Raw genomic sequence first — 144,179 nt, forward strand, 5'->3', positions numbered from 1 at the left:
GCTCATTGTTGTTATCTATCTTTTTATTTTGGTATTAAGTCATAATAAATGTTTAGGTACGGTGTTTGTTGCTTTCTGTTTTATATAGCAGTATTCTATACAGGGTGGGTCGCAAACATCAGCCCCCATTTCCCCTGTGTGGTTTATACAGGATACCCGCTTATCTGGCCTCAGTCACCAGAAGTGTCTGACAGTAAAATGCTCTTTATTGTCCAGAGCAACCAATCAGAGTGCAGCTAATGGTCTTGATTGCCCAGAGCAACCAATCAGAGCGCAGCTTTCACTTTACATCAGCAGTGTAAGTAATGACTGAGAATCATCGTCTCCTTCCTGTCATTCGGAGGGCAGTCGTGTATTGTGTGTGTGAGTGCCCATCGTGGTGTATTGTTATAGCGGAGGCCGATGAACACACAGGATCGCTCACAGAAACACAAGACTTTTCTGCTGTGTAATTTCCAGACTTTCCTTTTCCAGTACGGTGCAGTAAAGATGAGCGAATCAAGTCAAAGCAAAGCAAATTTGTGTTGATTTTTAGATGTACAATGAAAAATGCTAAATGTCTCTTCAGGTAGGAAGAGAACTAAAACTCAATTGCCACCTATAAGAAGTAGCAATCCTAAAAGTCAATATCAACCCTTTAATGAAACTTGACACATGACTTAGGATAAAAGCCAAACCAGAACCTCAATTTTCAGACACTGTGTTTCGGGGCGCTGCCCCTCGTCAGTGCAAAGTGTGAGATCTGGTTTGGCTGGTTGAGTGGCGTCTGATCGGGATCTAAGGAGTAACGTTTCTTCTTGTGGAGAGTGACATGCCAAGGTGAGGAGACATTTAAGCCTTGCAATGAAGTGCAGTGAATAATTATGTTGTGGTACAGTATTAGCCAGAAAAATCAATGAAAACACTTTTATGCCGAAGAAGGCGTAAGTATTCTAAGAGCAATGCCTGAATTGGTTAACTAGAAAAATTGGATTTGCAGGTTTCAGAGCACCGAGGTTCCTTCATCAGGCAGGTTTACAAAAAAATTACTGAAACAGGAGCACAACATGTAAGAGATGTTACAACAGGACATTTGAGCATGGGGAAGATGGGCTGATGCCTCCAAAACATAAGCCAATGTAATAAAAATTAAGCTTTTTGCTACAAATGTAGAGGTGCGGGAGTGATGACTTAGGGTGCGTTCACATTGTGCTCGGTGGAGCCGGACATCCAGATGTATTCGATGTGGTAGACTGCATCTTGTTGTCCACCTCCTCTTGGTATATACTCCTGAAAATGATACATATTAGAGCGCACATTCACTCTGCCAGCACCTTTACAGTTTATGGCCCCAACGGCGCATACATCCGAATCACATTTTGAGGGGGATTCGGAAGTAAACCCTGATGGGGCCACCGAGAGTGTCCCTAAAGGCAATGTGAAAGCATCCTTAGAAGTTTGGTGATCTGGAGTCAGTCTAGTGAAGGTGTGAATTGTGTCCAAGTAGTGAATCATAAGTCCAGGTGTTAGATTAAATCCTATTATCATTGTTGAATTTTTAGGAAATTTACTGAACTCGAAATTTCAAACAATTTGTGATTCAATTCATGTGAATCGCCCCAAAAATGCCCAGCGCTATCCTTTTTATACAAAGAGGAGAATTGCTTCAACATGGGTTTCCCCATAATGCCTTGCAGATATCACATCAAATAGTATATTCCAACCAATCAGAACAGACTGTCATAGCCTGTATAAAAGGCGAGGTAGGGAATTCAGGAAATATATTGTAGTGAAACTAGAAAGTGAGAGGATATTACAGCTCACATATTAGCCATATAAATAATGAGAGAAACCTTTAAAATAATGAATTAATATTACAAATAGTGTATGACAGCAAAGCCATAATTGATAGCTACCACTATTCATTCATAGCTGTATATATTGTGGTCACTTGGACATTGTTAAAGGGTGTTTGCGTTAAAGGGCTTGAGAAGTGTTAAAGCACTAGGAGACTGTAGGGTTACATGAGTATTTTCAGGGTAATTGGAGTCATTCATCAAGACAAATTGATTAGCTGCAAATCAAATATTTGGGGAAAAATTCAACAAAGCTGGCAAAATTGAATGTTAAAAGATATGCTCACGTCTATAAAGCAGTTTATATGGTTTGATGGGGATGTGGTGAAACACAGGATATGTGGCCAATGCAAAAAAATAAAAATAAATAAAAGACAACTACACATTTAGATAGCTATTACTGCTGCAGACATCTAGGAGAAGATTACGAGAAACCATAGGCGACCAACGTGAAAATGATCCAAGCAGGAGTATATCAGCAAAATAACATCTTACCATCAACTGAAATCACTTCACCTGCAGTTGCCTGGTGTCAGCAGTCCAAGGATCAACTCCTTCCTGCCCTTAGATATATCCATACTTCATGGTTGGGATGGACTTCCCGACCTTGGACATATGGATACGTCATGGCAATTTTGCAAGCATAGGAGCTGTGCGAGTGTGAATGCCGCTGAAAGTTCAGCGAATATGACAGCTGACACCAGGCTCTCACTGCCAGATGAAATGCCCACACCTTTCCTGGCAGTTTAACCCCCTAGATGCTGTGATCAATGTTGATGGCAACAATTAAAAGGCAGCGAGAATTGCTGTTTTTTGTTCATTCTGCATCCCAAAAATCAAAATAGAAAGCGATCAAAAAATGTCATGTGCCTGAAAATGGTACTAATAAAAATGTTATCTCGTCCCGCAAAAAACAAGCCCTCACATGACTCTATCGCCAGTAATATGGAAAAATTATAGCTCTTAAAATATGGCTATGCAAAAACTAGTTTTTGAAAAAAAATAAAGCTTCTTTTAGTGTGTGACGGCAGCCAAACACAAAAGAACTATATAAATCTGGCATTGCTGTAATAGCACTGACCCAAAGAATAAAGTTGTCTAATCACTTATACTGCACAAGAAACTGCGTAAAAAATAAATAAAATCAATTCTTGTCCTACTATGGATTTGTTCATTTTGCCTCCCAAAGATTGCAGTAAGGCTAGGCGCTGAGAGCTTACACAGGGTTTTCCATGTAAATCTATGAAATTTGTGATTCAGACGGAACCTCTAGAGGAAGATTCCCTATAATGAGGCAGATAGAGAAACTGTAGATGCTGTCAGTCTTGTGATCCCATGGTGTCCGTCTTTTTACGCGTGCATAAAATTGCAGTTGGCCATAGTTCTATGCACCTCTGAAAAGACTAAAACCTCCGAATAGAGGGCAAAAACAGTCCAGAGTAAATCTGCCGCCTCATGATAGTGAATGGATCTCTTGGGGGTTCATCTGAATCACGTCATTCGGAGATTTAGGTGGAAACCGTTAGGTAAGTGCTCAGCGTAGTGCACAGGATAAATATGATCCAAAATGTTATGTAAAGTGTTTGTAACAAAAGCTTCAAATCAATCCATGAAAAACGCAAGCTTCTCCGGCTCAGCTCAGTGTCTCCTGGATTCACAGCTGAGCGGTTGCATCATGCCAGCACTCGCCCATGAAATCCAGATGAAGCAGAGCTGGACTCACCGTGGGACAAACGGATTATCATTGGACATGTGAGGAATATGGTGTTTTATTATTGCTAATTTTACAGTAATAAATGGGAAAAAGAGGGTGGGGAGTGTTTCTTTCAAAAAAAGGAGTCTGTGTTTTATTTGAAATAAAGGACCATTCTCTGTGTCTGTGTTTTTATTACGTTTGGTACATTTACACTTATCACAGCAGCCGGAATCTCGTGCTACGCAGAGCGAGAACTGGCAGTGGCTGCTGCTTCAGTCTATGGAGCTGCGTTCTCTGAACGGCGCCCCATAGACTGAATGAAGAAGATGGGAATCGTCGTGGGACGTCAATATTATGGATTGACGGCGGACACCTGTGGATTATTTTTGTTTTGTTAATAAATTGGTAAAAGAGGATAATTGTCGGGGAGTGCTTTTTCAAGTAAATGATTTTTGTGTTTCTTTCTTTTGACTACAGGGTTAGTAATGGGGGTGTCTTCTAGACTCCTCTCCATAACTAACCTGTGGGCCTGATGTCAGCTGACATTACAAAGCAACCCCACAAATATTACCTCACTTGCCACTGCACCACAGCAAGTAGGAAGAGCCGGTCAAAGTGCCAGAATTGGAACATCTAATAGGTGAGCTTTTCCTGGGGTGGCTGCAGGCTGCTATTTTTAGGCTGGGGGGCAATATCCATGTCCCCTTCCCAGTCGGAGAATACCAGCCTCCAACGGTCTGCTTTAGCTTGGCTGGTTGTCAAAAATGAGGGTGACCCCACACCATTTTTTTTGTTATTTAAATAATTAAAAAATATGGCGTGGGGGACTCCTCTACTTTTTAAACCAAGCTGACAGCTGGGGACTGCAGCTATCTGCTTTATCTGCGCTAGTTATCAATAATAGAGGGGAACCTACGTAATTAAAAAAATATATATATATTTATTGCACAGGCGCCGGCTGGTGAATACTCTCATAGCTGCTTTCAGCTATTATGATAAGAGTAGAACTCTCATCAGCCGATGTCTGTGACCAGTGGTAACTTTTTTACCGCCGGTCAGAGCTGCTGGCTTACACGCTGTCATCTGTATGACAGCTAGGAAACCGCAGAACTCTGACCGGCAGTAACAATGAAATACTGAATGTCCAGGCCACCCATTCACTTGACTGTGGTCCGGTTTCAGGTTTGGGTACTGTTCTGTTACTGAATCAAACTATTTTTTTAATGTTCAGCCGAACTCACCAGACCCAAACATCCACAGGTTCGCCCAACACTACTAGGGATCCAAAGAGTGTGTGGAAATTACTATTGGCCATACAGGAAGGAACCCAGTGTTATAGCAAAAAGTGGATGTAGGGGAATTGCGGAGAGGATGTAGAGAAAACATCCACTGTTTTCTACATCATTGGTTTCCGTCTCCTTTGGGCAATAGTAATTTCCACACTCTCTTTGCACAAACAACAAGCAGCATGAATCAGAGTCTGGCTTATACGATTGTGTAGACAGATATATTTTTCTCTGAACTACTCTCGTGTGTCTTGTTCAGTGGTGGTCGGGTTTCTGCCTTCCTTTCTTCAGCAATGTCTCTGAGCACTGTACAATTTGTCACTTCACATTTAATTCTTCTCAAATCTTTGGCAGTTAATGTGCGTCTTTTTTTCTCAATATGTTTTTGCGATCGTTTTGACTATTTTCAACAAAAATCAATTATGGCCCCTTTAACCCCTTCACATTGAAGCCTGTTTTCCCCTTCCTGACCAGACCAATTTTTTTCAATTCTGACCAATGTCAATTTATGAGTACTCTGGAATACTTCAACGAATATCAGTGATCCTGAGATAGGTTTCTCATGACATATTGTTCTTCACGATAGTGGAAAAAATTTGTTTAATACAATTTTAAAAATTGAGCAGTTTTCATATTGTTTATTTTTATGCCCTTAAACTGTAATGTTTATCCACATGGCGAGGCTTGGGAGGGAAGTAGCACTATTTGACTCGGAGAACAAATTATCATAGAATAATTTCCGGGCTCCATATACAGAGCGCCCCTAGGTGCCAGAAGAGCAGAATCCCCCCTAAAGTGACCTCATTTTGGAAATTAAATCCCTCTGGGAATTTATCTACAGGTGTACTGACAATTTTGACTCCATGGATGTTTTCCAGAAACAAGCAGCAGTGGATGTTGCTGAGTGAAAATTGCAAACTGCCGTTGCAGTGACCAGTACATTGTAGTGACCAGTAAGTTGTGCCCAGCTCATGTTTCTGGAGACACACACCTGTAAATTTAGGCGGGCTCTCATTGCTACAGAAATGCCAAACATGTGGATGCTAAATGTGGTTTTGCCCCACTGGAGCTCAGAAGGGAGGGGGGCATTTGGATTTGGGAGTGCAGAATTTGTTGTATTTCTTTTGAGGGGAGAAGCGCCTCTGTACTACCAGTAATCTTTAAGTCCCCTTTAAGTACCCATCCATTGACAGATGATCGACCTGTGTGGAGGCTTGCATCTTTTATGGATCGAGTTGAAGCTTTTATTGGGAAAATTTTGGATCACATTTATCCTCCACTCTACGCTGAGCACTTACATCTGGGTTTCCATCTAAAATCTCCGAGTGACGTGATTCAGGTGAAAGCCCCATGGTCGCATTCACAATAATGAGGCATCAGAGTTACTCTAGACTCTGTCTGGCTTCTGTTCAGCGGTATCTTTTCAGAGGTGCACAATACTGTGGTCGACCACGCTTTTATGCCCACTTAAAAAGAAAGACAACACTGGATAACAGGGCAGACGGCGTCCACAGTGTCTCCATCTGCCTCATTATAGGGACTCTTCCACTGGGGGTTCCATCTGAATCACGTATTTCATAGATTTGCATGGAAATAAACGTTAGCCGAGTCTTACTGCGATCTTTGGGAGACAGAATGAACAAATCAACAGCAAGTGAAACAATAGTTTTTTATTTTTACGCCATTCCTCTTGCAGTTTAAATGATTAGACTTTATTCTTCTGGTCAGTGTGATTAAAGCGATACCAGATTTTATGTCGTTTTTTTTATGTTTGGCTAAAAGGCACTTTTTTTTGCAAAACAAAGTTTTTGCATTGCCATATTTTGAAAGCTATGATTTTTCTATATTTCTGTCAACAGAGTCATGTGAGGGCTTGTTTTTTGAGTTGACATTTTTATTGGTAACATTCTTGTCACATAACGCTTTTTGATTGCTTTCTATTTCAATTTTTGGGAGGCAGAATGAACAAAACCCAGCAATTCAGGAAATGATTTTTTTTATGCCATTCCCAGTGTGGTAAAAGTGATAAGACAACTTTATACTTTGTGTCAATACGATTAAAGCAAAATCACATTTATATCTTTTTTTTATATTTTGGCGCTTTTACACAAAAAAAACTATTTTATAGAAAAAGGAATTGTTATTGCATATTATTCTGAGAGCTATAACTTTTTTTATTTTTGTGATGATGGAGTTGTATGTCCGCTTATTTTTTGAGACAAATGGATGTCTTCAGCAATACCATTTTTATTTACATTTGACTTTTGCATCTCATTTTATTCCAGTCTTTGCTCAGCGGTATGATGAAAAAGCATAGTTTTTTTACACCTTTTTTTTTTTTAATTTATGGTGTTTTCTGAAGGGGTTAACTAGTGTGACAGTTTTATAGGTCAGATCATTCCAGACACGGTGATACCAAATATGTGTACTTTGTTTATTTTTGTTTTAAAAAATAAATAAATTTATTTCTTGGATTAAAATTTTCTTTTAGTTTTTGTTCTTAATTTTGTGATTTATTTTTTTATGTTTTTACAATTTTCTAAAACTTATTTTTACTTTTTGCCTTGTCTCAGGATGGGACATCAACTTTCCCTATCCTGATCACTGATCTAATAATCTGCAATGCTTCTGCACTGCAGTGCATCAGAGCATTGTCTCAATGGCAGGGAGGAGGCGTTTCAGCTCAGGAGCTCACAGGTCACCGTCCCTGGTTGACCCTGAGGTCATCTTTTGGCCCGACGTCACCATGGAGACCATCGGCACAATGCGATCGCAACGATAACACTGATCATGGGCGTCTCTGCATAGTGTCAGCTCTCATATAGAGCTGACACCCTCATTTCATTGCAGCGGCAATCGGCGTGAGCCCGTGCGATCGTCACACAGTATATGCACGCCGGTTTGAAGGAGCCCACCTCCTGTAGCTACGGTGCATTTCATGAAGGGGTTGAAAGGAACTTGCTATTTGGCTTGGAATAAATCTAAAATCAGAAATTCCATTTGCAGACACATGTTTCAGGGTGCTTGCCCCTCATAAGTGCAAAGCAGGAGAGAGCTGGTTTGGCTGGGTGAGAAGCTTCTGAGGTTCTAAGAAATTTCTACTTCCAATGTGTGGCACGCACTAGAGTTCTAGGTCCGCTTTCTCACTGTCACTGAAGAGGCTACTTGCATATTAACCATATTTTTCGGACTATAAAACGCACCGGACCATAAGACTCACCCCAAATTTTGGGGTGGAAAATAGGGAAAAACATTTTTTTAGAAGATGGGTGTCCGTCTTATAGTCTGAATAGGTATCTTAACTGGGGGACGGCAGTTGGAGCGGTAGTCACAGGAAGCAGGGAGCTTCAGGAAGCCAGGCCTGGGGCTAGGGCCTGGTGGCTGGCGCTGGGGGCCTGGTGGCCTGGGTGCCTTGCGCTGGTTGCTTGAGGCTGGGGGCCTGGTGGCGGGCGCTGGGGGTTTGGGGCCTGGATGCCTGGTACTGGTGGCCTGGTTGCCTGGTGGCTGGTGCTGGGGGCCTGGTTGCCTGGGTGCCTGGTGCTGTTGGCCTGAGGCTGGGGGCCTGGTGGCTTGGGCTTGGGGCTTTGGGCCTGGGTGCCTGGCACTGGTGGCCTGGGGCTGGGGGCATGGTGACTGGCCCTGGGGGCCTGGCACTGGTGGGCTGGGGGCCTGGTGGCTGGCGCTGGGGCCCAAAAAATATGGTAAATTCTCAGTGGAATATTTCATGACCTATAAGTCTTTTTTCTCTTACTTGACACTCACCACAAGGAAAAACTTTAGCCTTATACCTAATGTTTTTATATATATTATATTCAAGTACTATAATATAGTAGTAATCTTTGATAATGCCACAGTGAGGCTATATATATTCATTGTATATATAGAATACATACAGGTCTGCACCACCTCTACTGTACTCCAGGCCATGTTGATTTCTGCACATTATTGAACATTTTAGCATTGTGTATAGTCTCAGCATAAGTTATCAAACAGTAACTGAAATTTTTCTAGCAAGTGTGTACATGCTTGTGTAGGTTCTTGGGTGTCCCTTAAACAAAATATAGGGTGCACCTTTGTATGAGGCCATACAACCAAAAAATAAAATAAAAAAAACACAGATATTGACTAATATTTTGATTTTATTTCTCCATTTTTCTTACACAGACCATGACAATCATAAGGGATTAAAAAATTACTATAACCATTGGTTGAAACCTTGCCCTCCTTTGCATGGGACACGATGGACGCCCTGGCCCTCATCAATGGGATGAGCCTAGATGGTGACATGATGTTAGCCACTGCGGACATTGAGTCACTTTATTCTAGTATACGACACCAAGACGGACTTGAGGTATGCACATTTTACCTACAGAACAGCAATTGGGATGATCAGACTTGTGACCTAATCCTGGAGTTGTTGGCCTATATTTTGACACACAACTTTTTTGTATTTAAAGATACATTCTACCTGCAGCGGTGCAGTACTGCGATGGGGGCGGCCTGTGCCCCCTCCTATTCCAACCTCTTCCTGGGTTTCTAGGAGAGGGACGTTTTTGGCGGGGGATGTGCAGTGCTGGGTACAATACATCGACGATATACTGATTATCTGGCAAGGTACTGAGGCCCAATTTCAGGATTTTATGACACAATTCAATGTTAATAGATTTAATATCAAATTGGCCTACTCAAGCAGCAAGACACAGATGGATTTTCTAGATATTAGGATATATGTGGACTCTCTTCTCCAACTGCAGACTGATGTACACCGTAAGTCCACCTCGGTAAATTCGTTGCTGCATTTTAATTCGGGACACCCGTATTCCACCATTTAAGGGTATTCCCGTGGGACAATTCACAAGAATTAGACGAATTTGCTCTTCTGAGTCATGCTTTGAGGCCCAGTCTGATGACATGTGGGAAAGATTTAGGGCCCGCAGATACAGTAATAGATGCATCAAGAATGGATACATAAAGGCAAAAAGAAGGGGAAGGGATAGTTTATTACACCCCTCTCTTAAAAACCAGAGAACCCAGGAAATGGTACGATTTATTTCGACATACAATGGGGAGTGGGATGTTATGAGGGACTGTCTGGAGAAACACTGGAACATCTTAAAAACTGAGCCCGCGTTATCTCAATTTATTCCAGACTACCCATTAATGATGTCAAGAAGAAGTCCCAACTTAAAGGATTTGTTGACACAAATCCACTATATCCCCACTAAATTGAATCCCTTTGGAACCCGTGGACCGTCTCTCGGATGCTTCCCATGCGGTGATTGCGTTGCATGTAAAAATATACTTAGAACGACGAGTTTTTGTTCAGCTGATGGCAATAAGACATTCGGAATCAAGCAACATATTACATGCTCCACCTCACAGGTAATATATCACAGGTAATATATTATCTTCTAGCATCATGTTGGGATAATCCTGCTCTTTTGAACCGAATGGACTATTTATCGCTCCAACTTCAATATTCGGGAATTGAAACTCATGTGGATTGGACATCAAGCTGACCATTCCTTTCTTCATTGTTTCCATGTACAAATGATCTGTGTACTGTTACATGAATTAGTGACACTGTCCGACTATGTGGAATGCAACTTTAATATTGTACCCCTAGATTGCTATTTTCCCACACGTTGGCACTTTATATTTAAATCTTGGATTCTGATTTTAATGGTGTTCTCAAATCTAGCCCTATGGCTTTTCGGGAGCACCCTGCAAACGGGTTTGGATAATCTTAATTTAACATACTCTGTGTGTGTCATGCATATGTGGCACCCCAGGGGTCTGGTTTCCACAGTAACAACAATGTTATGTCTGAGAGCAGGTGGGAGGTCTCTTGGTCAGGAATCCTATGCATGCCACACCTCCTGCCCAGTCCTGGGAGGGGAAGAACTTCCCCTATATAAACCTAGGGCTGAGGCAGGGTTAGAGAGTTCAGAGGGAGAGTTCAGCCAGGAGGGCTGACAGGGAGCTGTGGCTCCGGCTGGGCCCAGCTCCTGGGCCATGCCAGAAGTAGAGAAGAGAAGCAGCATAGGAAGAAACAACAGGAGCTCTGTGGGAGCAGTGTTACAAAGAGTCAGGGGCTGGCAGCTGCAGAGCTCGCCCTGACTGAGAAGATTTCTTACCGGACCCGGAGTCCGAGGCTGTGGGGACTAACTCCTACCCAGCAGCAGAATCCGTCAGGCAGGGGATTTCAGGTCCTCTGGCCAAGAAACCCGAAGGCACAGTCACACGCATGGGACCAGCACCGCCGTCGTGGAGCGGAAGCTACTAGAAGGCCCCGAGTCACCGGCCATACGGGTGAGCACCACATGGTACACTCAGGGACGTGGGCTACTTATACTCGCTTCTAGCAAGGTAGCCAGAAGAGTATCGTTAGTTTGGGAGGCCTACAACTCCGCCTGGCCAGGGGAGATCCCATCTGCTCAAGGACTGACCAGGCCCCAACCGCTAGCCAGTACTCCGGGAGGGTCTATCTTTGTCATCAGTAAAGGCCCTGAACTACACCGCATCGTCTCTGAGTGGTTCCTGCTACCCCCATCATCCACGTCGGCTGCCCTGAGGCCATACCCCTCCCGTTGGGGGTTATACTATCACGCTGCACAATCCTACCACCGGCCTCAGCGGTCTGCCCTGCAGCGGCAGCTCCATAGCTGCATTCAACGGGTGGCGTAGTCGTCCATCATCTACCGCTGATACAGCGCCACTTAGTCTGACTCCCTGGGCACGGACCGGGTCACCGCCACGAGACTACAACCCTCAACAGATCCGGCTCCGGGTAAGCTCCCGCGTGCGCAACGCAGCACGACACCGGCCCAGGGGCGCGTCAACTTTTGGCGTAGTCGGCAGGATCTCGTGCCCGCAACCACCGGGTACTGCGTGCCTGAAAAAGACTGTTCAAACTTACCTGTGGTGAAGATTCCCGCCATCCGGCGCCATCTTCCGCTTCCTTCCCGCCATCGGTGGAGTTTTCCCGCCATCCGGCGCCATCTTCAGCCTTCTTCCCGCCACACGTGGAGTTTTCCCGCCATTGGACGCCATCTTGAGGACGCCGCGCGGGAAGAAGAGGGGCGTGGACTCCGAAAGCGCGCGAGAACTGAAGCCCCGCCTCACGTCCGGACGTTGCGTAAGGTCCTGGAAGGAGCCCAGCAGACGCCGACGTCACAGGAGCGCGACGGAAGGTCCTCAACCCTGACGATTCACTGCGGAGCCGCGGCCTACGGAAGAGGATCATCGCAAGGTAGGCCACGGTCCACTAGGGGGGAGAAGGATGCCGGATACGGAGGAGAGCTTCACCGCTTCAACCCCCGCCAGCGCCACCGCTGTTGCGGTCATGCCTTTCACCATGCCCTATATCCCGGGGGCAGCCTGGCTACCCCAGTACTCAGGGGAGTCACATACCCTGCATGACTTTAGAGAAAAGCTGGATAGCCTCTTCCAGGTGTACCCCCTCACAGAGGAGCAAAAAGTGAGCATCCTGGTGGCCCAATTAACCGGGGCAGCCCAAAGGGAGGTAAAGTCCTGGCCACCTGGGAGGAGGACTGTCGCAGAGATACTAACCCAGCTAACCGAGGAGGAGCTGCAGTACTACCAATACGAGGAAAGCCAAGAGGACCCGGACGGGTCTGAGGACTACCCTCAGGAGGGAGCACAAAGAGGACATAGCTACTGAAGGGAAGTAGCGTGAATAAAGAGCTGTAAATAGTTACCCGTAAGGGTACAAGGACTGCTGCTAATTAAAATATGGTCCCCGTTGGGATTAGTGAATTGTTCCCCATGTGCCCCTATCTTAAACCAGGCTGACGACTGTGAGCAGCCATTCCTTATCCCCACTGGCCGAGGACTGAGAGCGGCCATATCCTGTAAATAATTATGTGTTTCTAGTAATTTATGGGAGTCTTTGGTGGATTTACCGGGAATCCTTTGTGTATAGTTGGAGCGTAACCCAGGACGGACTAAAGACTGTTAAGGACTCGGGGCAGGACAGACCCCTACCTGGTTACGTCTCCCTGTTTTGGTGAAATGGACACCTTGCTTTTCTTCAAAGACTGCACCCGGTTGCGGACACTCCGTAACCATCTTAATGTGTTTTTCTTATTGTATTATTATTGTTTATACCTTGTTATGTTTTTCTAAAAATATGTTTAGTCCCGGAGTACTAAATTTCACTAGGGGGGAATGTGGCACCCCAGGGGTCTGGTTTCCACAGTAACAACAATGTTATGTCTGAGAGCAGGTGGGAGGTCTCTTGGTCAGGAATCCTATGCATGCCACACCTCCTGCCCAGTCCTGGGAGGGGAAGAACTTCCCCTATATAAACCTAGGGCTGAGGCAGGGTTAGAGAGTTCAGAGGGAGAGTTCAGCCAGGAGGGCTGACAGGGAGCTGTGGCTCCGGCTGGGCCCAGCTCCTGGGCCATGCCAGAAGTAGAGAAGAGAAGCAGCATAGGAAGAAACAACAGGAGCTCTGTGGGAGCAGTGTTACAAAGAGTCAGGGGCTGGCAGCTGCAGAGCTCGCCCTGACTGAGAAGATTTCTTACGGGACCCGGAGTCCGAGGCTGTGGGGACTAACTCCTACCCAGCAGCAGAATCCGTCAGGCAGGGGATTTCAGGTCCTCTGGCCAAGAAACCCGAAGGCACGGTCACACGCATGGGACCAGCACCGCCGTCGTGGAGCGGAAGCTACTAGAAGGCCCCGAGTCACCGGCCATACGGGTGAGCACCACACGGTACACTCAGGGACGTGGGCTACTTATACTCGCTTCTAGCAAGGTAGCCAGAAGAGTATCGTTAGTTTGGGAGGCCTACAACTCCGCCTGGCCAGGGGAGATCCCATCTGCTCAAGGACTGACCAGGCCCCAACCGCTAGCCAGTACTCCGGGAAGGTCTATCTTTGTCATCAGTAAAGGCCCTGAACTACACCGCATCGTCTCTGAGTGGTTCCTGCTACCCCCATCATCCACGTCGGTTGCCCAGAGGCCATACCCCTCCCGTTGGGGGTTATACTATCACGCTGCACAATCCTACCACCGGCCTCAGCGGTCTGCCCTGCAGCGGCAGCTCCATAGCTGCATTCAACGGGTGGCGTAGTCGTCCATCATCTACCGCTGATACAGCGCCACTTAGTCTGACTCCCTGGGCACGGACCGGGTCACCGCCACGAGACTACAACCCTCAACAGATCCGGCTCCGGGTAAGCTCCCGCGTGCGCAACGCAGCGCGACACCGGCCCAGGGGCGCGTCACATACCCCTTATGGTTTTTTTTTTGTGCACATGGTCACTTTGTCTGCACAGCTATACGTATCATTGGAACAGCTATGACTAGCCCAGTGCGTGATTTTCCCTAACTGGACTTGACAGCAGGCAATACACATATTTATTTGGGAGCGAGAATGACCGTGGGTAGTGCGCATTCATCATCTCGGCTGCGTCTTGCGGCAACCCACTCCCTGTCTTGATCTTACCCTCGCATTTCGTGGTCCAGGCCTGGCACCGGCCGGATCACGTGATGGCCTTGGTGAGTGACAGGTGGTGGGACGGCCGCAATTGCGGCGTGATGCGGGCGCATGTGCCGGATGCCTTGTCATCATTGTACAAATTTGATCATGTGGCCTGAAGGTCCTTGGAGATAAATTGTGACACAGGATGTGTGTTCAACCACGCCCCCTGAGGAAGCTTTACGGCGAAAGCGCGCATTTGGGGTTGGGCTGGAGACCTGCCACAGCACTACACTATGGGTACGAACTGTCTCTTTATTTCACTTGATTTTTACCACTAATGGAGCAATTTTTGCACTCTGTTTGCTCTTCTGGTATCCATAACCTGTGTGGCTGCCTCATAAATATATCTATGGAGGTTTTGAGGTATTAGGGGTATCGTAGGACCTGTACTAGATAGAAACCCTATGGCTGATATTGTTCATTATTTATGGGTTAATCATACTGCCATTTATCTTTGAATGATCTATCCTTGATTCACCTCCAATTGAGGCATTTTTTTCATATGATATGTGTATTGTCTTGCCTCATCTCTACTGTGCCCCTACTGTGCAGCTGACTTCAGCCATATTTTTGTGCCTAGTGGTTGGGTGCTCTGTTCTTGCACTGGGTTGCTTTATACTTTCACCTCATATTGTGTGATCTAAATCATGTATGCAATCTTTTAATAAGTAATTTAATAAAAATGTTGTTTTTTATACCAGCTTTAACTCAGTGTTCTCCCTCTTTTTTTTTAAGTTTATTGTGAGTTGTACAGCTTAAATTTAGGGCACTTGTCTCTTTTTCTGATTGCAAAACTGGGAATGTATCTCTCGAACATATATGTATTTATTTCTGCACATTATTGAACATTTTAGCATTGTGTATAATCTCAGCATAAGTTATCAAACAGTAACTGAAATTTTTCTAGCAAGAGTGTACATACTTGTGTAGGTTCTTGGGTGTCCCTTAAACAAAATCTAGGGTGCACCCCTGTAGGAGGCCATACAACCAAAAAATAAAATAAAAAAAACAACAGATATTGACTAATATTTTGATTTTATTTTTCCATTTTGCTTACACAGACCATGACAATCATAAGGGATTAAAAAATAATTTCTCTAAAGGGAATATGTTAAAGCACCACTCAAGCGTTTTTTTTTTTATTTCACAGCTGGAGTGGTGCTTAAAATCTAAGCCCCCTGCCGCCAGTCTGATACTCACCTTCTGGTGTTTTCATCTGTTTTTGCCTCCGTTCCAGTCCATATCCAGCAGTTTGTGACCAGTTGGCTCCTCCAGTGTTTCATGGAGAGAGCCGGAGGTCACTAATCAATGTAAGTCTTGCTCTGGTCTTCATAGACTTGCATTGAAAGCCTGTGATGTAACTTTTGACTTCTGGCCAATCAGAAGCTGCGCTCATAAGATGGTATGGAGCGATGCCGAAAAGCAGTGAAGACGCCAGAGGTTGAGTATATGACAAGGGGCAGGGGACTTACGTTTAAAGCAGCACTTCAGCGGTGAAAAAAAACAAAATGCTGGAGTCGTGCTTTAAATAACTGCTATTGTGATATTTAAAAAATTAATAGTAAAATTAAAGATGAATCATCTGAACTTGTAGGGACACAATTACTGGAATGGGAATACTGAAAAGCAGAGGGTCACTTATTTTATCTCTCCTTTTGTGCACAAACAGCTACCAGGGCAGCTGCTAGGCATAGATTTGTCAGTGTTACAATTAGTTTGGAACTTTGGGCAGTCAGCAAAGTAGTCTTGATATGGACAACCATTTGCTGAAAAAGAAAAAAAAAACAGTTTACAGTATATTGCATAACCCAACAATACAGAGGGGGTCACCTAAAAGAAAATATACTCCTCACGGACCCACTCTTATAGGCTTTTGGCAGTGACACCCAGTTTAGAGGATTCATTGTGACTATGAATTACTAGGACTCCATGTCATGCCACGTTTCTTCTAAAGAGTCTACTGGTAGACAAAAGTGTAGCCACAAGAAGCTTCCCCAGTGTTAATAATCATAAAATAATTAATAGTAGTTAATAATTATCACAAAGGAGTGTGGTAATTAAAGGAGCGGTTTAATTAAAGGAGTGGTTTATTTAAGAGTGGTCTAATAAAAGGTATGGTCTATTGCAAGGAGTGGTTTAATGAAAGGAGTGGTCTAATGAAAGGAGTAGTCTAATGAAAGGAGTGGTCTATTGCAAGGAGTGGTCTATTGCAAGGAGTGGTCTAATGAAAGGACTGATTTATTGCAAGGAGTGGTCTATTGCAACGACTGATCTATTGCAAGGAGTGGTCTAATGCAAGGAGTGGTCTAATGCAAGGAGTGGTCTAATGAAAGGAGTGGTCTAATGAAAGGACCAATTTATTGCAAGGAGTGGTTTAATGAAAGGCATGATTTATTGCAAGGACTGATTTATTGCAAGGAGTGGTCTATTGCAAGGAGTGATCTATTGCAAGGAGTGATCTATTGCAAGGAGTGATCTATTGCAAGGAGTGCTCTAATGCAAGGAGTGGTTTAATAAATGGACTGATTTATTGCAAGGATTGGTCTAATGCAAGGAGTGGTCTAATACAAGGACTGATCTATTGCAAAGAGTGGTCTAATGTAAGGAGTCGTCTATTGAAACGAGTAGTCTAATGAAAGGACTGATTTATTGCAAGGAGTGGTCTATTGCAAGGAGTGGTCTATTGCAAGGAGTGGTCTATTGCAAGGAGTGGTCTAATGAAAGGAGTGGTCTAATGAAAGGAGTGGTCTAATGAAGGGACTGATCTATTGCAAGGAGTGGTCTAATGAAAGGAGTGGTCTAATGAAAGGAGTGGTCTAATGAAGGGACTGATCTATTGCAAGGAGTGGTCTATTGCAAGGAGTAGTCTAATGAAAGGACTGATTTATTTCAAGGAGTGGTCTAATGAAAGGAGTGGTCTAATGAAAGGACTGATTTATTGCAAGGACTGATCTATTGCAAGGAGTAGTCTAATGAAATGAGTGGTCTAATGAAAGGAGTGGTCTAATGAAAGGAGTGGTCTATTGAAAGGACTGATTTATTACAAGGAGTGGTCTATTACAAGGAGTGGTCTATTGCATGGAGTGGTCTAATGCAAGGAGTGGTCTAATGAAAGGACTGATTTATTGCAAGGAGTGGTCTATTGCAAGGAGTGGTCTATTGCAAGGAGTGTTCTAATGTGAAGAGATCTAATGAAAGGAGTGGTCTAATGAAAGGAGTGGTCTAATGAAAGGACTGATTTATTGTGACGCGCCCCCAGGGCCATGGGGTACTCAGCAGCCGGGCCTCCGGTTGCCAGAGGATATCACGGTGGCTGGCCCGGTCCGTGGCCCAGGGCGGTCACTCAAAAAAGGGGATATTATATATATGGGGATTTGGGAAAGTTTGTGACGCCACCTGTGGTGTCTGGAGATGATCACCAGCGCTGCTACAGTCCTGTGAGGCAGATGTTACGGCAGCTTGAGATGGGACGGCTCCCCACAGGTGGAGCAGGCCTCAGGGCAGTGTGGTGGTGGAGAGTAGGTCGCACTGGGCGTTGTAATGCAGGGGAACGATAGTGCCGATGAAGAATAGACGGAGGCAGTGCAGTGCAGTCATCCAAGACTTTACACACAGTTCTTTAGACACAACACAGGTGCACTTTACAGTTAAAGGCCTCCCTCGTCGTGCTACGTTCACTGGACAGAGGTTCAATCCTTCCTCAGGCAACTTGGGAATACCTGGCAGAACCCCACTTTCTCGTGTTCCTATTTTGATAGTCTTTACATTGGTCCTTCTCCCTCCTGCTCTGTGCTGCCCACTCTCAATCCCGCTCGGGTGCTCTGAAGTCCTTCCTGTACGTTGGATCCGGGACCTCCTTGACCCTCCTGGGGGATTAGAATGCTGCAGCGATCCCTCTGTCCTCTGACAGATGCGGGGAGTACGAGTGCCGTCCTGCACGTGCCGTACCCCTTGGGATCCTTTCTGTAGAACGGAGCCTACTCCCTGCTCCCCTCCGGGGCCTTCTGACCTGGCCCTAACTGTGGAGCAGATCTCATAATGAGACTCTGCTCCCGGACTGTTCCTCCGAAGAGTCCCGAGCTGTACTTCTGAACAGCTCCCTAGAACTGACAGGACTACTCCACTACTGAACCACCCTCCTAAAATGGCTTCCCTATTTTATACTCCTACTAAAATGCTTCCTCAAACTACTTCCTCCACCCACACACACTACTGGTTACCCCTGCCTTTAGGTTCCCCCCACTCCAGCCAGGGTCAGGGCTCAGCAGAAACATACATTGCGTCTTGCCCCTCCAGTCAGCCTGGAGCAGTGTAGTGTTGGATGTAGGTGTTGGGGTTCCGTGCAGCACTCCCTCCTTACCTGAGAGAAGGGAGGCACCACACCTCTGGGTGAGGTGCAGTACCTCTGTGGCGACTGAACCCTCAGGGGCGCCACAATTGCAAGGACTGATCTACTACAAAGAGTGGTCTATTTCAAGGAGTGATCTATTGCAAGGAGTGATCTATTGCAAGGAGTGATCAATTGCAAGGAGTGGTCTATTGCAAGCAGTGTTCTATTGCAAGGAGTGGTCTAATGTGAAGAGATCTAATGAAAGGAGTGGTCTAATGAAAAGAGTGGTCTATTGCAAGGAGTGGTCTAATGAATGAGGTGATCTAATAAAAGAAGTGGTGTAATAAATAGAGTGGTCCAATACAGATATTGAATAGCTGTAAATATCTACTTTAGTGGAAAATGTTCAATGCCCATTACTCATCCTCACAAAAAAAAATTAAAGGAGCATCTTGAAATACATGAATTTTCTGGCACTATAATGTGTGCACTGTGAAAACTAATGTAATGGAGGCAATATAGGTTCCTATGCCTATTCGGGTACATTACTTGACTGTATAATGTGGGCTCCATGGAAGCTAGTGCTATGGGTGCAAGGTAACTCCTTGTGCCTATTCAGATATATTACATTACTAGATTATGTATAGAACTTGGAAGGCAAATGGTACAACCATTAGTAGTCCACTACTAGTAGTCATGCTGTTTGCTGGTGGACTCCTACGGGATGTTCCCCCACAGATGCTGATTGTATGAACATGGTGAGCTCTATCTGGACTGTGTTGTTACTTGTTTATGTAATTCAGGCACTGTGGGAGCCGATGTTAAGGGGACAATGGAGCTTTCTGTTCTTATGGCTTACTTACCTTAGGATTGTAATATTTGCCTTGTGGAAGATAATGTTATGGGGCAATTCTGCTTAATGTTCCTATTGAGACACTTTAAGTGGTAATGTAATGTGATCATTTAGAAAATCATTGTTACAATTGCATTGTTGTTTCTTGTATTTATGGTGACAAAAAGCACCTTAAAATGTAATGTGGACACTATGAAAGCAAAATTTATGGAGGCAATGGGACTTCCTGTGCTTACTGGGGTGCAAAAAAATCGGTTCCTCCCGCGAACATCCCTGATTTGCCACGCTGTCATGCAGATAACATATACATGACAGTGTGGCAAATTAGGGATGTTCATAGGCGGAGACGATTTTTTTGGCATGAACAAGCCGGAACCACGAACACGAACTCGAATTTGAAATGCCGAACAAATTCGCTCAACACTAGTTAAGGGTAAGGTAGCTTACTGCCTTTATCAGATGCATTACCTGGCAATATGACATGAATATTGCTCAATCTACTGATATGGGGCAATATGGCTTTCTGTATTTATGAGGGTACATTATCTGGCAAAATGATGTGGGCACTGTGGAAGCTAAAGTTGGGGAGTAGTTTGGCTTCTTAAGCTTATGAGGATACTTTTCTGACAATATGAGGCTGGTGCTATGGAAGCTAAATTTTGGCTGGCATTGTCGATCCCTGTGTTTATGGTAGTATGTTATGTAACAATGTGATGCGGATGATAATATTATGGGGGCAATATGGCTTCCTATGATTTACTGTTTATAAAGTGGGCAATGTGGAGGCTAATTTGTTGGAGGCATCCTGTTCTTATGGGGGAACTCTGCTTAATGTAAATGATTGCACAATAAGGGTAATACGGCAGATGACTATTACCTGTGATACTTCAAAGTCAGTATGTGAACCTCACTAGAACTGATGTTATTTAATTCTCTACACATATCCCCATATTATGGATTATAATCAAAATTGTCAGAATTTACCAAACAGGGAAAACTAAAATAAAATGTAATATTTTTCCTATAAGAACTTACTGCAGAGATTGTTTTCACATGAATTGGGGCAGTCCCCACATGTCTTCCCTTCCTTCCAGGGACAAAGTATGGAGCCTTTGTTTCCCCTGTAAAAGGAAATATAAATGGTAACAACAATATTAATACATATATGTAAGAGAGTAATTAAATGGGGCCCCAGCACCTAAAATGTCCTTCTTAAATACCTATCTTTATACCCTATCCAATTAATTAGCTTTATTGTAAAATACCCTACCCTGTCCTCTTATCCTGCAAATCTCTAAATGTGTTTTTTACTGTACCTCCTGAGACTTTCCATTTGAGTGAAGTCTCAATTATTACATCACAGGAGGTTGGAGCCACTTTCCTGCAGTGTCTATCACCCTTCCTGGAAAAGAATATTATAAAGTTGAGATGCTGCAGTTACTCACTACAATTTCTTGCATGGCTGCCTTCTGGATCCATGGTGATAGACGCTGTGGGAGATGTGAGTGCAGCACCGGCACTTTGCTTCTGAATCCTCTGTGGGAGGTTTTGTGAAACAAGATGTCATCAGGGGGCAGAGATAGATGCAGTGAATGACATCATCCCTGTCCCACAGCTTCTAGCACTGCACATAAATAAGTCATTAGCAGGTGGCGGTGTGACAGAAGCAATGAGTGACACCAACGCCACTCCTGGTTGATGATTGGTTTGAGGACAGTGCTAGAAGCTGTGGAGCAGTGCTGGTGTCACTCACTGCTTCTATATCAGCACCCTGCTGATGATTTGTTTGAAGTCAGTACAAGAAGCCATGGGGCGTTGCTGGTGTCAATCAGTGCTTATACCTCTGCCCCCTGACAACAACTTTCAGTTAGAAGCTGTGATGATGGGGGTCAAAGCTGAGTGCCAGAGCTGCACTCACCTCTTCCACAGCATCCATCACGCAAGATCCAGGACGCCTTATCAGAGCGACCATGCAAGAAACCATAGTACGTAACTATAACATTTATCCCTGATGACGTCCTGTTTCAGGAGGAGCGATGGACGTTGCGAGGAGTGAGTGCAGCTCCAGCCTCCTCATCCTCCAGGATAACCTACAGAGAGACTGTTCTCTGATGGAGAGTGGAGGATGCGGCTTCACTGCAAGTTTGTTCTATTAAGGACCCTGATATCTACTACTGATGAATCTTTAATAGGGGTAATGCATAGAGTCAAAAGTGTACTTATTCCAGATAAGTAAAGTGACTCGTTTACTCTTGGTTTATATATGTCATATATACATTACATGTGAGGTTATTGGTCATGATGTCTCTTTGAGAATTATTCTCCTGCTTTGCCATTCCTTCTTTTCTCTAAATCTGAACACATTAGTCCTTGATTTATTTGGTGAAATATAGGGAGAAGTGTAGGGCATTTTATAATAACGCTAATTACAAAAGTGGTGAGGATGTAAAGATAGATATTTAAGAAAGATAATTTAGATGCCAGAACACCCCTGTAAGTGAGGTACTTGGTGGGGCATTTCCCTCAAATGCTGGGAGCCAGGAGGTGCACCAATGGCAAGCTACGCAGCCTTGACCTGTGTATTTAGATACATGGTTAGGGCAATGAACTGATTCATTGCCTGGAGTAAAGGGAAGCCTAGCTACAAATTCTAACTTTCTACCTTTAAACTGGAATCTTCCATCCTTCACCTGTGATGTAGAAACCATTCCACAATTGATACTTACGCTGGACAAACGTGACACACATAAATATATTTGCTAGGGCCACTTGCGCATTCGGCTAGGTCACATCCCATTTGATAGGAAGTTGCCCACATCAGCTGAAATATTCAAAAATTGCATGCACGTATTTAGCATTGGATTAAAACCAGCATTGCAAATATTAAATATACTGTTTTATTGGGCATATTAATTTACCATTTGTGGAATGCAGCATAAAGGGGAATCATTCAGGTCCCCTGACTGTCACCATTTGCTACTATAGCAGTATTGATGCAGATTTATTTAAGTGGACGAGGTGTTTTATTTGCTACACTGACGCTGCAGTGTTTGAAGAATTTACTTTTATCCTGAACTATTGCATATATTATTGAAGTAAGACTAGTTTGCAAGGGCGTCCCTTCTCCTAGACTAGTCCGGCCCCAGCTCTTCTAATCACCCCTCCCTGGTCATGGTTTATAGCTTGCATTATAAGTGCTACTATAATCTCTATTGGTTTCGGGCTGTCAGATTCGAGGCAGGACAAGCCAACGGGAATATACTAGTCCTGACTCATTAGAATATAAGACACTACAAGATATAGCTTCATTTTTCAAAAATTAGCAGCATTAGTTTGACACATAAAACATTTTGTCAAGTTAAAGAAATCCAAACGCTCTTTTCACAGAAATTGGGCTGAGATGTAACACCAGCCATAACCCATTTCTATCTTACCCTCTCTAGGACCCATTTAGCAAGGACACTTCCCTAAAGGGCCAGATATACTATATATGTATAAAATATACTTTTTTCATGTCAAGAGATTTTTCCACTCAAAAAAAGTCCTAATGGAGGCCACATACCTGTGTGTAATGACCGACCTCTAGAGTAGATACGGCCCCAAATCCATATATAAAGTCCACATATTCACTGTGCCAAGAATCAATAACAGTAGACCAGGGGACCATGAAGCTAGATAGAAATACTTGTTCTCCACACTTGAAATCTGAAAAGATGAATGTTACAGGTAAAGGTACAAAACATTGAGAAAATACACAAATAATAGATATTTCCAACAAATACTCCCGTCCCCGATCTTATGATGCATCATATTCAAAGAGAAAAAAACAACCTATGAAAAAATGAAAAATATGTAATGAATGATTGATATATATATATATACTGTATATATATATATATATGTATATATATATATATATTATATATACAGTACAGACCAAAAGTTTGGACACACCTTCTCATTTAAAGATTTTTCTGTATATTCCTGACTTTGAAAATTGTACATTCACACTGAAGGCATCAAAACTTTGAATTAACACATATGGAATTATATACTTAACAAAAAAGTGTGAAACAGCTGAAAATATGTCTTATATTCTAGGTTCTTCAAAGTAGCCACCTTTTGCTTTGATGACTGCTTTGCACACTCTTGGCATTCTCTTGATGAGCTTCAAGAGGTAGTCACCGGAAATGGTCTTCCAACAATCTTGAAGGAGTTCCCAGAGATGCTTAGCACTTATTGACCATTTTGCTTTCACTCTGCGGTCAAGCTCACCCCAAACCATCTCGATTAGGTTCAGGTCTGGTGACTGTGGAGGCCAGGTCATCTGGCGTAGCACCTCATCACTCTCCTTCTTGGTCAAATAGCCCTTACACACCCTGGGATGCTCCTCTGCTCCCTTAACTACTCTTTTCTCTCTCTTTGCCTCGGCCACACTCACGGCCCTCAACACACAGCAGCTCATGTTCTGCTTCTTCACTGGTCTAAGTGCCAGCACACTCTGACTACCTAACTCCACCCTCCATATATATATATATATATCCCTAACAGGCTCCCTCTGGTGGTATGAGGTGGAAGGGTGGATATGTTTGTTTGTAGTGAGGGCCTCTTGTGGAGAAGTCCGTCCATGCACCCTTTTGGGTCCTGTGGCACCTGTGGTAGCAGGGTGCCACAAATGAGTCAGGGTTTGGTGACTCCGGGAGGACGTTACCCACTGACTGCATTGTTCCCCCTGGACAGATGGTGGAGGAGGATAATGATATGGGCTGTTATCAGGAGTCACCATTGCCCTCTTAGTTTCAGTGATGGGAAATATTAATGCTTCAGCGCAAGACATTGTAGACAATTGTAGCTTCAGCTTTGTGGGAAGACCCTTTTCTGAGATATATATATATATATATTAGAGCTAGGCAGGCAGTATATGTGGCAGAGTGCAGTACATACGGAACAAGAGGCTCCATTCCAGTTCAGTCTGCTGCTGCTGCTGTTACAGATATTTCTAAAATAGCCCCAGGTCTCAGAGGCCAGGGATAATTATTTTTTTGATCTTAATCCTGATTGTTTGGTTAAAAAGCAATCCAGAGAAAAACGTTTTTCTGTTTTTTCATTTGCTTGTTGCCACAGCAGAATACAGCCAGATTCTTTCCATATTAAAGTGATAAAAATCCAGAAATTTGTAGTGAACGTGGAAAATACTGACCTCCAATTTTGTTGCAGTGTGTCAGTGAAGTTATTGACACCAGGTCGCTGTGAACAATACAGTAGTAACCTAAAGGCCAGCTATTTAAAAATTGTGGTTTTCCGTCACACGTATCGCATATAAGTTTGCTCCATATTCAGCCTGCATGTAAATTTTGTTGCAGTGTGTTAGTAAAGTTATTGACACCAGGTTGCTGTGAAAAATAGTAACCTACAGGCCAGCTATTTAAAACTGTGGTTTTCCGTGACACGTATTACATATCACTGCGGTTCAAATCCAGCCATTTGTAGTGAACGTGGAAAATATTGATGGGGAAGTGGACGTGATGGTGCATGCAGAGGACGAGGCCGAGGCCGTGGACAAGCTGAGGCCGTGTCCCAATTAATACTGGACCGCAGAACACCACTATTGAACACAGAGCAGTGTGAAAAGGCTATTGGTTGGATAGCAAATAATGCTTCCAGTCACTTAGACATCACTACCACCACCACTCTGTCTTCCATATATCGCTGACGGCACACTGGGTTATCATAGTGGAAGCCGGGACTCGTCCTCCCAACACGTCCTCCGAACACCGAGGATTGCGGGCCCTGAGTCAATCAGGGTTGCCCCCACATTCTACAGCTCTTGCATCTCCTTCTCCTCTTCAGAATCCATCTCCGAAATTACCACTTCAGTCGCAAGCTGGAAGCACTGCAGCACTGCCTAAGCCAAGCGGCAACAGACTGTGCTGAAGCTAATATGCTTATGTGACAAACCACACAACGTTGAAGAGTTGTAGACAGCTCTGAAAGAGCAGGCAGATCTTTGTCTGACACCGCTGAACCTACAGCCAGGCATGGTCTTGTGTGACAATGGCCGAAACCTTGTGGCGGCTCTGAGGTGAGGCAAACTCACACACGTACCATGCCTGAACCATGTGCTTAACCTCATGGTTCAGCGGTTTCTCAAAACCTACCCTGATCTGTCGGATTTGCTTGCCAAAGTATGTCGCCTGTGTACCCATTTTAGAAAGTCAGCTACAGATTCCGCCACACTTGCCGTGCTTCACCAGCATTTGCAGCTTTCGGCTCACCGACGGGTGTGTGATGTCCCCACACAATGCAATTCTACATTGCAGATGTTGGAAAGGATTTGTGAGCAGAATAGGGCAGTTGTTGACTACCAGCATCATCAAGGCCATCGGTATTCAGGTCGGACTAAGCACATAAAATCTCAGGAGTGGACATGGATGTCAGACATCTGTACCATCCTCCAAAACTTTGAGGACTCCACCAAGATGACGCCATAATTAGCATCACCATCCCTCTTCTCAGTCTTCTGAAATGCTCTCTGCTCTCAATTAAGAGGATGCATTGCAGACGGAGCACGATGAGATGGGGCAAGTAACCATACAGGGTGATTACACACAACCCAGCCTCATCTCATCCCAATGTGGATTGGGTGACAATGAGAAAGAGGAGGAGAAGGAGGAAGAACAGGAGCTAGTTTCCTGCACTATAGACAGTAATACCTGCACAACTGCCATACTGTCTGTTCAGCGTGTATGGCCTGAGGACACGGAGGAGGAGGAAGAGGAGGAGGATGAGAAGGAGAGCATGGTCAGTCATCCTCTTGGTGAGGACACGGAAGTCTTGCCTCTTTGCAGTCTGGCATACTTGGCTGAGTTTATGTTACACTGCCTTTCCCTTGACCCTCGCATTGTCCAAATTTTGGGTGACTTTACTGATTGGTGATGCTTCTAGGCCCACGCTACAAGGAGAACTTTATATCTCTCATTCCTTTGCAGATAGGCCTAATAAAATGGGGCAGTATGAGAAGGCCCTTGTTGCGGAATTAGTGAAAAAATTCCCATCGGAAAACGCTGGCGGCAGAGGTCACAGTTCGTTGCACAAACAAGGAGTACAGGTGAGAGAGCCACAAATGCAATCCAACAGAGGTAGGGGATCACTGTCAAAGTTCTGGGACAGTTTTCTCAGACCCTCCCATCGCACAGTCCCTGAGGCAAGGGGATACTCGCACAAGGAGTGCAAAGTTTCGGAAGATGGTGAGGGAGTACCTTGCCAACCATACCAATGTCCTCCGTGATTCCTCTGTGCCTTATAATTATTGGGTATCCAAGCTAGACACATGGCATGAAATGGCTCTCTACGATGCCTTGGAGGTTCTGGCCTGCCCTGCCGCTATCGTTTTGTCACAGCGAGTTTTTAGTGCCGCTGGTGGAATTATAACCTATAGGCGCATTCGCCTGTCAACTGAAAATGCTGACAGGCTGACTCTTATAAAAATGAACAAGGGCTGGATTGGGCCAGACTTCTCAATAACACCGAATGATAGCAGCATAGCATATAATCAAATAAGGTGTCTTTTTTTGTGGAGGTCTAACTATATTCCATGCACCTCTGTCTTCTCAACAAGACATGGGTATACACTTCCTGATTTTGTCTATTTGCATTTGTTCTCCTCCTTCTCTGCATCCTCATCCTCAACCACCATATCACCACCATATGTACCATATCAACATATCTACATCTCTTGCAAGGGGCATTGGAGTTGCTTCACTGCATAGGCAAACACTATGGGAGACCCATTTCCTAATAATGGGAACATTGTTTTCAGGAGACCCTCCAACCCCTACGTCTCTTGCAAGGGGCATTGGATTTCCTCCAAATTTTTGGCAGCCATTGCTTCACTGCATAGGCAAACCGTATGGGAGACCCACTACCTAATAATGGGAACATTGTTTTTAGGAGGCTCTCTGACCTCTACGTCTCTTGCAAGGGGCATTGGAGTTCCTCCAAATTTTTGGCAGCTCTTGCTGTCACTGCATACGCAATAACAGTATAGGAGACCCACTCATTAATAATGGAAACAACAAAGCATAGCTGGCTGATGGCTCTCTAACAATAGCGAGGACCGACTGCTGGCCTTTTAAGAATAGTAAGGGCCGCCTGATGGCCCTATAAAAATCAGCTTTGGAACTTTCAGAATCCCTCCATAAATTAAATAGGATGTGTCTGATGATGTGTCACACACTACATGGCCAGATAAGGTTGTAAAATGTTAAAATGACATTTCCTGGTGAAAGCATTTGTCTTAAAAAATAACGCAAAGAAAAAAAACACAGTAGAATCTTTCTTTAGTATAAAAATCAGTTCGGCCTCCATCTCCGAAAGACCACATCAGTCACAAGCTGAAAGCACTGCAGCACTGCCTTGGCCAAGCGGCAACAGGCTGTGCTGAAGATAACATGCTTAATGCTTAGGTGAAAAACCGACCACCGCTGCAGAGTTGTGGAAAGCTGTAACACCGCAGCTTGATCCGTGGCTCTCACCGCTGAACATACAGCCAGGCATGGTCAAGTGTGACAATGGGCGGAACCTGATGATGGAGAAATAACAGCCAGAGTAGATACGGTTTCCCAAAAGTCAGTCCTTTCAGTGAGCTAAAAAATATGGCTGTGGTGAAATACAACTCACTGACAAGCTGTGGACTGGCTCTGTACCGTCCCTGGCCACATTCACTTGTCCACGTGTTTGTGGTTAGGTGGTCCTTCCCAGTAAGTGCACTGGGAAGGGCACGGGTAATGTTGTGGGACCCGCGCTTGTGGAAGGCGGAGACGACACTGGGAGAAATAGTGGCGGCTGGGGACCGAGTATGGACACCCAGCCGCTGCCGCCATAAGGTTGTGGACAGCTTCCACCTCCACGAGCCTAAAAGGCCACATTTCAAGTGCAAGCAGCTTTAAAGGACTTTCTGGGAGAAATGACAGCTGGAGTAGATACGGTTTCACAAGTTCTTTCACCAAGCTAAAGAATATGGCTGTGGTGAAATACAACTCTCAGAAAAAAAGCTGTGGACTGGCTCCGTTCCGTCCCTGACCACATTCACTTGACCACGAGCCTCCACGAGCCTCAAAGGCCACATTTTAAATGCATGCATCTGTCAAAATTTTGGCAGTATTGTATTGCAGCCTGTGGGTGGCTGGCTGCATACTTGTGCTTGTATTCCAAGGAATTTGGTAGGGACAACTGAACGCTGTGCTGGGATAAGGACATGGGCGGTGATTGTTGCAAGTCTGGCAACAACAGGTGCATGACGGAAGGCATCTTCGCATGCTCTAAGGATCACTTATGATGGGCACACTTTTAGGCAATGACCTAGGAGTCAGAGATGCTTCCAGGGGTCTTCCCCATGCTGTTCCCATGTCTTTTCAGCACTGTATGCATGTGTCTGATGATGAGTCACACACCACATGGCCAGATAAGGTTGTAAAATGTTAAATTGACATTTCCGAGTGAATGCATTTGTCTTGGTTGAAAGCAATGCAAAAGTGCAAAAACGCTACTTGTGAACATAGCCCAGGGTGTGGAGGAGAATTTTTGGCTTTGGTTATTTATTTTGCCTTATGTACAAATCATAACCCTGGAAAGGATGTTGTTTAACATATTTCCCAGGAAAATCCATTCTGGTTTCGTTTTTGCATGTTTTATTTTGAGTCCGTAAATGTAGCATAATACCTCTGACAACGTTGTTGACAAAAATGACTTGGGAGTCAGAAATGCTTCCAGGGGTCTTCTCCATGCTGTTCCTATGTCATTTGAGCCTTTTTGTTCCGTCGATTCGGCCAATTTTTAGGGCCTTTGCAGACCGCCAGGGGGAGCCACCGAAAAAATGCTTGAGTTTCCCATAGACTTGCATTGGGCTCATTATTCGCACAGAGCAGTCGAGCATTCCAATTTGCTCGACCTGAGCAACGAGTACCCGAGCATTTTAGTGCTCGCTCATCACTAGTAATAACTCTGAAATTCTCCAACAGATCCCACTGATTCTGAGATTTTTTCATGACATGTTGTACTTCATGATAGTGGTAACATTTATTCAATATGGCTGGCATTATTTGTGAAAAAAGTTGAAAATTTTGTCAAAAATATTGAAAATTTGAATTATTATGCGCTTAAATCAGAGCGTTATGTCACACAAACTTGTTAATAAATAACGTTTCCCATGTGTCTACTTTATATCAGCACAATTTTTGAAACAAATTTTTTTTGTTAAGAAGTTATAAAGGTTAAAAGTTGACCAGCAATTTCTCATTTTTCTAACAAACTTTACAAAACCATTTTTTTTTAGGAACCACATCGCATTTGAAGTGACTTTGAGGAGTCTATATGACAGAAAATACTCACATTTGACACCATTCTAAAAACTGTACTCCTCAAGGTGCTCAAAATCACATTCAAGAAATTTATTAACCCTTCAGGTGCTTTACGGGAAATGAAGCAACGTGGAAGGAAAAAATGAACATTTAAATTTTTTTTCACAAAAATTTTACTTCAGACCTCAATTTTAGTATTTTTACAAGTGTAACAAGAGAAAATGGTCCACTAAATTTGTTGTGCATTTTCGCTTGAGCACGCCAATACCCCATATGTGGGGTAAAACTACTGTTTGGGTACACGGGAGAGCTCGGAAAGGAAGAAGCACCGTTTGACTTTTTGAATGCAAAATTGTCTGGAATCGAGAGCGGACGCCATGTCGTGTTTGGAGAGACCCTGCTGTGCCTAAACAGTGGAAAACCCCCACAAGATAAACCCACCCCACATGTTTTGTGGCTGTTAGACACCCAAAAACAAACATTCGGGGATTGCCCATGTATGACCGGCAGTCCCCGCATGTTTGCAAAACATGTGAGGCGGGGACTTGAACATGTCACTCGAGCACCCGTGATACTTGGTGTATACCTGAGCACCCCATGCAAACTCAAGTAGCGAGCAATTGCGCTCAACACTAGTTATCATATCGTCATCATTTTTTTTTCTTTACTTTTAAAAAAATCCCAAGCCGAGCTCCAACCCTAATACAACCCTATCCCCAACACAACCCTAACTACAACCCTAACCCAAACCTCAACACAACCCTAACAGCAAAAAATGGAAAAATATATATATTTTTTATTTTAGAATTTTTATCTAACCAAGGAGCTGACAAAGGAGGATTTGATTTACTATTTTTTGCTTTTGATCACTGTGATAGGGTCTCACAGTGATCAAAAGAAACCAATAGGAAAAATTCCCTATTGTTTTCGGGTACTGGCCGGCAAATCTCGGTTGCAAGCACCGCCCATGCGCCCGCCATTTTTTTTATCACAGGAAGATGACGGAGGACCGGGGGACGGAACAGGAGATCCGGAGGATGGTGGAAGTATCAAATGGGCTCGGGGAACATCATTACTTTCTCCAGAGGAGTGTTAAATCATTGCAACCATGGGCACACTCTTTTTTTCAGTGATCACCGTTGTTCACTGAATAACAGCGATCACGTGATTGGGGACTGGAAAAACCGGCCCTGATCATGTTCTCCAGGGTCTTAGCTACCCTGGTAGCTGAGATCCCGGAGAATTTCTGACTCTGGGGGGCCCTAAAGCCTTTTTCCCGATCACCATTTTAAAATGGCAATGAGGGAATAAGGCCCCTTAACGGCCTCCGTTTTAATGCATATCGTTGGTCGTTAAGGGGTTAAATCCCACTAAGGACAACATCTGTAAGGAATTTGTATGTTCTCCATGTGTTTGCATACGTTTTGTCAAGTTGGTCCGGATGGAATTAATGGCACTATATATGCAAGTAAAATAAAAATAAATGTTTATGCTATGTAAGTCCACATATGGCCATCCAGTGCTTGTGATGTGAATGGTTTTGCTAGTATTTTGTGAATCTGTTTTGTTAAATATTGGAGTCCTTTAACAAATTATGGTGAAGTTAAAGGATGCTTGCCAGCTGATTCATGCTGTCCATGATCCTGGTGCACAATTACATCTAAGTATATATCCCTCTGAAATTCTCCAGTGATTCAGAGAAGGTATAGTTAGAAAAAATGGTCACACCCAGTTCTATAGTGCTTCCAGGAATAATTGACAGGTCTCTTCTATAGAGAGAGATATGTCAGTCACCTCCATGGGCGCTGGAAGAAGCTGGCGAGGAAAGGCAAAAGACTATTCTATTTTCCAGCTATGGTCCCCATCTGGTTCATCTAACTAGACTTTCTTGGAAACGGCAGAACATCTCAGATGTATTCAGGCTCTCATTTATGCTGCCCATGGTGTGAGAAGTTCTCTAAAATGGTAAAAACAGCTTTATAAAGCTTCTAAGCATAATGAAAACCTAGAAGCAATAAAAAGAAAATGTTCCCTTGATAAGTCGAAGTCTGATCGATCTCCCTCTTACCAAACTTTCTCCTCTCCAATCCATCCTGAATGCGGCAGCCAGGGTTTTATTTCTGTCCAGCCACTTCACCGATGCCTCCATCTTGTGCCAGTCATTACATTGGTTGCCCATTCGCTACAGGTTCCAATATAAACTCATCTCTCTCACCCACAAAGCTCTCCACAGTTCTGCACCATGTCTCCTTTCTCATTGCTGTCTATCGCCCTACACTTGCCCTCCATTCTACAAATGAACTAAGACTAACATCCTCCAAAATCCTAACCTCGCACCTCCATCTCCAACACTTCTCTTGTGCTGCACCAGTTCTCTGGAATGCTCTACCCCAGATGATCCGACTGATGCCTAGCTCCCAAGTCTTCAACCGCGGTTTAAAAACCCATCTATTTAAACAAGCATACCACAACTACTCAGTAAACTAACTTTCCCCTGTTCTCTCCTTCTAAATATTATTCAGAATCTGCACCCTACTATTCATCTGTCTCCACACCCTCTATGCACATGATAACTGCACTCGATACTTGATTATTGCACTTAAACATACAGTTAGGTCCATATATATTTGGACAGGGACAACGTTTTTCTAATTTTGGTTCTAGACATTACCAAAATGAATTTTAAACAAAACAATTCAGATGCAGTTGAAGTTCAGACTTTCAGCTTTCATTTGAGGGTATCCACATTAAAATTGGATGAAGGGTTTAGGAGTTTCAGCTCCACACCATGTGCAACCCTGTTTTTAAAGGGACCAAAAGTAATTGGATAGATTAAATAATTGTAAATAAAATGTTCTTTTCTAGTACTTGGTTGAAAACCCTTTGCTGGCAATGACTGCCTGAAGTCTTGAACTCATGGACATCACCAGACGCTGTGTTTCCTCCTTTTTGATGCTCTGCCAGGCCTTCACTGCAGAGGTTTTCAGTTGCTGTTTGTTTGTGGGCCTTTCTGTCTGAAGTTTAGTCTTTAACAAGTGAAATGCATGCTCAATTGGGTTGAGATCAGGTGACTGACTTGGCCATTCAAGAATATTCCACTTCTTTGCTTTAATAAACTCCTTAGTTGCTTTGGCTTTATGTTTTGGGTCATTGTCCATCTGTAGTATGAAACGATAACCAGTCAGTTTGGCTGAATTTGTCTGGATCTGAGCACACAGTATGGCTCTGAACACATCAGAATTCATTCGGCTGCTTCTGTCCTGTGTCACATCATCAATAAACACTAGTGACCCAGTGCCACTGGCAGCCATGCATGCCCAAGCCATCACACTGCCTCCGCAGTGTTTTACAGATAATGTGGTATGCTTTGGATCATGAGCTGTACCACGCCTTCGCCATACTTTTCTCTTTCCATCATTCTGGTAGAGGTTGATCTTGGTTTCATCTGTCCAAAGAATGTTCTTCCAGAACTGTGCTGGCTTTTTTAGATGTTTTTTAGCAAAGTTCAGTCTAGCCTTTTTATTCTTGATGCTTATGAGTGGCTTGCACCGTGCAGTGAACCCTCTGTATTTACTTTCATGCAGTCTTCTCTTTATGGTAGATTTGGATATTGATACACCTACCTCCTGGAAAGTGTTGTTCACTTGGTTGGCTGTTGTGAAGGGGTTTCTCTTCACCATGGAGATTATTCTGCGATCATCCACCACTGTTGTCTTCCGTGGGCGCCCAGGTCTTTTTGCATTGATGAGTTCACCAGTGCTTTCTTTCTTTCTCAGGATGTACCAAACTGTAGATTTTGCCACTCCTAATATTGTAGAAATTTCTCGGATGGGTTTTTTATGTTTTTGCGGCTTAAGGATGGCTTGTTTCACCTCCATGGAGAGCTCCTTTGACCGCATGTTTACTTCACAGCAAAACCTTCCAAATGCAAGCACCACACCTCAAATGAACTCCAGGCCTTTTAACTGCTTAATTGAGAATGACATAACGAAGGGATTGCCCACACTTGTCCATGAAATAGCATTGGAGTCAATTGTCCAATTACTTTTGGTCCCTTTAAAAACAGGGTGGCACATATTAAGGAGCTGAAACTCCTAAACCCGTCATCCAATTTTAATATGGATACCCTCTAATGAAAGCTGAAAGTCTGAACTTCAACTGCATCTGAATTGTTTTGTTTAAAATTTATTGTGGTAATGTCTAGAAGCAAAATTAGAAAAATGTTGTCTCTGTCCAAATATATATGGACCTAACTGTATGAGCTGATGACCGGATCATGCAGCTTCATATGAAAATCCCTATTTCTAATTGTCAGATCTGAAATAACAAGCACTTTTCACCTATTGTGTCCCCCCATTTCCATGTAGAATGTAAGCTTGCGAGCAGGGATCTCAGTCCTAATGTAACTGTTTAACCTGTCTTAACTTGTATTGAATTTATTGTCTGTACATGTCCCCGCTTAATTGTAAAGTACTGTGGAATATGTTAGCGCTATATATATAAAAATTATTATAATTATTATTGTTGAATCTTACTGGTTATTACTCTCGAATCTGGAGAACTGTGTCCTAATTTACATTGTTTGGCCCAATCTCCAGCTGTTTTAGCAGCTTCTGAGTTCCAGACCTGCAAAAAAATGTGAAAAACATGTAACTACATTTTTTTATCAAATATAAAAGTTTATGACATATGTGGCCCACAAAATATTTTTAGCTAAAGAATGGCATGCACAAATCTGATCTGGGGATGAGTACCACAAGGCACCAAAGCACCACTGTGCCTTGGTCAAAATATTTAGGGAGCTAGAACAGCAAGCAGAATTTCATATCGCAATGCCAATTTATCTCAATAATAATAACAATTTTATATATCACCAACATATTCTGCAGCACTTTACAATTAATAGGAGACATGTATAGACAATATCAGACATTGCAGAGTAATGCTTAAAACTATTTACAAGACAATAGAGGACTTTGCTTGGAAGTTTATAATTTATATGGTCCAGCCATCATAATAAATAGAAATATGTAAGGTGGTGCAGAAACGTGGAGAGCTTTGCGGGTGACAGTGATGAATTTATTTTGTACTCTGTAGCAGATGGACAACCAGTGCAAAGACTGGCACTGGGTGGAGGCATCGATATAGTGGCGGGACAGAAATAAATCCTGGCTGCTGCAATCGTAATAGTATGGAGAAGTGAGGGTTTAGTAAAAGCGAGACCAATTAGTAGAGAGTTACTGTAGTCCAAAAAAGAATGAATCAGAGGAAGTAAGAGCAACAGTAAGAGGTTTTTTATTCAAAGGGAATAAAAAGTCAGATTCTGGAGATATTTTGGAGATGCATGTCACATGAGTGAGTGAGCCAACCGACATGGGAGTTAATGTTGGGTGTCCATAGTTGGGCCCCAGTTCTGCTTTGCCCTTATTCACATTGTGGTCATTTTTGACACACATTGCATGTATACCAACTTATACTCCAGATCATTTCTTTCGGTTTTGCTTTAGGTTCTTGCACTCAGTGCATGCAAGGCCGTGGCCTACCTTTATTTGAGATGAGAATTACGTTTTTATAGCTTCCTATTGCTGAGTGTCTATAGTTGGGCCCCGATCCTGCTCGGCCCTTATACATATTGAGATTATTTTTTACATAAGGTAAGGTTTAAATACTAGAGGTTAGAACCATCCCGACTGGGTAAACTTTGGCGCTGGTGGGATGGCTTTAACTCTTTCTTGATCAAAAACAGTGCTTGCTAAGTGTCCTATGTTACTTACATGCACTATTGCTTTTTACTTACTTTTAGCAGGGTATATGTTCATTCTGTTTCTGTCTTAGGTTTAGTCATTAGTAGAGATGAGAGGTGTTCGACTCGAACTGTTCGCTAATCTCAAATTCGAGCTGTTTTGGGCGGTGTTCGAGCCGTTCGGCGAACCCGAACGATTTGAAAAAAATTCGGCTGTTCGAGGTTATGTTCGATAACTGTTCGTGCACCTAAATCATAACTGGATTTTTTCTCAGTAATGCTAAAAAATAATGTTAATACGCAGTTTGAGTGTACAGTGGGGTGGGGGGAGGGGCAGGGGATGGATCTCTGCAGAAATAATGAAGATCTCCATTTTTTTTGTCTTTCCCGCATTTACAGTGGGGAGGTGCAATCTGTCAGCCTATCAGCAGCGCACACACGGAGCGAACTGCTTTTTTTCACACAAGCAAGGGCATGTAACATTGGCAGTGTATGTCACATGTCCTTGCCCTATAAGACCCAGCCATTTTCCCCGTTGCCACCATTTTCTCACTGCTGCAGCTGCGTGTTAGACAGCACCGCTGTTGCTGTGTGCACTATACTTTCTTAATTTGAAGCCAATTTTCACACAAATCTAGAGATAGCTTGGGAGCAGGGAATAGTTGTGATTGCAGTCCTTTTAAGGACTAGGTTACATCATTTCCTACGACTTTTATCAGGCAGGTCTGTGCTCTTAAATAGATAGGTTGGGAGTAAAGACTAATTGTAATTGCAGTCCTTTTCAGGGCTAGGTTACATAATTTCCAATCACTTTTATCAGGCAGGTCTGTGCTCTTAAATACATAGGTTGGGAGCAAAGACTAATTGTAAATGCAGTCCTTTTCAGGGCTAGGTTACATCAGTTTCTATCACTTTTTGCCAGGCCGGTCTGTGCCAGTGCTGTGCAAGTTTTTTTTCACAGCATTTGGCTAAATCTAGCAAAGCAAATCCTTTTTGTCCTCTTGCAGTGTGTGTTAGTCAGTGGAGAAGCCTATCTGTGTTGCAAGCTACACCACCTGTGTATAGAATTAAAATTTTTTACTGCACCCAGTGAAGTAAAACCTTTTGGGCATAGCATCATTCTATTAGTCCATCTATACTAACCTCCACCAGGTTGCAAATTCAAAATAATTTTTATCTGCATATAGCTCTGAAAAAATATTTCGGCTTTGGCTTGTAGCAGTGTGTGGGACTTGTTCTATTAGTCCATCTATACTAACCTCCAGCAGGTTGCAAATTCAAAATAATTTTTATCTGCATCTAGCTCTGAAAAAATATTTGGGCTTCGGCTTGTAGCAGTGTGTGGGACTTGTTCTATTAGTCCATCTATACTAACCTCCATCAGGTTGCAAATTCAATATTATTTTTTTCTGCATCTAGCTCTGAAAAAATATTTCGGCTAGTAGCAGTGTGAGGGACTTGTTCTATTAGTCAATCTATACTAACCTCCAGCAGATTGCATATTCAAAATAATTTTTATCTGCATCTTGCTCTGAAAAAATATTTGGGCGTCGGCTTGTAGCAGTGTGTGGGACTTGTTCTATTAGTCTATCAATACTAACCTCCATCAGGTTGCAAATTCAATATAATTTTTTTCTGCATCTAGCTCTGAAAAAATATTTCGGCTTGTAGCAGTGTGTGGGACTTGTTCTATTAGTCCATCTATAGTAACCTCCACCAGGTTGCAAATTCAATCAAATTTTTTTCTGCATCTAGCTCTGAAAAAATATTTCTGCTTGCAGCAGTGTGTGGGACTTGTTCTATTAGTCCATCTATACTAACCTCCACCAGGTTGCAAATTCAAAATAATTTTTATTTGCATCTAGCTCTGAAAAAATATTTGGGCTTCGGCTTATAGCAGTGTGTGTGACTTGTTCTATTAGTCCATCTATAATAACCTCCATCAGGTTGCAAATTCAATATAATTTTTTTCTGCATCTAGCGCTGAAAAAATATTTAGGATTGTAGCAGTGTGTGGGACTTGTTTTATTACTCCATCTATACTGACCTCCATCAGGTTGCAAATTCAATCAATTTTTTTTCTGCATCTAGCTCTGAAAAAATATTTCGGCTTGTAGCAGTGTGTGGGACTTGTTCTATTAGTCCATCTATAGTAACCTCCACCAGGTTGCAAATTCAATCAAATTTTTTTCTGCATCTAGCTCTGAAAAAATATTTCTGCTTGCAGCAGTGTGTGGGACTTGTTCTATTAGTCCATCTATACTAACCTCCACCAGGTTGCAAATTCAAAATAATTTTTATCTGCATCTAGCTCTGAAAAAATATTTGGGCTTCGGCTTATAGCAGTGTGTGTGACTTGTTCTATTAGTCCATCTATAATAACCTCCATCAGGTTGCAAATTCAATATAATTTTTTTCTGCATCTAGCGCTGAAAAAATATTTAGGCTTGTAGCAGTATGTGGGACTTGTTTTATTAGTCCATCTATACTGACCTCCATCAGGTTGCAAATTCAATAAAAAAAATTTCTGCATCTAGCTCTGAAAAAATATTTCGGCTTGTAGCAGTGTGTGGGACTTATTCTAATAGTCCATCTATACTAACCTCCACCAGGTTGCAAATTCAATATAATTTTTATCTGCATCTAACCCAGCCAATACTTTTGGGCTAATACCACAGTTTGGCCACTCAGCTCTGCTCGGTTCCCATCCATTGTTTTTTGTGCAAACAACTCCAGAGGTGTGAATTAGTTAACCACCAAACTGAGTGGAAAAAGGCCTGCTGCTGGTGGAAAGGGGAATAGGCGTGTTGGGAAGGGAAAAAAAGGTTGTGTCCATGGGGTAGGTGTTAAAGCAACAGTAACATCTGCAGAAGAAAGACCATCTTCCAGCCAAACTAAGATGTCTACTTCTTTTAGCGGACAATGTGATAAGATCCCTTTTTTATGGCCACGCCAATTGCTACAAATTGCAGATGAGGCACAAAAACAGCAAGTGCTTCAACGGATATCAAGTGCTCCTTTAAGTGGGCTCTCCTCCACCTCAACTTCAACATTACAAATACTCCAGTCCTCAGAGGTGTCACCCCAATTGCACTTGCTTCCTCACAGCTCCCAAGTCTCCAGCTGACAGTCTGAGTATGGGGTAGAACAGATGGTTGAGTCTGCAGAGCTGTTTACTCATACTATAGCCTGGGAATCAGAGGTCGGCTCCAGAGCTTCTGTGAATCCAGACGAGGAAATGATCTGCACTGATGCCCAGAATCTTTATGAGTCGGATCCAGGACCAGAGGCAGAAGGTTCTGACCATAATGTAGACCCTCGTTCCCAAACTGTAACTCCTGTTGGTGGAGACAATGAGGAAGATGATGATGAGACTCAAATACCTGATTGGAGCGACAACTTTAGTTTTTTGTCAGGGCAGGAAGAGGTTAGCTCTGAGGACGACGGGTGTGATAACACACAGGGTGATGATGACGAGGTTGGAGATCCCACTTACTGTCAACCCACAGTCAGCCAGTCGATGAGGTCAGCAGAGTAGGTGGAGGAGGATGCTAGTTATGACGAGGTCAGGTTGCGCCTTCCTGGACAGAGAAGTAGTACTGGAAGCACGTCAACAACTGCATCCTCAAACACAACTCTGCCTCTGACCACAAGCCGTGGTGGCTCTTCAGGTCGCATGGGTGCTAAGCCTTGCACAGCATGGGCATTTTTGAAGATCGATAAAGATGACCAAACTCGTATTATCTGTAACATTTGTCAGCAAAAGCTAAGTAGAGGCCAAAAAATACATAGTTTGAGTACTTAATGCATGAACCGGCACATGGATATGAAGCATATGTTGCAGTGGGAAGCTCACTGTGCTACAATGCGGCCTTGCCGGCCGGGCCAACCGCCATCTGCCACATCTTGTGCATCCGTGGCCTCTTCATCCTCTGTGACTGGGGGGACAGCAGTCACACCTGTTTTGGGATGCAGACCTGCCACCTCTTTACCCGCAACAGCCAGCGTGATTGGCAGGTGATCATTTTCTTTGGAGGTGGAAACACCAGCTGGTGTTCAGCGCTGTCCGACATCAATAGCATCACCTTTGGATCAAGGCAACCTTTCATGTCCGCCTATATCTTCCTCACAGACCGGTAATTTGCCGGGGACACCCTTCTCAACCCCATCTAAGCACAACAGCCAGCCCTCGGTCCCTCAGATGTGGACAAGTAAAAGACCATTTCCTCCTAGCCAGGAGAAAGTTAAGAGGATGAATTTCACCATCTGCGAGCTCTTGGCTACAGAAATGCTTCCTTTCCGCCTGGTGGACACAGAGGATTTTCGAGACCTTATGTCCGTCGCAGTGCCCCAGTACCAGATGCCCAGTCGGCACTACTTCTCAAAGAAAGGTGTGCCTGCGCTCCACCAGCATGTGGCACACAACATCACCGCTTCTTTGAGAAACTCTGTGTGTGACAGGGACAGGGGCGTTACATGTCGCTGACTGGGCACTGGGTAACTGTGGTGCCAGCAGGACAAGGGGCTGCTGTCCAAGTCTTGCCGTACCCACGAGTCGTGCGTCAATCCTCTTTATCTCAAAGTTCCTCCACTGCTTCTGCCTCCTCAACCTCCTCTCGGTCCTCCACCTGCACTCAAAGCCTGTCTGGTCATGCCACAAGCTTTCTAACTGCGCAGAAGGGATCCTGCACACCTCCTTACTATGCTGGCAGCAGGGCGAAACTTCATCAGGCGGTTTTTACTTTGAAATGTCTGGGAAATGTGAGTCACACAGCTGAGGAGTTGTGGTCAGCTCTGGAGAACCAGTTTCATGAATGGTTGTCTCCACTGGACCTGAAACCAGGGAAGGCCGTGTGTGACAATGCTGCAAACCTCGGTGCGGCCCTTTGCCGGGGCAATGTCACACACGTGCTTTGTATGGCTCACGTGTTGAACCTGGTTGTACAGCAATTTTTAGCCCACTATCCCAGACTAGATGGCCTTCTGCAGAGGGCACGGTCGCTGTGTGATCACTTCCGCCATTCGCATCCCGCAGCTCAGCGACTTACATCTCTACAGAAGTCGTTGGGCCTGCCACTTCACCGGCTAAAATGCGATGTGCCTACCTTGTGGAATTCAACTCTGTACATGTTGCAGCGACTGTGGCAGCACCGACAAGCCCTGGTGCAATACGTTCTGACGTATAGCTTGGGCCAACGAGATCCAGAGGTGGAGCAAATCACGCTGGAGGAGTGGTCTCAGATCAGGGACCTATGCACCCTTCTGCACAGTTTTGAAATGGCGACGAAGATGTGTAGTGCTGACGATGCCATTATCAGCATGACTATTCTGGTGATTTACATGCTGGAGCACATGTTAAACAGAATTCGGAGTCAGGTGGTGGCACAAGAGGAGGTGGAGGAAGTAGAGGAGGAGGAGTTGTATGCGGAAGGGCTAACATCTGCAAGGTCCAGACGGTTGGCAGCACAAATGCGGCAGGCATGTGAGGGTGGGGGAGATGGTTTTACCAGGGCGCATGATAGCAGCCAAACTAGTGAGAAAGGTGCAGGAGCCCAAAAAGAAGTGGAGGACGAACTGATGGAAGACTCTTCAGATGAGGGAGACCTTGATCACATTTCTGTTGTGCGAGGTTGGGGGGAGAGGGCAGAGGAAGGAGGCATGATTGTTACCTCTCCACCAACACAACAGGGACTTGGTGCTCCTGGATGAGTAAGACACATGAGTGCCTTCTTGCTGCACTACCTGCAACATGACCCTCGAATTGTGAGAATTAGAAATAATCCTGACTACTGGGTTGCCACACTGTTAGATCCCCGGTACAAAAGTAAATTTGCAGAAATTATTCCTGCCATAGAAAGAGATGCACGCATGCAGGAGTATCAGCAGAGACTGTTGCAGAATCTTACATGTGCTTTTCCCCAAAACACTAATGGTGCACGTAGTGAATCTCACAGTTCCAACTTGCAAACCGTGGGACCATCGAGTGTTCAGCACTCAAAACGTAACAGAAACACAGTATCTGCTGGTAACATCAATTTTGCGGAATCATTTCACCACTTTTTTAGCCCATCCTTTGCAAGGACACAGCAGACAAGAAGTCTGACACATAGTCAACGCCTAGAGACGATGGTACAGCAGTATCTCCAAGTAAACATTGAAGCCATGACTGTCTCACTGGACCCTTGCTCTTTTTGGGCTTCCAATCTGGATAAATGGCCGGAGCTCGCCACTTACGCCTTGTAGATCTTGTCATGCCCCGCAGCCAGCGTTCTGTCTGAACGTGTGTTCAGCGCTGCTGGTGGTGTGCTGACAGAAAAGCACACGCGGCTCTCCACTGATAATGTAGACAGACTCACGTTCATAAAGATGAACAAATCATGGATCCGAAACGACTTTTCTACCCCTGTGTCATCCTAGGGAGAGTAAAAGCATGATGATTTGTTAAAATCACCTCACCAACCGTTTTAAGCTTTCAAATTACTAATCATGTTTATCTGTATCTTGGCTGGAAAATAATTTGGGCCTTGTAGCAGTGTGCAGTACTGATTCTATTAGGCCATCTATACTAAACTCCACCAGATTTAAAATTACTAATCAAGTTTATCTGTTTCTTGACTGGAAAATAATTTCGGCCTTGTAGCAGTGTGCAGTACTGATTCTATTAGGCCATCTATACTAAAATCCACCAGATTTAAAATTACTAATCATGTTTATCTGTATCTTGACTGGAAAATAATTTGGGCTTTGTAGCAGTGTGCAGTACTGATTCTATTAGGCCATCTATATTAAGCTCCACCAGCTTTCAAATTAATAATAATTTTTAGCTGCATCTAGCCCGGAAAAAATTTTTGGGGCTCCTAGATGCGCACACATGAGTGCCTTCTTGCTGCACTACCTGCAACATGACCCTCAGATTGTCAGAATTCGAAGTAATCCTGACTACTGGGTTGCCACACTCTTAGATCCCCCACACTCTTCGATCAACCTTTTCATTTTAATAAAGAACAAAAAAATGGTCATTTTTGAAATTATAAGCATTAGCAATTTATTAGAAACTGAAATCAAACAGTTTTCAACTCAAAACTTTATTCTAGGTGATGTTACATTTGCACATAGGACCCCTTGTTCGAAAGGAGCTTCTGAACTCTCTCGTCCATTGAATTTGTCAGGTTTTGGATAGTTTCTGCTTCAATTGTTTTACATGAGGACAGAATACCCTCCCAGAGCTGTTGCTTAGATGTGAACTGTCTCCCGCCATCATAGACACTCCTTTTGATGATGCTCCAGAGGTTCTGAATGGGGTTGAGATCAGTGGAGCATGGGGGTCACACCATACGTTTGTCCCCTTTTATGCCCATATCAGCCAGAGATGCAGATGTGTTATGTGCAGCATGAAACGGTGATTATCATGCATGAAAATAATCTTGCTGCGGAATACACTGCTCTTCTTCTTGAACCATGGCAGGAAGTGCTGTTTGAGAAACTCCACATACATTAAGGAGTTCATCTTAAAGGGGCCAATCATCTCTCTCCCCATGATTCCAGCCCAAAACATTAATCCACCTCCTCCTTGTTGGCGCAGTAGCTGTGTTTGCATGGGGTGTCCATCAACCAGCCATCCTCCACTCAATCCATCTGGACCATCGAGCGTTGCACGGCACTCATCGGTGAACAAAATAGTTTTGAAGTCAGTCTTCATGTATTGTTTGGCCCACTGGAACCGTTTCTGCTTGTGTGCAGTGGATAGAGGAGGTCGACAGGATGGCTTACGCACAGCTGCAAACCTCTGAAGGACTCGGCATCTTGTTGTTCGGGGGACGTTGGAGGCACTAGCAGCTTCAAAAACTTGTCTGCTGCTATGACAAGGCTTTTTTGCCGCTGCTCTTTTAACCTGACGGAATTGCCTGTAGGAAAGAGTCCTCAATTTTCCCTTATCAGCACGCACACATGTGTACTGTGAATCAGCTACATACTTCTTCATTGTGCGATGATCAGGATGAAGTGTCTTGGCAATGTTGATTGTAGTCATGCCTTGACCTAAACACTCCACAATTTGTTGCTTCTCAGCAGCCGACACATCCTTTTTCTTTCCCATTTTGGCAGAAAATGTAGGCTGCTTAATAATGTGGGACAGCCTTCTTTACTTTCATTGGACACACCTGCCAAACTAATTAGCACAGGTGTCTGCAATTGCTTACAGTGATATAAAGAGCCCTGACACACATCACCATCAATGAGTTTAACTGACAAACAAACAAATTCTTCCCTTATCACTCCTAAACACGTTTTGCATAATAATTTGGAAAACAGTGTACATGTGCTTTTCCACAAAACACCAGTGGTTCACGTAGTGAATCTTACAGTTCAAACTTGCCAAGCGTGGTCTGTATGGAGTTGTTCAATAAAGGGCCCAAAATTAAAATAACATAGACCGGAGAGGTCTCTATGAATAGGAATTCCTAAGTATTTGATACCCTGTGAGGGCCAGGCAAAGGGAAAGTTGGACTGGATGGAATCCTGTATGGATTTGGGGAGGGACACATCGAGGGCCTCAGACTTCGCTGCATTGATTTTAAAATTTGACCATGTAACAAAGTGATCTATTTCAGCCATAACAGCAGGGATGGATATATGTGATTGAGTGATATACACTAGGACATCATCAGCAAATGCAGAGCACTTGTACTCGGTGCCTCCCACCTCAATCCACCTAATATTGGGGTTACGGCGAATTAATGAGAGCAGGTGCTCCGTCACTAGGATGTATAAGAGAGGGGACAGAGGACATCCCTGCCTTGTCCCATTGGTGATTATGAAAGGTGATGAAAATGTTCCATTTATCTCCAGCCTAGGTGACGTATTGCGATACAGGGCTGTGATTTTGCATATAAAAGGGTCCCCTAGACCCCTACCCCAAGCTTTTTAAGAGAATAATATATGGCGTGCCAGGAGACTCTTTGGAATGATTTCTCAGCATCCAACGAGAGTATCTAATTACAAATTTTTAACTGCATCTAGCCCAGGAAATACTTTGTGCCTAGTAGCCGTGTCTGCTAGTCAGCAGATTATCCCAGCTGTTAAGCAAGCTACACCACCTGTAGTTTGGACACTTAATTTTTTTAAAGGAAATGGTTCGGGCCCCCGGGACACTCAGTGAAGAGCATCGGGGAGGCACCCCAAGGCATAGGGGCTGGGACTGGCGGTAGGACGCCTTGCGGTGGACCGCCGAGCTCGATCCTTATAAAAGCTTTTTAACTGCAGCAGCTTTAGTGGACGCTACTGGAGCTGGAATTACGCGGCTGCTGGCATGAGACTTGCCCTCCAATAAATCCTTGTAAAAGGATTTAAAGTGTACTCATTCAAATTAGAGAGACAATTTAAATTAAAAAGATTAGACATGCTTCCACCGCATGGGGGCTCGCGCGACCCACCAGCGGACAGGCACCAGTATTGGGAGAGGGGGGCTGGCCGTCAGGGTCCACCGCGGCTCTGGCACAAACCCAGCAACACGGAGGTCGCATGGGCAGGAACGAACTGGCCGTGTTGGCTTCGCACTTTTTTGGTATTAGAAGGGCATGACATGCCTATATCTGTGTCTCCCCCTCCTTTTACTCCTCCACCTCTATTCTTTTCACATGACTATATGTACTTGTCACTTTTCCATGTGTTAGTTGTGTCTTCTGAGCAGTTTGTCAGCTTTTTGACACCTTTGAAGGTGTTTTCTATGTGTTTCTATGTGTTTTTGTTTGCCTGCCATTGCTTTTAACAGTGTTCGAAGGTGTTCGACGAACAGTTCGGCGAACATACAGGTGTTCGACGAACCGAACCGAACTCGAACACTATGGGGGTGGCTCAACACTAATCATTAGATTTGTCTGTTAGATCATTATAGACTATAGTTTGGCAAGTTTCTGGATAATATAATGAGTGGAAACCGGATTCCAATTCAAGAAGAATGTTATCTGATAGATAGCGGACTATGCGGACTATATAAGAGTAGACCCAGTGTTCCATAAGTTTAGAGATGAAGGTAAGATTAGAGACATGTCTGTAGTTAAGCAGCACAGTTCTGATTGAGTAGTCATTTTTTTTAGCTAAGGGGTGATTGATGGAGGAGGGAACAATTCTGTAAGAAGGAGAGAGGCTAAATATTTTAGTTAGGTGGGTATCTCTCTATCTGCAATCAGGAAGTCCTACAAGTAATAACAAAGAAAAAAATGCCCGGTAATATGGTTGGGATTAAAAGTGGTTGTCTCATGCTCATTAATGGTTAAAAATGCAGAACGTTTATAAAAACAAACAAATTTGCAAATTACTTCTTATTAAAAGTCTCCTTTGTTCTCAAGAAAGGAGGAATTTTTAGTTCTTCAATTTAAACAGGAGTGTACTGCCTCCTCAGGAAGCTGGGGATCATTACTTTTCTGAGCTCAATAGATGAGTACACCACTTTATTTACAAGAGGGTTCATTTCCAAAAGCAAAAATTGCAGAACTACATTAAAACTTAACTTTCATTAATTGCAAATATAGATTCTACTAAATAATATAATGTGGATTAAAATGTATATAATGTAAGAAGGTAACAAAGCTTTGCATTGCCAGTACATTCTTGATATACTGTATATATTGTACAGTAATGACTTTGGTGTCATTCCTTAATTAGTCTACCAGTAATGACACCAGTCATGGTGAAACACATTTTCATAGAGAAATCTGATTGTTCCTATAAAGATACATTTCTCTGTCAGGGCAAATTGCAGCTGTCCTCAATTCCACCGAAGTCATTACATGAGTTATACCATCAATGATATGTGCTGGCCATGCAAAAGTTTAGTAATGGTGACCTTTATATAGTAGCGTCAATAGCATTAAAGTTCCAGGGCACATGTCCCGGATCTCTGATGAGCATCACTTTGAACTCTATCAGCATCAGCCAAATGCTGCAGAAGTTTGATCCAGTTGTAAATCAGGGCACTTCGGGCTCCCCGCCCAACCACTCTCTGTCCTGTAGGATTCAAGCTGCTGAAGGACTGTGTCATACAAGACGACCGTGTCCAGGCTGCACAATGACATCACTGCATTGAATTGTGTCACGGGTATGTCTGAAGTGACAGACAGTCGCCCTGCAGTTGGTTGCAGGAGATCTCTATGTTTGGCATTACAGACACCTTCTTAGAGGCTGTCTCGAGGACTCAGCGGCTACCTTCCTCTGGCTAATTAACTTCCTGGTCTTGGTGTATAAATACCTGCTGTGTGCCAGGGCGAGGTGCCTGCGATATTCTTTGCTCCTTGTGATGGCTTTAGCAAGAGCAGTACTTCTTCCTCTCTTGAGATTGAGGATGAGTGCGTTTGTCTGGAGTCATCTAAAGCTAAGAAATTTCCCCTTGTTGTCCTCCCTTGTTGTCTTTAGTGTTCAGTGGAGATCGACTAGTGCTCATCTCATCCCTTCCCTAGCCGGAGTCAAACGCCAGGGAAAGACAGGGCGGGGAACGCGTGTGGCGATTGGTGAAGAACCAATATAGGGTCGTTAGGGGAGAAAGGGTGACATTAGACCAGCCTAGGAGGTCTCCACTTCCCCCTTTCCCTAGAGTCTAGGCTCCCTCTCCCTGTTCTCTTTGTGTTGCAATAAGTCTTTCCTACACCTTTCGTGACAAAGTGCCTGCATCGGCATTATGAATGAAGGGGACACACTTTGAGGCAATATTAATGAGGGGGGCCCTCTAGAAAGCATTATTGTGTGGCACCTGGGGGCAATTATAAAAAGTGGGCACACTGGAGTGGAAAATTATTACTAAATGAGCACTCTGGCGGGCAATATGATTGAAGGAGACACTCAGGGGACATTATTACTGCATACACAGACTTGGGTGGCAGCAGCAGGTTGGGAAGTTTGTATGTGTTGGAAATAGATGAGGATATGCTGAATGAGAAGTAAATTGCATCTGTTCTACATGCCCACAAATATAAGTCATCAAGAAGTTGCCACGGTTATCTGAGCCTGATGGAAATGTGGTAAACATGAATGACTCCATTGAGAAAAAAACATCAGCTGTCCCAAACAGTCTAAAGGGGCTTCAACATGGAATATAACTTTCCCCCACTCCTCTACAGGGCAATCCCTGTACTTCCTGCAAAATTATTTAGCTGATGATGCCCCCTTCAGAATGTTTGGGATATCTGAATGAATGATTATCAGGAGAAGAAAAAGTGAGTGCTACCATGAGTCATGTGTCCTCACACTGTAAAACCTCCTGAGACCATTCAGGTGTGGGGGTTTTCATCCATGGAGGGGCTCACTCACAATTTTTCTTAAGAGCACTGCAACAAATAAAATATGGGATCTAAACCTTCTCCAAGAACAAATTTTCCCATCAATTTGTTGATGAACAATGTTTTTTCCAGCATACTTAAAGGAGGGCAAAAGAACTGCCAATTTGAAAAAGTGGATGCATTGCTCCAAGGACCAGATCTAACCATCACCAGTCAACAAATATGGAGAGTGAGGCAGCATATTCAGTGAAATGAATCTATAGTTAACCCATGTGATGTTTCAGCTCCAGTGAGCTTTTCTCAAGTATAAGAAAAGCTTGCTGAAGCAGAAATTGTGCTTGGTAAAATAAATGACTCACAAAAAGAGAACACAGCAGCACTCTATATGGGCCAAGATGTATGCAAACACTGGAAACATGCGATCTAGACTACATTGTTGCTGTTAAAAAACTCCTGTTAGGTTTTTTTTAGTTTGCTGGTCACATGACCAGTTTTGCCTATTTAATCCGGCTCCGCCCTCCTGGCATTGCTGGACTTCATTGTATTTACTACTGTTGAGCTAGCTTGGTGCTTTGTTGCCGTTCTCTGTTAGTTTTGCTAGGTCTTCTGACCTCTATGCTTTTTGTTGTGTGTTTGTCTTTGACTGCTACGATTTTTGCTAGGAGGTGTCCAACTTATCCCAGTCCCTAGTTCTTGTAGGGATCCCTCCCTCACATCTATAGGTCTTCGTACAGACTAGCCGAGGACTTTAGCGGGTCTGATCGCAGGATCAGGTTCCCCGTTACATCGTAGGGATCTAGTTTAGTTCTATTGTAGGGACAGATCTCTTGTCTTTTCCTTAGTCTCTGTAGCAGATCATAACAGTAAGTCCAGCCATAAAAAAGAAAAAAAAAAAAATTTTCTCTAAGGAAGGACCTCCAGTTTTCCATCATGATCTCGGTGCAAGATTTGGCTCAACCCTTGCAGGGACTCTCTCTGGAGGTGACCAAGCTCCAACAACACGTGAGTAGCTGTTCTGGAGCGCATTTTTTGGAACCAAAGGTACGTCTGCCTGATCTATTTTTTGGCGAACAACAAGATTTTTTTTTCTTTTAAAAATGCTTGTCTATTATATTTTCGTTTGAGACCCGGATCCTCTGGTGATGAATCACAGCGCATAGGGTTCATAATGTCACTTTTGCGCAAAGATCCTCAGGGATGGGCCTTCTCTCTCCAACCTAGTGATCCGTGCTTTAGTTCAGTGGATAGTTTTTTTTCTGCTTTGGGTTTGTTGTACGATGATCCTGATCGTGTCTCATCTGCTGAGTATGAATTAAGACGTTTGAGGCAGGGATCAGGTAATGTGGAAAAATATTGTTCTCACTTCCGTCGGTGGTCTGCCCAGGTGGGGTGGAACGATTCAGCTTTGAAAAGCTTGTTTCTTGCAGGGCTAGGTGAAAGGGTTAAGGATTTACTGATTGCTTATCCCACACCTGGAAACTTGCAGGAGGCAATGCAATTAGCTATACGGGTGGACAGGAGACTGCGTGCAAGGGTTAATGAGAGCAAATCCTCTGCTATGTCAGCTTCGAGTCCTGAGAGGTTCAGTGCTGACAATGGTGAGCCGATGGAAATTGGGGCGATGGCACCCCGCTCTCAGAAAAAAGACCTCCGACTTTCTGAAGGCTTGTGTTTCTATTGCGGAAATTCTGGTCATTTTATTAAGAGCTGTGTGCTTCGTATGAAGAAAGAAAAAAAAATGGTCAGTCATGCCCGTATTGCCTGTTTAAATTCTAAGGGAGTATTCCTATCTGCCACTACTGCTGCTCAGGATGAATTAATTGAATTTCGGGTATTTGTGGATTGTGGATCTACTCTGAATGTGATTGATGGGGGATTCTTGGAAAAACTTTGATTAGAACCTAAAACTTTGTCATCCCCTATTGCTGTGGTTTCTATCGATGGCTCTCCCTTGAAGAGTGTTACTCACAAGGTCTGTGAATTTCCCCTCACTATTAATGGTATTCATCAAGAGAATTTGGATTTGGTGGTATTGGATAATTTGCCTTCTCCAGTAATATTGGGGTTACCCTGGTTAAAATTGCACAATCCTGTACTGGATTGGTCTACCAATGAAATTAAGTCCTGGAGCCCTAAGTGTTATGACAAGTGTTGTAACGGGCGCATTGCTGCTGTGGATAGAGGGGAATTGCCTGTACCTATTCAGGATTTTTGGAGAGTTTTTTCTGAGGAGGAGTTGCAGGTTTTGCCTCCCCATAGAGACTATGATTGTACCATTGAATTTGTCCCTGGAGCGACTCTTCCTAAGAGTCGTTTATTTAATCTTACTATTCCTGAGAGAAAGGCTTTGGAGGAATACATACAGACAAGCTTGGCCGCCGGTCACATTAGGCCTTCCAAGTTTCCTGCGGCTGTTGGATTTTTTTTTGTAAAAAAAAAAGATGGCGGTTTACGTCCTTGTCTGGACTTTCGTGAGATTAATAAAATTACTGTACGCAATCCTTACCCACTGCCATTGATTCCTGATTTATTTAACCAGTTAGTGGGGGCCAAGTGGTTCTCTAAAATTGATCTCCGGGGGGCATACAATTTGTTGCGCATGAAGGAGGGTGATGAATGGAAGACTGCTTTTAACACTCCTGTGGGTCATTTTGAGAATCTGGTTATGCCTTTTGGTCTCACCAATGCTCCAGCATTTTTTCAGAATCTTATTAATGATATCCTTAGACCTTTAATCGGCAAAAATGTGGTTGTGTATTTGGATGACATTTTGATTTATTCGCCGGATCTGGAGTCTCATTGGCGGAGCGTACGTGAGGTACTACAGTTATTAATGGACAATTCGCTTTTTGCTAAGCTGGAGAAATGTGAGTTCGCTGTACAGAGAATTAGTTTTTTGGGCTACATTATCTCCAGTGAAGGTTTTGAGATGGACCCGGTTAAAGTTCAAGCTGTGCAGGAATGGCCTAGGCCTATTGGTTTGAAATCGATACAGAGGTTTTTGGGTTTCGCCAATTATTACAGAAAATTCATAAAAAAAAATTATATTATTGTCAAACCGCTGACCGATCTCACCAGGAAATGTGCTAATGCGGTTCAGTGGACTTCTGAGGCCATTGAAGCTTTTGTGTTTTTAAAGGAGAGGTTCACCTCTGCTCCCATCCTTATGCAGCCTGATGTGACTAAGCCGTTTTTGGTTGAGGTTGATGCTTCTTCGGTGGGGGTTGGTGCGGTGTTATCTCAGGAAAACAAGGATGGAGTACATCCCTGTGCCTTTTTTTCAAAAAAATTTTCCGAGACTTAACTTAATTACGATATTGGTAATCGGGAATTGCTGGCGATTAAACTCGCATTTGAACACTGGCGTTACCTCTTGGAAGGTGCTGATTTTCCCATTCAGGTTTTCACTGATCATAAAAATCTGATATATCTTGATGCTGCCAAGCGCTTGAATGCCCGTCAGGCTAGGTGGGCACTTTTTTTCTCGCGGTTTAATTTTTCCGTTACTTACATCCCGGGTACCAAGAATGTTAAAGCGGATGCTTTGTCTCGCAGCTTTTCTCCCATGGTCAGTGTTGAGGAGGAAGAGGAGACCATTTTACAAGAAGGTGTTGTGATTGCTGCTTTGGACTCCGTTTTGGAGGATGAGATTCTTAAAGCACAGGAGAATGCCCCATCTAACACTCCCCATGGGAGGTTATTTGTGCCTAGGACGTTTAGGAGAGATTTGTTTGTTGAGTGTCATGAGTAGTGTTGAGCCACCCCCGTAGTGTTCGAGTTCGGTTCGGTTCGTCGAACACCCGTGTGTTCGCCAAACTGTTCGTCGAACTGTTCGTCGAACACCTTCGAACACCGTTAAAACCAATGGCAGGCAAACAAAAACACATAGAAACACATAGAAAACACCTTCAAAGGTGTCCAAAAGCTGACAAACTGCTCAGAAGACATAACTAACACATGGAAAAGTGACAAGTACATATAGTCATGCGAAAATAAAAGAGGTGGAGGAGTAAAAGGAGGGGGAGACACAGATATAGGCATGTCATGCCCTTCTAAAATCCAAAAAGTGAGAAGCCGACACGGCCAGTCCGCTCCTGCCCGTGCCACCTCCGTGTCGCCGGGTTTGTGCCAGAGCCGCGGTGAACCCTGACGGCCAGCCCCCCTCTCCCAATACTGGTGCCTGTCCGCTGGTGGGTCGAGCGAGCCCCCCTGTGGTGGAGGCAGCTCTAAGCTTTTTAATTTAAATTGTCTCTCTAATTTGAATGAATACACTTTAAATCCATTTACAAGGATCTATTGGAGGGCAAGTCTCATGCCAGCAGCCGCGGTAATTCCAGCTCCAGTAGCGTCCACTAAAGCTGCTGCAGTTAAAAAGCTTTTATAAGGATCGAGCTCGGCTGTCCACCGCAAGGCATCCTACTGCCAGTCCCTGCCCCTATGCCTTGGGGTGCCTCCTGATGCTCTTCACTAAGTATCCCATGGTCCCGAAGCATTTCCTTTGAAAGAATTAAGTGTCTAAACTACAGGTGGTGCAGCTTGCTTAACAGCCGGGATAATCCGCTCACTAGCAGACACTGCTACTAGGCACAAAGTATTTCCTGGGCTAGATGCAGTTAAAAATTTGTAATTAGATACTCTCGTTGGATGCTGAGAAAGCATTCCATAGAGTCTCCTGGCACGCCATATATGATTCTCTTAAAAAGCTTGGGGTAGGGGTCTAGGGGACCCTTTTATAGCCAAAATCACGGCCCTGTATCGCAATACGTCACCTAGGCTGAAGATAAATGGAACTGTAGCACCCTGAGGGCTCGGTTGCTACAGAGGTATTGCACCTCACCCAGAGGTGTGATATCTCACTCTCAGGTAAGGATGGAGTGTGGATCAGGACCCGACACCTGCATGCATTACACCACATTGCCGTGGGGCAGGGCGACCAATTTGCCCCTGAGATGGGCACGACAGTCCCTGTCCCTGGCTGGAGTGGGGGGAGGGAACACTGAGGAAGGGGAACCCTGTAGTGCAGGAGCAGGGAGGAAGCAGTTCCTGGGTGCATTGAGAAGGGAGTATAAAAGGTGGGCACCATCTTAGTTCAGTGCAGAGAAGTCTGAGCAGAAGTGGCAGGGAGCAGGGGCTCTGCATGAGCTCTGCTCCGGAGGCGGGCCTAGTAACAGAGGCCCAGGCCTGGAAGAGGGAGAAGGAAGGAAGAGGAGCGGAGAAGGCTCCAGGAACGAGGAATGAAGGGATCCCAGGGGTGCGGACGGGCGAGTCGCCACCGCACGCCCGAATCCACCTGCGTGGAGGGGTCAGGCCAAAGGGGGAGACCGGTCCCCGAACTAGTGGAGGCAGGAAACGACCCTCAGCTAGAAACCAGAGGCTCTGACATTTTATGTGGCGCAGCCCCTCGCTACACCCGCTAGGAAGGCACCACATAGGGTCAGGGAAACTGGCGCCAAGTTTACCAAGAGGAGGCCCGAGGCAGCCGGACAGAAGTGTTGGTAAGAAAGGCCAGACAAAGGACACACAAAGGGGGTCCTGTGAAGTGCTCCAAAGTTATCTGGGAGTTGTCTGAGCCCCTCACCTGGTGAGCACAGTACGACGTGGGCAGCCGTTACCTGCAGACGTGGTCTGGATAATAAGAACTGTGAGTAAAGGCCCTGAACTGCATCACTGACTCCGTGTCGTTACTGCTGCTGCCCTGCACCATCACCCCTATCCTCCGCATACACTGCCCTGAGGCTATACTCCTCCCGTGGGGAGTTATGCTACGCTCTGCTGCACCCACAACACCAGCCTCAGTGGTCTGCCCTGTAGCGGCGGTTCACTCTGACCGCAATCCACGGGTGGCGTAGTCGGACATTTAAACATGAAAACCACATAAATAGTTCCGCCACTGGTTTGACCGCCCTGAGCCACGGAACTGGGTCGCCGCCACGAAGACTACAACCACCAGCATCCACCAAAAAGGGTCCGGCTCCGGGTGTCCCAAGGCCCAGGGGGTGCGTCAGAACATTTTCATCACCTTTCACAATCACCAATGGGACAAGGCAGTGATGTCCTCTGTCCCCTCTCTTATACATCCTAGTGACGGAGCACCTGCTCTCATCAATTCGCCATAACCCCAATATTAGGTGGATTGAGGTGGGAGGCACCGAGTACAAGTGCTCTCTATTTGCTGATGATGTCCTAGTATATATCACTCAATCACATATATCCATCCATGCTGTTATGGCTGAAATAGATCACTTTGTTACATGGTAAAATTTTAAAATCAATGCAGCGAAGTCTGAGGCCCTCGATGTCTCCCTCCCCAAATCCATATAGGATTCCATCCAGTCCAACTTTCCCTTTGCCTGGCCCTCACAGGGTATCAAATACTTAGGAATTCCTATTCATAGAGACCTCTCCCATCTATGTTATCTTAATTTTGGGCCCTTTATTGAACAACTCCATACAGACCACGGTTGGCAAGTTAGAACTGTAAGATTCACTACGTGAACCACTGGTGTTTTGTGGAAAAGCACATGTACACTGCGTTCCAAATTATTATACAAAAAGTGTTTAGGAGTGATAAGGGAAGAATTTGTTTGTTTGTCAGTTAAACTCATTGATGGTGATGTGTGTCAGGGCTCTTTATATCACTGTAAGCAATTGCAGACACCTGTGCTAATTAGTTTGGCAGGTGTGTCCAATGAAAGGCAAGACTACTTAAGAAGGCTCTCTCACATTATTAAGCAGCCTACATTTTCTGCCAAAATGGGAAAGAAAAAGGATGTGTCGGCTGCTGAGAAGCAACAAATTGTGGAGTGTTTAGGTCAAGGCATGACTACAATCAACATTGTGCGATGATCAGGATTAAGTGTCTTGGCAATCAAGAAGTATGTAGCTGATTCACAGTACACACGTGTGCGTGCTGATAAGGGCAAATTGAGGACTCTTTCCTACAGGCAATTACGTCAGGTTGAAAGAGCAGCGGCAAAAAAGCCTTGTCATAGCAGCAGACAAGTTTTTGAAGCTGCTTGTGCCTCCAACGTCCCCCGAACAACAAGATGCAGGGTCCTTCAGAGGTTTGCAGCTGTGCATGCGCCATCCTGTCGACCTCCTCTATCCACTTCACACAAGCAGAAACGGCTCCAGTGGGCCAAACATTACATGAAGACTGATTTCAAAACTGTTTTGTTCACGGATGAGTGCCGTGCAGCGCTCGATGGTCCAGATGGATGGAGTGGAGGATGGCTGGTTGATGGACACCCCACGCAAACACGGCTACAGCGCCAACAAGGAGGAGGTGGAGTAATGTTTTGGGCTGGAATCATGGGGAGAGAGATTGTCGGCCCCTTTAGGATCCCTGAAGGCGCTAAAGATGAATTCCATAATGTATGTGGATTTTCTCAAACAGCACTTCCTGCCATGGTTCAAGAAGAAGAACCGTGTATTTCACAGCAAGATCATTTTTCTGCATGATAATGCACCATCTCATGCTGCACATAAAACATCTGCATCTCTGGCTGATATGGGCATAAAAGGGGACAAACTTATGGTGTGACCCCCATGCTCCCCTGACCTCTACCCCATTCAGAACCTTTGGAGCATCATTAAAAGGAGTGTCTATGATGGCGGGAGGCAGTTCACATCTAAGCAACAGCTCTGGGAGGGTATTCTGTCCTCATGCAAAACAATTGAAGCAGAAACCATCCAAAACCTGACAAATTCAATGGACGAGAGAGTTCAGAAGCTCCTTTCGAACAAGGGGTCCTATGTGAAAATGTAACATCACCTAGAATAAAGTTTTGAGTTGAAAACTGTTTGATTTCAGTTTCTAACAACCTGCTAATGCTTATAATTTCAAAAATGACCATTTTTTTGGTCTTTATTAAAATGAAAAGGTTGATCGAAAAGTTTGGGGGATCTAAGAGTGTGGCAACCCAGTAGTCATGATTACTTCGAATTCTGACAATATGAGGGTCATGCTGCAGGTAGTGCAGCAAGAAGGCACTTATGTGTCTTGCGCATCTCGGAGCCCCAAAATTATTTTCCGGGCTAGATGCAGCTAAAAATTATTTTTAATTTTAAATCTGGTGAAGCTTTAGTATAGATGGCCTAATAGGATCAGTGCTGCACACTGCTACAAAGCCCAAATTATTTTCCAGTCAAGATACAGATAAACATGATTAGTAATTTGAAAGCTTAAAACGGTTGGTAGGGTGATTTTAACCAATCATCAAGCTTTTACTCTCCCCAGGATGACACAGGGGTAGAAAAGTCGTTTCGGATCCATGATTTGTTCATCTTTATGAACGTGAGTCTGTCTACATTATCAGTGGAGAGCCACGTGCGCTTATCTGTCAGCACACCACCAGCAGCGCTGAACACACGTTCAGACAGAACGCTGGCTGCGGGGCATGACAAGATCTACAAGGCGTAAGTGGCTAGCTCCGGCCATTTATCCAGATTGGAAGCCCAAAAAGAGCAAGGGTCCAGTGACACAGTCGTGGCTTCAATGTTTACTTGGAGATACTCCTGTACCATCGTCTCAAGGCGTTGACTATGTGTCAGACTTCTTGTCTCCTGTGGCCTTGCAAAGGATGGGCTAAAAAAGTGGTGAAATGATTCCGCAAAATTGATGTTACCAGCAGATACTGTGGTTCTGTTACGGTTTGAGTGCTGAACACTTGATGGTCCCACGGTTGGCAAGTTGGAACTGTGAGATTCACTACGTGCACCACTGGTATTTTGTGGAAAAGCACATGTAAGATTCTGCAACAGTCTCTGCTGATATTCCTGCATGCGTGCATCCCTTTCTATGGCAGGAATAATTTCTGCAAATTTACTTTTGAACCGGGGATCTAACAGTTTGGCAACCCAGTAGTCAGGATTATTTCTAATTCTCACAATTCGAGGGTCATGTTGCAGGTAGTGCAGCAAGAAGGCACTCATGTGTGTTGCGCATCCAGGAGCACCAAGTCCCTGTTGTGTTGGTGGCGAGGTAACAATCATGCTTCCTTCCTCTGTCCTCTCCCCCCAACCTCGCACAACAGAAATGTGATCAAGGTCTCCCTCATCTGATGAGTCTTCCATGAGTTCGTCCTCCACTTCTTCCTGGGCTCCTGCACCTTCCTCACTAGTTTGGCTGCTACCATGCGCCCTGGTAAAACCATCTCCCCCACCCTCACATGCCTGCCGCCTTGGTGCTGCCGACCGTCTGGACCTTGCAGATGTTAGCCCTTCCGCATACAACTCCTCCTCCTCTACTTCCTCCACCTCCTCTTGTGCCACCACCTGACTCCGAATTCTGTTTAACATGTGCTCCAGCATGTAAATCACCGGAATAGTCATGCTGATAATGGCATCGTCAGCACTAAACATCTTCGTCGCCATTTCAAAACTGTGCAGAAGGGTGCATAGGTCCCTGATCTGAGACCACTCCTCCAGCGTGATTTGCCCCACCTCTGAATCTCGTTGGCCCAGGCTATACGTCAGAACGTATTGCACCAGGGCTTGTCGGTGCTGCCACAGTCGCTGCAACATGTGCAGAGTTGAATTCCACCGGGTAGGCACATCGCATTTTAGCCGGTGAAGTGGCAGGCCCAACGACTTCTGTAGAGATGTAAGTCGCTGAGCTGCGGGATGCGAACGGCGGAAGTGAGCACACAGCGACCGTGCCCTCTGCAGAAGGCCATCTAGTCTGGGATAGTGGGCTAAAAATTGCTGGACAACCAGGTTCAACACGTGAGCCATACAAGGCACGTGTGTGACATTGCCCCGGCGAAGGGCCGCACCCAGGTTTGCAGCATTGTCGCACACGGCCTTCCCTGGTTTCAGGTCCAGTGGAGACAACCATTCATGAAATTGGTTCTCCAGAGCTGACCACAACTCCTCAGCTGTGTGACTCACATTTCCCAGACATTTCAATGTAAAAACCGCCTGATGACGTTGAGCCCTACTGCCAGCATAGTAAGGAGGTGTGCAGGATCCCTTCTGCGCAGTTAGAAAGCTTGTGGCATGACCAGACAGGCTTTGGGTGCAGGTGGAAGACCGAGAGGAGGTTGAGGAGGCAGAAGCAGTGGAGGAACTTTGACATAAAGAGGATTGACGCACAACTCGTGGGGACGGCAAGACTTGGACAGCAGCCCCTTGTCCTGCTGTCACCATAGTTACCCAGTGCCCAGTCAGCGACATGTAACGCCCCTGTCCATGCCTACTCGTCCAAGTGTCTGTGGTGAAATGCACCCTGTCACACACAGAGTTTCTCAAAGAAGCGGTGATGTTGTGTGCGACATGCTGGTGGAGCGCAGGCACACCTTTCTTTGAGAAGTAGTGCCGACTGGGCATCTGGTACTGGGGCACTGCGACGGACATAAGGTCTCGAAAATCCTCTGTGTCCACCAGGCGGAATGGCAGCATTTCTGTAGCCAAGAGCTTGCAGATGGTGAAATTCAACCTCTTAGCTTTCTCATGGCTAGGAGGAAATGGTCTTTTACTTGTCCACATCTGAGGGACCGAGGGCTGGCTATTGTGCTTAGACGGGGTTGATAAGGGTGTCCCCGGCAAACTGCCGGTCTGTGAGGAAGATGCAGGCGGACATGTTAGGTTGCCTTGATCCAAAGGTGGTGCTATCGATGTCGGACAGCGCTCAACACCAGCTGGTGTTACCACCTCCAAAGAAAATGATGACCTGCCAATCACGCTGGCTGTTGCGGGTAAAGAGGTGGCAGGTCTGCGCCCCAAAACAGGTGTGACTGCTGTCCCCCCAGTCACAGAGGATGAAGAGGCCGCGGATGCACAAGATATGGCAGACGGTGATTGGCCCGGCCGGCTAGGCCGCATTGTAGCACACTGAGCTTCCCACTGCAACTTATGCTTCATGTCCATGTGCCGGTTCATGCATGAAGTACTCAAACTATGTATTTTTTGGCCTCTACTTAGCTTTTGCTGACAAATGTTACAGATAACACGAGTTGGGTCATCTTTATCGATCTGAAAAAATGCCCAGGCTATGCAAGGCTTAGCACCCATGCGACCTGAAGAGCCACCACGACTTGTGGTGAGAGGCAGAGTTGTGTTTGAGGATGCAGTTATTGACGTGCTTCCAGTACTACGTCTCTGTCCAGGAAGGCGCAACCTGACCTCGTCGTCACTAGCATCTTCCTCCACCTCCTCTGCTGACCTCATCTCTTGGCTGACTGTGGGTTGACAGTAAGTGGGATCTCCGACCTCATCATCATCACCCTGTGCGTTATCACACCCGTCGTCCTCAGAGCCAACCTGTTCCTGCCCTGACAAAAAACTAAAGTTGTCGCTCCAATCAGGTATTTGAGTCTTATCATCGTCTTCCTCATTGTCTCCACCAACAGGAGTTACAGTTTGGGAATGAGGGTCTACATTATGGTCAGAACCTTCTGCGTCTGGTCCTGGATCCGACTCATAAAGATTCTGGGCATCAGTGCAGATCATTTCCTCGTCTGGATTCACAGAAGCGCTGGAGTCGACCTCTGATTCCCAGGCTATAGTATGAGTAAACAGCTCTGCAGACTCAACCATCTGTTCTACCTCATACTCAGACGGGCAGCTGGAGATTTGGGAGCTGTGAGGAAGCAAGTGCGATTTTGGGTGACACCTTTGAGGACTGGAGTATTTGTGATGTTGAAGTTGATGTGGAGGAGAGCCCACTTAAAGGAGCACTTGATATCCGTTGAAGCACCTGCTGTTTTTGTGCCTCATCTGGAATTTGTAGCGATTGGCGTGGCCCTAAGAAAGGGATCTTATCACATTGTCCGCTAAAAGAAGTAGACATTTTAGTTTGGCTGGAAGATGGTCTTTCTTCTGCAGATATTACTGTTGCTTTAACACCTACCCCACGGACACAACCTTTTTTCCCCTTCCCAACACGCCTTTCCACCAGCAGCAGGCCTTTTTCCACTCATTTTGGTGGTTAACTAATTCACAACTCTGGAGTTGTTTGCACAAAAAAACAATGGATGGTAACATAGCAGAGCTGAGTGGCCAAACTGTGGTATTAGGCCAAAACTATTGGCTGGGTTAGATGCAGAAAAAAATTATTTTGAATTTGCAACCTGATGGAGGTCAGTATAGATGGACTAATACAAATAGTCCCACACACTGCTAGAAGCCCAAATATTTTTTCAGAGGTACTGTAGATGCAGATAAAAATTATTTTTAATTTGCAACCTGATGGAGGTCAGTATAGATGGACTAATAGACCAAGTCCCACACACTGCTAGAAGCCCAAATATTTTTTCAGAGCTAGATGCAGAAAAAAATTATTTTTAATTTGCAACCTGATGGAGGTCAGTATAGATGGACTAATAGACCAAGTCCCACACACCGCTAGAAGCCCAAATATTTTTTCAGAGCTAGATGCAGAAAAAAATTATTTTTAATTTGCAACCTGATGGAGGTCAGTATAGATGGACTAATAGACCAAGTCCCACACACTGCTAGAAGCCCAAATATTTTTTCAGAGCTAGATGCAGAAAAAAATTATTTTTAATTTGCAACCTGATGGAGGTCAGTATAGATGGACTAATAGACCAAGTCCCACACACCGCTAGAAGCCCAAATATTTTTTCAGAGCTAGATGCAGAAAAAAATTATTTTTAATTTGCAACCTGATGGAGGTCAGTATAGATGGACTAATAGACCAAGTCCCACACACTGCTAGAAGCCCAAATATTTTTTCAGAACTAGATGCAGAAAAAAATTATTTTTAATTTGCAACCTGATGGAGGTCAGTATAGATGGACTAATAGACCAAGTCCCACACACCGCTAGAAGCCCAACTATTTTTTCAGAGCTAGATGCAGAAAAAAATTATATTCAATTTGCAACCTGCTGGAGGTCAGTATAGAAGGACTAATAGAACAAGTCCCACACACTGCTAGAAGCCCAAATATTTTTTCAGAGCTAAATGAAGAAAAAAATTATTTTTAATTTGCAACCTGATGGAGGTCAGTATAGATGGACTAATAGACCAAGTCCCACACACTGCTAGAAGCCCAAATATTTTTTCAGAGCTAGATGCAGAAAAAAATTATATTCAGTTTGCAACCTGATGGAGGTCAGTATAGATGGACTAATAGAATGATGCTATGCCCAAAAGATTTTACTTCACTAGGTGCAGTAAAAAAATTGGTATTCTATACACAGGTGTTATATCTTGCAACACAGATAGGCTACTCCACTGACTAACACACTCTGCAATAGGCCAAAAAGGATTAGCTTTGCTAGATTCAGCCAAATGCTGTGAAAAAAACTTGCACAGCACTGGCACAGACCTGCCTGGCAAAAACTGATAGGAACTCATGTAACCTAGTCCTGAGAAGGACCCCAATTACAATTAGTCTTTACTCCCTCAACCTATCTATTTAAGAGCACAGACCTCCCTGATAAAAGTCGTAGGAAATGCTGTAACCTAGTCCTTAAAAGGACTGCAATCACAACTATTCCCTACTCCCAAGCTATCTGTATATTTGTGCGAAAATTGGCTTGAAATTAACAAGGTATAGCGCACACAGCAACAGCGGTGCCGTCTAACACGCAGCTGCAGCAGTGAGAAAATGGTGGCGACGGGGAAAATGGCTTGGTCTTATAGGGCAAGGACATGTGACATACACTGCCAATGACACATGCCCTTGCTTGTGTGAAAAAAAGCACTTCGCTCCGTGTGTGCGCTGCTGATAGGCTGACAGATTGCACCTCCCCACTGCAAATGCGGGAAAGAGAAAAAAAAATGGAGATCTTCATTGTTCCTGCAGAGATCCATCCCCTGCCCCTCCCCCCACCCCGCTGTACACTCAAACTGCGTATTAACATTAATTTTCATCATTACTGAGAAAAAATCCAGTTATGATTTTGGTGCACGAACAGTTATCGAACATAACCTCGAACAGCCGAATTTTTCTCAAATTGTTCGTGTTCGCCGAACGGCTCGAACACCGCCCAAAACAGCTCGAATTTGAGATTGGCGAACAGTTCGAGTAGAACAACGCTCATCTCTAGTCATGAGTCTCGGTTGGCAGGTCATCCAGGAATTTCTGAGACCAAGAGACTTGTGGGTCACAGTTTTTGGTGGCCTGGATGGCAGAAGGAAGTCATTAAGTGGGTGCGCCAATGTACTGTGTGTGCAAGATCCAAGTCTTCGCATGCTCCTGCTGCGGGGTTGCTTTGCCTTCTGGAGGTTCCTAGTGCACCTTGGACACATCTGGCTATGGACTTTATTACTGACCTTCCTCCCTCTGAAGGTTTCACGGTCATCTGGGTGGTCGTGGACCGTTTTAGCAAGATGTGTCACTTGGTTCCCTTCATCAAACTGCCTTGCGCTAAGACACTTGCTAAGGCCTTTGTCAAGGAAATTGTCAGACTACATGGTGTTCCTACTGACATTGTTTCTGATAGGGGACCTCAGTTCGTGGCTCGTTTTTGGCGTGCATTTTGTGACAGGTTGGGAGTCCATTTGTCGTTTTCATCCGGATATCATCCTGAGTCTAATGGCCAGACAGAAAGGAAGAACCAGGATGTTGAGCAGTTCTTGCGTTGTTTTGTGGCAGACAATCAAGAGGGGTGGTCTGAGTTTCTGCCACTTGCTGAATTTGCTCTTAACAACCATACATCCTCTTCTGCTGGGTGTTCGCCTTTTTTTTGTTGTTCTAGGAGACATCCGTCTTTTGGGTCATTCTCCAAATTTGTTTCGGCTGTGCCTGAGGAGGAGAGTTTTTCCGGTGATTTGGAGAGAGTTTGGACGGATGTGCGTGGTAATCTTCAGGAGGCTAACAAAAAATCTAAGAGGTACTTTGATAGGAAACGGCAAGAGGTTTTGTTTGCTGTTGGTGACTTGGTTTGGTTGTCCTCTAAGAATCTGCGATTGAGGATTCCTTCTAAAAATTTGGGTCCCAAGTTCGTAGGGCCCTTTAAGGTGCTTCAGATAGTTAACCAATCTGCTGTTAGGCTGGAGGTTCCTACGTCCTGGAGGATTAATCCGGTGTTTCATGTTTCTCTGTTGAAAAAAGCTGATGTGTCGGATGGTGACGCCTCTGCCACTGTTCCTCCGGTGGTGGAGGACGGGGAATATGAAATTTCCCGCATCCTAAATTCTAGACGGTATAGAGGGAGTTTGCAGTATCTCGTCGCTTGGAAGGGTTTCGGACCTGAGGATAACTCATGGGTTAGGGCGGATGATGTTTCTGCTTCCAGACTTGTCCGAGCGTTTCACAGGAGGTTTCCTGGTAAGCCTGGGCCTAGGGGATCCGGAGGATCCTCTTAGAAGAGGGGGTACTGTTACAACTCTCCTGTTAGGTTTTTTTTAGTTTGCTGGTCACATGACCAGTTTTGCCTATTTAATCCGGCTCCGCCCTCCTGGCATTGCTGGACTTCATTGTATTTACTACTGTTGAGCTAGCTTGGTGCTTTGTTGCCGTTCTCTGTTAGTTTTGCTAGGTCTTCTGACCTCTATGCTTTTTGTTGTGTGTTTGTCTTTGACTGCTACGATTTTTGCTAGGAGGTGTCCAACTTATCCCAGTCCCTAGTTCTTGTAGGGATCCCTCCCTCACATCTATAGGTCTTCGTACAGACTAGCCGAGGACTTTAGCGGGTCTGATCGCAGGATCAGGTTCCCCGTTACATCGTAGGGATCTAGTTTAGTTCTATTGTAGGGAAAGATCTCCTGTCTTTTCCTTAGTCTCTGTAGCAGATCATAACAGTTGCTAAATAAAATATACTTACAGTGCATTTTTAGTGATGAGCGAGCATACTCGCAAGTACTCTGTACTCACCCGAGCATCTCAGTACTCGAGATGCTTGGAGCTCGCCGAGTACTTGCGAGATGCTCGGGCGGATGCTCGGGTCCCCTCCCTGCATGTTTGCCGCTCTTTAGAGAGCCAATCAACATGCAGCGATTGCCTGCCACTCACTGTAATGCTGCAGCCGTGTTGGAGAGTGGTGGTCATGGGGGATTTCCTGTTGAAAGGAACAGAGGCCGCTATCTGCAGACCAGACATAACCTCAAGAGAAATGTGCTGTCTTCCAGGAGCAAAAATTAATGATGTGCCTGACAGGATATCAAGACTCTTCAGACCTACAGATCACTACCCATTCCTGCTAATACATGTGGGGACAAATGACACCGCAAGAAAGGACCTGGAAACCATCTGCAGTGACTTTGAAGATTTAGGCAAGAAAGTGAAAGAATTGGGAGCACAGGTGGTCTTCTCATCCATCCTCCCAGTGGATGGCCATGGAACAATGAGGTGGAATAAGATTCTACAGGTGAACAACTGGCTACGTCGATGGTGCCGTCAACAAGGATTTGGATTTCTGGATTACGGAATGAATTACCTATATGATGGACTACTTGCTAGAGATGGGGTGCACCTTGCGAAGACTGGAAAACATGTATTTGGAAGTCGCTTTGCTACACTCATCAGGAGAGCTTTAAACTAGAACAATGTGGGAAGGGAAGCAAAAGGCCAGAAAAAGATATACAGCTGACAAATACTATTGAGATCTCTGCTACTGGAAGTGGAAAGGAAGAACAAAGACAAAAAAAAATTAATAATAAAAATATGGGAGGAGGAGAAACCAATCACAAACTAAAATGTTTTTATACAAATGCACTAAGCATGGGCAACAAACAAGGAGAATTGGAACTACTAACGCAGGAAAAGGAATATGAGGTCATTGGAATCACTAAAACTTGGTGGGACGATACACATGATTGGAATACAAGGCTAAAAGGATACAACTTATTTGCAAGAAACAGACTTGATAAATGAGGAGGAGGTGTCGCATTGTATGTTAGAAAAGCGAATATCTGAACAGAGATTGAAGCTTCAGAGACTGGGAGTTCTGTGGAAACTGGGTAAGAATACAAGGAGAGAACAATGGAAAGGACACCATTGTAGGCATTTACTACAGGCCACCTGGGCAAGCTGAAGATATTGATGAACTCTTTATGTATCAAATGAACAAGATCTCTAAAAAATATGACGTAGTGGTCATGGGAGATTTCAACTATCCAGACATTTGTTGGGAATCTCTCTCAAGTAAAACTAACAGGTCAAGCAAATTCTTATCCTTTCTTGCTGACAACTTTATCTTCCAAAAGGTAGGGGAGAAAACAAGGGGATCTGCTACTTTGGATCTCATCCTTATAAACAGGGAGGAAATGGTGGAGGAGGTAAAAGTGGCTGGAGCCCTAGGAGGCAGCGATCATGCTATTATAGAATTTTGGATATCTAGAGGAGGAAGACATGTGAAGACTCAAACTTCAAGGTTAGATTTCAGAAAGGCAGATATTAAGCGACTCAGAAAGAGAATAGGAGGGATCCAATGGATGGATGTCCTTAAGGACAAAAATGTCCAGGAAGGATGGGAAATTTTTAAAAATGAGATTCTCAAAGCACAATCGTTAACAATCCCAAAATGTAGGAAGAATGGGAAGCATTTAAGGAAACCAGGATGGATGAACACAGAACTTAAAAACATGCTAAAAAGAAAGAAATGTTTATCAAATGGAAAGAGGGAGGCATATCTAAAAAAGATTATAATGCAGTTTGCAGATCCTGCAGGGCACGTATCAGGTTAGCTAAAGCGGACAATGAATTAAGGCTTGCAAGGGATGTCAAAAGCAATAAAAAAGGATTTTGGGGGTATGTCAAAAGTAAAAGAAAAGTCAAAGATGCTATAGGATTTTTACAGGATGAAAATGGTGAAATGGTAAGAAAGGATGTTGAGAAGCCCAAACTTTTTAATTCCTATTTTGCGTCTGTTTTCTCTCTGAAAGAAAATGTAACATCAACTGATCTTCACTGTCCTATTAAAGGAATAGAAGAATCCAAGTTATCTGTAAACAGAGAGATTGTGAGGGAATATTTAGCTAACATAAATGAGTTCAAGTCTCCAGGTCCAGATGAATTACACCCCAGAGTAGTGAAGGAGATCATAGAAGAAATTTTAGAACCACTCTCCATAATCTTTGAAAATTCTTGTAGAGCAGGAGAAATCCCAGAAGACTGGGGAAGAGCAAATGTTGTTCCTATCTTCAAAAAGGGGAAGAAGGTGGACCCAGGGAACTATAGGCCGGTGAGTCTGACTTCTATACCAGGAAAGATCTTTGAACAAATTATTAAACAGCATGTATGTAAGTACCTGGATAAGAATGAAGTGATTAACCAGAGTCAGCATGGATTTGTAACTAACAAGTCATGTCAGACTAACTTGATTTCCTTCTATGACAGAATCATTGACTGGGTGGATCAGGGAAATGCTGTAGATATAGTATATCTTGACTTCAGCAAAGCATTTGACAAAGTATCTCACACCATCCTTATTGAAAAAATGACCAAGTATGGAATGGACAAGGCAACTGTTAGGTGGATTCATAACTGGCTTAGTGATCGGACTCAAAGAGTGGTCGTAAATGGCTTCACATCCAGTTGGATGAATGTCTCAAGTGGGGTACCACAGGGCTCTGTCCTGGGACTTGTATTGTTCAACATCTTTATCAATGATTTAGATGAAGGAATTGAGGGTTAACTGATTAAATTTGCTGATGACACAAAGCTAGGAGGGATAGCTAATACCAGAGAAGACAGAGAGAGGATTCAATAAGACCTAGATAAACTGGAGCAGTGGTCAGTAACTAACAGAATGTTTTTTAACAGGGAAAAATGCAAAGTACTACATCTGGGCAATAAAAATGAAAAAAGTATATACAAAATGGGAGTAATAGAGCTAAGCAACAGTACATGTGAAAAAGACTTAGATATACTAATAGATCATAGACTGAACATGAGTCAATAGTGTGATACAGAAGCAAAAAAGGCAAATACAATTCTGGGATATATTAACAGAAGCATACAGTCTAGATCACGTGAAGTCATTATCGGACTTTACTCCTCTTTGGTCAGACCTCATCTGGAATACTGCGTCCAGTTTTGGGCACCACATTTTAAAAAAGACATCGACAAACTGGAGCCAGTTCAGAGAAGAGCGACCAGAATGGTGACTGGTCTGCAAACCATGTCCTATGAGGAACTGTTACAGGATTTGGGAATGTTTAGCTTGCAAAAAAGAAGACTGAGAGGAGCCTTAATAGCTGTCTACAAATATGTCAAGGGCTGTCACATTGTAGAAGGATCATCTTTATTCTCATTTGCACAAGGAAAGACTAGAAGCAATGGGATGAAACTGAATGGGAGGAGACACAGATTAGATATTAGAAAAAACTTTTTGACAGTTAGGGTGATCAATGAGTGGAAAAGGCTGCCACGAGAGGTGGTGAGTTCCCCTTCAATGGTTGTCTTTAAACAGAGGCTGGACAGATATCTGTCTGAGTTGATTTAGTGAATCCTGCTTTGAGCAGGGGGTTGGACCAGATGACCCAAGAGGTCCCCTCCAACTCTACCATTCTATGATTCTATGATTCTATTACAGTGATTGGCTGTCTCGGACCTGGCGCCGCTGTGCTCGTCAGTCTCCTCCGCAAACAGGCAGTGTAGGGAGATGTGCTGCTGAGCTAGTGAGAGATTTGGTTGTGTATTAGGTAGAGTAGGGAGAAAGCAAGAACATTACACATATCCATCTCAACAAACAGTCCTTCTGAGGACTAATCCATCTGCAGAGATATCAGGTAAGCAGTGTATATAGGCAGGCAGGCAGTGTATATAGCAGACTGCAGCGCATATAGCACAAGAGGCTCCATTCCAGTTCTGCCTTCTGCTGCTGTTAGACATTTCTAGACAAAGGCCCAGGTCTCAGGGGCCAGGAATAATTTTTTTTGTATCTTAATCCTCATTATTTGCTTAAAAATCAATCCAGAGAACATGGTTTTTCTGTGCCATTTGCTTGTTAGCACTGCAGATTACAGCCAGGTCCTTTCCATATTACAGCGCTAAAATTCCAGCTATTTAAAACTGTGTTTTCTCCGTCACACGGATCATATAATTGCGCTGAAAATACTGCCATTTTTGTCCTCCATTATAATTTTTTTTCAGTGTGTCAGCAAAGTTTTTGACACCGGTTTGCTGTTAAAAATAGTTACCTACAGGCCAGGTGTTTAAAACTGTGGTTTCTCCGTCACACGGATTACATATAACTTCACTCAAAATTCAGCCATTTGTAGTGAGTGTGGAAGATATTGTCCTCCATTTAAAATGGGCAAGGCGCGTGGCAAGAGACGGGGAACTGGATGTGATAGTGATAGTGCATGCAGAGGCCGAGGCCGTGGGCAAGCTGAAATTGTGCCACAACAAACACCCACATCTTGCACGACCTTCCTGTCCAAATTCCGAGGGGACCGCAGCACACCACTATTGAACCCAGAGCAGTGTCAAAAGGTTTGTGGTTGGATAGCGGATAATGCTTCCAGTCACTTTGCCACCACCACTACCCTGTATTCCACACGGTCAAGTCTCAGTAGCCGTGAGTCTGGACTGCAAATTCCTCACCCTGATCCTCCTTCCTCCCACCATGCCGAGTGCCTCGCTTAGTCTCGCCATGCCCTCACATAACTGTCCTGGTAAATGGTGTCCCTCTGGAAGCTCTCGTCGACACCGGCTCACAGGTAAGTACTTTGCAGAATCGGGCATATCTTGAACATTGGGACATTAGTGACTTAAACCCTCCAGATGTCTGGATGAACATTATAGCTAGCAATGGTCAACCTATACCTCACCAGGTTCCCGGATTGGGGACATTAAGCTCCAAAGACAGGGTGTCATTGTAACTGATGTAGAGTATGAGGGATTTTGCTGTCATGGTTCTAGGCATGAATGTTCTTAGAAATTGTTTTCCGGAAGTGTTGCCTGCCTTGCATGCCTCTCTCCCTACAGCTATATCTTCTGATCAGTGGACCAGACAGAGAAAAGACTGCCTTTACCACATCAATGGGGCGTTTGAATTTAATTTTATGCCTTTCGGGCTTTGCAATCCCCCTGCTACGTTCCAACAGCTAATGGAGAGATGTCTTGGCCACGAAAATTTCCAGAGTGTCCTCCTTTACTTTGATGATGTCATTATCTATTCCAGGATATATTAAGACCACATTCATCATCTGTCTGAAGTCTTCAAGGTATTGAGCCAACATGGCCTCAGACTCAAGCCCTTCAAATGCCACTTGCTAAAACCACAAGTCAACTACATTGGACATGTGGTAAGTACAGAAGGGGCATAACCTGACCTTGACAAAATTGCTGCAGTTCCAAACTTTAAAGCTACTATCGCCACTTTATTCCACATTTTGCTCAAGTGTTTGAACCACTGACTGACTTGCTGTGGGGATGTCCCAAGGAAAACTACAACCGAAGGTTTCCAGTAGACTGGACAAATCGTCATGAACAAGCACTCCAAATACTGAAAGCCGTTCTTATCCAACCACCTATCCTGGCCTATCCTGATTACACTCAGTCATTCCTTTTGTATACAGATGCTAGCCTCTAAGGGCTAGGTGTTGTTTTTTCCCAGGTCCAGGACAATAAAGAGCGTGTGATTGCTTACACCAGCCGCAGCCTCAGAGGAACTGAGAAGAATGACAGCAACAACAGTTTGTTCAAGCTTAAATTGCTTGCACTTGTCTGGGCCGTTACAGAAAAATTCAAGGACTACCTGGCTGCCATGCCCTTTACTGTCTACACAGACAATAATCCACTAGAGCAATTGCATACTGCATGGCTAAGAGCCATGGAACAATGGTGGGCTTTGTGCCTAGCGAACTACAAATTCACAGTCAAATACCGCAGTGGCAAATCAAATGTCAATGCCGATGCATTGTCGTGGCTGCCTGTTGGAGAAGAACCACCTCAAGATGACATCAGGGAAGAGGTAGAACTGCTACTTTCTACTAATGGTTTGCCCAACAGAGTGCCATCAGTGCCTCTGCTGAAAAGGGAGAATCTTATTCCAAGCCACCTACTAAACCTCTACAAGGAGAGAGCAGAGTCCTGGGAGAACTCCATGACTTCCTACTACTGGAAGAGTTCCAACCCGGCTACGACAACCTCATTTTGATGTGGAACTTACTTCCAATTGTTGTGGGCACGAGGGAAGTGTTGAGGGGTCCAGCGACCCACTTCAGCTACTGTGACATCATTATCTGCTTCCAGTGAAACTATATACTCCAGCTGTCCCTTCTGCAACATCTGGCGCCTCCCCAGTGGCCCACAACAAATCTTTAAAATGCGGGTACACAAACAAAAGTACAGCAATTGTGATAGATTTTGAGCATTGATTAGACAAGAATGAGCTGTCATCAGTCAGGTTTGGCCCATGAGCTGATATCCAGCTGCCAGTGTGAAGGGCAGAAGTCTGTAACAATAAGGGTCAAAACTGTAAATATTGAGTCATTGTATACACTTGATGTATCTGTCAATAAAAGTTTAAAAACGTAGTGAATATTAATAATTACTTTATGAGTTAATGTAACTTCCACTTGCACTTACTTAAAATTACGTTTTCTTGCAGTTCTGGCACTTAGTATATTTGTTTTACACAAGACTGATGTCAACAAGTTGTCACAGTTCATTGGACTTACCACTAGGAGGACTTACCACTAGGGGTCGCCATTAATCATGAATTTTGCTGTTGGATCCTGATTGATACAGAATCCTTTATTCAAAGAGACACTTATAAACCATCTAATTTCACCTGCTGTTGACTTACCATCTTCAACATATTACTGGCACTTGGGACAGCCTGGCTTCTATAATTGTTGTGCACATCAAGTATCTCATTCTGTATAGCCGGGAGTTTGCATGACAAAACTGAAATTGGTTTATTAGCCTGGGAGATTGATAATACACAGAGTCATTTTTTTTGCTTTATGACTTAAATTAAACAATTCATTCTAGGGGTTAATTAATCAAGTCTAAACAAATCAAATTCATTTGCAATTTTCAAAATTCATAGATTCAGGTGGATCCGATTTTTGGTGAAATTTAGGCAAATGTTTTATTTTTTTTTTCAATTAACTCATCTCGTCTAGGGCTTCACCTGTCTAAGCACACAACTCCCTATCTGCTCCAGTATGGTCAAGCCATCATATCCTTCTGCGTTCTGGCATCTTTAGCCACCCTTGTGCTGACAAGGTCTCAAAACGCCATGACATTGCCCTGATGTCTTGACATTGTGTGAAGTCTGGATATGACGTCACATGAGAAATTTTCAGCCCTCTACTTTGATTAGGTCTCACGTGATATGACATTAGTACAATGCACATCATGATGTTTTGAGGCCTAGTCAGCATAGAGGGACCAAAAGATGCCGGGATGCAACAGGAAAAGACACCTGAAGTGTGGTCAAAACAGGAGAGGGGCTGGGTCGCTGGTTAGAAGATAACCGGGTATATTTTTTTCTGGATATTATAGGGCACATGTGATTCGCAACAAATTAATTTGATGTAAGTCAAAATTTACTTTGCAAAATTCAAGCAGATCTGTCAAATTTCAGCAGATTCCCTTATCATTAGTGTATAAACATTGTCAATACTCTTCATTAAAAATTTACCACCTTTTTGTGTCTACACAATTTAGGCAGGAAACCACGTGACTGCAGAATATTGGGGGTATTTCTGGGGAAGACTAATACCACAGGATTATGCCATAGCAAAAAGCTTTACTGATGGGGATGACCCACAGAGGTATTTCTCTCGGACTCTATGAAAATAAGTAAGACATAGTATTTACCACTTTTCTTTTACTGATGCTATACTCACCATACTTGCAACAGCCTCGGCTGGGATATTGACTGCTCTCCCTGCTGATCGTTTTTGTAAAGATTTTTTGCGTCTTACGTTGCCATTATCAGAGGAAGGAGGCAGATAACCTTTAATCTGTAACACAAGGGCATGTGTAAGACATAAAACTATTGCCAGGTATACAAGAGCCTATAGAAAAGTGATATTTAGAATTCGCGTAATGTAAAGTCAGAACAGTAGCTAGATTTTCCTTCACCCAGGGCAAAAGGTTCAATATATTTCCCTCACCCAGTATCTAAATCCTCCTAAGCGCAGGTTCACTATTTCATACAGTATCTAAATACATTGGGTAGGAGCGGATGGTCATGTGACCCCCCAAGAATGCGATTTGCATACTTCCAGTCACATTCCATCTAGACGCGTCCTTCCTCGCTCAATACACTTGCATTGAGGGAGGCTGTGCATGTTTAGTCGGCACATGACCACAAGTATGCAAATCACATACTTACGGTCATGCACCGACCCGGTATCAGAGAATCCTCACAGAGTCTTGACACAGAGTAACTGAAGCCTTATACCCCATGGCCAAACAACTCCTTTAAGTGAATAGAGCTGCACTGCCTTTCCTTATACAGTCAGGAGACGGGGGACAAGGAGACACCTCTTTGGAAGGATAACCAGCAAGGGAACACAGTGCTAAATTAGAGCCAGCTCTAATAAAAGAGGAACCTTTTATTCTCTGGATCATGGGGATTCTAGAGGACAGAACTTGCATATTGTAAAGATGCGCCATCACTTCATAAGGTGGATAAAACCCTTTTTAGGGTCCTCCTTGTCTTCTATAAATATCTTTTTTACTAAGACATTGGATGGTCTGTTTTTTTTTACCTTCTTTGTTCAGCTCATTAATAGCTGATGGGGTCAATGATATAAAAGGAGTTCTCCAAGGAGATCTCCTAATTCTCAGAGGATTGCCCCAGCTCCAATTCTGAACCTCCTATCTTCATTTATCCAATATCAAAATTTACATTTCTCTACTAGATAAGGCAAAACATAACATTATTTAAGGAGCACACTACTATTACTAATAATAATAATTAAGAAAGTTGCTGTGTAGATATTGCAGGTACGGTATATGTTGTAATGGTTATCCCTGCCATTATTTTCATTGGTTTACATAATGTCCACCTTAGTGCTGTTGAGAAGAAGACATTTTTAAGGCACTTATTTTTTCAGCACAAAAACAAGAATGACTGAGCTGTTGAGCATGCATGACCACCGACATTGGACAAATTAGGTGGGAGGGTAATAAAAGCACTCTACAGGCCCCATAATGATGACCACTCTGAATCGGCAGAGATTGGTGTCAGGCAGAAGAGACAGGTAAGTAGTAACTGCCTGTCTGTTAGCTCTAACCCCATATGCAAAAGTGATAAAAGTCCTGGATAACCCCTTTAAGGCTATGTGTCCACGATGCATTTTTCAAGCGGCAAAAACGCTGCAGAAACGCTTAAAAAATGCATTGTAGAAGGCCTGCCATGTTCCCCAATGATAATCCCCATGTGCTGTGCACATGCTGTGGCGATTTCCGCTGCGGATTATCATTGCGGAATAAAACGCCACACTACCAATTATTTTGCGGAAGTGCTGCATTGTCGCCGCCACTGACTTGCATTAGATCGCATGGATTACGCATCACTGTATATGTAGATGCGCATTCCATGCGTTCTAATATGCGGATGGTACCCAGGTCTAGAGGAGAGGAGACTCTCCTCCGGACCCGGGTACCATAGAAACTGTAAAAAAAAAAAGAATAAAATAAAAAATAAATATATACTTACCTTCTGGCGGCCCCCGCTGCACTCCTCCTTACTTGCCGGCAGTTCGCGATGGACTGAAGGACCTGCGCTGACGTCATAGTCATGTGACAGGTCACATGACGCTGACATCGGCAGGTCCTTCAATGTATCGCTGCCGGCAGCTGGGACAGTGAAGCAAGACTGCGGGGGCCATCAGAGGGTAAGTATATATTTATTTTTTTATATTCTCTCGGGTCACACTATATAAATCCATGCCGTTTGCATGGATTTATATAGTGTGATCAAATTGACAAGCACTTTCCAAGTGATGCTAAAATCTATTGGAAAGCGCTTGTCAACCCGTATGCGGAAATGCAAGTGAAGAACGCTTCACTTCTGCTTGTCCCTGGCAGGAAAAACGCATGTACAATCCGCATGTACAATCCGCATGTACAATCCGCATGCGTTTTTTTCTGCCAGAGAGATGCAGAAACGCTCAGGAAAAAATCCTGAGCATTTCTGCATCGTGGGCACATAGCCTAAATCTGATATATAAAAGAGTTATGTATGGTTTCATCCATTTCTATCCTTTTTCTGGTTGTGAAAGCAAACTTATGTTTGGCAGTAAAACAACTAGCTGAAACAGACAGAAGCCGTGCCCCACTGCTCCAATAGGAAGTGAGGCACAAAAGACAAAAAATATATACCTATTAAGTCACCAATGAAACCAATGGAAATCCTTTACTCTGTTAAACAGTGAGAACTTCCATTTAATATTATATTTTTTTTCCTATTTAGTGTAGCTTCAAGAAATACTCACTGGATGTGAGAGAACAGGTAGTTCTTCATCACTGTCTTCGGAGTTGGAAATCACAGCGCTGTTTTCATTTTCATTGTCGGGGATGGAAAACATGGAAGAAATCTCCGCCTATGAACACATTACACAATTTGTTACAATGGTTCACGATCTACACAGTTGCCCATTCAAGATGCAGATTTTTTTTTTTATATACTACACACACCTGTAATAGTATCAGCATCAGAAGCTTAGCAAGACGCTGCTCCATCTCTCTGTAAGACCGAGAAACTCAACATTAGATTTAGTTGTATGAGCAAAAAAGACTCCACTTTTGAATGTAAAATGAGACTTAAGCTAGAAAAATGGAAGATAGATAGATAGGACAAACTGACCATAATTCTGACGATCAAATTCCTCAGATGCTGCAGTTAAAGCTGTCAAAGCATCTAAGCGGTTAGACATAGGGAATGGGTTATCTCTGTCACCCTATAACCTCCCTGTACTCATGTCGCATGCCAATGGGTTAACATGTCAGTTGAGGCCTAATAAAGTCCTCAAGGTCTGCCATGTACATGAGTTTACTTGGTCCTACTCTTTTGTTATCTGAAAATACATAGAAATGTAAAAGTGTAGCAACTAGAGATGAGCGAACCGGAACTCAAAAGTTCGGGGTTCATACAGGACACTTCTCCCAGAATTCTGTTTTAATATTCAGAGTTCTGGGGAGAGCGAGACAGAGAATTTTCCAACTCCAAAGTTTGAGTCCCTATTTTTTTCAATGGGGTTCGGGTTCTGGTTCAAGTTCGAGTACAGTCTGGTACTCAAACCAAACTTTGGACTAACGTTCGGGTGAGGTACCAGAACCCAAACTTCCACAGGTCCGCTCATCACTAGTAGCAATCAGAAGACGCCATGTTCAAATTGCCTACTTGGACTGAAAAAAAATTCAAGGAAGGTTTTGTAAAACTAGCATAAAAGTGCATGTAAAAAGGTTTCCCTGCTTACAATTTTTTTTCTATTTTGGCAAAAACAATAACTAATATTTGTCACAATATGGATTGACACATAAGAAACTTCCTCACAAATTTCAAATAAAAATACACATCTCATCCTGTGAAACAAAAGCACTTACACAGCTTTTTCAACAGAGAATTAAAAATGTTATGAGTCTTCAAAAACTGCACATAAAAATGAAGTATTTTGGTAAAAAAAATTGTTTTATTTTACAGAAGTAATCAGAAGATAAAACATACCTACTCATACGATAAATCTAACATTTTATTTATTTCTGTTGCACCTCTAAAGCCATAAAACAAACCTGCAAATTGCTGATCTGTCGAGATGCAAGGTGTTCGACCCCACCGATCAGATATTGATTATTGATTCTAAGGATAAGTGATCAATACCTAAATAGTAGACACACATTTTAGCTTGTTCCTCAAAAACCAAGACCTCATACGGTAACAATGATGGAAAATATGATTTACAGCTTGATACTGCATCCTTAACTATTTCTGGACTACCCAAAGTCTATAATTGTTTGGACAGTCCTCACAGATGTTCCAAAACATCAGCTTGTATGAGATAGTGGATTAAACACAGCCAACTCCCCACAGAGGAGATAAACATGGTTTATTACTATGTTTACCTTCTCCATTGCTGTATACACAATACTGCAATGGAGAAGGTAAACATTCTTCTATGCATGTTGCTTGTCTATGCAGATATGAAGCACTAACCATGCCTCCTCCTCCAGCCTCAGTTATCATCTGAATACTAGGAATAGAGAAGAAGCATGAGCTGCGCATCCTAGAAGATCCAGCCAGATCTGGTCTGAAGCTATAAAGGTGAATTTCCTCTGTAACTGGGGTTAATAAAATATCCAAAGTTACAGAGGAAATAAGTAATAAAAATAGTGTTATTTTGTTCAAATGCCCCCTCCACAAAAGTTTTTTAAGACCTTAGTGTTTGAATAAATGAAAAAAAAATTAAAATTAAAAAACAAAAATAAATAGAAAAAAATATATAAGTTAAAAAAAAAATGTGATACTGACATTCTTAATCGCTTTTTCTAGCCTGGTCCTTGTAAAAAATATACAAATAAATTTTTATGGAAAGGGAACGCAATATAAAATGTTTGTGCATGACTTTGTAGTCATAATAAAAAATAAAAACATGTGAAACCAGGAAGGTGAATTTTCTCTGTAACTGAGGTTAATAAAACATCCACAGTTACAGAGGAAATCAGCACTAAAAATAGTGTTATTTTGTTTAAATGGCCCCCTTCGCAAAAGTTTTTTTAAGACCTTAGTGTGTTGACTAAATTAAAAAAAAATTAAAAAGCAAAAATAAATAGAAAAAAAATAATAAGTTAAAGAAATGTGATACTGACTATCTTAATTGCTTTTTCTAGTCTGGTCCCTGTAAAAAAAAATATATAAATAAAAAAATTAATTCTATGGAAAGAGAACACAATATAAAGTGTTTGTGCGGGACTTTGTAGTCATAATAAAAAATAAAAACATGTGAAAAACAATCACGTATTTGCTATTTTTCTTTACATTTTTCAAAAATATATATATATAAAAAAATCAGAGCCAGTAAAAGTGCATGTTTGATAAAATATGAAAATGTGCCTGGTCATAAATGTTGGGTAATGGCCACTCCTGAGCTTATTAAAGCTCATATTCTCTGTGGGGTTAAGGAAAGGTATGTAGTAACTTATAATGTAGTCTATAATTTGTTGCCAAGCCTGTGATTATTTTGCAGTTAATGATAGCTACAGGTGTTAGTGGAAACATCTCATTTAGCACAGTACTAGAATAAGTAAAACCTGTTCATCTAACAGCTTTTCCGATTCTGTCTCCATGCCAAGACTTGGGGATCTCAGCTCTAATAGGGTGCCATATTTATTTATATAATTACAATTGTCTGAGCACATCCATTCCTATAACTTCAGTCCCCGAAATCTTACAAATTGTAGCAATCAGCCAACAAGTGTAGCAGACACTTGTATAATTTTGGTCAATTTATTTTGTTGTTGTCATGCAAAGTATTATATTAAATTTGCAATTCCGGTAGGGTTAGAGTATTGTACTGTAATACCATGCCCCACCACTTGGTTCGCTGTCCACAAATATAAGAAATCTAGTTATAAAATTTAATACCATCTTGTTTTAGAAACATATGGTAAAAAAGTTCACATTTTAAAAAAAAAATTCTGAAAAATGTACTGATATATCCTACACAGCTGCAAATTCATAAACGTTACAATTTAAAATATCCAATAAAAGCATTTTAAGAGTCATATGTTCATTCAATTACCTGAATTCGATAGTGGATGCTTCTCAGAGGTTTGTATGTTAGAGCGGAGAGCCTCAGGTAATGTAAATTAAGCAGATGTACAAGGTGTATAAATAAAGCGAGAAGTGGGAAGACTTCCTGTTTGACTTTTTTTGTAATCAACATACAAGAACATTCTGGTAACATAAAATTATATAACACGAGCTACATGTTACATTCCAGGTACAGGTTTCCGAGAATGTATGACTACATGTAAACATCAGTTGTTAAGAATGTCATTGTTCGAGCATACCCTGTCCGATTTCCTGAAGTTATACAAATTATTGTCGATCTATTGTTTGTAATCTTGAGATCAGCATGTGCAGCGGAATGTTGTTTCTACGGCTTCAATAATCCATACTCCCCTTCTTAGTAGAGATGAACGAATCTTTTGAAATTCGAATTTGCCAACCTAGACAAATTTCCCCTCCAAATTAGAATTTCATTACTGGGAAGCTTGCAGTTGCTTGTAAAATACACGTAAGGGAGAGAAGAGAAAACCTCTCTCATCATAAGCGCTTACACTTTAAAGATGAGAAAGATGACCCCGCTGATCGTTAGAACTTATACTCTACAAGAGAGAAAGTACCCTACTGACCATAACAGCTTACACTCTACAGAAGAGAAGGGACCCCGCTGACTAGCTATGAGCGGTGTTCGACTAGAACTGTTCGCCAATCTCAAATTCGAGCTGTTTTGGGCAGTGTTCGAGTTGTTCGACGAACCCGAACGATTTGCAAAAAATTCGGCTGTTCGAGGTTATGTTCGATAACTGTTCGTGCACCAAAAGCGTGTCCTGCATGTCTGGCGCTATTTTGAGCACCAATCATGCAGGGATTGCCTGCCACTCACTGTAATGCCACAGCCATGGTGGTTGTGGCATTACAGTGATTGCCCAAATCGATGGGAACAGTGCCAACAGTGAAACATGAAAAGCGGCAATTCAGCAGCGGCATAGACCGGTACCCGACAATTTAGAACAGAAAGAATAGAGCATCACACATAGATTAGATAGATAGAAACAAGTCAGCCACATATATACGAAGTACAGTGACAGTGTTGCTTACTGTACTTGTCATTTAGTGTAAAGGATTTATCAAAAAAAATAATAGTGTTTTCATGCACCGTCTCTTTAAAAAAGCCGGCCGGCAATTCAGCAGCGGTAACCGACAATTTAGAATAGAAGGAATAGATAATCATACATAGATTAGATAGATAGAAACATGTCAGTCACATATATGAAGTACAGTGACAGTGTTGCTTACTGTACTTGTCATTTAGTGTAAAGGATTTATTAAAAAAAATAATAGTGTTTTCATGCACTGTCTCTTTAAAAAAGCCGGCCGGCAATTCAGCAGCGGTACCCGACAATTTAGAATAGAAGGAATAGAGAATCACACATAGATTAGATAGATAGAAACATGTCAGGCACATATATATGAAGTACAGTGACAGTGTTGCTTACTGTACTTGTCATTTAGTGTTAAAATAAAGGATTTATTTAAAAAAAAATTGGCGTGGGGGTCCCCATAATTTTAGGCTCTAGCGGAGGTTAAGCAGACGGCTGGGGCAGATGTTTGAAGCCTGGGAGGGGGGTAATACCCACGGAGCTTCCCAGGCTACTAATATCAGCCCCCAGCTGAATACCTAGCCTTTACTAGCTATTAAAATGGGGGACCCCCCCAAAAAAAATGACGTGGGGTCGCCCCTATTTTAATAGCTAGCAAAGGCTAGGCAGACAGCTGGGGGCTGATATTAATAGCCCAGGAAGGGTGCCATGAATATTGGCCCCCTCCCAGGCTAGAAACACCAGCCGTCAGCCGCCCCAGAACTGGCGCATCCATAGGATGGCGACTATATCGCTGATTGGTCACGGCCGGCGGTTGCGACTAATCAGCAGAGCGGGGTTTAAATTTTGCGCCAATAATGCTGATTGGTCGCGGTCGCGACCAATCAGCAAAGCGGTGTTTAAATTTTGCGCCAATAATGCTGATTGGTTGCGGTTGCGACCAATCAGCAAAGCGGTGTTTAAATTTGGCGCCAATAACGGTGATTGGTCACGACCGCGACCATTCAGCAGGGCGGTGTTTAAATTTGGCGGCAACAATGTTGATTAGTCGCGGCCGGCGGTCGCGATCAATCAGCAGAGCGGGGTTTAAATTTGGCGCCAATAATGCTGATTGGTCGCAATCGCCGGCCGCGACCAATCAGCAGAGCGGTGTTTAAATGTGGAGCCAAGATGGGTGATTGGTCGCGGCCGATATTTAAATTTGGCGCCCAAATCGGTGATTGGTCGCGGACAGCGCCAGCGACCAATCAGCGATTTTTAACACAAATGTCCGGACCTTTGTAACACCATGCGGATACTGTGGGGACATCAGCGGCTAGGGTGTGAAGGGAGGACCGGGGAGCGGCGCTGCGGGTCGGGATACTTCTGCTGCGAGCAGTCGCTCATGTCCCGGGTTCTCGCAGCGGAAGTATCCGCACAGGCAGCGCCGCTGACATCCATGCGGCTAGGGTGTGAAGGGAGGACCGGGGAGCGGCGCTGACATCCAATTGGTCGCGGCCGCTATTTAAATGTGCCGCACAAATCGGTGATTGGTCGCCGTCTTGACCGCGACCAATCACTGATCTTGCCGCCAAAGTTAAACACTACTGTGCTGATTGGTCGCGGATGCTGCCCGCGACCAATCACCGATTTGTGCGCCAAATTTAAATATATCAGCCTCATGCACGTCACTGACAGCGTGGGAAAATTCTCCTGCACTCAGAGCTTCAGCGTGAGAATTCTCCCACGCTGTCAGTGACGTGCATGAGGTGAGCTGAGTTCATTGGACATGACCTCGGCTCATCTTTATGCCGTCACAGCCAGACACTGAGGAGCGCAAGCATGCCTGCGCTTCTCAGTGTCTGCGGGATGACAGGCTGGATGGCAGCGTTCTGTTGCGGTCCAGCCTGTCATCTCGATGTAGCAGAGCTGAAGCTGTCGTGGGAACCATGGAAAGGTAAGGATGAGGTTGGTTTATTATTTTACTTTTATTGCAGGAGATCGTTGGCTTCAGCTGGAATGGGCGTGGTGGTAAGTATGGTTTAATTTAGAACAATAAAGAATTGTGTGTTTATTTCAATTAAAGGCCTTTATTCTGGGTGTTTGTGTTTTCTTTTAACTTTGACTATGGGGTTAGTAATGGGGGTGTCTTATAGACGCCTCTCCATTACTAACCTGGGCTTGATGTCAGCTGGCATTATAAGCTGACATCAACCCCAGCCCTATTACCCCACTGCCACCGCTACAGGGCAGTGGGAAGAGCGAGGCTAAGTGCCAGAATTGGCGCATCTTATGGATGCGCCATTTCTGGGGCGGCTGACGGCTGGTGTTTCTAGCCTGGGAGGGGGCCAATATTCATGGCACCATTCCTGGGCTATTAATATCAGCCCCCAGCTGTCTGCTTAGCCTTTGCTAGCTATTTAAACAGGGGGGACCCCACGTCATTTTTTTTGGGGGGGTCCCCCATTTTAATAGCTAGTAAAGGCTAGGTATTCAGCTGGGGGCTGATATTAGTAGCCTGGGAAGCTCCATGGGTATTACCCCCTTCCCAGGCTTCAAACATCTGCCCCAGCCGTCTGCTTAACCTCCGCTAGAGACTAAAATTACGGGGAACCCCACGCCAATTTTTTTTTTAATTAATCCTTTTTTTTAACACTAAATGACAAATACAGTAATCAACACTATCACTGTGCTTCTTATATATGTGACTGACATGTTTCTATCTATCTAATCTATGTGTGATGCTCTATTCCTTCTTGTCTAAATTGTCGGGTACCGGTGTATGCCGCTGCTGAATTGCCGGCTGGCTTTTTTAAAGAGAGCGTCTTCTGAGCAGTTTATCAGCTTTTGGACACCTTTGAAGGTGTTTTCTATGTGTTTCTATGTGTTTTTGTTTGCCTGCCATTGGTTTTAACGGTGTTCGACGGTGTTCTAAGGTGTTCGACGAACAGTTCGACGAACAGTTCCTCAAACATCCCGGTGTTCGACGAACCGAACCGAACCCGAACACTACGGGGGTGGCTCAACACTACCGCTGACCATAACAGCTTACACTCTACAGAAGAGAGAGAACCAAACTGACCATAAAAGCGTACACTCTACAGAAGACTTACCCAGCAACCTTTTGAGATGGAAGATGACTCTGCCGTACAAACTGTGGTCCATTGGAAACTGCTAATCTGTGATGGCCCCAATACTGACCACCACTGTCCAAGGTATATTCCATTAGATATTCTAGCAGCAGGGTATTATGTTGAGGTCATGTGGCCACGCCAAATGATGTTTACCTGCTCTCGGATGCTTCAGCTGTGTGGGAAATGATGCAGGGAATGTTTTTTTTTTTTGTAAACCTGGAATAGAATCTCAGAATGTTCAAATTAGTGTGAAATCATCATATTTATTACAAATCCAAGATTATTAGAATTTGATTTAGAAAAATCCAGTAAAAAAAAGAGCAGCCATGTAGATTCTGTTGAGGGCCGGGTATGGATTAAATAATAAAAACTTTAAACTCACCTGTCCTTGATTTCTTTCTCTACTTTCACTGTCTTTGTCCCAATTTCCCAGTCCTCTGCTATGGTTTTTGATTGTTATTGTACTATGACCAGTGACTGGCCAAATTTGGTCAAGAAATTTTAGTTACATGTGTAACGAATTGTATTTGTTATTGATCAATTCACTCGTCGATTTTCTCATCTCAATCACTGGCCTCAGCATCAGGAGAACTAAAGACCAGAATGGAGCACTAAGAGATGCAGGACTGGAGTAAGAATAGGTGAGGGTCTAGAATAGATCAAGTCATTATAAAGTCTTTGTATTTTTTTACTTTGATAAAGCAGCACTCCAGTCCTTTTTTTATTGCAGCACTGAAGTGGTGCTACTGATCTGCCCCTAGCCTTATACTTACCAGCCACTGTCTTTTATCAGCGCCTCTTTGGTCAGTCTCCAGCAGTTTTAACCTGGCAGATCGCTACAGTGTTTTCTGGGCGATCCAGAAGTCATAACTCAATATAAGGTTATGAAAGCCAGAACGAACCTTTCATAGACTTACTCTTGTGACCGTTACCTCTGACTTTCAGACAGTCAGAAATTGCAATCACAAAATGGCTGCTAAACACTGCAGGCTGCTAAGTAAAGAAAACCTAAATAAGGCCAATATGTAAGGTAAGTACAATTGTAGGGTCAGGGAATTTAGATTAGTAGAACCACTCCAGTGTTGCAATAGATACTAGAGTGATGCTTTAAACATATGGTTTGTGGTCTAGAGAGACCTCAAAGCATAAAAATCATCACGCAAGGCACTATCAATTGTGACTGAATTTTTGCAATCCAAATCAAATGTTATGGCCAAATTTCTCGAATCTGCCTCAAATTAATTTGTGGTCATTTTGGCATTATTAAGGTTTTATTTGCATTTAAGAGCTTGAAAGGGATACTTCAGAGCAATTTGAGTGCTGTCAGTTCACGATGAATTGATTTGATGGGAATCAAATTCCTTGGCCAAATTAAGCGAAGATAGTGAATTAAAATTTTACAAGATTTGCACATCAATAATGCATTTAAAAGGACAAAATGGTAAAAATATCTTTATTGTGTACTTAAATCTATACAAAGCAATTCCAAAGAGATGCTCATCATAACCAATCTCCTCTCTGTCCAAAAGATGAAGATCGTAAACAAAAGACTCCCCTCTATTGGTCTCTCTCAGATTACCCCGGGCCGAGGACAAAGAACACGACCAGGCAATTTGTTAAGAAACTAATTTTTACCAACAACAAAAACAGTGTTACCCTGGAAACATAAGAAAGAAACACAGATAAATATCACACACACCTATCCCAGGATCAGCTGGGACCCCTGCGCTGCACAACCAATAGGCCCAGCATGTTCTATCAGATACACTATAATTTGCCTGACCTGTGGTTATGCCTAATACGGTAACCGTAAGTTTCCCAGTGCAAGGGTGTAATTAGATGCGTGCAAGAGACAGCCCCTGCAGTAGTGCAGCGCAGAGATTCACAAACTTAACAATTCTCTTAAATTACAATTCTGTTATGCTCTCTATACACAAGCTCACCCACTGAGGGGAGTATCTGGCTAGTATTCACAGAGCCCTATTAGCAAAAAATGTCTCTAACTGAGAATTTATGTTTGGTGCCAAACTCTCTCTATACGTACACTGCATGCTTGCACCCACTGGGATCCCTATGGTGGGGCCTGAGCTCAGGACTTACTGGCCATTTACTGATCACTTCAAGAGGCTGTCTGATCATTCAAATGGCCATTTAGCTGGGAGACCATGGAGTGGTTTGTGGTCTTGTCACCTGAAGTGCAGTTTTAGCCTGGCAGGCTAAACCATTCACGTCACAGCCGATGCTTTTGGGGAGAATCCAACTTTTTCTCTGACAGAAATTTCAGGAACAGTATGTCTCTGACTTGAATCCTCTCACGTCTGTCTCTTACAACTGCGCTCTAAGATGGCCGCCTCCAACTCACAGTAATCTTTCCGTTTCCAACTGACACTGCAGGTGGCTCATACTGCATTTTTCCCTGTGTGCCAGCTGACATACAGGTGACAGTAATATGAGTGTGCAAACAGCTGCCATCTAAGGGCCAAAACCCAAATGATATCTCTTATGTTTATACATGTAATACATTTCATGCTTACACAGGTAATCATATCTACTAAAACAGCTTTAGATGGGAGTGCAGTGGGAATCTTCAACCACCCCCCTCACAGATTATCCTAATCAGGTAACCCCTTTAATGATCCCCCCCCCATTAATTATGCTAAGGAAAATCCTACACTATATCAATCATGAAGCCTTGGATCATACTTGTACAGCAGACATATTGCTTGTATGGTGTGATCCTCTCATTATTGAAAGGTAATCTGCTTTTGATGAATGAGCAAGTGAGAATGACAAAATAGAGAAAATACTAACTAAATTTGTCAACCCAATCTAGTGAAATAATTGTGTAACATACCTGGCGGCGTCCTTGCATAGTGGTCCATCTCCCACTGTGCAAGAGCGCGCACTTGATCTCCTGTCCAGAATGTCTCTCTGGCTTCCCTCCATGCTGTCTGTTTGTGTCTGTTTCTGCTGCTTAAGGGCGGCGCCCGATCACTTCCTGCTTTTTGTACCTGCTGTGGGTCACACCCCTTGTGCGTCCTCAGCCTATTGCTGTCTGTCACCTGGTATATAGCTCAGCTGCTCCCATCTATCCCTGCCTGAGCATAGTGTTTCTTTCAGTGTGTGCTTGCACTCTGAAGGTGCCAGGTCCTGTTCTGTGTTCTCTTTTCTGCCTATCCTGGAGGCTGTATTTCCAGGCCTGTCTGAACACGCTCCTAGCCTGTTCCTCCTGCCTTCTAGGGGCCGATTACCTAGACCTGTTCCTGTATCTTGTCTGACCTGTCTGAACACGCTCCTAGCCTGTTCCTCCCGCCTTCTAGGGGCCGATTACCTAGACCCGCTCCTGTATCTTGTCTGTCCTGTCTGAACACGCTCCTTGCCTGTTCGTCCTGCCTCTCTTGGGGCCGTATTCCCAGACTCGCTCCTGTATTTTGCTGCAGTGTCGGTCTCCTCCGTACACTCAGTTCCAGTCTGAACTCTCTCCTATCCTTTACCTGTTTTGCCTCTATGTCCGTTCCCTTCCTTTTTCTGCAGAGTCTGAACTCGTACCTAACTCCTGCTTGTTGTCTCTGTACTCCCGTTTGTGAGTTTGTGGTCCACTCGCTACTTCTCTGCAAGTACTCTGTGAGTATCTGGCTCTGCCTTTCCCTTCCTGTCTGTTCCGTGTGAACAGAGCCCTGTCCCCCCTGCTCAGCCTTGCCAGCTCTGACTCCTTTGCTCACCGCTCCGGCGGTTCTAGCCTGCTCTGACTCCTTTGCTCACCGCTCCGGCGGTTCTAGCCTGCTCTGACTCCTTTGCTCACCGCTCCGGCGGTTCTAGCCTGCTCTGACTCCTTTGCTCACCGCTCCGGCGGTTCTAGCCTGCTCTGACTCCTTTGCTCACTGCTCCGGCGGTTCTAGCCTGCTCTGACTCCTTTGCTCACCGCTCCGGCGGTTCTAGCCTGCTCTGACTCCTTTGCTCACCGCTCCGGCGGTTCTAGCCTGCTCTGACTCCTTTGCTCGCTGCTCCGGCAGCCTTGCTCCGCTCTGACCCTTTTGCTCACTGCTCCGGCAGTCTCGCTCCGCTCTTATCCTTTTGCTCACTGCTCCGGCAGTCTTGCTCCACTCTTGCTCACCGCTCCAGGCGGTCTCGTCCTGCTTTACTCTTGCTCACTGCTCCGGCAGTCTCGCTCAGCTCTGATCCTTTGCTCACCGCTCCAGGCGGCCTTGTCCTGCCCTGTTCTCGCTCACCTCTCTGGGCGGCATCACTCTGCTGTGTTTGTCCGCCACATCTGTGGTTCTGTTCCTGAGTCTCAGTGTGTACTGGGTCCTATCCCGCCAGTGTCCCTACCTGCTAGTGCCTCCCTGTCTGCACTCTAGCTGTGCTTGCCTGTACCCCTCTGCCTGTATTGTTCCTGAGTCCCAGTGTGTACTGGGTCCTATCCCGCCTGTGTTCCTACCTGCTAGTGCCTCCCTGTCTGCACTCTAGCTGTGCTTGCCTGTACCCCCCGGCCTGCATACCCGCCTGCCTGCAGACCAGTCGTGCCTGCCTATACCCACCAGTCTGTGTGCCAGCCTACCAGTCTGTTCCTGTATTCCCCTGTGTGGGTCAACAGCCGTGTCCGGGGTCTGTCCTGGAGTAGCACCTGGTCCCTCTGCTCGGTTCCTCCTTGGTGCACTGGCGTCGTATGCCGTCGTGCGACCCTGGTCGGATCGGGTGAATACCTAGTTACGCCCCTCCAGGCATTCACTCTCCGGCACGGTCCAGTGGAATCACTACAATCACACGCACACGCCGCTCAGCCCGGGCGTGTGCATTACAAATTGTATGATAATGCATAAAATAAAAATGAAATTATTAATGAAGATACAGATGATATTTACAGTATTTGACCTACCATTTATTTGACCCACCAGTGGTCTCCAACCTGTAGCTCAGCAGCAGTTGTTAAACCATGTCTTCCAGAATGCCATGACAGAAACAGGCTGGCAATAGCATGGAGTTGAAATAACCTGGAGTTAAATGTTCTGCAAAATTCAGCCAGCCACCATTAGAGGGAGCTTTACAATTTATTGAAGACTGATTTAGAATAGAATTCTATTAATATACTGTATGATGTGAGCTCATTCACTCCCTCTAGTGGTGACTGCAGGTAAACAGAACTTAATCAATTAAGTAGCTATATGAAGAGCTCAGTAAAAGACTAAAATGTAGCTTAGATTACTAAATATCTCTGCAGTGCCATTAAAAATATTGTAAACTATCCAAAAGACACCTTTGAATCTACTTTGATTTAATATATACAAAAAAAATATTGGTTCCTGATAGAGATGCATTAATCTGTGAAAATTAATATTTAGTACATTTATTTGGAGCCAATCAAATGAAATCTGATTGCTATAAAAAAGAGGTTTATTAAATTCTGGGGTCTCTCAATCTCAAAGTGTAGTAAACAGGTTGGCTGTGAAGGGGTTAAAAAATCATAAATCTCATACCCACCTAGTATCTCACCTGTCCCTACCACCAGTGATATCCCCGCAAATCCTATTGGCTTCTTTAGGCACTTGCACAACTCCAACATTAGTTTCTTCTTCACTCACTGGCACTACTGAGCATCAAAACACATTGAGTGTGATTTTTGAATTCTTTTGAATTCCCCAAAAATCGGATATGCTAGAATCCATGAATTTGGGGAAATTCTAAATGAGTTTGATTTGTTTAAAATCAATTTGCTCAAGGAGGCAGATGACCTCCTTATAACTGTCTGTGTGTAGAGCTGGAAACATCTCTGAGACCTGGTCTCTTTGGGAGTTGGAGAGACCAACTACTTCTGTCCAGACTGTGTGGTGAGAATCACTATGATATTGTGAAGGGGTGTGCCCTGTACAACTATATGGACTATTTTCTTTTGCCTTATGCCAAACCACCATTTATCTGTTTTTTCTAGAAAATATTTATGAACTTTAATTAATCTGCCTGCTTGGACATAGAAACTACCTACATACCTGTGTGAACGCTGCCTAACGCCTACCTTAGCGAATCCTTACAATTGGTGTTTTGGATGCGGGCATTGAATCCCCAGAAACACTATTGATTGCAGGATAAAGTCTGTATGTCATGGATGAATTATAACCAGAGAACAAAAATAAAAAATCCTAAAATGTAACTTTTATTAAAACGGTTAAAAATACCCATATAATTTCATGACACTCTATAGAGTCACCAAAAAAATTGCAATAATAATCTTAAAATACAATAATAGTGAAAAAACAATATAGAAGGGGTGGAGAAAGTGTAATTACCCTCATTTACCCTACCTTGCATTGGAGCTTGGCACCCTAAGTTCGACATGACGCCCTCACTCAAAGTTGGCTTTCCATTAATGACCCTAAAGGGATTAGCTATCCAAAAACTACCACCATCACCAAATAAAGTGCTACAGTGCAATGTAATAGTTTATATCTAGTAAATTACCATAATCATAGAAGGTCATAGAAGTAAGGAGCAGACAATGGATAAGATAATATCTGTTATGGACCCTTAAAAAATAAAGCAAAATGCTTAGTAATAGTGCCGTATCAATGGATAATATATCTAACAATCATAGACACATATGTAGCACCCTGAGGACTCGGTTGCTACAGGGGTATTGCACCTCACTCCAGAGGTGTGGTATTCCACTCCCGGGTAAGGATGGAGTGTGGGACTGAGCTCAGTAGGCTGCATGCACTACATACATCCCATTTCCGGGGGACAGAACTACGGTACTCCCACCAAGTAAATGTGCAGTACGACAGCGTCTGTCCCTGGCTGGAGTGGGAGGGGGGGGGGGTGGAACATCCCAGTAGTGTAGGGGCAGATAGGGGGAGTACTCTGGGTAAAGCTAGGAGCCCATTGGGTGCTGGTCACCTGGGCTCACACATAAAGGGAGTATATAAGGTGGGCACCATCTAGAGACAGGGTCTTTTTAGTCAGTCAGTCTGAGGAGAAGCAGAGCAGAGGAGCTCAGCCAGGAGGGCTGACTGGGAGCTGTGGCTCCGGCTGGGCCCAGCTCCAGGGCCAAGCATGAAGAGGAGGAAGAAGGACCCAGAGAGGCAGAGCCAGAGGGAACCCTAAGATCCCAGAATCAAACCAGAAAGGGTGAAGGGTTGGCAGAAAAGGGCACCGGATCCCAAGCTGGCGGAGGCAAAAGTAACCCTTAGCCAGGAACCGGAGGTCGTGGGCAAGCTTTGCCATGACCCTCACCAAATCCACCAGGAAGGTACACCAAGAGTAGGGTCAGGAAAGCCAGAGAAGGTTTTGCCATCAGAAGGCCCAAGGGAACCGGACAAAGGTGGATCCCTGGTGGGGACGGCCAGCAGAAAGAGAGAGAGAGGGGAGCTCAGGACCACGCTCCGGAACTGCCTGGGGGTTAGCCGAGTCCCGCACCTGGTGGACGCAGCACGGCTCGGGTGGTCACTCAAGGCCAGAGTGACTAAAGCAACATCAGTGAGTAAAAACCCTGAAACTGCATCCCACGACTCTGTGCCTCCTTACCGCACCATCACAACCTCCATCATCTACTCCTGCTGCCCTGAGGCCATACCCCTCCCGTTGGGGGTTATACCATCCCTGCTGCACCCATACCACCGGCCTCAGCGGACTGTTTTGCAGCGGCGGCCTTGTGACCGCAAATCAACGGGTGGCGTAGTCGACACACATTCTAACATCTACTGCTAATAGACTCGCCGCTTAGTTTGACTCCCTGGGCACGGACCGGGTCACCGCCACGAGACTACTACCCCCATCTGATCCGGCTCCGGGTAAGCCCCGTGCGCGCGATGCCGCACGACACAGAAGGCCCAGGGGCGCGTCAACTTTGGCGTAGTCGGCAGGATCACGTGCCCGCAACCACCGGGTACTGCGTGCCTGAAGAAAAGTTTATCTGTACCGTAAAAAGAAGTCTCCCGCCAATTCAGGAGGGTCCCCGCCATCGGACGTCGTCCGGAGTCGTTTCCCGCCGGTTGCCCGCCATCTGCAGTCTTTTCCCGCCATCCACAGAGTTTCCCGCCATTGGGAAGCGGTTCCCGCCATCTGAGAAGATTTCCCGCCCTGGCAGAGCGGACGCCATTATGGGCGTGCCAGAGGGTGGTAAGAGACGACCTCCCATTGTGGGCCTGGTCCCAGAAGAGCGCCAAAAGCAAGGACCGCCCCCACCAGCAGAGACTGCAATGATTGAGATGTCCGTCAGCGTGGGGGGTCTGCCCCTGGAACTGACAATCACCAAGTTGCCCCAGGACCGCCCTCAAGGTAGGCGGATCAAGAACAAAAGAGAGAGGATGGGTGCAGCCTGGAGGAGTCTGGAGAAGCCGTACCCGGAGATGGAGGGAGAGTCAGGCAGCACCGACCCTGTGGTCAGGAGCCTGTTGCAAGCCACCACCCCACAAGACCTGGTGGAGATCCTAGCACAGCTCCCCCGAGACCGGGAGCGTGCACAGACCGCGCTGGAGGGCCTCGCACGGAGGATGGCCCAGGTACAGCAAGAAACGCTGACTGAGTGGAGTAGGGAGATGGCCCAGCAGGCTGGAACCCGCCAGCGGAGCACGCCACCCGAGACGAGGAGTCTGACCGCCTCTGAGGATGGTGCAGGAGGAATGAAGGCCGGAGACGACGCAGTGGAAGGAGCTGAAGAAACGGAGGCAGGTAAAGGGGACGTCACTACCCCAAGCCGAGAAACCGTGAGCCTGCCCCAGCTCCCCGTCGCAGAGCCCGAAATTCCCCCTACCGTGCCCGTCGCTGCACCGCCACCGCTCCAGACTAGGCCTCAAGCAGGAGCCGCGACCACGCCCCCTGTGACGTCACGCGCCTCAACTCCGAGCGCGGCCGAGCAGGAGACGCCACCGGCCTGGTCGCAGGGCCGAGTACCCCCGGGCGCCGCAGTTCCAACAGCGCCCTCTACCTCCACTAAGTCATTGGCCTGGTCGCAAGGTCAAGTACCCCCGGGCGCCGCCGTCTCAACAGTGCCCTTTTCCTTCAGGGTGCCCCCAGCCTGGTCGCAAGGCCTGGTGAACCCGGGCACCGCTGCCACCACCGCGCCCTCAACCCACAAAGTCCTACCCCTGGGTGAAGACTTGTTGGCCCAACATACTTGCCCGGATGGGCAGCCCTTTGAGTGGCCACCGGATTATTACCATCCCCGACTCCGGCAGGAAAGGCCCCTGGATGAGCCCCTGATTCCGGCTCCGGCGCCTGTCAAGATCGTCCCGCTCCCGCTGGAGGAGGCCCAATTTGAATGGGACCCCACCGGGGAAAACCTCATCGGCTTCACCCAAGAGACCCGGGCGGCCGCAGCCCAGCGAGCAGAGTGCTGCCGGCAACAGCTGGAGGTCTTCGACCGGGAGCGGCGAGAGAGGCGGGTCCGCGAGGAGCGGCTGCAAGTGCAGAGTGCAGAACAGAAGAGCCGGACCCGACGGAACCCCCGTGCAGCCCACAGTCCCCGTGCCACCGGGACTGTAATCAAATTCCAACTGCAGCACGGATGGGGCTTCATCCGGGATCACCGCACCCCCGGCGACGTCTTCGTGACCCGCAGAGATGTCGAGTCCCACCTGCCGGAGGGACACAGAGGACGAGATCTGTACCTGGGTGATGAGGTCACCTTCACCCGGCATCAATGTGCCAAGGGGCCATATGCTCTCCATGTACACCGACTGACCGAGAAAGAGCTACGGTGTGAGGAGGAACAAGAGAACCCGGACGGGTTTGAAGGTCACCCGCGAGATGGAGCAGGAGGATGCCGTTACTGAAGTACGGTAAAGTGGAACTGTACATAGTTACCCGTAAGGGTACAAGAACTGTTACAAGTACTGCTGCTAAGTAAAGTATAGTCCCCGTTGGGACCAGCAAACTGTTACCCGTGTGTCCCTATCCCTTACCAGGCTGAGGACTGTGAGCAGCCATCCCTTATCCCCACTGGCCGAGGACTGAGAGCGGCCATACCCCTTGTATATAGTTGCGCTACCTAAAGCGCCCCCTACTGGTTTTATAGAAGAACTGTTTTCCTTCAAGTGACTGTTGCACTTTTACCTGGTCACAATTTGCACAGTGGCCAGAAGCTCAAGAATATTTATCTGAAAGAGTTTTATATGAAGAAGTTTTTATTGCTAGAGTCTGATAATGTTTATAATGTTTAATATGTTCTTGTATGTTTTGAAAAAAAATTGTATGTTTTTGGTATGTTTATTCTTTTACAGCCCGAGGACGTGCTGTGATTTACCAGGGGGGAATGTAGCACCCTGAGGACTCGGTTGCTACAGGGGTATTGCACCTCACTCCAGAGGTGTGGTATTCCACTCCCGGGTAAGGATGGAGTGTGGGACTGAGCTCAGTAGGCTGCATGCACTACATACATCCCATTTCCGGGGGACAGAACTACGGTACTCCCACCAAGTAAATGTGCAGGTACGACAGCGTCTGTCCCTGGCTGGAGTGGGAGGGGGGGTGGAACATCCCAGTAGTGTAGGGGCAGATAGGGGGAGTACTCTGGGTAAAGCTAGGAGCCCATTGGGTGCTGGTCACCTGGGCTCACACATAGAGGGAGTATATAAGGTGGGCACCATCTAGAGACAGGGTCTTTTTAGTCAGTCAGTCTGAGGAGAAGCAGAGCAGAGGAGCTCAGCCAGGAGGGCTGACTGGGAGCTGTGGCTCCGGCTGGGCCCAGCTCCAGGGCCAAGCATGAAGAGGAGGAAGAAGGACCCAGAGAGGCAGAGGGAACCCTAAGATCCCAGAATCAAACCAGAAAGGGTGAAGGGTTGGCAGAAAAGGGCACCGGATCCCAAGCTGGCGGAGGCAAAAGTAACCCTTAGCCAGGAACCGGAGGTCGTGGGCAAGCTTTGCCACGACCCTCACCACATCCACCAGGAAGGTACACCAAGAGTAGGGTCAGGAAAGCCAGAGAAGGTTTTGCCATCAGAAGGCCCAAGGGAACCGGACAAAGGTGGATCCCTGGTGGGGACGGCCAGCAGAAAGAGAGAGAGAGGGGAGCTCAGGACCACGCTCCGGAACTGCCTGGGGGTTAGCCGAGTCCCGCACCTGGTGGACGCAGCACGGCTCGGGTGGTCACTCAAGGCCAGAGTGACTAAAGCAACATCAGTGAGTAAAAACCCTGAAACTGCATCCCACGACTCTGTGCCTCCTTACCGCACCATCACAACCTCCATCATCTACTCCTGCTGCCCTGAGGCCATACCCCTCCCATTGGGGGTTATACCATCCCTGCTGCACCCATACCACCGGCCTCAGCGGACTGTTTTGCAGCGGCGGCCTTGTGACCGCAAATCAACGGGTGGCGTAGTCGACACACATTCTAACATCTACTGCTAATAGACTCGCCGCTTAGTTTGACTCCCTGGGCACGGACCGGGTCACCGCCACGAGACTACTACCCCCATCTGATCCGGCTCCGGGTAAGCCCCGTGCGCGCGATGCCGCACGACACAGAAGGCCCAGGGGCGCGTCACATATAATAAAGTATCTAGAATCTATAAGTCAAAAATACATAATAGAGGAATCTGCAATAGCAGACTGTATGAAAAGAGTTCACATAAAATTATATACCCGTTAAACAAGGAAGGAGGGTGGAGGAACGTAATCCAGCATCACCGTCCAGGTAAAAATTGATTCTTTATTACTGTATCATTAAAACCGAGTTAAAATCAAACTTCCTTACGCATTTCTGGCACTGAGATGTGCCCTTAGTCATAGGATCCTATAGGATGACACTAATAAAGAATCAATTTTTACCTGGACGGTGATGCTGAATCACGTTCCTCCCCCTCCTTCCTTGTTGCATATGGCTGCAGTCACAAGCAGGACCAGCTCCCTCCAGGGAATCTCTGACCGCAGCTGATGATTACAGCAGCATGGTGAGCTATATATCTCTTTTGCCATACCCCTTAAACAGTATAGATATAAGCAAGACAAAAGCAATCCATCAGGATCAATAACATGGTCAAAATACAGCAGACCAAAGAATAAATACTTCTTATAAAGTATTAAACAAGTCCATCCCGACACATTTCCTCCAGGGAGATAAAACAGGGTTCATCAGGGGACCTAGTGTGCTTGTAAAGGAGATGTTACTGCAGTGAGCAACATGTCCCTCTGGCCGCATGTGTGATGAGATACTGCCACCATATCGGGTATTTGCTGGGAATGGCTTATCCATTCATTCCGGTGATGGTGTGCAGCTGAGTTGCATAGGGAGATACACAGAATGCAGATGTCCTGGTGGGCCTGGTAGAGAGATACTCAGCTGTGGAGAACTCTCTGAGTCATCAAGAGAATTTGAGTTCACCAATCAGAGATACCCAAAATAATGGGCCAAAGCTCACCACTTAGAGGAACGAAAGATCCCAGGAGGTGCCAGAGCCAGGTTCAAGGGGTACATCTCATAAAATTATCTGTTGGAGGTGTGGTCTCCCGTCGCATACATTATGTCAGCCAACTGTCCCCTGTTGTTGGAGCCAATGGACTGCTGTGTAAGCTGGCGCTGCTCCTATTTTGCCTACCCTATCAGTATGGCTATTCTTCATCCTGGCGGAGGATACAAAGTGTCCCAAGTAACAGTGAACGAGGTGCAAGTGACTGGTCTCCTAGACTCTGGAAGTTTGATGACCTTCTTAAAGGGCTAGACTCCCATATGTGCCAGTCCCCGGGAAGGTGGTAGACATTGGATATGTCTTAGGAGACAATAAAAACTTTCCTGTGGCCCGAGTCGACTAAAAATGTGGATCCATGTCACACAAAGTAGGAGTGGCAAAAAACTTATCACATCCAATATTTGTGGGACATGACTTTCCTTTGTTTTGGAATATGTGGGGGAAAGCGGTGTCGACGGGTATTTTGGCTAACAACGAGGTCATGTATAAAAACACCTTGTCGCATGCCACGGCCAATGAGTTTTCATTGTCTGCGTTCTTTGGCAATAAGGAGGAGGTAGTGACTAGCCCAGGGGATGGGGATGACTCGGTACCCAGGCCTTTGCCTGGCCTTGGGAGTGTCGCGGTGGTCGGCTCCCGGGCCCGTACCCTGGGGTCACTCTTTAAAAAGGTGGATAATTGTTAATTTTATAAGAGTTCGTGACGCCACCTGTGGTTTCTGGTGAGAATCACCAGCGCTGCGCAGTCCACTGAGGCCGATGATAAGGCAGCTCGATGGTATAGCTCCCCACAGGTGGAGCTAGGCCTCAGGGCAGCGTACGGAAAGGAGGATGCAGGGCAGGCGAGACCCAGCCGGGTCAGAGCAAGAACAGCAACAGACACGATAGTCACTTCAGTACCTTTTACTGATGAAAATTCAGGCACATCCCGGAGCACTGTAGGGTGAAGGGTGCATATCAGGATCCTCCCCAATGAGCGGGTGTAGGGCCTCCTGTTTCTTGCCTCTGTGTAGTAGGTTTCTGACCTGCCTGGAGCTAGGCCTAACTTTGCCTCTGTCCTGCGCTGGCTGACCTTGTGGTAGGGCCTTTTTTTGGAATACACGCTCCTCAACTTGCGGGGCCTATGTGTCTCCCGGCTCTGTTACGTATCAGCACTTTAGTGATCCTGGGACCTGTAGTTCTCCAGGGATTCCGGTTATATCTTACTGGGTCACAGATATCCCGGTAAGCTCGGACCCGGTGTCTGGTAAATTGTTCGGGGTGAGATGGTTAAGCTCCTCTGCCCCCTATGTACTAACTCTCCACTCACCTTCGGCCACGCTCTCGCCCTCACTAGGCTATACACACTAACGGCAGCTTGCCGCGCTTCACAGATATTATGGCGCCGGCACACCTTAAGCTCTAACTGAGCTCCCTGAATCTAGCTAGCAGGAGCCTCGTGCTCCACTACTGAACTATTAGCCGAGTTCTCTAAACTAGACTGAGCTCCTCTGCAGACTAACCTCTCTCAGGCTTCTCTACTGCAGGAACTCTTCAGAGGAACTGCTTACTGCCTAGCTCCACCTTCCCTATTTATATCCCTAACGAGCTCCCTCTACTGGTCTGAGGTGGAATGTGGAGATGTGTGAATGTTTATGGGGGCCTCTTGTGGAGGAATCCATCAATGCACTCTTCTAGGATCTGTGATACCAAGCGCAGCTGGGCGTCACAGTAGCACCCCTTGAAACCAATGTTTTGCCTGAACTTTGGAACCACACAACTCAAGGACTTGGGTCAAAAGAATACTCAGGGAAGAGTAAGGGTGAAAAATGTTTCCACAGAGTCAGTACCGGATGCCAATAATGTTGCTATGCATAAGGTTCTGGGTATCAAAAAGAGGTGCCAGTTAACAGAATGCCTCCTTAGGACACAGGGAGCATGATCCACGTGGGATAGTGAGTTAACTTAGGAAAAACAGTTTAAACCTGAGGATCGGGTATGGGTGTTGGTGCCCACGGTAGAATGTAAATACCTGCAAAGGGGCAAAGACCCTATTAGGTGTCTGAAAAGTTTTCTGAGTGCCACTATAAAGGTCACTGACTAGTAAATGTATATGGCCTCTATAGGGACCACAGTATGTTGGTGAAAGTTGCCCAGGGCTTGGCTTTGGATAGAGGGGGAGGGTAGGTAAACAGGCAACAAGATGGCATCTGCTATCAATAAGTCTAAAATGGAGTGATATGACACCGGCAAAAGGCTCCACATCTGATAGAGTGCTGAGAAGTTTTACTTAGTGGAGCAGTAAAGGGTTAAAGTGTCAAAGGTGAACCCTGTACAACTGTATGGACTATTTTGTTTTCCCTTATGCTGAATGGCTGTTTATCTGTATTGCTGTAAAATATTAATTATCTCTAATAAATCTACCTTCTTGAACAAAGAAGCAGCATAGCCTAACGCCTACCTAAGTAAATCCCTACAATTTGTATAAGTTCCATCACTTAGAACTGCCCCAAGAATGAGCCAAACAAAATGGGAATGCCTATTTTTTGGGGCAGTGCTGTCCCTTTAGCACGATGGCATGAATTTTGATTTTTTGGAAATAATCCAAACAGGTAAACAGTCCCATCAAATTTTGTACTGTTCGCAACCATTGTGACCTAGTGAGACAAAAAATAGTCTGCAATTAATTTTAAAAGGAATGTGCCATCAAGTTTTTTTGTCACTTAATCTGAAAAAAGCATAATATAGGGGCAGAGACCCCAATTCCAGCGATGTGTCACATACTGGGCGGTCTAGTGTAGTTTTGATAAAATCACTGTTTTATCAACAGGAGATTATTACTAGAGGACTTGTGATGCAAAGTAGTCAAACATATTCATAACCTCTGTATAACTCCATCTCCACCACTGACTGGCAGCTTCCTGTGCGCACTGTGCATGGGCAGAAAACTACCAATCAGTGGTGGGGGTGGGGTTATACAGAGCTCAGCATGCAGATAAAACAGTGCTTTTTATGACCACAAGAAGCCCAGTAAGTGATACATTACAGGAATGAGAGTCTCTGTCCTTATATTATGCTAATGTCAGATAAGGTAGAATAAAAACTTGGTGTCAGATGTCCTATAATAAAGTTGTTTCTATCATTTCTAGACTAGTAGCTGTGCAGTACTATTAACTAATTAACTATGGATGAGCGAACCCGTGAAAGTTTGTGTTTTGTTACCCGATCCAAACTTTAGTTCTCTCTCTCTTGCTCTCTCAAAAAATAATCAATTAACAACTCATCACACAAAACACAAGCCTCACCTGAGTACGTGTGTCGACAGAAAAACTAAAAAAGTTATGTTTGGCTTATTTTTCACTCCTGTTGCACAAAGATTCCTTTATTTTAATAATATATTTCCATTGTAGGAGACTCTACATGGGAAATCTATACCAACTTACATCTGTCCTCCATGATAACAACTGAGAAGATTAAAGGTGAGGTATCAACTGATCATTAAGACAGCTGCATTTAGTGAGGATTAACTAGTTGTGACAAACTATTCATTGTTCTATTAATTATGGTGGTGGAAGTGTAATTAAGAAATTGACATACCTTGATAGAAGAGCAGAGCCAGGAATCAGCAATTACTAAGAGGACAGCGGGGCCTAGGCTGGTCGGAAGAGACAAGGAGGGTAGCCAGGACCAGGGCTGGAGAAATGCTAGCATGCCCGCTAGCCACAAGTTGGCATCCTGGGGGAAGGTCGTTACGTATGACTGGCAGCAAAGAAGGGGGTCCATTGAAGAGTTTGAGACCGGACATCACATATTGTTCAACCAGCAGGCAGTAGAGACTAAAAACTTGCCTCGAAGGCTGCAATAGCTGACGGCTGCAACCATGGTCATGTTCCTCAAAATGTAGCGTTAACATTGTAGGTATGCAGTGAGTGTGATGCCAGAAGAATGGGAGCAGGGTGAACCTTTTTTGAGAAATGAACCTTGGGAAAGACTCCTTGAGGTGGTTCGAGAGAGACTACCAACCCCGAGAGATCATACTGTGCTTGGAGTTCTCCACCTCCTATGCGGAAGTAGGAGATGGTGGAGGTGACACAGGTAGCTGTCACCCATTTTTGTATATTGCGGGCTCTCTGGCACTACCAGAAGCTGGGTCACTTACAGTCCAAGCACCTGGGAATTGAGCTCCAGGAATTACTGTATTACCCCCTCCATTAATTTTTTCCTGGCTTTGTACTTTCTGCAAAGAGTTTAGAAGTGTAGGAGTACATGAAGTACACTTTCAAAGTATTTATGTTTAAAAAAAAAATTCTGGATTCTATTAGTAATCCATACAGTTTAACACAGTTATTGTTACATTACAGTGGTATCTAAAACTAAAAAAAAAAAATCTTCCAAAATTTTTTGTGGATTAAATTACATACACTATTTCTCCCGTTGTGACATACTCGCATTCAACCAGCACGTATCCAGGAACATCACTTGTGCCCTTACCAACACGGTTACTGTGAGAGTCCACTTAATGACCAACACATGGACAACCACTTGTGGCCAGGGATGCTACATTTCCCTGACGGCACACTGGGTAAACATTGTGGAGTCTCACCTTGCCAAGGCACATGTGCTACCGACACCTAGGATAGCTAGCCCTTCTTCTATCAGGGTTTGCTCCACATTCTACACTAGTTTCTGCATTCCCTTCTGCTGCTTCTCATCCTCCATCTCTACTGTGCTATCTCAGAGCCCATCATCCACATCAGCCGGAAGCTGGAAGCTCTGCAGCACTGCCTCAGAGAAGTGGCAACAGGCTCTGCTGAACCTAAATTGTCAAGGAGACAAACCGCATACCACGGCAGTGTTATTGAAAGGAATAACAGACCAGACAGATCTGTGGTTCTCGCCTCTGAACCTGATCAGGCATAGTCGTGTGTGATAATGGCTGTAACCTGGTGGCGGCTGTGAAGACTAGCAAGTTCACACACGTACCATGCTTGGCCCGCATACTCAACTTGGTAGTTCAGCAGTTTATGAAAACCAACCTAGATTTTCCAGAGCTTCTGGTCAAGGTATGCCGCGTCATCATCAGTTTCCACAAGTCAGCTACAGCTGCCACCACTCTCGCAGTGCTGTAGCAGCACATGCAAGTGCCTGCTGACTGACTGGTGTGTTACTTGATCACGCACTGGAACTGCACACTGCACATGCTGGCAAGGCTTTGTGAGCAGCAGAGGACAATTGTGAAATACCAGCTCCAACACGTCAGTATTCTGGTCAGCCTCCACACAACAGCAGAAGAGTGGGCATGTATGTCTGACATTTGTGCAGTTCTCCAAGACTTTGAGGACTCCACAAAGATGGTGAGTGCCGATGACGCCATTATTAGCGCAACGCTTCTGTGCCTACTTAAACAGTCAATGCTGATAATTAAACTGTGGACCAGCATGGATTGGGTAACAATGCGAAAGTGGAGACTGAGGAAGCGGAGGAGGAACAGGATAAAGAGGATGGTACCCACGCAAGCTTCATCTTGTCTCTGCTATGTCGATAGGTTGAGAAGGAGAACGAGAGGAAGAGATAGAGAATGAAGAGATAGAGAGTAGTCATCATGGTGGAGTCAGGGAAATGTTGACTGTAGGGACCTTGGCACATAGAGCAAACTTTATGTACCACTGCCTTTACCATGACTCTCACGTTACATTCATCTTGGTCAAAAAAAAAAAAGAGTACTGGTTGTTCACCCTGCTAGTCCCACGCTACAAGAAGGACTTTGCATCTCTTCTTCCTGAGGGAGAGAGGTCTTCTTAAATGGTGCTAATTGAGAAGTCCATTGTGGAAAATAGGTTGAAAAATTTACCATCAGGCAATTCTAGCGGCAGGAGGCAAGCTTCCTTGTCCAACCAAGAAGGAGAGGTGAGGGAGACACACAGCAGAGGCAGGGGTACACTGTCAAAGGCCTGGACCAATTTCATGACAACCTCCCAGCGTCCATGCCCTGATGTCCGGATATATTTAACAAGGAGGGAAAAGATTTTAAAGATGGTCAATAAATACCTGACCTACAAAACCAGTGTACTCACTAATTCCTCTGCAACCTTCAGCTATTGTTTCTCAAAGATGGACACTAGAGATGAGCGTTTTTCGACTCGAACTGTTCGCCATCTCAAATTCGAGCTGTTTTGGGCGGTGTTCGAGCCGTTCGGCGAACACGAACGATTTGAGAAAAATTCGGCTGTTCGAGGTTATGTTCGATAACTGTTCGTGCACCAAAATCATAACTGGATTTTTTCTCAGTAATGATGAAAATTAATGTTAATATGCAGTTTGAGTGTACAGCGGGGCGGGGGGAGGGGCAGGGGATGGATCTCTGCAGGAATAATGAAGATCTCCATTTTTTTTTCTCTTTCCCGCATTTACAGTGGGGAGGTGCAATCTGTCAGCCTATCAGCAGCGCACACACGGAGCGAAGTGCTTTTTTTCACACAAGCAAGGGCATGTGTCATTGGCAGTGTATGTCACATGTCCTTGCCCTATAAGACCCAGCCATTTTCCCCGTCGCCACCATTTTCTCACTGCTGCAGCTGCGTGTTAGATGGCACCGCTGTTGCTGTGTGCGCTATACCTTTTTAATTTCAAGCCAATTTATGCACAAATCTACAGATAGCTTGGGAGTAGGGAATAGTTGTGATTGCAGTCCTTTTAAGGACTAGGCTACAGCATTTCCTTAGACTTTTATGAGGCTGGTCTGTGCTCTTAAATAGATAGGTTGTGGGAGTAAAGACTAATTGTAATTGCAGTCCTTTTCAGGACTAAGTTACATCAGTTCCTATCAGTTTTTGCCAGGCAGGTCTGTGCCATGCTGTGCAAGTTTATTTCACAACATTTGGCTGAATCTAGCAAAGCAAATCCTTTTTGGCCTATTGCAGAGTGTGTTAGTCAGTGGAGTAGCCTATCTGTGTTGCAAGCTACACCTCCTGTGTATAGAATACATAGAATACCAATTTTTTTACTGCACCTAGTGAAGTAAAACCTTTTGGGCATAGCATCATTCTACTAGTCCATCTATACTGACGTCCATCAGGTTGCAAATTAAAAATAATTTTTATCTGCATCTAGCTCTGAAAAAATATTTGGGCTTCTAGCAGTGTGTGGGACTTGTTCTATTAGTCCATCTATACTGACCTCCATCAGGTTGCAAATTGAATATAATTTTTTTCTGCATCTAGCTCTAAAAAAATATTTGTCCTTCTAGCAGTGTGTGGGACTTGTTCTACTAGTCCATCTATACTGACCTCCATCAGGTTGCAAATTCAAAATAATTTTTTTTCTGCATCTAGCTCTGAAAAAATATTTGTCCTTCTAGCAGTGTGGGGGACTGGTTCTACTAGTCCATCTATACTGACCTCCATCAGGTTGCAAATTAAAAATAATTTTTATCTGCATCTAGCTCTGAAAAAATATTTGTCCTTCTAGCAGTGTGTGGGACTTGTTCTTCTAGTCCATCTATACTGACCTCCATCAGGTTGCAAACTGAATATAATTTTTTTCTGCATCTACTTCTGAAAAAATATTTGGGCTTCTAGCAGTGTGTGGGACTTGTTTTATTAGTCCGTCTATACTGACCTCCATCAGGTTGCAAATTAAAAATAATTTTTATCTGCATCTAGCTCTGAAAAAATATTTGGGCCTCTAGCAGTGTGTGGGACTTGTTCTATTAGTCCATCTATACTGACCTACATCAGGTTGCAAATTAAAAATAATTTTTATCTGCATCTAGCTCTGAAAAAATGTTTGGCCTTCTAGCAGTGTGTGGGACTTGTTCTATTAGTCCATCGATACTGACCTCCATCAGGTTGCAAATTGAATATAATTTTTTTCTGCATCTAGCTCTGAAAAAATATTTGTCCTTCTAGCAGTGTGTGGGACTTGCTCTAATAGTCCATCTATACTGACCTCCATCAGGCTGCAAATTCAAAATAATTTTTTTTCTGCATCTAGCTCTTAAAAAATATTTGTCCTTCTAGCAGTGTGTGGGACTTGTTCTACTAGTCCATCTATACTGATCTCCATCAGGTTGCAAACTGAATATAATTTTTTTCTGCATCTACCTCTGAAAAAATATTTGGGCTTCTAGCAGTGTGTGGGACTTGTTTTATTAGACCATCTATACTGACCTCCATCAGGTTGCAAAGTAAAAATAATTTTTATCTGCATCTAACTCTGAAAAAATATTTGGCCTTCTAGCAGTGTGTGGGACTTGTGCTATTAGTCCATCTATACTGACCTCCATCAGGTTGCAAACTGAAAATAATTTTTTTCTGCATCTACTTCTGAAAAAATATTTGGGCTTCTAGCAGTGTGTGGGACTTGTTCTATTAGTCCATCTATACTGACCTCCATCAGGTTGCAAATTAAAAATATTTTTTTGTCTGCATCTAGCTCTGAAAAAATATTTGTCCTTCTAGCAGTGTGTGGGACTTGTTCTACTAGTCCATCTATACTGACCTCCATCAGGTTGCAAATTCAAAATAATTTTTTTTCTGCATCTAGCTCTGAAAAAATATTTGTCCTTCTAGCAGTGTGGGGGACTGGTTCTACTAGTCCATCTATACTGACCTCCATCAGGTTGCAAATTAAAAATAATTTTTATCTGCATCTAGCTCTGAAAAAATATTTGTCCTTCTAGCAGTGTGTGGGACTTGTTCTTCTAGTCCATCTATACTGACCTCCATCAGGTTGCAAAGTGAATATAATTTTTTTCTGCATCTATTTCTGAAAAAATATTTGGGCTTCTAGCAGTGTGTGGGACTTGTTTTATTAGTCCATCTATACTGACCTCCATCAGGTTGCAATTTAAAAATAATTTTTATCTGCATCTAGCTCTGAAAAAATATTTGTCCTTCTAGCAGTGTGTGGGACTTGTTCTATTAGTCCATCTATACTGACCTCCATCAGGTTGCAAACTGAATATAATTTTTTTCTGCATCTACTTCTGAAAAAATATTTGTTCTTCTAGCAGTGTGTGGGACTTGGTCTATTAGTCCATCTATACTGACCTCCATCAGGTTGCATATTAAAAATATTTTTTTGTCTGCATCTAGCTCGGAAAAAATATTTGGCCTTCTAGCAGTGTGTGGGACTTGTTCTATTAGTCCATCTATACTGACCTCCATCAGGTTGCAAATTAAAAATAATTTTTATCTGCATCTAGCTCTGAAAAAATATTTGGGCCTCTAGCAGTGTGTGGGACTTGTTCTATTAGTCCATCTATACTGACCTACATCAGGTTGAAAATTAAAAATAATTTTTATCTGCATCTAGCTCTGAAAAAATGTTTGGCCTTCTAGCAGTGTGTGGGACCCGTTCTATTAGTCCATCGATACTGACCTCCATCAGGTTGCAAATTGAATATAATTTTTTTCTGCATCTAGCTCTGAAAAAATATTTGTCCTTCTAGCAGTGTGTGGGACTTGTTCTAATAGTCCATCTATACTGACCTCCATCAGGTTGCAAATTCAAAATAATTTTTTTTCTGCATCTAGCTCTGAAAAAATATTTGTCCTTCTAGCAGTGTGTGGGACTTGTTCTACTAGTCCATCTATACTGACCTCCATCAGGTTGCAAACTGAATATAATTTTTTTCTGCATCTACCTCTGAAAAAATATTTGGGCTTCTAGCAGTGTGTGGGACTTGTTTTATTAAACCATCTATACTGACCTCCATCAGGTTGCAAAGTAAAAATAATTTTTATCTGCATCTAACTCTGAAAAAATATTTGGCCTTCTAGCAGTGTGTGGGACTTGTTCTATTAGTCCATCTATACTGACCTCCATCAGGTTGCAAACTGAAAATAATTTTTTTCTGCATCTACTTCTGAAAAAATATTTGGCCTTCTAGCAGTGTGTGGGACTTGTTCTATTAGTCCATCTATACTGACCTCCATCAGGTTGCAAACTGAAAATAATTTTTTTCTGCATCTACTTCTGAAAAAATATTTGGGCTTCTAGCAGTGTGTGGGATTGTTCTATTAGTCCATCTATACTGACCTCCATCAGGTTGCAAATTAAAAATATTTTTTTGTCTGCATCTAGCTCTGAAAAAATATTTGTCCTTCTAGCAGTGTGTGGGACTTGTTCTACTAGTCCATCTATACTAACCTCCATCAGGTTGCAAATTCAAAATAATTTTTTTTCTGCATCTAGCTCTGAAAAAATATTTGTCCTTCTAGCAGTGTGGGGGACTGGTTCTACTAGTCCATCTATACTGACCTCCATCAGGTTGCAAAGTAAAAATAATTTTTATCTGCATCTAACTCTGAAAAAATATTTGGCCTTCTAGCAGTGTGTGGGACTTGTTCTATTAGTCCATCTATACTGACCTCCATCAGGTTGCAAACTGAAAATAATTTTTTTCTGCATCTACTTCTGAAAAAATATTTGGGCTTCTAGCAGTGTGGGGGACTTGTTCTATTAGTCCATCTATACTGACCTCCATCAGGTTGCAAATTAAAAATATTTTTTTGTCTGCATCTAGCTCTGAAAAAATATTTGGCCTTCTAGCAGTGTGTGGGACTTGGTCTTTTAGTCCATCTATACTGACCTCCATCAGGTTGCAAATTGAATATAATTTTTTTCTGCATCTAGCTCTGAAAAAATATTTGTCCTTCTAGCAGTGTGTGGGACTTGTTCTACTAGTCCATCTATACTGACCTCCATCAGGTTGCAAATTCAAAATAATTTTTTGTCTGCATCTAGCTCTGAAAAAATATTTGGCCTTCTAGTAGTGTGTGGGACTTGTTCTATTAGTCCATCTATACTGACCTCCATCAAGTTGCAAACTGAATATAATTTTTTTCTGCATCTACCTCTGAAAAAATATTTGGGCTTCTAGCTGTGTGTGGGACTTGTTCTATTAGTCCATCTATACTGACCTCCATCAGGTTGCAAATTGAATATAATTTTTTTCTGCATCTAGCTCTGAAAAAATATTTGGGCTTCTAGCAGTGTGTGGGACTTGGTCTATTAGTCCATCTATACTGACCTCCATCAGGTTGCAAATTGAATATAATATTTTTCTGCAGCTAGCTCTGAAAAAATATTTGGCCATCTAGCAGTGTGTGGGACTTGTTCTATTAGTCCATCTATACTGACCTCCATCAGGTTGCAAACTGAATATAATTATTTTCTGCATTTACCTCTGAAAAATATTTGGGCTTCTAGCTGTGTGTGGGACTTGTTCTATTAGTCCATCTATACTGACCTCCATCAGGTTGCAAATTGAATATAATTTTTTTCTGCATCTAGCTCTGAAAAAATATTTGTCCTTCTAGCAGTGTGTGGGACTTGTTCTACTAGTCCATCTATACTGACCTCCATCGGGTTGCAAATTCAAAATAATTTTTTTTCTGCATCTAGCTCTGAAAAAATATTTGTTCTTCTAGCAGTGTGTGGGACTTGTTCTTTTAGTCCATCTATACTGACCTCCATCTGGTTGCAAACTGAATATAATTTTTTTCTGCATCTACCTCTGAAAAAATATTTGGGCTTCTAGCTGTGTGTGGGTCTTGTTCTATTAGTCCATCTATACTGACCTCCATCAGGTTGCAAATTGAATATAATTTTTTTCTGCATCTAACCCAGCCAATAGTTTTGGCCTAATACCACAGTTTGGCCACTCAGCTCTGCTCAGTTCCCATCCATTGTTTTTTTGTGCAAACAACTCCAGAGTTGTGAATTAGTTAACCACCAAAATGAGTGGAAAAAGGCCTGCTGCTGGTGGAAAGGGGAATAGGCATGTTGGGAATTGGAAAAAAGGTTGTGTCCGTGGGGTAGGTGTTAAAGCAACAGTAACATCTGCAGAAGAAAGACCATCTTCCAGCCAAACTAAAATGTCTACTTCTTTTAGCGGACAATGTGATAAGATCCCTTTCGCTACAAATTCCAGATGAGGCACAAAAACAGCAGGTGCTTCAACGGATATCAAGTGTTCCTTTAAGTGGGCTCTCCTCCACATCAACTTCAACATCACAAATACTCCAGTCCTCAAAGGTGTCACCCCAATCGCACTTGCTTCCTCACAGCTCCCAAATCTCCAGCTGCCCGTCTGAGTATGAGGTAGAACAGATGGTTGAGTCTGCAGAACTGTTTACTCATACTATAGCCTGGGAATCAGAGGTCGGCTCCAGCGCTTCTGTGAATCCAGACGAGGAAATGATCTGCACTGATGCTCAGAATCTTTATGAGTCGGATCCAGGACCAGACGCTGAAGGTTCTGACCATAATGTAGACCCTCATTCCCAAACTGTAACTCCTGTTGGTGGAGACAATGAGGAAGACGATGATGAGACTCAAATACCTGATTGGAGCGACAACTTTAGTTTTTAGTTAGGGCAGGAACAGGTTGGCTCTGAGGACGACGGGTGTGATAACGCACAGGGTGATGATGATGAGGTTGGAGATCCCACTTACTGTCAACCCACAGTCAGCCAAGAGATGAGGTCAGCAGAGGAGGTGGAGGAGAATGCTAGTGACGACGAGGTCAGGTTGCGCCTTCCTGGACAGAGACGTAGTACTGGAAGCACGTCAACAACTGCATCCTCAAACACAACTCTGCCTCTCACCACAAGTCGTGGTGGCTCTTCAGGTCGCATGGGTGCTAAGCCTTGCATAGCCTAGGCATTTTTTCAGATCGATAAAGATGACCCAACTCGTGTTATCTGTAACATTTGTCAGCAAAAGCTAAGTAGAGGCCAAAAAATACATAGTTTGAGTACTTCATGCATGAACCGGCACATGGACATGAAGCATAAGTTGCAGTGGGAAGCTCACTGTGCTACAATGCGGCCTAGCTGGCCGGGCCAACCACCGTCTGCCATATCTTGTGCATCCGCGGCCTCTTCATCCTCTGTGACTGGGGGTCAGCATTCACACCTGTTTTGGGGCGCAGACCTGCCACCTCTTTACCCGCAACAGCCAGCGTGATTGGCAGGTCATCATTTTCTTTGGAGGTGGTAACACCAACTGGTGTTGAGCGCTGTCCGACATCGATAGCACCACCTTTGGATCAAGGCAACCTAACATGTCCGCCTGCATCTTCCTCACAGACCGGCAGTTTGCCGGGGACACCCTTATCAACCCCGTCTAAGCACAATAGCCAGCCCTCGGTCCCTCAGATGTGGACAAGTAAAAGACCATTTCCTCCTAGCCATGAGAAAGCTAAGAGGTTGAATTTCACCATCTGCAAACTCTTGGCTACAGAAATGCTGCCTTTCCGCCTGGTGGACACAGAGGATTTTCGAGACCTTATGTCCGTCGCAGTGCCCCAGTACCAGATGCCCAGTCGGCACTACTTCTCAAAGAAAGGTGTGCCTGCGCTCCACCAGCATGTCGCACACAACATCACCGCTTCTTTGAGAAACTCTGTGTGTGACAGGGTGCATTTCACCACAGACACTTGGACGAGTAGGCATGGACAGGGGCGTTACATGTCGCTGACTGGGCACTGGGTAACTATGGTGACAGCAGGACAAGGGGCTGCTGTCCAAGTCTTGCCGTCCCCACGAGTTGTGCGTCAATCCTCTTTATGTCAAAGTTCCTCCACTGCTTCTGCCCCCTCAACCTCCTCTCGGTCCTCCACCTGCACCCAAAGCCTGTCTGGTCATGCCACAAGCTTTCTAACTGAGCAGAAGGGATCCTGCACACCTCCTTACTATGCTGGCAGTAGGGCTCAACGTCATCAGGCGGTTTTTACTTTGAAATGTCTGGGAAATGTGAGTCACACAGCTGAGGAGTTGTGGTCAGCTCTGGAGAACCAATTTCATGAATGGTTGTCTCCACTGGACCTGAAACCAGGGAAGGCCGTGTGCGACAATGCTGCAATCCTGGGAACGGCCCTTCGCCGGGGCAATGTCACACACGTGCCTTGTATGGCTCACGTGTTGAACCTGGTTGTCCAGCAATTTTTAGACCACTATCCCGGACTAGATGGCCTTCTGCAGAGGGCACGGTCGCTGTGTGCTCACTTCCGCCGTTCGCATCCCGCAGCTCAGCGACTTACATCTCTACAGAAGTCGTTGGGCCTGCCACTTCACCGGCTAAAATGCGATGTGCCTACCCGGTGGAATTCAACTCTGCACATGTTGCAGCAACTGTGGCAGCACCGACAAACCCTGGTGCAATATGTTGTGACGTATAGCCTGGGCCAACGAGATCCAAAGGTGGGGCAAATCACGCTGGAGGAGTGGTCTCAGATCAGGGACCTATGCACCCTTCTGCATAGTTTTGAAATGGCGACGAAGATGTTTAGTGCTGACGATGCCATTATCAGCATCACTATTCCGGTGATTTACATGCTGGAGCACATGTTAAACAGAATTCGGAGTCAGGTGGTGGCACAAGAGGAGGTGGAGGAAGTAGAGGAGGAGGAGTTGTATGCGGAAGGGCTAACATCTGCAAGGTCCAGACGGTCGGCAGCACCAAGGCGGCAGGCATGTGAGGGTGGGGGAGATGGTTTTACCAGGGCGCATGGTAGCAGCCAAACTAGTGAGGAAGGTGCAGGAGCCCAGGAAGAAGTGGAGGACGAACTGATGGAAGACTCATCAGATGAGGGAGACCTTGATCACATTTCTGTTGTGCGAGGTTGGGGAGAGAGGACAGAGGAAGGAAGCATGATTGTTACCTCGCCACCAACACAACAGGGACTTGGTGCTCCTGGATGCGCAACACACATGAGTGCCTTCTTGCTGCACTACCTGCAACATGACCCTCGAATTGTGAGAATTAGAAATAATCCTGACTACTGGGTTGCCACACTGTTAGATCCCCGGTACAAAAGTAAATTTGCAGAAATCATTCCTGCCATAGAAAGGGATGCACGCATGCAGGAGTATCAGCAGAGACTGTTGCAGAATCTTACATGTGCTTTTCCACAAAACACCAGTGGTGCACGTCCTGAATCTCACAGTTCCAACTTGCCAACCGTGGGACCGTCGAGTGTTCAGCACTCAAACTATAACAGAAACACAGTATCTGCTGGTAACATCAATTTTGCGGAATCATTTCCCCACTTTTTTAGCCATCCTTTGCAAGGCCACAGGAGACAAGAAGTCTGACACATAGTCAACACCTAGAGACGATGGTACAGGAGTATCTCCAAGTAAACATTGAAGCCATGACTGTGTCACTGGACCCTTGCTCTTTTTGGGCTTCCAATCTGGATAAATGGCCGGAGCTAGCCACTTACGCCTTGGAGATCTTGTCATGCCCCGCAGCCAGCGTTCTGTCTGAACGTGTGTTCAGCGCTGCTGGTGGTGTGCTGACAGATAAGCGCACGCGGCTCTCCACTGATAATGTAGACAGACTCACGTTTATAAAGATGAACAAATCATGGATTCAAAACGACTTTTATACCCATGTGTCATCCTGGGGAGAGTAAAAGCTTGATGATAGGTTAAAATCACCTCACCAACCATTTTAAGCTTTCAAATTACTAATCATGTTTATCTGTATCTTGGCTGGAAAATTATTTGGGCTTTGTAGCAGTGTGCAGTACTGATTCTATTAGGCCATCTATACTAAGCTCCACCAGATTTAAAATTACTAATCATGTTTATCTGTATCTTGGCTGGAAAATAATTTGGGCTTTGTAGCAGTGTGCTGTAATGATTCTATTAGGCCATCTATACTAAGCTCCACCAGATTTAAAATTAATAATAATTTTTAGCTGCATCTAGCCCGGAAAATAATTTTGGGGCTCCGAGATGCGCAAGACACATAAGTGCCTTCTTGCTGCACTACCTGCAACATGACCCTCAGATTGTCAGAATTCGAAGTAATCCTGACTACTGGGTTGCCACACTCTTAGATCCCCCACACTCTTCGATCAACCTTTTCATTTTATTAAAGACCAAAAAAATGGTCATTTTTGAAAATATAAGCATTAGCAGGTTATTAGAAACTGAAATCAAACAGTTTTCAACTCAAAACTTTATTCTAGGTGATGTTACATTTGCACATAGGACCCCTTGTTCGAAAGGAGCTTCTGAACTCTCTCGTCCATTGAATTTGTCAGGTTTTGGATGGTTTCTGCTTCAATTGTTTTGCATGAGGACAGAATACTCTCCCAGAGCTGTTGCTTAGATGTGAACTGCCTGCCGCCATCATAGACACTCCTTTTGATGATGCTCCAGAGGTTCTGAATGGAGTAGAGGTCAGGGGAGCATGGGGGTCACACCATAAGTTTGTCCCCTTTTATGCCCATATCAGCCAGAGATGCAGATGTGTTATGTGCAGCATGAGACGGTGCATTATCATGCAGAAAAATGATCTTGCTGTGGAATACACAGTTCTTCTTCTTGAACCATGGCAGGAAGTGCTGTTTGAGAAACTCCACATACATAATGGAGTTCATCTTTACCCCTTCAGGGATCCTAAAGGGGCCGACAATCTCTCTCCCCATGATTCCAGCCCAAAACATTACTCCACCTCCTCCTTGTTGGCGCTGTAGCCGTGTTTGCGTGGGGTGTCCATCAACCAGCCATCCTCCACTCCATCCATCTGGACCATCGAGCGTTGCACGGCACTCATCCGTGAACAAAACAGTTTTGAAATCAGTCTTCATGTAATGTTTGACCCACTGGAGCCGTTTCTGCTTGTGTGAAGTGGATAGAGGAGGTCGACAGGATGGCATATGCACAGCTGAAAACCTCTGAAGGACCCTGCATCTTGTTGTTCGGGGATGTTGGAGGCACCAGCAGCTTCAAAAACTTGTCTGCTGCTATGACAAGGCTTTTTTGCCGCTGCTCTTTTAACCTGACGTAATTGCCTGTAGGAAAGAGTCCTCAATTTGCCCTTATCAGCACGCACACGTGTATACTGTGAATCAGCTACATACTTCTTGATTGCCAAGACACTTCATCCTGATCATCGCACAATGTTGATTGTAGTCATGCTTTGACCTAAACACTCCACAATTTGTTGCTTCTCAGCAGCCGACACATCCTTTTTCTTTCCCATTTTGGCAGAAAATGTAGGCTGCTTAATAATGTGGGACAGCCTTCTTAAGTAGTTTTGCCTTTCATTGGACACACCTGCCAAACTAATTAGCACAGGTGTCTGCAATTGCTTACAGTGATATAAAGAGCCCTGACACACATCACCATCAATGAGTTTAACTGACAAACAAACAAATTCTTCCCTTATCACTCCTAAACACTTTTTGCATAATAATTTGGAACACAGAGTACATGTGCTTTTCCACAAAACACCAGTGGTTCACGCAGTGAATCTTACAGTTCTAACTTGCCAACCGTGGTCTGTATGGAGTTGTTCAATAAAGGGCCCAAAATTAAGATAACATAGATGGGAGAGGTCTCTATGAATAGGAATTCCTAAGTATTTGATACCCTGTGAGGGCCAGGCAAAGGGAAAGTTGGACTGGATGGAATCCTGTAAGGATTTGGGGAGGGAGACATCGAGGGCCTCAGACTTCGCTGCATTGATTTTAAAATTTGACCATGTAACAAAGTGATCTATTTCAGCCATAACAGCAGGGATGGATATATGTGATTGAGTGATATATACTAGGACATCATCAGCAAATAGAGAGCACTTGTACTCGGTGCCTCCCACCTCAATCCACCTAATATTGGGGTTATGGCGAATTGATGAGAGCAGGTGCTCCGTCACTAGGATGTATAAGAGAGGGGACAGAGGACATCCCTGCCTTGTCCGATTGGTGATTATGAAAGGTGCTGAAAATGTTCTGACGCGCCCCCTGGGCCTTGGGACACCCGGAGCCGGACCCTTTTTGGTGGATGCTGGTGGTTGTAGTCTCCGTGGCGGCGACCCGGTTCCGTGGCTCAGGGCGGTCAAACCAGTGGCGGAACTATTTATGTGGTTTTGATGTTTAAATGTCCGACTACGCCACCCGTGGATTGCGGTCAGAGTGAACCGCCGCTGCAGGGCTGACCGCTGAGGCTGGTGTTGTGGGTGCAGCAGAGCGTAGCATAACTCCTCAGGGCTGTGTATGCGGAGGATGGAGGTGATGGTGCAGTGCAGCAGCAGTAACGACAAGGAGTCAGTGATGCAGTCCAGGGCCTTTACTCACAGTTCTTATTATCCAGACCACGTCTGCAGGTAACGGCTGCCCACGTCGTACTGTGCTCACCAGGTGAGGTACTCAGACAGCTCCCAGATAAATTTGGAGCGCTTCACAGGACCCCCTTTGTGTGTCCTTTGTCTGGCCTTTCTTACCAACCCTTCTGTCCGGCTGCCTCGGGCCTCCTTTTGGTAAACTTGGAGCCAGTTTCCCTGACCGTATGTGGTGCCTTCCTAGCGGGTGTAGCGAGGGGCTGCGCCACATAAAATGTCACAGCCTCTGGTTTCTAGCTGAGGGTCGTTTCCCGCCTCCACTAGTTTCGGGGACCGGTCTCCCCCTTTGGCCTGACCCCTCCACGCAGGTGGATTCAGGCGTGCGGTGGCGACTCGCCCATCCGCACCCCTGGGATCCCTTCGTTCCTCATTCCTGGAGCCTTCTCCGCTCCTCTTCCTTCCTTCTCCCTCTTCCAGGACTGGGCCTCTGTTACTAGGCCCGCCTCCGGAGCAGAGCTCATGCAGAGCCCCAGCTCCCTGTCACTTCTGCTCAGACTTCTCTGCACTGAACTAAGATGGTGCCCACCTTTTAAACTCCCTTCTCAATGCACCCAGGAACTGCTTCCTCCCTGCTCCTGCACTACAGGGTTCCCCTTCCTCAGTGTTCCCTCCCCCCACTCCAGCCAGGGACAGGGACTGTCGTGCCCATCTCAGGGGCATATTGGTCGCCCTGCCCCACAGCAATGTGGTGTAATGCATGCAGGTGTCGGGTCCTGATCCACACTCCATCCTTACCTGAGAGTGAGATATCACACCTCTGGGTGAGGTGCAATACCTCTGTAGCAACCGAGCCCTCAGGGTGCTACAGTTCCATTTATCTTCAACCTAGGTGAAGTATTGCGATACAGGGCCGTGATTTTGGCTATAAAAGGGTCCCCTAGACCCCTACCCCAAACTTTTTAAGAGAATAATATATGGCGTGCCAGGAGACTCTATGGAATGCTTTCTCAGCATCCAACGAGAGTATCTAATTACAAATTTTTAACTGCATCTAGCCCAGGAAATACTTTGTGCCTAGTAGCAGTGTCTGCTAGTCAGCGGATTATCCCGGCTGTTAAGCAAGCTACACCACCTGTAGTTTGGACACTTAATTTTTTCAAAGGAAATGCTTCGGGACCACGGGATACTCAGTGAAGAGCATCAGGAGGCACCCCAAAGCATAGGGGCTGGGACTGGCAGTAGGATGCCTTGCGGTGGACAGCCGAGGTCGATCCTTATGAAAGCTTTTTAACTGCAGCAGCTTTAGTGGACGCTACTGGTGCTGGAAATACGCGGCTGCTGGCATGAGACTTGCCCTCCAATAGATTCTTGTAAATGGATTTAAAGTGTATTCATTTAAATTAGAGAGACAATTTAAATTAAAAAGCTTAGAGCTGCCTCCACCACTGGGGGGCTCGCTCGACCCACCAGCGGACAGGCACCAGTATTGGGAGAGGGGTGCTGGCCGTCAGGGTTCACCGCGGCTCTGGCACAAACCCGGTGACACGGAGGTGGCACGGGCAGGAGCGGACTGGCCGTGTCGGCTTCTCACTTTTTGGATTTTAGAAGGGCATGACATGCCTATATCTGTGTCTCCCCCTCCTTTTACTCCTCCACCTCTTTTCTTTTCGCATGACTATATGTACTTGTACTTGTCACTTTTCCATGTGTTAGTTATGTCTTCTGCGCAGTTTGTCAGCTTTTGGACACCTTTGAAGGTGTTTTCTATGTGTTTCTATGTGTTTTTGTTTGCCTGCCATTGGTTTTAATGGTGTTCGAATTTGTTCGACGAACAGTTCGACGAACAGTTCGGCGAACACAACGGTGTTCGACGAACCGAACCGAACTCGAACACTACGGGGGTGGCTCAACACTAATGGACACCTGGCATGAGCTGTCCCTTTATGCCTTGGAGGTGTTGTGCTGCCCTGCTGATAGCGTCTTGTCTGAGCGGGTTTTTACTGCCAGCAGGGGGGAGTCATAATACACAGTCGCTTTCGTCTGTCAACAGAAATTGTTGACAGGCTCACTTTAATAACAATGACAGCAGCCCATAAAGTGTTTTTAATGTTTAATATTTGAACAGTTGTTACCTTCTAGGATCTATGGATAACTGGATCGCCCCACTTATCATTTTTTCCTGCCTTTGCACTTTGTGCAAAGCCTTTATGAGTGTAAAATTTCCACAACTACACTTTTTTATGAGGCACTCCAGTTGGTGCCTTCAGGGGTGTATGGATGACCTTGCTTGTAATTTTGGGCAGGATTTGCATTTAGTGCATAGCCTTTGATTCTAGAAGGGCCCCTACATGACAATTTGAACAGATTCTGTATGAGGCCCTTGAGTAATGAGAATCTGAGCATTTTAGTGCTTGTTCATCTCTAAATAAAGCTTCCCTTATAGCCACTTTTCATCCTGCTTGGCTCTTCAACATTTGTCTGACCTGACTTATTCGAAGCTTCTTATACCTATCTTAAAAAGACAGATCTGTCTGTAAAGTAAGCAGAACACATATACTTCCTGACAGGGTTATAGACTTTGTCTTCTTCTACACACAGGGAAGCTTTCTTGTTCAACCACTGCTTCTCTACGGTAGCATTGACCTCCACCTAGGATCTTAACAGGCTTTTTCCAGACTATTTGTCGTTGCTTAAAAAAAAATGAGACAATGCAGTAAAATAAGTATTTCAGTGCCACTGATCCGATGATAATGGCTATCTACATCGCAGAGATTTCATTGTCAATTTATGCAGCACATAAAATAGGTACCCGGAGGCATTTATTTGCACACATACGATGGGATGTAAAGGCCCTTATACTTTTCCCAGCACAGTGTCACAGTTCAGTGCATTTACTACTCAGCATTGCTGTGTTTTCAATAGGTAACATGCATTGGTTAGTCTTCCTTGAAATCAAAAGGGCATTTATATTTCAACTGAAGAATCCATCATCTGTTGGAGTGTCGGGAGGCCCTAAATACATAAGATGTTTGGAAGGAAGAGTTAGTGTAAATCGATTCATATGACCCAGTCCATCATCCATGTCCATAATATGTAATCGTTGGATGGGAGCCATGAAAACCACCTAGTACTTGACAACAGCCACAGCTCTTCTTTGGATTAGCCAGCCTGGTGCGTCACATGTGCGTCACACCGCAAAGATGAGGTTGAGCCAGGCTGGCTAATCAAAAGGGAAACCAAGGATGCTGTCATATAAGAGGTGGTTCTCAGGGCTCCTACCCAACCATCATATATTACTGAAATGGCCGATGGACTAGGTTCTCAAAATTGATTTGAACCAACTCTAGTGATGCTCCTGACAAATTGATGGGTTTGACCAATTTTCATCTAATGAATGAGATGTAGAGCACACTCAACCTATTGATCTCACAAACACCAATATCTGGTTAGTATTGTTGTTTAGCCATTAACCTAAACAGCCAGTATTTGTAAGCATGTAGATTGGTGGCACTGTGTTTTATGGAGAGGGTTAATGTGGATTTTCTTTTTTTTTTTCGACTTCAAAAGTTTTTTGGGTAATTTAATTGTGGTTATTCCAGGAATATTTGATTTAGTAAAAGTGTATCATGAAAATAATTTTGACATAAGTCAACATTTGTATGTCCTGGATAAAGTACAACATGAGTCACACCTAACAACACCTGTTATGTTTCTTACTAAGTCAGAGAACTGCAAAGAATTAAGTCCTGTTTACTAACTGAAGGATAGCATAACTTCTTGTAGTTGATGTAAAAAGTGGAAACGATGGTGGGGTAGTATATTGTAACTAGCTATTGAACCCGTTCTACGCCCGGGTGGTGAGTATTTTTATTGGTACATTTTTAATTTTATTAATGTCTCTGAGTAACCGCGCTATCCTGGCCAATTTTTTTTAAAGACATTGTCTGCGAATTTGCAAATACAGTGTCTTCAATAAAATGGCGCCGTAGTGTGGCATGCACACAAGCTGACTCCGGCGCTTCACTGCGCAGGAACCACCCATCTTGGCTTCGGACAGAAGGACACGTCCAGCATATATAAGATGTACTGAGAATACAGGGAGGTGTACTCAATTATGCTGAACGTTGTGTATAACATACTGAGAATACAGGGGGTGTATTCAATTATGCTGAGCGCTGTATCTATAACATACTGAGACTACAGGGGGGTGTACTCACTTACGTTTAGCACTGTAGATGTAACGTATTGAGAATACAGGGGGTGTACTCACTTATGCTGAGCGTGGTATGTATAACGTACTGAGAATACAGGAGGATGTATTCATGCTGAGCGATGTATGTATAATGTACTGAGAATACAGGGGGGTGTACTCACTTATACTGATCACTGTATATGTAACGTACTGAGAATACAGGGGGGTGTATTCACTTACAGCCCTCAGCATATGTATAATGTACTGAGAATACAGGGGGTGTACTCACTTAGCTGAGCGCTGTATGTATAGTGTGCTGAGAATACGGGGGTGTACTCACTTATACTGAGTGCTGTATATATAACGTACTGAGAATACAGGGGTGTACTCACTTATGCTGAGAGCTATATGTATAATGTACTGAGAATACAGAGGGGTATACTCACGCTTAGCGTTGTATGTATAACGTACAGAGAATACAGGGGGGTGTACTCACTTACTCAGAGCATCGTTGATGTAACATACTCAGAATACAGGTGGGTGTTCTCACTTACGCTGAGCACTGTATGTATAATGTACTATGAATACAGGGGGTGTACTCACGCTGTGCGCTGTATTTATACCATACTGAGAATACAGGGAGTGTACTTACTTACGTTGAACGCTGAATGTATAACGTACTGAGAATACAGGGGGGTGTACTCACGCTAAGCGTTGCATGTATAACGTACAGAGAATACGAGGGTGTGTGTACTCAATTACACTGAGCGCTGTAGATGTAACGTACTGAGAATACAGTGGGGTGTACTCACTTACGCTGAACGCTCTATACATAATGTACTGAGAATACAGGGGTTTGTACTCACGCTGAGCGCTGTTTATATAACGTGGTAGCAGCAAATATTCAAATGAGAAATCTGAAGGCCGAACCCGCAGGGGCAGGGCCGGCTCCAGGTTTTTGTGGGCCCCTTTAACACATACCACGATTCATGATGCACAGATACCGCAGAGAAATATATATATAGTACAATGCCGAAGATTTCACTTCTTACATCACATGACAGATATCTATTGCAAATTCCACAATAGCTCAGAAACTGGCGAATCGCTCCATACAGAATACTGGCCCCCATATAACGCTCCATACAGGATACTGGCCCCCATATAATGCTCCATACAGGATACTGGCCCCCATATAATGCTCCATACAGAATACTGGCCCTCATATAACGCTCCATACAGGATACTGGCCCCCATATAACGCTCCATACAGGATACTGGCCCCCATATAATGCTCCACACAGGATACTGGCCCCCTTATAACGCTCCATACAGAATACTGGTTCCCTTATAACGCTCCATACAGGATACTGGCCCCCATATAACGCTCCATGGAGGCTGTGCCCCCACATAATGCTCCATGCACGCTGTTACCCCCACATAATGCCTCATGCAGGCTGTCCATCCCTTATAATGCCCCATGCAGGCTGTTCCCCCCCATATAATGCCCCATGCAGGATGTCACCCCATTATAATGCCCCATGCATTATGTCACCCCCCTTATAATACTCCATGCAGAATGTCACCACCCTTATAATGCCCCATGCAGGATGACACTCCCCCCCATATAACACCCCATGCAGGATGTCACTCCCCCCCCATATAATTCCCCATGCAGGATGTCACTCCCACCACTTTTAATGCCCCATGCAGGATGTCATACCCCCTTTTAATGCCCCATGCAGGGTGTCACCCCCCCATATAATGTCCCATGCAGGATGTCACCCCCCCTTTTAATGCCCCATGCAGGATGTCACCCCCCCTCCCTTATAATGCCCCATGCAGTATGTTACTGCCCCCCTCCCTTATGATGCCCCATGCAGGATGTCACTCCCCCCCATTTAATGCCCCATGCCTTCATTCAGTAAAAAAAAAAAATCAAATACTCACCTCACTTCTCACCTGCTGCCGCTGCTCAGCTCCGGACTCCTCAGCATCACCGGTATTTTCCCGCTCTGCGCTGTGACGGCTCAGGAGAGAGCGCTGTGTAAAGACGTCACCGCACCCTCTGACCTGAGAAGTCACAGTCAGAGGACACGGAAGAGACCGGAGCTGCTGCGGAGGCACGGGGAGAGGTAAGTATTGTTTTGCCGGCTGCCGGGGCCCTGAGAAAGCGGGGGGGAGCGGGCGCTGACACCACTCTCCTCTGCTCACAGGTCCCATAGTGCGGCGGGGTGCCCGACGGCGAGTGGGCCCTCCCTCGCCTGCTCAGGCCCCGGCACTTGCCTGGGTGCGCCTGTTGCTGGTGCCGGGTGCTGGGACCGGCCCTGGGCAGGGGCTAGGCAGCGACGAGTGGAAGGGCCGGCCACAGTGAGCGCTGATGTCCCAGGCGAGGACCCAGACGGAGCCGCCCTGGTTGCAGATCTTGGTGGCAAGCGGTGGGATATTACATAACATCAGTGGCTGGATTGAGCAATTATTCCCGTCACTGAAAACTTGCATGGTTCTTGCGAGAATTCTGTGCAGAGTTTTAAGAAATCAGACTCTGTGTTTTAATATTTTTTATCTGGGTCATTACTGTACGTGTAGCAGTTGCATCCCCTCCCTTCTCTTGTTTTTCTGTCCTATCTTTTATTTGACAATAATGGCTACACATGGATAGCCCTGGTATCACCAGAAGTCAAAGGACGTTCTTACTGCCCTCTGTGAGCTGGGACAGATTGACCTCATTGGCAAGACCAGGCACCAAATGATTGCTGAACTGTTGCAAGGTGCCGCAGAGCCAGTCCAAAAGCAGAGTCCTAAAGAGGGGGCGGCCAGCCGAGTCCCGGATGGTGCAGCTGCAGGGGTCCCACCTGTGATTGATAGCTAGGCCTGCAGCCAGGGTAGTGTGGACCCCCTCCTGCAGATTCCCTTGGAGCAGCTTGCAGCAGACGATTGTGACAGACGACTGCAGCTGATCCTGAAATTCCAGGAGCGAGCAGAGCAACAGGCCCAAGCTGACCGAGAGGCTGCTGAGTGACAGGCCCATGCTGACCAAGAGGAGCGACAGGCCCAAGCTGACCGAGAGGCTTCTGAGCAGGAGCGATGGTACCAGCTGGAGCTAGCCTGGATTCAGAGGGAGCCTTCCTCCACAGAGCCCAGTGAGTCCAACAGTGCCAACTGAATTTAACCCCTTGGCTCAGAGGAAAAGCTCTGGCTGTGTTTGCTTCTCTCCCTCAAGACCAAGATGGAGACTATGATAAAAAAAAGTACCAGCTAACTCCGTAGGTCTACCGGAAAAAGTTCAGAGCCCTCCAACATGGACCACATGATAGCTACAGTGATGTGGTGGATGGGCTCACAACCAACTTTGAGCAGTGGATCCAAGGACTGTAAGTCACCACCTTTGAGGACCTGTAGGATCTGATGGTGAAGGACCAGTTTCTTCATCTTTTCCCAGTGGAAGTGCAACAGTTTGTTCTGGACCGGGAGCCAAAGGAGGCCGCCAAAGCAGCCCAGATTGAGGATGCCTATGAGGCCAACCGCACACCAGAAGTGCAGAAGTCAGCCGCCACCAGCTGGAAAGGGGCTAAGCCGACAACCATCCCCAGTGTTCCAGCCGGCCGGCCCTCAGCTGGTTCTGCCCCATCTTCCAGCACCCGGCCTGCATTTGACTCCGGTAAGTGTTATATTTGTGACCAAAGGGGTCACATCAGACTTGTCTACCCGGAGAGGCAGAAGATGAAACCCACACCTGAGGCCCCAGGGATTAGTGCAGCCATTCTTTTTGTGGGTGGGGCGGTCGGCAGAGCCCGGAAGAACTCACAACCGGTTACTGTGGGCAACACAGTTACTGTTGGCCTTAAGGACACTGGCACAGAACATACCCTCATCCGCCCTGAGTTTGTGTTACTAGTGGAACTCATTTCGGAAAAGACCCTGACTGTCACCGGGTTTGGGGGTGATCGACATCCCATACCGATGGCCCGAGTTTTCCTGGACTAGGGTGTGTGGAGGGGGTTAAGGGAAGTGGGGGTGTCGGATAATCTCCCCACTAATGTGCTATTGGGAACTGATCTGGGACGGTTGATTGCCAGATAAATTCCTGACAACCCTCCCAGATCTGATATGTCATTTAATGCCACTGTCAATGTCGATGTAATGCATAATGAACATGTGTGTTGTAGTAAATGGGAACGCAGCCACCCCACACCGCGGGGTGATGCTGCTGAGGATCCCCTAAAATGAGCAAGTATAAGTGCTAGGGGCAAGGGGAGCAGGCACAGACACCAGGAAGCAGGTAATCCCATGCAGGTGACCAGGGTCACACCAGATGGTGACATTGTCAGTGGTAGCTGCCCCATGACTAGCACGGCTCCGATGGAGAAACACGGGGATCATAAGGAAAGTGGTCCTGTGCCGCCGACCAGTGTCACGACGGACTGTGACGTGGCCCGTCGTAGCTGCCCCGTAGCTAGCACAGCCCCCCAGGTAGCCATGAGGGATGAAAGGGTAGGCCCCACAACCAGGCAAGGTAAAAGAACAATGTGTCCCCCTGTCTGTCAGAAGCATGGAAGGAAGGTACCCAAAGACTGTCAGATGTGTGGGGAAAATGTATCCCGAACCAGACAGGGTGATCGGAAAGCTGGATCCCCAGTCGGTCAGAGTGGTGGGCAAGTTGGGTCCACGGCTTGTCGGATCAGTAGGAAGGGTGAGCCGCGACATGGACTTAAGGGGCAATCTGTAAATTATCCCCTACGCCACCTCAAAGAAAGGGAGATGTTTGAAAAATATTAAGAATTCCTCCCCCCCAGACCCCTCTTCTTCTCCCCCTGACTTATAGTATTTGTCAGGAGAGATGAGCTGACAATCTACCTGTTAGAACCCTCCTGTTAGTTTTTTCTATCTTGTGTTTTCCGGTCACGTGACCATCTGCATATATATTCCAGCTCCGCCCTTCTGGCTTTGCTGGACTTCAGTGTTGTTTGACTGTCTCTCTAGCCAGGTGCTTCGGTGCCTATCTCTGTCTAGTTCGCTTGGTCCTCTGGGACCTCTTTTTGTCAGTTTGTCTTTTGTGCTCTGCAACAACTTCTGTTTAGGAGGTGTCCCACTTTTGTCCCAGTCCTTAGTTCATTTAGGGACCCCTCCCTTAATTCTAAAGGTCTTCGTTCAGACTAGCCGAGGACTAAGTCGGATCTGTTCACAAGGAATTGGCAGCTCGCTACATCGTAGAGATTCAGCTTTGTCTTATTGTAGGGACAGCTTTCCCATATCTTTTCTTAGTTTATGTTGCAGATCATAACAGTAAGTCCAGCCCAAAAAAAGCTAAAAAGGAAAGAAATTCGGGGATCAGTATGGTTTCCGTCCAGGAGTTGGCTCAACGCCTGCAGGGATTGTCTCTGGAGGTGGCCGAGCTTCAACAACACGTGAGTAGCTGTCCTGGAGCGCATTTTGTGGAACCGAAGGTAGGACTGACTGATGTTTTTTATGGTAAACAGCAAGATTTTTTTTTCCTTTAAAAATGCTTGTTTGTTATATTTTCGTTTGAGACCCAGATCCTCTGGGAATGAATCACAGTGCATTGGTTTTATTATGTCACTTTTGGGCAAAGAACCACAGGGTTGGGCGTTTTCTCTCCAGCCTAATGATCCGTGATTAAGTTCTGTTGAAGAATTTTTTTCTGCTATGGGCTATTATATGGCGATCCTGATCGAATCTCATCTGCTGAATCAGAACTTAGACGTTTGAATCAGGGGTATGATGATGTTGAAAATTATTGCACACACTTCAGGAGATGGGCTTCAGAAGTTAAGTGGAATGATTCGGCGCTGAAATGTTTATTTCTTGCTGGTCTGAGTGAAAGGGTTAAGGATTTGGTAATTGCATTCCCTGCACCTGAGACTCTGCAGGAAGCTATGCAGTTAGCTGTTCGTATAGACAGGAGACTGAGGTGCAGGCTCAATGAGGTAAAGACTCCTGTAATGTCAGGTCCTTGTCCCCAGAAAATCTGCTCTGACGGCGGGGAACCGATGGAGGTTGGAGGGATGTCACTCCGCTCTCAGGAAAAAGACCGGAGATTCGCCGAGGGATTGTGTCTTTATTGTGATAAAGATGACCATTTGATTAAGTATTGTGAGCGTCGTTTAAGAGTATTTCTTTCTGGGAATACTACTCTGCAGGGAGATTTGATTGAATTTCAGGTATTTGTTGATTGTGGTTCAACACTTAATGTGATTGATAAAGGGTTTTTGGAAAACCTTAAATTGAAATCCAAACCTTTGTCATCACCTATTTCTGTGATTGCAATTGATAACACTCCTTTGAAATGTATTACTCACAAGACTGCTGCATTGTTATGTTCTGCTACCAGAGCTAAGGAAAGAGAGGAGATCTGTCCCTACGATAGAACTCAGCTTTATCCCTACGATGTAACAGGGGACCTGATCCTGCGATCAGACCTGCTAAAGTCCTAAGCTAGTCTGTACGGAGACCTATAGATGTGGGGAAGGAATCCCTACAAGTACTAAGGACTGGGAGGAAAATGGGACACTTCCTAACAGAAATAGTAGCAGACAGACAAACAAACAAAATATATAGAACACTGAGGTGCGTAGACCAAGCAAACTAACAGAGTTAGATACAGAGCACAGGCTAGCTAAAGAGTAGAAATACAATGAAGTCCAGCAAAGCCAGAAGGGCGGAGCAGGATTAAATAGGCCAACAAGGTCATGTGACCAGCAAAGGAAAAAACCTAAGAGCAAGGTTCTAACAGTACCCCCCCTTCTAAGAGGATCCTCCGGATCCCCTAGGACCAGGCTTATCAGGAAATCTCCTGTGAAACGCTCTGATAAGTCTGGACGCGGAAACATCATCTGACCTCACCCAAGAGTTATCCTCGGGTCCGAAACCTTTCCAGGCCACAAGATACTGCAAACTACCTCTATATAGTCTAGAGTTAAGGATGTGAGAAATTTCATATTCCCCGTCCTCCACCACCGGAGGAACAGAGGCAGAGGCGTCACCATCCGACACAACAGCTTTTTTTAACAGAGAGACATGAAATACCGGATTAATTCTCCAGGAGGTAGGAACCTCCAACCTAACAGCAGATTGGTTGACAACCTGAAGCACCTTAAAGGGCCCTACAAACTTGGGACCCAATTTCTTAGAAGGAATCCTCAACCGCAGATTCCTAGAGGACAACCAAACCATGTCACCAACAGCGAACAAAACCTCCTGTCGTTTCCTATCAAAGTAGTCTTTAGATTTTCTGTTGGCCTCCTGAAGATTACCACGCACATCCGTCCAAACTCTCTCCAAATCACCGGAAAAATTCTCCTCCTCAGGCACGGCAGATCCCAACTTGGAGAACGACCCAAACGACGGATGTCTCCCAGAACAACAAAAAAAAGGCGAACAACCAGCAGAAGAAGATGTATGATTGTTCAGAGCAAATTCAGCAAGTGGCAGAAACTCAGACCACCCCTCTTGATTGTCTGCCACAAAACAACGCAAGAACTGCTCAACATCCTGGTTTTTCCTTTCTGTCTGGCCATTGGATTCAGGATGATATCCGGACGAGAACGACAAATGAACTCCCAACCTGTCACAAAAGGCACGCCAAAAACGAGCCACGAACTGAGGACCCCTATCAGAAACAATGTCAGTAGGAACGCCATGAAGTCTGACAATTTCCTTGACAAAGGCCTTAGCGAGAGTTTTAGCGCAGGGCAGTTTGACGAAGGGAACCAAGTGACACATCTTGCTAAAACGGTCCACGACCACCCAGATGACAGTAAAACCCTCAGAGGGGGGAAGGTCAGTTATAAAGTCCATAGCCAAATGTGTCCAAGGAGCACTGGGAACCTCCAAAGTACAAAGCAACCCCGCAGCAGGAGTATGTGAGGACTTAGATCTAGCACATATAGTACATTGACGCACCCACTTAATGACTTCCTTCTGCCATCCAGGCCACCAAAAACTGCGACCCACCAGTCTCTTGGTCTCAGAGATTCCGGGATGACCTGCCAACCGAGATTCGTGACACTCAACAAACAAATCTCTCCTAAAGGTCCCAGGCACAAACAACCTCCCATGAGGAGTGTTAGATGGGGCATTCTCCTGTGCTTTAAGAATCTCATCTTCCAAAACGGAGTCCAAAGCAGCTATCACAACACCTTCTTGTAAAATGTTCTCCTCTTTCTCAGCACCGACTATGGGAGAAAAACTGCGAGACAAGGCATCCGCCTTAACATTCTTAGTACCAGGGATGTAAGTAATGGAGAAATTAAACCGCGAGAAAAACAGTGCCCACCTAGCCTGACGGGCATTCAGGCGCTTGGCAGCATCAAGATATATCAGATTTTTATGATCCGTAAGAACCTGAACGGGAAATTCCGCACCTTCCAAGAAGTGGCGCCAGTGTTCAAATGCGAGTTTAATAGCCAATAATTCCCGATTACCAATATCGTAATTCAGCTCAGTCTCCGAAAAATTTTTTGAAAAAAAGGCACAGGGATGTAATCCATCCCCGTTATCCTGAGACAATACTGCGCCAACCCCCACAGAGGAAGCATCAACCTCAACCAAAAAAGGCTTAGTCACATCAGGCTGCATAAGAATGGGAGCAGAGGTGAACCTCTCCTTGAGATACACAAAAGCTTCAATAGCCTCAGAAGACCACTGAACCGCATCAGCACCTTTCCTGGTGAGATCGGTCAGAGGTTTGACAATACTAGAAAAATTTTTTATGAATTTTCTGTAATAATTGGCGAAACCTAAAAACCTCTGTATCGATTTCAAACCAATAGGCCTAGGCCATTCCTGTACAGCTTGAACTTTAACCGGGTCCATCTCAAAACCTTCGCTGGAGATAATGTAACCCAAAAAACTAATTCTCTGTACAGCGAACTCACATTTCTCCAGCTTAGCAAAAAGCGAATTGTCCATTAACAACTGTAATACCTCACGTACGCTCCGCCAATGAGACTCCAGATCCGGCGAATAAATCAAAATGTCATCCAAATACACAACCACATTTTTGCCGATCAAAGGTCTAAGGATGTCATTAATAAGATTCTGAAAAAATGCAGGAGCATTAGTAAGACCAAAAGGCATAACCAGATTCTCAAAATGACCCACAGGAGTGTTAAAAGCAGTCTTCCATTCGTCACCCTCCTTCATGCGCAACAGATTGTATGCCCCCTTAAGGTCAATTTTAGAGAACCACTTGGCCCACATTAACTGGTTAAACAGATCAGGAATCAATGGCAGTGGGTAAGGATTGCGTACAGTAATTTTGTTAATCTCACGAAAATCCAGACAAGGACGTAAACCGCCGTCCTTTTTTTTTACAAAAAAAAATCCAACCGCCACAGGAGACTTAGATGGCCTAATGTGACCGGCGGCCAAACTTGTCTGTATGTATTCCTCCAAAGCCTTCCTCTCAGGAATAGTAAGGTTAAATAAACGACTTTTAGGAAGAGTCGCTCCAGGGACAAATTCAATAGAACAATCATAGTCTCTATGGGGAGGCAAAACCTGCGATTCCTTCTCAGAAAAAACTCTCCAAAAATCCTGAATAGGAACAGGCAATTCTCCCCTATCCACAGCTGCAATACGCCCGTTACAACACTTGTCATAACATTTATGGCTCCAGGATTTAATTTCACTGGTAGACCAATCCAGTACAGGATTGTGAAATTTTAACCAGGGCAATCCCAATATTACTGGAGAAGGCAAGTTATTCAAAACTACCAAATCCAATTTCTCATGGCGAACACCATTAATAGTGAGAGGAAATTCACAGACCTTGAGAGTAATATTCTTCAAAGGGGAACCATCCACAGAAACCACAGCAATGGGGGATGACAAAGGTTCGGGTTTTAAATTGAGTTTTTTCAAGAATCCCCCATCAATTACATTCAGAGTAGACCCACAATCGACAAACACCCGAAATTCCATTAATTTTTCCTGAGCAATCGTGGAAGCAGCTAAAAATACACCCTTGGAATTTAAACAGGCAATACGGGCATGACTGACCATTTTTTTTTCTTTCTTCATACGAAGCTCACAGCCTTTAATCAAATGACCAGATTTTCCACAATAGAAACACAAGCCTTCAAAAAATCTACGGTCTTTTTCTTGAGAGCGAGGTGCCACCGATCCAATCTCCATCGGTTCACCACTGTTAGTACACACATTCTCATAACCAGAAACTGACATAGCAGAGGATTTGCTCTCATTAACCCTTGCACGCAGTCTCCTATCCACCCGTATAGCTAATTGCATAGCCTGTTGCAAATCTTCAGGTGTAGAATAAGCAATTAGCAGGTCTTTAACCCTTTCATTGAGCCCAGCAAGAAATAGACTTTTCAGAGCAGAATCGTTCCACCCTGTTTGAGTAGACCAACGACGGAAATGAGTACAATATTTTTCCACATTACCTGATCCCTGTTTCAAACGTCTCAACTCAGTCTCAGCTGATGCGACACGGTCAGGATCATCATATAATAGTCCCAAAGCAGAAAAAAAACTATCCACTGATCTGAAGCATGTATCACTAGGTTGCAAAGAAAAGGCCCACTCCTGAGGCTCTTTGCGCAAAAGTGACATTATGAACCCTATGCGCTGGGATTCATCCCCAGAGGACTTGGGTCTCAAACGAAAATACAATAAGCAAGCATTTTTAAATGAAAAAAATTCTCGGTGTTCACCAAAAAATAAATCCGGCAAACATACCTTAGGCTCCAAGAAATGTGCTCCAGGACAGTTACTCACGTGCTGACGGAGCTCGGCCACCTCCAGAGAGAGTCCCTGCAGGCGATGAGCCAAATCCTGAACCGACACCATGATGGAACAGAAAAATCTTTCCTTAGAGAATTTGCAGGCTGGACTTACTGTTATGTTCTGCTACCAGAGCTAAGGAAAGAGAGGAGATCTGTCCCTACGATAGAACTCAGCTTTATCCCTACGATGTAACAGGGGACCTGATCCTGCGATCAGACCTGCTAAAGTCCTAAGCTAGTCTGTACGGAGACCTATAGATGTGGGGAAGGAATCCCTACAAGTACTAACGACTGGGAGGAAAATGGGACACCTCCTAACAGAAATAGTAGCAGACAGACAAACAAACAAAATATATAGAACACTGAGGTCCGTAGACCAAGCAAACTAACAGAGTTAGATACAGAGCACAGGCTAGCTAAAGAGTAGAAATACAATGAAGTCCAGCAAAGCCAGAAGGGCGGAGCAGGATTAAATAGGCCAACAAGGTCATGTGACCAGCAAAGGAAAAAACCTAAGAGCAAGGTTCTAACATGCATTTCCTCTCACTATCAATGGAGTTCACCAAGAAATTTTGGACTTGGTTGTTTTGGATAATTTACCCTCTCCAGTTGTTCTAGGATTGCCTTGGTTAAAGCTGCACAATCCTTTATTGGACTGGTCTACTAATGTGATTAAGTCTTGGAGTCCGAAGTGCTATGATAAATGTTGCAATGGTCGCATTGTGGCTGTGGAAAAAGTGGAATTACCTGTACCTATTCAAGATTTTTGGAGGGTTTTTTCGGAGGAGGAGTCGCAAGTTTTACCTCCTCATAGGGATTATGATTGCGCCATTGAGCTTGTTCCGGGTGCTACTCTTCCCAAAAGTCACTTGTTTAATCTGACTATCCCTGAAAGAAAGGCCTTGGAGGAGTACCTACAGACTAGCCTGGCTGCTGGTCACATTAGACCTTCTAAGTCGCCTGTGGCAGTTGGATTCTTCTTTGTTAAAAAAAAGGACGGCGGTTTACGTCCATGTCTGGATTTTCGTGAAATGAATAAGATTACCGTACGCAATTCCTACCCATTACCGTTAATTCCTGACTTGAATAACCAGTTAGTGGGAGCCAAGTGGTTCTCCAAAATTGATTTCTGGGGGGCATACAATTTGTTACGTGTGAAGGAGGGTGATGAATGGAAAACTGCTTTTAACACTCCGGTAGGTCATTTTGAGAATCTGGTGATGCCTTTTGGTCTTACCAATGCACCTGCATTTTTTCAGAACCTTATGACATCCTGAAACCTCTGATTGGTAAGAATGTGGTTGTGTATTTGGATGACATTTTGATTTTTTCACCAAATCTGGAGTCCCATTGCAGAGTGTACGTGAAGTTTTGCAGTTATTAAGTGATAATTCACTCTTTGCTAAGCTGGAGAAATGTGAGTTCGCTGTGCAGAAAATTAGTTTTTTGGGCTACATTGTCTCCAGTGAGGGCTTTGAGATGGACCCTGTGAAGGTTCAGGCTGTGCAGGAATGGCCTAGACCTATTGGTTTGAAATCTATACAGAGATTTTTGGGTTTTGCCAATTATTACAGGAAATTCATTAAGAATTTTTCTGTAATTGTTAAACCTCTAACCGATCTCACCAGGAAAGGTGCGAATACGGCCCAGAGGACTACTGAGGCCATTGAAGCGTTTGAGTATCTCAAAGAGAGGTTCAGTTCTGCCCCTATCCTTATGCAGCCTGATGAGACCAAGCCTTTTTTGGTCGAGGTCGACGCTTCATCGGTGGGGATCGGAGCAGTTTTGTCTCAGGAGAACAAGGGTGGAGTATATCCTTGTGCCTTCTTTTCGAAAAAAATTTTGGAAACTGAACTGAATTATGATGTTGGAAATCAGGAGTTGCTGGCTATTAAACTCGCGTTTGAACATTGGTGTCATTTTTTGGAAGGCGCTAGATTTCCTATTCAGGTTTCCACAGATCATAAGAATTTGATCTATCTGGATGCTGACAAGCGCTTGAATGCCCGTCAAGCTAGGTGGGCACTTTTTTTTTCTCGGTTTCATTTTTCTGCTACCTATATCCCTGGTACTAAGAATGTTAAAGCCGATGCTTTATCTCGCAGCTTCTCTCCTACGGTGGGTGCCGAGGAGGAGGAGAGCATTTTACAGAAAGGAGTTGTGGTGTCGGCTTTGAACTCCGTTTTGGACAATGGGATTCTGAAAGCTCAAGATGTTGCTCCATCTAACACTCCCCATGGGAGGTTGTTCGTGACTCGAGCCTTTAGGAGAGATTTGTTTGTGGAGTGTCATGAGTCTCTGTTGGCAGGTCATCCAGGAATTTCGGAGACTAAGAGACTGATCAGTCGCAGTTTTTGGTGGCCTGGATGGCATAAGGAAGTCATCAAGTGGGTGCGTCAGTGTACTGTGTGCGCTAGGTCAAAGGCTTCACATACTCCTGCTGCGGGATTGCTTTGCCCTCTGGAGGCTCCTAGTGCACCTTGGACGCATCTCACTATGGATTTTATTACTGATCTTCCTGTGTCCGAGGGTTTTACTGTCATCTGGGTGGTCGTGGACCGTTTTAGTAAAATGTGTCATTTGGTTCCATTCATTAAGTTGCCCTGCGCCAAGACACTCGCTAAGGCGTTTGTTAAGGAGATTGTCAAGCTCCATGGCGTTCCCACGGATATTGTTTCTGATAGAGGACCTCAGTTTGTGGCTCGCTTTTGGCGTGCTTTTTGTGACAGGTTGGGAGTCCATTTGTCATTTTCGTCTGGTTATCATCCTGTGTCTAATGGACAGACTGAAAGAAAGAACCAGGATGTTGAACAGTTTTTGCTTTGTTTTGTGGCGGACAATCAAGAGGTGTGGTCGGAGTTTCTGTCTCTCGCAGAATTTGCTCTTAACAATCATACATCCTCCTCTTCTGGGTGTTCTCCTTTTTTTTGTTGTACTGGGATACATCCGTCTTTTGGTTCATTCTCCAAGTTGGGGTCGGCGGTGCCGGAGGAGGAGAATTTTTCCGGTGATTTGGAGAGAGTTTGGACTAATGTACGTTGTAACCTTCAAGAGGCTAACAAAAATTCCAAGAAGTATTTTGACAGGAAACGTAAAGAGGTTTTGTTTACTGTGGGTGACATGGTTTAATCCTGTGTTTCATGTTTCCTTGTTGAAAACGGCTGACGTATCTGATAGGGACGTCACTGTCACAGTTCCTCCTGTGGTGGAAGACGGCGAATATGAAATTTTGCGTATCTTGAATTCTAGATGGCATAGAGGGAGATTACAGTAACTTGTCTCCTGGGAGGGTTTCGGTCCCGAAGACAACTCCTGGGTAAGGACGGATGATGTCTCTGCTCCTAGGCTTGTTAAAGCTTTCCACAGGAGGTTTCCGGATAGGCCTGGGCCTGGAGGATCCGGAGGATCCTCATAAAAGAGGGGGTACTGTTAGAACCCTCCTGTTAGTCTTTTCTATCTTGTGTTTTGCGGTCACGTGACCATCTGCCTATATATTCCAGCTCCGCCCTTCTGGCTTTGCTGGACTTTAGTGTTGTTTGACTGTCTCTATAGCCAGGTGCTTCAGTGCCTATCTCTGTCTAGTTCACTTGGTCCTCTGGGACCTCTAGTACTTTTTGTCAGTTTGTCTTTTGTGCTCTGCAACAACTTCTGTTTAGGAGGTGTCCCATTTTTGTCCCAGTCCTTAGTTCATTTTGGGACCCCTCCCTTAATTCTAAAGGTCTTCGTTCAGACTAGCTGAGGACTAAGGCGGGTCAGTTCACAAGGAACAGGCAGCCCACTACATCATAGAGATTCAGCTTAGTCTTACTGTAGGGACAGCTTTCCCATATCTTTCCTTAGTTTATGTTGCAGATCATAACACTACCATCTGTCTGTATGCAAATTATCACCCACAGCAGCCTAAAACCCCAATTAGCATGCGAGTGTGTTTTCCTCCGACACAGACCTGCAACAATTTACATCTAGCTGAGGAGGACACAGCTCGCTAACTAAGACAATTCCCCAGCTGAAAACTGCAGGATTTTTGGCACCGAGAAGAAATATGGAATAACTAAAGTTCCATACGTCCGATAATGATGGGACCCATATTTTTTGTAACAGGGTCAACTATGGAACAATATGGGTATTTTCCCATCGCTGTAAGCCCCTCCGGGGAGCTGTGGCTCAAAAGTATCAAAATAACGGACCACAGCCATGTCAAGTGTAGTCTCTAAAGGAAGGTAAATGTATAATGGAAAAAATGGTATCAATTTTGGGCCTCTACGATCAACCAACGATAAGTTATCACAAAAACCAGATATCTTAACAAAAATGTGAAGTCTGGAGCCAAGCCCATGTGATGTAAGCACAGGGGGTGTGTGGGCAGGTCTCCCCTTGGGCATGAAAGAATCCATGAAAGATGGATCAGTATTCATTGTCGGGAGTATATAATTGATATAAGCAGCGGATCTCATTCTGTAATGGTCAAATCTGGAGTGCCTCCCCTCCACCTATATTGAATTGTCTCTGCGATCGTATAGTAAGTTTCTTCTTTAATCCTTATTATTTTGTGTAACTGCATATGTATTGTATTGTCTCCTTTTGTAAAATCTCTGTATATTTTTTTCTAAACACTGCCTCTCTTTTGGATTAAATCTAAAATTTAATAGTCCTGTTTCTTTTGATCTGTAATCGTTCCCTCGCTCGAAGCCATAGACGCTACCAGAACGCAGGCGTCTGACCAGGCCTGCATTATATTTCAAACGGGCCGGTGGTGGCAGCGAATAATAATAATTGGGCTATTGTGAAGCTGGCAGTAACTGTATGGGGTGTATACACATATTCCATGCGTTGGAATCCGGAGGTGTTACGCCATACGCTTTCGTCCCGTTTGCCGATAGCTACGTAGTGAGTAGTCGGGATCGTGTGCTCACGGATCCCTGATGTCTCTGACAATAACGTACTGAGAATACAGGGGGTGTACTCACTTACGCTGAGCGCTGTATATATAACGTACTGAGAATACATGGGGGGTGTACTCACCTACGTTGTGCTCTTTATGTATAATGTACTGAGAATATAGGGGGTGTACTCACTTAAGCTGAGTGCTGTCTTTATAATGTACTGAGAATACATGGGGTGTACTCACTTATGCTGAGCACTGTATATATGACTGTAACACTCCTTTAAGCCACCTCCGTGGGCAGTGTGTTTGGTAGTTCTCACCTCAATGTAGCTCAGTGCCTCCACCCGAATCTTGCTGGGAGTTGTAGTGGGATGCAGGAAGGTCTTCCTCTTCTGCCAGGGGTCGACTTGATAAACCCCTGTATACACTCCTTTATACACTCACAAAGAGATGAGGTTGAAAACTCAGATTTAATGTGGAGGGAGGCAATTGGTAAGGATGGTAAGGGGGATGTTAGTTAACAATGAAACAACAGTACTCATAATATACATATACATATAGAATCAGCTAAGTTGTTGCAATTAACTTGGGAGATAGGGAGGACACTCTCCCTTTACATAGCCACAGACTCACTCCTATCTAAAACTGCCTAACTATGACTGGCTACAGCCTAAAACAACAACAGAGTTCAGTTAGGGCCCAGTTGCCGTGGTACTTGGAGCTATTGGAGACTGTAGGGGCACATATTCAAGAAGCAAGCCTTCCTTCACAGACAGTAGAACCACAAGTCTCAGCAAGGCTCCCTTTTAGACAGTCTTTATACATTGGTCCACAGTGGAGGAACCACACACCCCAACAAGTTACTCACTTTTTGAAGTAGCTGTTCTGTAGTCCCACCGTCTTCCAGTCTGGGGCTTCAGAATTCAATCCTTTAGGGATGGGAGGCAGAATTCTCCTTCTTTCTGTGAAGCCAGGGGGAGGAGGGCATTCCAGGATCCTCTTGCTATTCTGGGGTTCTGTTGCAATTACAAGGCTCACAGTCCTGCACCCAGGCTCTGCATCTGTAGTGGTCTTGTCTGTCCTTAGCAATGACTGACAGCCCTCATGTTCACTGGCCTCGACTCCTCCCTCCTTCTTCAACTAGCCCAGCCAATCTGTCTCTTGCTCTGTTGCTCCTCCTCCTAAGTGATGTAGAGCGGAGCAATGTCTACTTGGAGTTGTAGTCCAAGTTAGTGCAGGAAGAAGTTCATTAAAGTCTGCTGCTGTGAATGTCTGTGCAGAGACTGGATCTGGTGGAAGTGCACACATGGGTCTCACAACGGGCATAGGCGGATTATAATGAGGGCAATCCGAGCTACGGCCCGGGGCCCCAAGCCTGCAGGGGACCCGCGGCTCCGGGCGGGGTGTCTAATGCCGGATTGCCCTCATTATATGTGCGGGCCGCCGCGGCACATACCCGTAGCAGTGGCGGGAGGGGGGGCCCCGGACCGCTCCCCCAGCAGCGGCCGCCGCTACTTCTTCATCGGCTGGGCCAGCACTGAAGCAGTTAACTTCCCTGTGCTGGCCCGGCCGCATCACTGCTAGGAGCTGTGACGTCACGCAGTGCGCACCCGGCCTGCATTGCAGCAATGGAGAAGTCAGAGCAGGCAGGAGGAATGGAGCCGGGGGATGGTGAGTCTGTGTGTGTATGTGTATGTGTGTGTGTATGTGTGTATGTGTGTGTGTGCAGGCAGATATCATTGTGTGATGTCTGTTTATATGTATTTTTGTGTTTCAAATGTGTTTATGCGTGTATGTATATGTCTGCATATGTTTGTGTGTGTGCGTGACTGCAAGCGTGACTGTGTGCGGCCTCCTGATGAGTATAGTTGGTGCCATGCGGCCTCCTGCTGTCTCTGGGGGGGGCGCCGTGCGGCCTCCCACTATGGCGGCCCTCTGCTGTGTATAGATGGCACCGTGCGGCCTCCTGCTGTGTTTAGATGGTGCTGTGTGGCCCCCTGCTGTGTATAGATGGCGCCGTGCGGCCCTCTGCTGTGTATAGATGGCGCCGTGCGGCCCCCTGCTGTGTATAGATGGCGCCGTGTGGCCTCCTGCTGTGTATAGATGGCGCGGTGTGGCCCCCTGCTGTGTATAGATGGCGCCATGCGGCCCCCTGCTGTGTATAGATGGCGCCGTGCGGCCCCCTGCTGTGTATAGATGGCGCCGTGTGGCCCCCTGCTGTATATAGATGGCACCATGCGTCCCCCTGCTTTGTATAGATGGCACTGTGCAGCCCCCCGCTGTGTATAGATGGCTACGTGTGCTCAATATTGAGTCATACAATTAATGTAAGGCTATGTGCCCACGATACAGAAATGTTCTGGATTTTTTTTGAGCATTTCTGCATCTCCCTGGCAGAAAAAAAGCATGCGGATTTTACATGCGGATTGTACATGCGGATTTTACATGCGGATTGTACATGCGTTTTCCTGCCAGGGACATGCGGATGTGAAGCGTTCTTCACATGCATTTCCGCATGCGGGTTGACAAGCACTTTCCAAGCGATTTTAGCATCACTTGGAAAGTGCTTGACAACTTGGTTACACTATATAAATCCATGCAACCAGCATGGATTTATATAGTGTGACCGTAAAAGAATGGTAAAAAATATAAAATATATACTTACCTTCTGATGGCCTGCCGACGTCAGCTGTCGCGTGACCCATCACATGACTAAGTGACGTCACGGAAGGTCCCTTTCAGACCATCGCGAGCTGCCGGCAAGCCAGGACGCATCGGATAAAGACACTGGGGACCATCAGGAGGTAAGTATAATATTTATTTTTTATTTTATTCTTTTTTTATAGGTTCTATGGTCCCCGGGTCCGGAGGAGAGTCTCCTGTCCTCCACACCCAGGTACCATCCGCACATTGAAACGCATGGATTCCGCATCTACAGATGCAGGGATGCGGATTCCATGCGTTCTAATGCAAGTCAATGGTGGCGAAAACGCCTCGCTTCCGCAAAATAATTGGTAATGCTGTGGATTTTTCCGCAATGATAATAAGCAGCGCAAATTTCTGCAGCATGTACACAGCACATGCGGATTATCATTGGGGAACATGGCAGACCTTCTACCAAACGTTTTTTAAGAGTTTCTGCAGCTGAGTTGCCGCTGCGGAAACGCTTAAAAAATGCATAGTGGCCACACAGCCTAAAAAAATATATTAAAATTAATATAGTGCCAAATTAATTTCACGTGAACTATCACAGGGGATAATGTGACATGTCACGTGATAAATCAGGTGTGTGTGTGGGGGGGGGGGGCCGCGCCTTCTAAACTGTCCGGGGCCCTTGCTACTCTTAATCCACCCCTGACAATGGGTGTTACATAACGTACTGAGAAAACGGGGAGGTGTACTCACTTACGCTGAGCGCTGTATGTATAATGTACTGAGAATACAAAGGGGTGTACTCACTTACACTGAATGCTGTATGTATAATGTACTGAGAATACCGGGAGTATACTTGTATAAATTAGATAATGTTTTTGCATTTTGCATAGAAATAAGTGTTTGATCCCCTACAAAGCATTATGAGTTCTGGCTCCTACAGACCAGTTAGACGCTCCTAATCAACTTGTTACCTGCATTAAAGACAGCTGTCTTACAAAGTCACCTGTATAAAAGACTCCTGTCCACAGACTCAATTAATCAGTCAGACTCTAACCTCTACAACATGGGCAAGACCAAAGAGCTTTCTAAGGATGTCAGGGACAAGATCAGAGACCTGCACAAAGCTGGAATGGGCTACAAAACCATAAGTAAAACGCTAGGTGAGAAGGAGACAACCTACTATTGGTGCAATAGTAAGAAAATGGAAGAAATACAAAATGACTGTCAATCGACATCGATCTGGGGCACCATGCAAAATTTCACCTCGTGGGGTATCCTTGATCATGAGGAAGGTGAGAGATCAGCCTAAAACTACACAGGGGGAACTTGTTAATGATCTCTAGGCAGCTGGGACCATAGTCACAAAGAAAACCATTGGAAACACATTACACCTTAAAGGTTTAAAATCCTGCAGTGCCCGCAAGGTCCCCCTGCTCAAGAAGGCACATGTGCAGGCCCGTCTGTAGTTTGCCAATGAACACCTGGATGATTCTGTGAGTTATTGGGAGAAGGTTCTGGGGTCAGATGAGACAAAAATTTAGCTCTTTGGCATTAACTCAAATCACCGTGTTTGGAGGAAAAAGAAGGATGAGTACAACCCTAAGAGCATCATCCCAATCATGAAGCAGGATTATACTTTGGGAGTGCTTTTCTGCAAAGGGGACATGACGACTGCACCGTACTGAAGGGAAGATGGATCGAGTCATGTATCGCAAGATTTTGGCCAACAACCTCCTTTCCTCTGTAAGAGCATCAAGGATAGGTCGTGGCTGGATCTTCCAGCAAGACAATGACCCAAAACATACAGCCAAGGCAATAAAGGAGTGGCTCAAAAAGAAGCAAAGTAAGGTCATGGAGTGGCCTAGCCAGTCTCCAGACCTTAATCCCATAGAAAACTTATGGAGGGAGTTGAAGCTCCGAGTTGCCAAGCGACAGCCTCAAAATCTTAATGATTTACAGATGATCTGCAAAGAGGAGTGGACCAAAATTCCTCCTGACATGTGCGAAAACCTCATCATCGACTACAAAAAACGTCTAACTGCTGTGCTGCCAACAACGGTTTTGCCACCAAGTATTAAGTGTTGTTTACCCGAGGGATCAAATACTTATTTCTCACTGCAAAATGCAAATAAATTTATCTAATTTATACAATGTGATTTTCTTGACTTGTTTTTTGGATATTCTATCTCTCAATGTTAAAATTAACCTACCCTTAAAATTATAGACTGTTCATGTCTTTGTCAGTGGGCAAACTTACAAAAACAGCAAGGGATCAAATACTTATTTCCCCCACTGTATAACGTACTGACAATACAGGGGGTAAACTCACTTACGCTGAGAGCTGTATATATAACGTACTGAAAATACAGGGGGTGTACTCATTTACACTGAGCGCTGTATGTATAATGTACTGTAATTACAGAGGGGTGTGCTCACTTATGCTGAGCGCTGTATGTATAACGTACTGAAAATACAGAGGGGTGTACTCAACCACGCTGAGCTCTTTATGTATAACGTACTGAGAATACAGAGGGGTGTACTCACTTACGCTGAGTGCTGTAGATGTAACGTACTGAAAATACAGGGGGTGTACTCACTTACGATGAGCGTTGTATGTATAACGTATGGATACAGGGGTGTGTTCACCAATTTGTCTATCTCTTTCTCTCTCTCTTGTCCTGGACATATTTTCATCATGGCGCCACACTGAGCATGCTCAGTCTTTAGTGGCTTCGGACAGAAGGACACATACCTGGTTATATTATAGATAATGGCACCTATCAAAGGGTTGCTTATTATAAGTAGCATAAGAACAAAGGTGAAATATTTGAAATGAGAGAAATAGGCAAGAGAAAGGATTTGAGCAGCTTTAGCAAGGCCCAGATTATGTTGGGTCAGATGATGTGAAAACATCAGTTACATTGGAATGCTATTTGGGCTTATTCACTCAATTCAGGCAGAGGGGTTAAAGAAAACGTTTTCCTCACCTCTCCCCAGCACTTCTTGTACCTGCCCCGCAGTTGGGCCTCTCCTATTTTCTATCGTCTGTTTTTTTCTTTTTTGGCCAGATCTTCCACTTTCTGGACCCCACATTGGCAATGGGGGCATGATGTACAATATTCATGTACATAGCACTGCATGTAGCCACATTGGGACCCACGCGGAAAGAAGATAGTCGAAAGAAGATTGGATATGGAAGATATTAGAGCTGGTCAGAAGACCAGCAGTGGGACAAATACAGGGAAAGGCAGAAAAGAGGTGAGCATATTTTTTTAACTGCTTCTTAGCACTTAATCTAAATCCTAAATCTAAAAAAATGGAGGTAGCCTACCCCCATTTTGTTGATTCCTCCACAGTAAATCACCAAAAAACTAGATATAAATACAATTAGCCTTAAATTGAGTTGCTCATTAGGATCTACCCACAGTGGTCCAAGGAATGACAACCGGAGAATGGGCCATAGGTTCAAGAATATCCAAACTTATTGCAGCACGGTGGCTCAGTGGTTAACACTGCAGCTCTGCAGTGCTGGGGTCCAGGGTTCTAATTCCACAATAGACAACATCTGCAAGGAGTTTGTATGTTCTCCGCGTGTTTGTGTGGGTTTCCTCCATGTTCTCCGGTTTCCTCCCACACTCCGAAGACATACTGATAGGGAATTTAGATTGTGAGCTCCAGTGGGGGACAGTGCTGATATTGTCTGTGAAACTCTGTGGAAATAATGGCGCTATGTAAGTGAGTAAAGTAAATATGAGGGTGAAAAGGCTGATCAATCTGGTCAGATTCCATAGAAGAGGAACAGTAGACAAAATTACTGAAAAAGTTACTGTTGGCCATGATAGAAAGGAATCAGAACATAGAACATCACAGGTTTCTGTTTATGGGGCTGTGTGGTCACAGACTGGTCAGAGTGCCCATGATGATCCCTGTTACTGCAGAAAGCACTTCAACATTAGAGCTGAGTCTTAGACTAGTAGAAGAAGGTGGTCTGGTGTGATGAATTTTACATCACTTGGATGTATTTGTATCACTTACCTGAGAAAGAGGTGGCCCCAAGATAAACCATGGGGAAAAAAAATGAAGGATGATACTCTGAGTAGTTTTTTTTCAGAGAATTTTTGAGTCCTGACATTCATGCAAATGTAACATGTACCACCTACCAAAATATTGTAGAGGCCAAATACACTACAAAAATGTTCAGGAACATGACAAGGAGTTCAAGGTGTTGAGTTGACCTCCAAATTTCCTTGATGTCATATCCGAATGATGACACAGTTGTTGATTTACAGGACATAAAGAATCATCATCATCTACTAGCAACTCTGTACCAGATACCAAATGACACCTTTATTTCCTTTTTTAGTTAGTGAAGGAAAGACAACCGCTGGTGATCACTCTGCCTCTTGGAGATATGGAGACATCGAAAACAGTTCCATAATGTGGGGAACCTTGATCAAACATCTCCGCATACATAGAATTTAGGATCCCAAAATGGGGCATATTGGCTTTGTTTGGTAATATGAAATTATAAATTTTTTCAATGACTTTCAAACAGAAAGTGCAATCACAAATTGTTGACTATGAACAACCTGACTCCATGGTACTAAACAACATAGTAAAGTGTGCATGTATGAAATGACTTTCAATAATTAAATTTAGATAGGTCAATTAATTTTCCATAACGAATATCCTAGTGAAAATTAGATCACAATGTTTGCCACTTTGTGTTGACAAGGAAGTTATTTAATGATATTTAATATTCTAATTACAGCAGACATAATATCTCTATTCTTTTCTTTGTTTTTCTCTATTAGCAAATTTGGACAAAAATCAAAACTGTCGTAACCCGGGGATTCTTCACAAGGCATGTTTACTCGGATGTTCTGCTTAATTAGAAGATACTAAGTTATGTCTTAAGGAAGGAAGGAAATAAAATGTGATAAAAGTTTCAAAAATGACAAGTACATAATAATTCTTCCAAAGAAATGTAGCAGGAACTCTAGAAGCATTATGACTGTACAACCACTTCATCCAAAACAAGGAACGTTTCCATCAATTTAATGTGTTAGACAGAAATGTTCAAAATCACAAATTTCTTTAATGTTGGTCTATATTATGGATCACATCTCTCTACTGTCATAAATCATACAAATTGTGGAGGTGCAAACACTTCATTTAACATGAGCTGATAATGATGTCCAATTCTTTTCTCACTGGGACAAGCATGACATCATTATGCTGTCAAAGTGACATCATTCTTAGTTTGCTTCTCTACATAGGTTTTTTTGTACTAGGTTTCTATTTTGGTTTTAGTAATGGAGGAGGAAGAGCCAATGGTGGAGGTTCATTGAGGCTAACATCTACTTCGTATGCAGGAGCTTATGTGATGCCTCTTACTCGAAAAAGCCCTTTAGTTTACCCTGGGAGATGGGGGACTCGGAGTCGGGTCCTATGATGGAGAGATGGGGTGCAGCCATGGCCCGGACCTGACCCGTGCTCAGGGCCGTCACATTATAAAGGATGGTGTGGGCTCATCCGGGTTGAGTGGCTGATTTACGACTACGCCACCTGTGGCACCAAGTGAAGGCCACCAGCGCCGCCGCAGTCCGCTGAGGCATGATGTTATGGCGGCCAGAGTTATTACTACTCCCCACAGGCGGACCAGGGCCTCAGGGCAGAGGGACAGGATGGAGGGGGTAGTAGTAGAGGACGATGGGCGCCGCGTCGTGCGGTGTAGCGCAGAATGAACAGTCCGGAGGCCATAGGGGTGAACTTCCTAGGCTTTATTCACTTTAGAGATGGCAGAAGGAAGGTGACTCCCTGCTCCCCACGGAGTCCTGCGGTCACCAGGGACGGGGGTCCGACAACCTCCGAGTAAGTCCAGCATTCAGTCGGGACCCTACAGCAGAGTATTCCTGAACTACAGACCGAATCCTTTCCTGTCCGTGTGTGTGAAAATAGGCTGGGACTCCCTCTGAACTCCTCTCAGAACAAGGATACGGGTGGCAGCTCCGCTCCGTCCAATACCGGATGGGATCCTCTGGGCCTACTGGGCTTTCCCGACCAGGACATGGAGTAGCAAGGTCGGGTGTCGGGGCCGGTATCCCTCTTGCAGCCGGACTCCCTCTGAATATATCAGCATGGCGAGGACAGGTGGCGTACTCCGCTCCGTCTGCACCCTGCCTGGGATCCATTTGCCGTGGAGCCACACTCTCAAGCTCCAGGCCTTCTTAGTCCTGTTCCTTGACCGGGTCGAGACATTCCTTGTCTACAACCTACCCCTCGTCCGAAGTCCAGGGTACGGGGGCTGTGTCTCCATCCAATGCGGGCCCACACAGGATACACGCTGAGGGTGGGAGATCACAGTAACACACAGTATTTGACAGCATAAAAACTAAACTACAAGGACCAAGAACCAAGATGGCTTTTATTAAAATTAACAGCAGATGAAAAAAATGCCAAAAATTAGACAACAAAAAGACGTAAATGAAATTATGAATAGGGCCTGTGGAGACGCGAGACCTGGTGTGTATGCCTCACCTATGGTCTGCTGGGACTGTCTATCCTCCTCCCTGGTTGTGGAGCCCTTGGACAGTGTCTACAAACACCAGTCCCCTGCAGCTCCCCCGGATCCACTGGGCTGAGTATTATCCCACCACTGCACCAAGTGTGGAGACACGAGGGTCAGTGGATACTCTCGTCTTCTGGCCTGACTATCTTTAGAAAGACCACATGGACCAGGGCTCATCCCACTGAACACTCGTACCTCTTTCCTGTGGATAGAATACTACTCAGACAACACAGAGTGAGGGTAAAACAGTGTTTCAATATACACTGCTCAAAAAAATAAAGGGAACACTTAAACAACAGAATATAACTCAGAGTAGATCAAACTTCTGTGAAATCAAACTGTCCACTTAGGAAGTAACACTGATTGACAATCAATTTCACATGCTGTTGTGCAAATGGAATAGACAATAGATGGAAATTATTGGCAATTATCAAGACACCCTCAATAAAGGAGTGTTTCTGCAGGTGGGGACCACAGACCACATCTCAGTACCAATGCTTTCTGGCTGTTTTGGTCACTTTTGAATGTTGGTTGTGCTTTCACACTTGTGGTAGCATGAGACGGACTCTACAACCCACAGAAATTGCTCAGGTAGTTCAGCTCATCCAGGATGGCACATCAATGCAAGCTGTGGTAAGAAGGTTTGCTGTTTCTGTTAGTGTAGTGTCCAGAGGCTGGAGGCGCTACCAGGAGACATGCCAGTACACCAGGAGACGTGGAGGGGGCCGTAGGCAGGCAACAACCCAGCAGCAGCACCGCTACCTCCGCCTTTGTGCAAGGAGGAACTGGAGGAGCACTGCCAGAGCCCTGAAAAATGACTTCCAGCAGGCCACAAATGTGCATGTGTCTGCACAAACGGTTAGTAACCAACTCCATGAGGGTGGTATGAGGGCCCGACGTCCACAGATGGGGGTTGTGCTCATAGCCCAACACCGTGCAGGACGCTTGGCATTTGCCACAGAACACCAGGATTGGCAAAGTCGCCACTGGCGCCCTGTGCTCTTCACATATGAAAGCAGGTTCACATTGAGCACATGTGACAGACGTGAAAGAGTCTGGAGACGCCGTGGAGAGTGATCTGCTGCCTGCAACATCCTTCAGCATGATCCGTTTGGCAGTGGGTCAGTAATGGTGTGGGGTGGCATTTCTTTGGAGGGCCACACAGCCCTCCATGTGCTCGCCAGAGGTAGCCTGACTGCCATTAGGTACCGAGATGAGATCCTCAGACCCCTTGTGAGACCATATGCTGGTGCGGTTGGCCCTGGGTTCCTCCTAATGCAGGACAATCCAGACCTCATGTGGCTGGAGTGTGTCAGCAGTTCCTGCAAGATGAAGGCATTGAAGCTATGGACTGGCCTGCCCATTCCCCAGACCTGAAATCGATTGAGCACATCTGGGACATCATGTCTCGCTCCATCCACCAACGTCACGTTGCACCACAGACTGTCCAGGAGTTGGCGGATGCTTTAGTCCAGGTTTGGGAGGAGATCCCACAGGAGAACATCTGCAACCTCATCAGGAGCATGCTCTGGCATTGTAGGGAGGTCATACAGGCACGTGGAGGCCACACACAAAACGGAGCCTCATTTTGACTTATTTTAAGGACATTACATCAAAGTTGGATCAGCCTGTAGTGTGTTTTTCCACTTGAATTTTGGGGTGACTCCAAATTCAGGCCTCCATTGGTTAATAAATTTGATTTCCATTTATGATTTTTGTGTGATTTTGTTGTCAGCACATTCAACTTTGTACAGAACGAAGAATTCAATGAGAATATTTAATTCATTCAGATCTAGGATGTGTTATTTGAGTGTCCCCTTTATTTTTTTGAGCAGTGTATTATTGAACCACCAACAGAAAATAACATATAGTATAGTCTCAGCAAATACACAAGAGGGTGCAAATTACAGAGTCTCACCCTTCCGCTGGCTCCCTGGGATTTCGAACATCTGTGACTAAGGGGCTTCCTAGGCTGACTACCACCCCTAGTGGTACACCGCTTTTGGCGGGCACCCACAAGAAGACAGGAGGTAACGACAAGCTTCAGAAGATGACAGTTCATTGAACTATGTGACCAGATGACCTGATTGTCCCAACCTGGCTTCTTCAAACGCCTCCATGGGTTTAGTGATGGTCAATGGAGAATATCTGTAACCCTCCAGCTGGGGCCGTGGTCCCTTAAGCTGGCATCTTGTAGAGAGTCTCAAATCTGTATTTCTCCAGTTCCAGCCATGGTTCCTTGGCTACTGTCATGTAGAGTCTCCCTGTAGAAGTATAGAGGTCCCTTTTTATACCCACAGCTGCACTCCAGGCCACCATCCACTGCTCTGGGGGAGGTGGGATTAGGTTCTCTCTCATTGTTTAAGTATTCAATCATAGTTTGTCCGTCAATGTTTGCAGGTAAACAAGCTGCATGGACGGATACAATTGATAAACATATTAGCAAACTTCGATTGTTCAAATTACCCTGCTTCTTTGTCCTCCATGGTTAGCAGCACAATAAGCTGCAACAAACATCAATTCAAGAGTCAACATTCAGGCTCATATGAACAATGGCCTATGTTTCCTGACCTACTGAAAAATATGTTTGGCCTAATTAAGAATAAATGCTGTGTCCTCACATTGACCTTTGTACTTAGCTCCTTGTGTCAGTCATAAAGTTTATCTGGGCTTGTAGAGTAAAATCAGATAAAGTGCTATCTACTTGGATACATTAAAAAAATATTGGTTCTTTGATCTTGCCTAGAGAAGGAGGTTCAGTTAGATGAAAATTGTCAACACACATTGCATCCATTGACTTAGTATTAAGGCCCCCATTCACATTAGACCAGTGGTTCTTAACCTTGTTTGAGGTACCGAACCCACCAATTTCAAATGCACATTCACTGAACCCTTCTTTAGTGATAAATCAAATATGATTTTTTTCCAAATTCAAGACATAGGT

The 144,179-nt window shown here is 44.8% G+C and overlaps 1 protein-coding gene across 2 annotated transcripts; it reads right to left on the reverse strand.

Moving 5' to 3' along the window:
- Positions 1-15,345: 15,345 nt before the first annotated feature.
- LOC141258851 (cysteine-rich venom protein-like) lies at positions 15,346-77,649 on the reverse strand. Of its 2 annotated transcripts, XM_073674032.1 has the most exons (11): positions 77,504-77,649; positions 75,498-75,585; positions 74,403-74,451; positions 74,201-74,308; positions 71,600-71,716; positions 70,549-70,668; positions 34,404-34,494; positions 23,073-23,215; positions 22,237-22,331; positions 20,546-20,631; positions 15,346-16,093 (listed from the first exon to the last, which is right to left on the reverse strand). In XM_073674032.1, exons 3-11 carry the CDS (start codon positions 74,445-74,447, stop codon positions 15,966-15,968), a joined length of 933 nt encoding a protein of 310 aa, XP_073530133.1. In that variant the 5' UTR covers positions 74,448-74,451; positions 75,498-75,585; positions 77,504-77,649; the 3' UTR covers positions 15,346-15,965. The 2 variants fall into 2 exon arrangements, with proteins under 2 accessions (XP_073530133.1, XP_073530134.1); XM_073674033.1 differs by lacking the exon at positions 75,498-75,585 and having other exon boundaries at positions 77,504-77,608.
- Positions 77,650-144,179: the final 66,530 nt, after the last annotated feature.

This window comes from Phyllobates terribilis, unplaced genomic scaffold (genome assembly GCF_046119375.1).
Source record: "Phyllobates terribilis strain yellow unplaced genomic scaffold, ASM4611937v1 Scaffold_3__8_contigs__length_932513732, whole genome shotgun sequence".
Taxonomy (NCBI): Eukaryota; Metazoa; Chordata; class Amphibia; order Anura; family Dendrobatidae; genus Phyllobates; species Phyllobates terribilis.

Coding starts and splice junctions, on each gene's coding strand:
- LOC141258851 (XM_073674032.1), bottom strand. CDS start 74,447: ATGGAGCAGCGTCTTGCTAAGCTTCTGATGCTGATACTATTACAG. Junction 70,669..71,599: donor CCGAGGCTGTTGCAAGTATG/GTGAGTATAGCA, acceptor TCAATCTCCCAG/GCTAATAAACCAATTTCAGT. Junction 23,216..34,403: donor AGATTCGAGAGTAATAACCA/GTAAGATTCAAC, acceptor TCATCTTTTCAG/ATTTCAAGTGTGGAGAACAA.